At 39.4% G+C, this 144,179-nt stretch overlaps 1 protein-coding gene and 1 long non-coding RNA gene across 4 annotated transcripts; both read left to right on the forward strand.

The window, feature by feature from the left end:
- Window positions 1-2,221: 2,221 nt before the first annotated feature.
- LOC121891994 (diacylglycerol kinase zeta-like) lies at window positions 2,222-121,450 on the forward strand. Of its 3 annotated transcripts, none has more exons than XM_042404726.1 (37): window positions 2,222-4,322; window positions 33,748-33,856; window positions 34,186-34,281; window positions 36,676-36,753; window positions 37,170-37,232; window positions 39,825-39,881; window positions 40,123-40,191; window positions 40,894-40,965; window positions 41,099-41,215; window positions 42,173-42,244; window positions 43,019-43,117; window positions 43,718-43,800; window positions 43,911-43,971; window positions 45,559-45,672; window positions 45,893-46,030; window positions 47,557-47,635; window positions 47,867-47,922; window positions 49,609-49,671; window positions 49,785-49,858; window positions 52,737-52,848; window positions 53,921-54,007; window positions 56,484-56,596; window positions 56,785-56,885; window positions 61,169-61,248; window positions 61,507-61,551; window positions 80,091-80,157; window positions 86,200-86,240; window positions 87,706-87,848; window positions 92,819-92,905; window positions 99,717-99,806; window positions 100,210-100,266; window positions 104,024-104,073; window positions 108,931-108,971; window positions 110,466-110,586; window positions 112,351-112,387; window positions 112,887-112,986; window positions 120,604-121,450. In XM_042404726.1, exons 1-37 carry the CDS (start codon window positions 4,003-4,005, stop codon window positions 120,718-120,720), a joined length of 3,309 nt encoding a protein of 1,102 aa, XP_042260660.1. In that variant the 5' UTR covers window positions 2,222-4,002; the 3' UTR covers window positions 120,721-121,450. The 3 variants fall into 3 exon arrangements, with proteins under 3 accessions (XP_042260660.1, XP_042260658.1, XP_042260659.1); XM_042404724.1 differs by lacking the exons at window positions 2,222-4,322; window positions 61,507-61,551 and adding exons at window positions 7,241-7,326; window positions 23,247-24,484; XM_042404725.1 differs by lacking the exons at window positions 2,222-4,322; window positions 37,170-37,232 and adding exons at window positions 7,241-7,326; window positions 23,247-24,484.
- A 3,968-nt stretch (window positions 121,451-125,418) lies between these two features.
- LOC121892152 lies at window positions 125,419-131,756 on the forward strand. The gene is made up of 6 exons (XR_006094309.1): window positions 125,419-125,510; window positions 126,525-126,575; window positions 126,787-126,909; window positions 126,995-127,114; window positions 127,479-127,562; window positions 129,218-131,756. It is a non-coding gene; the product is annotated as an uncharacterized LOC121892152 (long non-coding RNA).
- Window positions 131,757-144,179: the final 12,423 nt, after the last annotated feature.

Raw genomic sequence — 144,179 nt, forward strand, 5'->3', positions numbered from 1 at the left:
TTGGATGGTTATGTCACCTGCTTCGGTCATTTATTTGATTAGTTATCTGGTAAAAACTGTGAAGTCGGTCAGTGAACATGTCAGCGTTAGTGACATGTTCAGTGTTACCATGGCAGCTAAATGGTTAGGTTAGGTTAAATTCGTTTTGGGTAGATATATCCAGGATTGGCTGATAGTTGTGGAAGTCACTGTGATATTGAAACTTGGGGTTATCTTGATATGTGTTTCAAGTTCTTTTTCACACGTTTTCATGACTTGAGTGATGAAGGGTCTAAACCTGTTCCTCTCTCCAGGTTTATTCATGGTTCAGCCTGATTTCCAATCCAGCTTTGCTAAAATCATCTAATGCAATGAATGAGAGAATTAAAAACATGTCCTGACTGTCCATGTGCTGTTGTACAACTCTGTAGCCGAACAAATATGTCAACAATTCCAAAGTATGCCAGTAATTTGGGCGACCCTGTCACTACATGCCTAATCTAAGGAAACTGAAGAGCAGCTGTCTGGTCATCTATCAGACAGCACCCCCATGTGGTCATTTACAGCAGTACATAAAGGAGAACCTATGATTTACAGTTAAGTGTTGGATGTGTTTCAGTGAAGTAGTCAGTCAGTGAGCAGGAAGGGTTGTTAGTGCTGTGGGGGAAGGTAGCTCAAATGTGAAATTTTCCTTCAAATACATATTTATCACACTGTAATTCAGCTCACATTGAGTGTTGATTGTGATAATCTGTTACATTTGTGGCTGGTTATAAAAAGTCTTATCAGAGCATATTTCATGTTGCTCCTGCAGCATATGTTTAAGTCTGGTGAGCATCAAATGTGGATTAATCCATCACTCAAAATAATCCCAAACAGCTGCCTTCCTCCTCCTAAAAACGACAGTGTCCCGCTTTTTAGGAAATTACAGAGCCTTTTTAGAAAATGAAAGTATTTGTTGGTGGTTTTTCATGTTCAGTAGGAACCAATGGACTTGAGCTGAGAGCAACAGGCAAGGTAGAAAAAACATAACAGGAAACAGGTGCGCTTCTGTTGAACTGAAATTCAGTCGGATGCTCTGCCTTTAAAAAAAAAAAGCAGTCTATACTCTCTAGAACTAAGTCAGGAAAAATGGCGCTCTATAGTTAAAAACAGCAAAAAATGACCTCATGTATTGGTCTTTTAGATAAATTTATTCACAATCAATGGGCTGATAAATTTTTTGTTGTTTTTGCTGTGTTTCTACTGTATTTAAAAATGCTGAGCCATGCAGGTATGTGAGGAAAAAACACTCATTTACTTTATTTGTGCTCTTGAATTAAATTCACAGACAGCACAGCAGCAGTCCATGTGGATAAGTTTTCATTTTGACACTATAACACATACAGTATATGCATTCATTCATACATATGTGATTCTGATACATGCAACATAATGACACATGCATTTCTCAATATAAGAGATTACTTTTTCAATACTCTTCACACAGTCAGCACAGCAGCAGTCAATATGGACTAAACTGCTTTGACACAAAATGCACACATAACGGAGCAATGATCATATCTTCAAAATTTCATAAATAGTTTTTCCACTCAAACTTAAAGGACAGGTGGTTCCAGTATGTCTTAAAACAACAGTCAGGTGTTCATATGAACAGTGACGGAGGTTTTCCTCACTGTAATCATTCATGCTGTTCATACTGGCTATTAAAAGATGCTCCAAATGCTTCAAATGCTTCAAATGCTTTCATTGTAAGTGATGGGGGGCAAAATCCACAGTGTGTCTACAGTCATTTAGTGCAAAAATGCGTTTAAAAGTTAATGTGAAGCTTATATGAGGCTTCAGCAGTCTGAGTTAGTCATATCAAGTGGATATCTGACACATTTACAGTCTTTTTAGCATCAAATTCCCTCCTTGTGTTTCCGTGGATAGTGTTTCCCTGTTGAGCTGTGGTGAAAGTATAGTAACAAAAAAAGGGACTTTGACACTAAAAAGACTGTAACATTGAAAGATATCTACTTGATTTGACTCATTTGAAGCTTCATATTAGCTTCAAATGAACTTTTAAATACATTTTTGTACAGAAGAAAGAATGTGGATTTTGGCCCACATATGTGCATTATGAGGAAGAATTACAGCAAGAAAAACCTGTTTCAGTGTTCCTTTGGGCACCTTACTGTTATTTTAAGACACACTTGAAAAAAGACTTGAGAAAAACTATGAACCCATCCTTTAACCACCAGCAAAACTATATTCACAGTCTATTTCGCACATGTTTGCAAAGTATTTAAACTGTTAAATTCACATTCACACCCTAACATAACACAAAATGACTGTAAAATAGACGGTAATTTGCTACATGGTGCATTCTGTATTGGTGCATCTCGGATGTGAGATTAACTGTACTGTGCTGCGTGTTGCTAAGGAAGCTGTGGGGGGAAGATTTCGAAAAGTGAAGTCAGTAGCAACACGGAGATACGCATCAGTGAGCATCACATATGTCGAATGGTGTGTGAGGTGGGAGGTTTGCACACGTGAGAAAAACACTAAAATGACCTGTAAAGAAGCTAAGAGGTGGAATAAACACAGAGGCTATTAAAGTGTAGTATTTTCATAATGAGATAGCTTTCTGCACTTTATGTGATACAACTCTGAGTCAGTGTAGTTCTGCAGCCTGTGTGACAGGCTGGTGTCAAACGTAGGTCACAGTAAAAAAATAGAAGAGTCAAGCAAAAAAAGCAGGAAATCATCAGTGAGAGGGTTTCAGTCAGGCATGTACAGGGCAGCTAACAGTGAGGCCCTGATTGTTGTCATTCTCCACTTCCTGGTTTTAGCCGGGCGGGTAGTAGAGGATCAGTGTGTGAGTGTGTGTGTGTGTGTATGTGTAACAGCGTGCGACTTAGATGTGTGTGTGTCAACATCCACCTCACATGGAGTGTGATTAAACTCAGCAAGAAACTAAAGAAGAGGAAAAGAGAGGGGAGGAGGAAGAAGAAGAGAGGAAACTGTAAACTTACAGAAGAAGGGACAAGAAGAAGAAGAGAGGGAAGAGGAAGAGAGAGGTGTGAAAAGCTTCTGAACAGCAAACTGAGACAGAACACACACAAGAAGACTGCAGTGACACTGAGACTACTGCTGACAGCAATACTACTGAGAGGCAGACATGGAGAGGAATGCTGGGAAGGATTATCTCTCCCTCAGTATTCCACACTAATCTCTACTCACTCACTCACTCACTCACATACACGCACACGCACACGCACACACACGCACACACACGCACCTTGTGTGTCTTGTAGAAAGACCTTTGGCATGTGGATTATTGACTTTGTAGCCTCTGCAGGGTAGCCATGTTTGAAGTCTTAGAGCAGGTTAAGTGTAGTAATAACTCTCTGTGAGTGTAATGCTTTTAAGAGTTTAGCATTATAATACTATTTTGTTGAAACATAAGTCTTCACTTATAGTATGTGTTGGATAGTTTTTGTAGAGGTGCGTGCTTTAACCTTGCAAAAGATATTAGTGTTGCTGTAACTGCACTAGAATATATTTATGTTTAGTTAAGCAGTTTCCCAGTTAAGTGTAGTACTTTGAGTATATTACATATGGTAGTGTGAGTATAGTCTCATGGTTATAGGTCATATTTCCTACCATGAGACATTTCTGAGTGGACTGCAGTGAAGCAACCAGGGTCCAGTATCTGACCAGAGTAGGTGAGAGGTCTTCTCACAGCTGGAGTTCATCACATTTTTACAGAAGACTCCATTTGATCTCTGTGGTTTTGGTAGAAAGCCTCAAGGACCTGCAATCACCAGCGTTGTAACTGCTCCACTAGACGGCATTCCTCTGAGCACCAAGAATTCCTCTGGGAATATTTGGAATATTTAAAGGAACATTTAAAGTTTTCCTTCGGGAGTGCTCGGACTACAACCCAAGTCATATAAGGACTTTTCTTTCTATGAATATTGCAGAATTTTCAAGACTATCTAGAATTCCAGAAGTCATAGCTCACCCTGCCAAAATGTGATGAGAATACAGGAGCTGAGCAAGTTGTCTGTCATGGATCTCGACCCAGGAGCAGACCCTGATCTGGGACATGGGGCTGGGATGAAGGCATGTCAGGGTGCTCCTAAAGAGACAGAAAGAGAAGGAGAAGGGTTATTAACTGTAAATGACGGAGATGGAGATTTTAGCTCTGCATCCTCCTCCTCCAATTCCTCTCTGCGCTCCTCCTCTACCCTCCCTCCATCCTCCTCCTCGTCCCCCCCAGTCTGCATGGAGGAAGAGAAGGATATGGTGAGTGGCTGCTCCAAGTCTTTCGCCGCACTCAAACTGTTCACCAGGAGGTAAGACTGAGTGAGTGTGAGAGAGAAAGAGAGATGGTTGAATAAATGTAATACAGGAGTGTAATACCTGTAATTGACCAGCAGGTGGAGCCATTGGTTGAGACTTGGTGAGCTCACACAGTCTCAGGCCCTCCTGTCCTGATTAGACAAGTGAACAGATGTGAAGTACTCTCAGGTCACACTGAGACAGCTCACAGCTGCAGTGAATGCATCCAAGCCTTATCTATGTACAGATACAAACACACACATACACACGCAAACACCTCTAATAAGACAGTCATTCATATACAGACCCTCACACACCCTACAGACATAACACAACAAGAAGATTTAGTTCACACGTTTGGGAAAGAATCCGGGTTTTTCCCTCAGTGTTATTTCCTGTTGTCCTGGTGAGTCATCGCAAGATCCAGATTATATTTGTGTCAGTGTTTGGGTGTGAGTGTGAGTGTATGTGTGTATAACCTTGCCAGTGGGTCACTCGTCATCATGTGGACAGGGGACACGATTCCCACGGCAACAGGGGCCGCAGTTGTCATGCCAACAGCAACAATGAGGACAGTAGCGCCTCCAGCTTGACTAGACACTCTAATAAACAATTGTCAGTGTTCATGGGTGGGAAGTGAGGGGTTGTGGCGTAGCACCAGAGGCTAATTTGGTCGTCTGGTGGCTGTTTAGTGGGCAAGAGATGTTGTGAATGTCTGTGCATGCTGCATTACTCTGGTGTAACACTGACTGTGTGTCAGAGGAAGCTTTTGCTCATTACTGGTTTACCATCAACTCATGCTGATTAATCATTATCATAGGGATGAAGGATTTAAGGGGAACACTTAGGTGTGACTGAGTGATTGTGATTTAATAAGAAATAATCTCCAGGCCTGTATGTGTGGTCTACAGTAATGCTTTATCTTACAGGTAAATTTAATGCTAACCTCCTGAGAAATTTGCAGGTAAATTTTTAGAACATTTTACTTAGAGGGTGTTAATTTGCAAAAAATCTTGATGAATTAGAGTCTCAACAATTCTTTAACTTACAAAAAATACATACATAGTTTTCATTGTGTAGTTTTGTGTGTCAAACTACATATTAACATGTTGTTTCGTAAAAACTCTATAATGAGCACATTTCCCAAATACTACCCGATGACATAACCCTTTCAAAGAAATTACAGTTACACAGCAGCTACTTTTAGAAAATGATTGAAACACCCTAATGTGCTAATATGCACTTTGACACACAAAACTACACACTGAAAACTAAGTATTTTCTGTCAGTGAACCCAAATATAATGAGGTAGTACTTACCAACTAAACCCACTTTTTTTCTGTTTTTTCTTATAATTTGTTTCAAATTGCACCACCCTCTCTGTAAAATGTCCTAAAAATTAAATGTGAAATACTCAGGAAATTTCCAGGAAATTAGTATAAAATTTAGGGACCTGTAAAATAAAGTGTTACTGTGGTCTGTTTGTATAATTTTTCAAGTTTGTACCGCAAACTTATCTTTTTTTTCATGAATGATGATTCAGCTTCTATGTAAGGTAGAAGTTGAATAGCAAGATTTCTGTGAAAAACCGACTGAAAAAACACTTGCTCACATTTAGCGTTTTCACATTAGGGCTCTACTTGAAATTTCTCTACATCTTCTAGATATAATCATGTCACTCAAAAGAATTTGTTAACAGCTACTGGTAGTTGTGACAAACTGCTGATGAGTCACATCAATGCAAAGGTTTTGATATCTGACTGATGACCAAGATACAACCAGGGTTTAGCTGCTGACCTAACGTTAGCTTCACAGACCAGGATGAGCTGCTTGAACCTGAGCAACCCTAAATCCTGAGGGTCCTAATTAAAAAAAAAAGCTTATAAGCTTAAAACAATATAATGTGCTTAAACGTTTAACTGTGGGATTCTGATTATTGTTAACTATCTAGCTGTTGATCATTTACATTGACAACTACTGAGCTAGCTGCTAGCTAGCATTACTTCCCTGAAAATAACATGATGCAGTTAACTTTTTCTGGATTGTTTACATAGAGAAAATACTCTGCTGCAAGTACAAATATTACAAACAACATAAATGCAGTATATGTGGTAACCAGACAATAAAGCAGCAAAAAAGCTCATTTTAATTTTAATTAACAGTAGTTCTGTTGTTACAGCGACTATAGCTGACTAAACATTTGTCATTAAAATAATGAAATCCATGGTTACAGAGTAATACTAGCTAATAATTAGTAATTATCATAAGAATTAGTAATAATGAGTGTATGACCTACTATTAACCCCAACATGAATGGGACAAACTGGCAGATGCTTGCTGTTGCTGTTCATATTCATGAAAAACAGATTAAGATACAAATGTAAAGTGTTTTTAATGATGAAAGTCTGTTATATCACTCACTGCCAGATTTTTTATGTTTGTCATAATTTGAAGAATAATGAAAATGAAATGACATAAAAATGATTAGCAAAAAGACAACATTTGTTGGCAAATTGTTGGAAATTAAAATAATACTAATAAATAATCAGTCCTTGTGGTGGAAATCCTGGTCTGGTGTTAATTAACACCTTTAGTTTATTTATTCTGTCTTGAATTACACATTAAACAGCATGTTGTAGCAAGGAGATAAATGTAACTGACTTTCACAATCATTCAATCAATCTTATGCTTTTTTTTTATGTTTCCTCTTTCATCTCATGTTCGTGTGTGTACATTTATCAGGCAGTTTTGCACTCAGCTTGTCAAGGAAGTAAGTTTATTTTAGTCCTCTCTCTCTCTCTCCTGGCCACACCCTCTCTCTCTCTCTCTCTCTCTCTCTCTCTCTCTCTCTCTCTCTCCCCCTCTTCCTCCCACTGGTTGTCTTTTACCCCTCCTCCCTCTCTCTCTGCTTCACATTAGCACTCACTGTACACCAGGGTTTAGTGTGAGCTCGGTCATATAAACAGATGAGAAAGAGGAGTGGAACAGTGAATGGATACTTCTCTCTACCTTTTTCAGGTTGGCTCTTAATTTATTCTTTGGTTTTTACAATATTCATCAGAATAAAGACTATTGCTTAAGTTTTATTTAACATTCTATAAATGTTGGCAAGGATTCATTTCAAACAACGGTAGAATACTTGTTTTAGTCACTATTTTAGTGTTTTGGATTAAGAAAAATATGAATACTTTAGTCTACAACTCTGTAGAAATGAACTAACTGAGTAAAACCCAGTGATGTCTGTGGTGTTGTTAGCAGGCTGATGCAGTGCTGTGTTCTTCCTAGTTTTCAGTCAACTCAAACACAAAGGGGACATAACCAACTTATATCAGGGAACTTGCATGAGAATAATGGCAAAAATATGGATCAAAATGAATCTGGCCAACAACAATACATTGGCCCTTACAGTTGCCCTCAGATGAAGGTTTTATTTGTGGTGGTTCTTTCACAAAAGGTCTTTTGAAGATGCTGTCGTAAACAAAGTCACTTGTCCTTTAACAAGAAATGTCCATCAAAGTGTGATTAGCAGGTTAAATCTGGTACTTCATCATTACTATTATTATTATTATTATTATTATTATTATTATTATTACCACACTGCACACATTAGGGATGTGTTTTAAAGTAACACAGCAAACCAGCATACAAAGCAAAACTACCTTAAAAATCAATTACTTATTTACTGTCTTACAGAAAGTTATAATTTCATACATACTACAGTTGCACTGCAGCTGCCGGTGTTGCAAACTTTAAATCTAAAACAAAAAACCAAGCTCGCTAACTGATGATAAGTGCATCATTTAACAGCTACAAAGAGACAAGTTCACCATGTTAAAGTAAAGATGCCCTGTGAAGCTTTCTTGTAAACCAACAAAAGTGATGTTTACACTGGGTGTTATTGTTAGACATACAGTAGTGCAGAGATGATTTCTTCTTCACTCTTCTTCTTCTTCTCCGCCTTTGCTGACACATCGCTGCATATCTTGGTGCATTATAGCTACTCATATATCATTGGTGTAGTGTGAAACCATTCGCACGACCGTGAAATGCGTCACCCTCGTACTCACGTGCATGCTTGTACGTCTTCGTTCCTTATGTGTGCACATGACACAAACAAAATAGGGAACCGCTCATAAAAAAAACAAAACAACAAAAACAAAAAACTGCTCCATAGCGCTATTAGAAGTATTAAACTCCATAGGGTACCTTCAAAATGTGATCATATGTCAGTGTTGTGTTTACAGATCACCATGTGATTGTAACTACATGTATTTCTTGGTTTTGTGGTGTGGCCTGCTCATGTGAGAAATCTGAGCAAGTTTGACACAGACTGTCCCTGAGCTCACAATCCCCTGGTGGCAGAGCCGGAGATACACATTTGATGAACACATTAAAAAAGAAACTTTAAACATCACAAACAACTGAATGCTAATACAGGACAAGGCTTGGGAGGAGGAGGGAGTTAAATTTGAAAGTATTCAGCAGTGTAGCAGCGAGGGCAGAACTTGTAGGCAGACTGAATGAGCGCCAAATGTTTATATAGACTCCCTGTTGAGAGACGTAGGTCATGGAAATACAAGATTGGAGCATGTTGTATGGAGGATGTGACTATAACTGACTTCCCTGCCTGCCTGAACTACCGTGAGGCTGCATTTTAAATAAGACAACTTTGAACTTGTGGAAAGTTTTTTTTTTCCCCCCAGAGCCTCGCTGTTTCCTTCTGATGCCAGTCTTTGTGCTAAACTAGGCTAGACATGTCCTGGAACTCTGTACCTCTGTCTCTATACAGGATGCACAGACATGAAAGCAAATAAGCACTGCATTAATCTGAAATTTATATACCTACATGAAATCAAATGACGTTATATGTATAATGTGAAAGGGGTCATTTCTAGTGCTCAGCACATGTAAATTGCTTATTTTCGGCAAGACCTTAGCCAAGACAGCTATGTTCTTAAACTGTTTCCTTTAGTGCTTTTTGGCTCTTACATCATCATTGTAAGAGTGGAACTGTTAATGAGCAAATGAATGATTAATTATAGAGGTGGAATCATAAGGAAAACAGTGAATGATGAGCTAATGTCTAATGAAAAGACATTTTCTCATTTCATTATGCATTTTAACATTATTGTTTATTTGTGTTTGTAAAAAGCACTTTGTAAGATTTGCTTTCTGATGACACTGTCCTCATACATCCTCTTACTGTCCCTTACCAATCTGTAAACAAAGGTGCAGGGGATTATGCTGAGCAAATTACTTAGGTGTGTGTGTGTGTGTGTGTGTGTGTGTGTGTGTGTGTGTTTCAGTCCTTAGGCTGACATAAAAGCTGCTGTTTAGACCAAAAACATGTTACCATTTAGACTGACAACAGAAAAACAGTGGTGATGTGAATGCTACTGTTTGGAATGAACACATATCTCCATTTAGAGAGAAAGAGAGAGTGAGAAAACAATATATAAACGAGGTGATGAAAAAGGGGAAAATACCTATACTGATAAAGTGTCTATGGAAAAATAAAGTCAGTCAGTATGTAAGGTGATCAGGAAGGAAAGCAAGTAATGTTCCCTGGACTCTTTGACAGTATTCATTCATAATAGAGATTGCTGGCATCACGAAACCAAACATCAGTCTCAGTTAAATATAAACTCCCTGATTTTGTTTTAGTACTCCAAATCTCCAAGCTTCCTCTAGGCTCAATGTTACTATCTTGAAACTTAACTGTTTTTGACGTTGTAATAGCGGAAGGCTCGTAGAGGTTAAAGGTTCTCTTCTGAAAGGCCTTCAACAAGAGGGTGTTCTGTCAGTTACATTTAGGAGGAAACATAATTACTGCCTGGATTATTTCAATGGCAGCATTTTTGCATGTGCATGTTAAGTTTAGCTTTACGCTACACAAGCACTTTGGATAAGATGCGGTAAAGATCATGGTTTTGGTGAAATATTGATACAGTAAACACATCCTGTTCCTTCCTCCGAGACCCCCATCTTTCCCCAACATAAACCAAGTGCTTTAGTCAGAACTGTAAGAAGGTTAATTGTGCTTTAGTTGTCAGGAGTTGTAATTGGAAGATAATACATGAGTAAACAAGTTCATTGTAATTCATTTCTCACAAAATATTATTTATGTTGCACCTTAGTCGTAGATAATCATAATTTCTAGTAGACAGGATTGCAGCCTGCCAGTCACTGTCAGCCACCACATCCCTATCACTTAGATTTGTTGTGTCAGTGTGTCAGGAGTGCTGCATCTCCTGTACATTTTTCATATGTTAGGCGCACTATCCCCAGTGTTTCCCTTAGAATTTTTTTCAGGCCCAGTGGTACACACCGAAAAAACCCCTAAAGAGATGAGGCACTCACATCGTGTCAAGAGTTTCCCAGGCAATGACACAGAGGTTGACTCATGTTTCAGAACAGTGCCACACAGAGGCTACCAAACGCAAACGATTATTTATTTCCGAATGAATGGATATTTGGCATTATTTCTGGCATTAAAGAAAATAAGTTTTTGGCCCGGTGCGACCTCTTGTTGGCCTGGTGATCCACCAGGCCTGTACAATAATAGGTGAAACACTGATCCCTATATGAAAGACAAAATGACAAAAAAACCCACAAGAAAATCGAAGAACTTCTTTAACAAACTAATCAAGTTAGTACACCTCTATGTACTAAACTCAGGGTGTTTGAATTTGGTCTTTTCTCATTGGCTTCCATTGATAAAATGTTAGTTAGGTTTATAGTGGGATGGGGTTACAAGTTCATTGATCAATAGAGTACATTAGTGATATCTTAAGTACTCATAAATAAACCATAGTAAAACAAGAGAGCAACCATCCCTCCCTCTCATTAACACTTCTATACCAATTTTATTGTGGTAAGGTATGGAATATTTTTGCTTTTTGCATGGTGCACATTAGCTTCTCAGGACTGCCCAATGTATAAAATTTAGAGGCTGTACTGACAGAATGGGGATATTTTGGATTTACAGGCTATTAATCTGTTGGCAGCTGGGCAGCCAGAGACGCCTCTGCTTGACGGAGCTTCAAGGTGGAGCTGTCATTAAGTAACAAGCCTGCTGGTGAATGGGAAATGGTTTAGACAGTTTGTCTGACGGCATCTTTGACACTTTCTATTAGCATTTTGTGTGTGTAGTGTAGTTTAATGAGGCTTTCATTTCATGCGGTGTGTGAAGAGTAAAATGAAACTGAATAACCTGTTGGTTGGGGTTCCTGGAAGATAGTTGCATGATATGCCATATGAGCTGGTCAATGCTGTGTGAAATGGTTAGGTTTGTTCCACAGTACCACACAGTGTGCACATTGGTTCATGTAACTGAAAATAAAAGAAGAAAGAGGTGGAAAGTAAAACAAAATGTTTTTTTAATGTCCTTTATAACCTTTATAAAACCATCACGTTCATGATACAAAGAGTATATTGACTGATTGGTTGGCTGAAAAGTTAGTTTCATGGCAGAAAGTTGCAAGCAGCAGCAGAGACCACAGTTTGAGACCACTGCTTGCGTCCTGTTTCAACCGACAAAACTGGGTATTTTTAGTGAGACATCAGGACATTTGCAGCTGTTTTACAGATGACAAAACTGGGTTTTTTAACCCAAATTATGATCTTATCCTAACCCTAACCAAGAGGTTTATTTTGCCTAAACCTACACAGACCTTAACTACAGTGTTTTCACATCATAAATCATCATTATTCAACTGATATCGGCCATTTAATGCAGTGTCCAAACGTAGGGGTTCAACATATCCATGGTTTGCAGAAACATACAATGCCAACATTTTATTCTAGAGATTGGGTTGCCAGGATAATGATTTGTATCCAGCTGTCCTACTACATCTAAAGCTCTACCACTCTTCTAGTTTGCCAAACTACAGAACCATGGGAGTTGTTTTAAAGAAATTTTAGTTTGTTTGTGAAACAAAATCACAGACTGAAGAAGAAAAAGTAGGTTGAGGCAAACATCACAGCAAACAGATGGATTTACTATAGACAATATGACATAAAATATACAGTATACATGTCCTCACTCACAGTTTTTAAATTCATTTCATTCACATGCTTGTAACAAAACTCCTTTATAGGACACAATGCCTCTTATGGAGGCGCAAAGAGACATTATCAACATCAGTGTTATATATAAATACGGTTCATCGCTATAGATATCTAGAAGCCTTGGTGTCACCCCAGGAGTGGAACACCACATTGCTGTACAGCACTCTTTATGTCTGTGTATTTGCATAGTTCATGTAAATATTTAACCCAACAGCAGAGCTCTGGGCAGTCTCACACACTTGCACACACCTACTGACAAAATCTCTTTATTCTTTCCATTGAACCCTAATCCTGACCCTGGTTGCTCAGTCTACAGAACAACATAGGTCTTACACTTTATTGTACTTGAGATCACAGTATTCCTTTATGATGAAACTCACTGTCTCTCTCACTGGCAAATAAGCCTTCAGCTCCTCATTGAGTATTGCCAGATTTTATTATTTACTTAACACTTTGTTTGTGTATTGGTTAAATGATTGGTTGTCTTCTAGTTTGTGTTATGTTATGTTGTGTTAAATAAATCTTTACAACTTCATGGATGATTTTTTTAGCTAGGCTAGCAGCATGACTTTAGGGATGGCAATGTCCGTCAGTTGGTTTGTTGGTCAGTCCAGTCCAGAATGCCATATCTCAAAAACTACTGAATGGATTGCCATGCAATTGGTAAAGACATTCATGGTCCCTACAGGATGACTTTTCCTATAGTACCACCATGAGATTGATATTTGTGGTAGTGTATGAAATGTTTTAACAACTTTTGGATGAATTGCCATGGAATTTTAAATTTTCTGTAAATTAGGTTGAACACTCATATCCCCTTTAGTACAAATTGTTATCTTTTTGGAGATCCTCTGAAATATTCATTTTAATTTGTCCATTACTTTGCAAAACTAATGACATTTCTACAGGATTCTGCTGTATTTGGTGTTCGATGCAAATTAACAAATGTTAGCATACTAACACGCGAAACAAAAATGAACATGGTAAAGATTATACATTCTTAACATCAGTATATTGACATTGTCACTGTGAGCATGTTGATGTTAGCTTTTAGCTCAAAGCACAGCAGTGCTTAAGTACAGCCTCACAGAGCTGCTAGTTTTGTTGCTTTGATGGTGGCATTAGAGGAAAAAGTCAGAACTGTCCTCACAAGAAAAAAAAACATTGGTTCTTTGTTCAAATGCTTCAAATGAGCTGTACTTTCCTTCTATTTTGACGAATGACTTCTAACTGTTGTGCAAATAATTACTGTCCTAGTAGCAGCGCCAAAGTAGCAAAACGTTATACTACCACAAGAACTGTTGAGTGACGTGGTTTGGCATACAAAGTGTGTTTGTATGCCAAACCACCTCACTCAACCACCCATCTTTTACCAACAGTCAATAGTCAACAACATTGGCTAAACCTCACTACACCCTAACAGTGGCAGATCAGAAAACACAATGAGTTCTTTTTGTGACTGTCATGTTGTTTTGGAAAGTACTGACAATTAGTCTTTTTTTTTGATTAGGTATGAGAATATCTTGGGTCACAATCTCCTCCATAAATACTTTCCACCATACCAAGGTACCTCCAAATGTAATGGTTGGAATTCAGTAGATTTTACTGAAGATTTTCACGGTATCCAGAGTCATCCTCTAATGCTTTCTGATTGTAAGACTGCATTCAGACAGAAATCAGCCCTGCGTTAAAACAACGCAGGAGGCTGTGTAGGTGTGGGCGTGTAGTTTAAAGTAAAACAATGAAATATGATCCAGGAAGTCTAGTTGGAGCTACAGACGAATGCATTCCAAAGCTTATCAGATGCCAAAACACCAACACCATACCACACGCATTTGTAATACTCACAGATGTGATTTTACAACTCTGGAAAGTTATCAAGGTGGCAGCTGTTATCTTTTGTCCCCTTGCCCAACGCAGCACCCTTTTTTGCATTGCATTGCAGCAAAAGTTTAGTCTGGTTCAAGGCCAGGTGCCAGGTGACCCTCCGTTGTTTTACCGAACCCTCTGTGTTGGCGCCCCCGCTGAGTCAATGTACTGCCCCCATTCAAATGAATGAGAGGGCTGCGCTTTTTCACCCAGAGCTAATATCAGTCTGAATGCTTCCCTCCACCGTCCTGCCAAAATTTCCATTTGTACACAATAAATGTTCAGATATAATGGCCTGACTCTGAACTTTGCAGTGCCATTCTCAGGAAAAATTATCAACATTGCGCACAAGATATTTTTCATGAAAGGACATGAAACTTGCTGAGCATACTTCCCCTTTTAATTTAATGTCCCGGTGATCTTTTCTCTAGTGCTGTCAGGACATTACATTATATTTTTAGCCTGCACAACTGATCCTGAGAATAGCAGACTTATGAGTATGTCTGCTCTTTTCAACATTTGTTATTGAGGTGTGTGACGGACATTGTAAGGCTGGTAGCAGGGCTATAGACTATCAGTACAATAACAGATTTATGAATAACTAAAATGCAGGTTAAATATAAATTAAGGCAAAGTAAAGGATGTCTTAAACAGTTAATGGCCCTGCCATTCCAAAACAGGTTCTGTTTTTCCTATGTGTGCATGGCCCACATGGATGGTAGTGAGCTTTCTTGTTTCTGTGGTTCTCCTAAATCATCTAGGGATGAGCTGTAGCCCCTAACCACAATAGGAAAGCACATATAAGGTGTGTCCCAAGTCATGGGTGTCTTCTTCAAAGTTTGCATTTCAAGACTCAATAAATCATAATGAGTCAACAGTTTTGATGCATTCCCATGGCTCCTTCTACAGCTGAGAAACGCGGTCTCTGTTGCCCAAATTTGGAGAAACTTTGCAGCTCTCAATATCTGACAATAAATTGAATGCTGGTCACTTGTTTAATGATCCCAGGTGCTTGCATACATATACTGTGTTGTGCATCACATCAGTGGACTCATTCAAAAGCCACTGCAAGATGTGAAAACTGGAACATAAACATAAAGTCCATTGTTAGTTTGCTTTTGCTTGTTCTAGCAGACTGAACATTATGTTCATCACTACATGGAGGCTGATAGAGGAATTCGCATGCATTAGGACAGAAAAGTTTGAAGTTTTATGAATGTATTTACCATTAACCTGGTACATTTTTTACATTTATCAAATGTTATTGTGAATCATCATAACTTGAAAACTCAGTCAGACTGCATGACTCAACCAGTAGCCTGGGGCTTCATATAACCTGAAGTTTGGTACCATTATGAGGCTTTGGTTTCTGCCAGGCAATGAGAAGTCCACATTTTGGTTTCTAATCACTGACTCAAGCACCCTCTTCCTAAATACCATTGAGGGCCTTGACATCCCAGTTTGCTTGACCAGTCCCGATTTAAAGCACTGCTGCCAACTCCTGAAAGTAGCTGGAGCTGTAATTTATTTTGAGGAACTTGGCCCCAAAGTGGGGGGAGTCAGTGGAAACAAAGCACAATGGATACATATTTTCCTTTATGTTAAAGGGTGGGTTCACAATGTCCATATGAACAGTGAAAGAGGTTTTCCTTGCTCTAATCATTCCTCCTGTTCATACTGGCTATTAAAAGATCCCCTTCAAATGTGCTTTCAATGTAAGTGATGGAGGCCAAAATACACAGGGTGTCCACACAGTCATTTTGTGCAAAAATGCATTTAAAACTTGATCTAAAACTTAAATGAGCAGTCTGAGTTAGTCATATCAAGTGGATATCTGCCACATTTACAGTCTTTCTAGCATCAAATTCCCTCTTTGTGTTTCCTCGGACAGAGTTTCCCTGTTGAGTTGTGGTGGAAGGATAGTAACAAAAAGAGGGACTTTTGCACTAAAAGACTGTAATGTTAAAAGATATCTACTTGGTTTGACTCATTTGGACGCTGAAGCTTCATATTAGCTTCAGATAAACTTTTAAATACATTTATGCAAAGAAGGAGGACTGTGGATTTTGTCCCCCATCACTTACATTGTAAGTGCATTATGAAGGAATCTTCTAATGCTCAGTATGAACAGGAAGAATGATTACAACAAGAAAAACATGTTTCACTGTTCATTTAGGCACCTGAATATTGTTTTAAGACAAACTTAAAAAGTGTGAAGCTGTCCTTTAAGTTCCTGCTGTGGAAAAGGTAATATGTGAGGACACTTAAGTGAGTCCTCTGTAGTGGGTCAAATTAAATTAGTCATACAATTAAGAGGAAATCACTTTAAATTACTACAGCAGAGTGATAACATAGACCTCTGTTTGATTCCAGTCTTACTGCAGTCCTGACTGGATGGTGTTTTTCAGCCACTGCTTTGTCTTTAAAAGGAGTCCAGCACTCTCCAACAGAAAGTCTCTATTTGTGGAAGCAGGAGAAATGAAGATGTTTTCCTCCCTCCATATGCAGATTGAAATATCTCTATTTTTTTCTGTCTTGATTCAGTCAGACAAAGAACGTTAAGCATGTTGACATGCAAATACACACTCAGGTGGGTAATGTTTTATTACTGAGTACTCTCATCCCTATCTCTCCCTCACTCTCCACCGTTATGGTTGGGGATTATCATTGTAGAAGGCAGCTGTTACATAACAGCAACACACACACACACACACAGACACACACGCAGTGGGGAAAAACACATAGTCATAATAGAGTTGTTTAGAGGTGGAGAGCAGAGGATGGATAGAGATGGAAGGATCAGAGAAAAACAGTTTTAAATTGTAGGAAAGAGAGAGACGGCTAAGCTTTCCTTATTCATTTGATAAACAAAGACATGTAAACAGAAGCTCGTTGGCTTGACTGATGCCAGACTTTTGAGGCCGATATTGATATTTGAGAGTTTATGAAAATCTGGTAATGATACATTGACCTGATAAAATAATTTCTTACATAACAGAAAGAAACATTTCAGTACATTTTAATTAAATTTGGTTCTTTTTGTTTTTGTGATCAAGCTGGAAATTTTACAGTGTAAAAATAAACCTCTCAGTGCTCTCTGCTGAACAAACTTTACCACTGTACCACCACATTTTAAATGACCGCAATCACATCTTTGACATTTCTGTACTGACATTTCCTGTCACATATCGGACGACATATAAACCAGCACAATGGAACTGCAAAAAGCTAACTTTTGGCTGTAACAAGTTCTAAAACACATATATTTAGCATGCAGTCTGCTTTATTACATGTGAATACATACATATGTACAGTTCAGACAATAGGTATTTTAATAGTCACATATTTTTTGTTCTTCAGGCTCTGTGCTTCAGCACCTTCAATTTGAAATAAAATAGTGGATACTACATTAAAGTGCTAAGTCTCAGCTTTAATTTGAGTATGTTTACATTAATACAGAAGGAACAGTGTGTGTGAAGTATAGCCCTTTTAATACATAGTTCCCAGATTGCAGTGGTTCAAAAATAATTGCACTCTACTAAATATTTGTTGGGCATCTGTGTGTTGTTTTATCGTTAGTTCAGCACAAAAGAGCTCACATGTGGCTCAGAGTTGACTGAGAGTTGAGAGTTGCCATATAGATTGAGGTGGAGTTTTCTGTCAATATGAGACGTAAAGAGGTGACCATGCAAGTGAAGAAGATGATAATAATAAGGCTAAAAAAAGCAAGAAATCTGGTGGATGAGCAGAAAATCATTTGCATGGTGAAGAAAAAGCCATTTATGACTGCACAGCAAGTCAAGAACGCTCTTCAGGATGTAGGCGGACATGTTTCCTTGTCAACGATCAAGAGAAGACTCGATGACCAAAACCTCTGAGAATTCAGCACAAGATGCAAATAATCTTAATCTTAATCTGATAATCTTAAAAAACAGCTAGACATGCTGCAGTTCACAAAAATATACAAAAAGAAAGCTGTAGAGTTCTGGAAAAAGTTCCATGGAACAATGAAACAAAAATCAGCCTCTATCAATATGATGGAAAATAGAGCCCGACCAATATATTGGTCAGCTGATATTATCAGCCAATATTGGCCTATCACAGATACATCAGTATCTGAGTATATGTGGTCTGATATGCGCCAAAAACTTTTTTTATTTTTAAGGTTTTTTAAAGTTATATTGGCAGCATTTTCTGTATATTTGATCTTTTTTCTTAATTCAAGTTTAATGTATTGTGTTAGATGTGTTTTTTTTGTTCTGTGTTTTTTAAATCATTTATAAAATGATTAAGTTCCCAGTGAAGTTTACTGTTTCAGTGCACTGATGTAATTTTATACGATTAAGGTTTTTGTTAAACTGTAAAATATCACGCTTCTATTGCATATCTTTGTCACAAGTGCTTGATAACCACATTCAAGGGATCATTGCAAAAAATGTGCATTTATGTATGTATTCTGTGTATATATTAAGTTTATCGGCCGATATATTGATATCCAATTCTTTTTACTCCTTAGTATTGGTATGGCATCGGCCTCAAAAATCCAATACCGGTTGGACCCTAATAGAAAGAGAAAAGTTTTAAAACAGGGCTGTTTTCAGTCTGAATGCAGACTAAAGTCAAAGAGATCCAACAATAAGCAAAAGCTGCAGGTATTTGCAGGGAAGGTATGGGAGAGCATCACTATGGAAGATACAGAGCGTTTGTGTTTGTAAGACTTCAGCCAGGCATTGATTGCAAAGGACTTTCCACTAAATGTCAAAGGTGATTTTGTTTGACTTCATGCATTTGAACCCCAAACCTTTGGGCATCATGTGTTAAAAGGGCTAAATCTCCCACACAGTTCTTTGGATATTGATGTAAACCTACTCAAATTAAAGCTGAGACTTTAATGTATTATCTATTACTTTATTTCAAACTGAATGTGATAAAGCACAGAGTCTGAAGGACGGAAACTGTGGAACTGTCAAAATACTTACTGTCTGGACTGTATGTATTATCCCATTTATACTTAATCTCTTCATGCATCCTGGGTAGATTGGATAACTGATTGATATCCAATGCCAAAAAATCCAAAAGTAAATGCAACCTAAAAGCACTAGGGACTGACTGTAATCCAGTTACCAGAGACCAGTTCTAGCCAAATGTTTAAAAGATGTTAATCCATCCGTTTCAGCAAGTATACTTATGTCAATAATTGGTCTGTGCAAGAAGCCAATTACTTCCTGTCCCGTGTAACCACAGGAACAAAACAGCTCCAACAATTTAAACACACGTTTATACAGAAGGCATACGTGCTGCGGTGACGTGTATCTGATCCCTGATCAGATTAAAATTCATTGATCTGTATGTGTGATAGAGCTGTGTGTGTGTTATTGTTGTTAGTTAGCTACTAAACTGTTCTTCTTTTTCTGGTGTTTTTTGGCATTTATCAAACAGCTTCAGGTGCATTACTATCACTTTCTGGGCTAGAGCGCTGCAGACTCTGCGTTGCATGAAGCAGGGTAAACTTTCTGCAATCAGATTTGTCATGTGACTAGGGAGTTGCATACTGTACATGTGGTGTAACAGTATGAGTGATGCTCGACATTTATTCAGTATTTGTTTCTGGTTTTCTGTGACTTACCTGCCTACCATGCAGCCTCTCTTATATCTCATAACATCAATAAGAGAGACAGTCACTCCTTCATGGTTGATTTTAGCCACTGGGTATGTAGGTGGTACAGGTTTATTGGACACAGTGCTGCAAGTTTGGAGGCAAAGATGGAAGCAGATATTCCTGTCTGAGCAAAAACGAATGTGAAATCCTCATTGCAATAAATAAATAATAATAACGGTTTTATTTGAAGACATTGCATTTCAACTCTGACTATAACTGTCATTAGCTGCAGTGTGTGGTTCAAAGAAAGCCAGTCATTGCTGTAATGACCCCTGACCTTTTCTGATAGAGCATTAGGAGACAGAGTGCCTGTCTGTTAAATGTCAGTGGTGGGATTAAGTGAACAGCGGAGGTTTCAGTGCGCTGATGATTCAATGTGATGTGACTTCCTGTTAGACCGTATGGTGGTTTCTGTAGCAGAGTTCTCATACTCAAAGCTGTGCGCACTTTTGTCCTGTGCACCAATCTGGTGTCTTGTGCTATATGATATTATATCACACCACATGTCATGTTTTCTGCCGCATCCTACTTCATTATGGTCTTATCTGTTGTACTGAGTTAGGCTACTTTGTGGTGGTGTGGTCTGCAGCAGCGTGTTGTGTGGCCCTGACTCATTCTGTTTCTTGTAAGTTCAGTGGCACAACTAGAAACAAATATGGAACAGATTTTCCACAGAGCCCTTTTTTATTGTTTTCAATAAATTGGCATTTATAGTTGTAAATGGGTAATATAAATATCCTGTTGACAACTGGATTATAAAAACAGAAATTTGCATGTTACACATACTGTCTGGCTAATTGTAATCACCAGCCTTTTGGAACCCATTTCCCTCATTTTCTCTATACTCATATGCTGAGTTGTCTGCTGCAGGAAACACACAACAGCTATTTGTTACCTGGCTGGCAGATCATAAAGGAAAAAGCTTCCACAGTTAAGAAGACTTCACAGTTAGTAGTAGTGCATTGTAGTTTCACGCCTGTTGGCTAAATAGTTAGGGTTGGGTTCAGTTTTTTGTTGTTTTAGAGAGCTGTCAATGCAACTTTTTGAATTGTATTGTGTAGAGAAGTGTTTGTAATATTATATCCACCCCATTTACAGTCAAGACAGTAAGTTTTTGGACAGTTACGCATTATTTGTTCTTCAGGCTCTGTGCTTCAGCATATTCAAATGGAAATAAAATAATGGATATTACAAATTCCCAACTTTACTACCTATTACAACAACCTTTGCAATGCACATTGGTCATTTTACATTTAATTTGCAATACCTTGCCTTAAAGTGTAAAATTCTTTTTTTTAATTCTACTTACTTTGTGTGTGTATATAGAATGTATGGCAGAGCTGTTGTAGTGGATTGCATTAGATTGCACAGGTGTTCCTAATAAAGTGCTCTATGAGTGTAGGTTCTTTGTATCTGGGGCTACAGAGTTCAGATTTTTAGCATGCTGTTGTTATGAAAAACTGCTTTCTCAGTTTACCTTTAGCTCACGTTTCTGCTACTGTTCACGTAAAACGATACTTTTAGACTCAGCAAAAGTGAGATGTAATTTTGAAATCCAGTGAAACAATACCACCATGATCAATTTGTATTTTACTCTTCTGCAACTACAATGTCTGAATAAGTGTTGGAAAGGAGACACACAGAGATGATAAGCAGGATTAAAAGTACCATAAAGGGCAAAGTAATGATGAGTATTACATTTTATAGTTTTTAGATTTTTAGATTTTTAGATGTCAGATAATTAGCATAAAGTTTCAGTTTCATTACTCTTGCTTCTCCATCTCTATCTTTATATCACTCATTCTTCAACATGCTGGGAAGTCAACCCACGTCTGTTGTTGAACATCACTAACTGAAACTGTATAAAAATGAAAGTCATATTCCTAGCAGCTCATGGGTGCTGCATTCTGAATGCTGTATGTAAGTTGTAGCAGTTGCCAGGCTTATGCCTGCTTAGTCAGTGAACTTAAATAGTTAAGACCTACTTCAGGTTCCTACAGTCAAAATGCAGCAAATGTTTCTGGTTCCTGGAAAAGGTAAAAAAAGGCACGAACTGTAAGTCAGATGAGGCAGCGTCAGCAGCTTATTGTAGACCCTGTAAGCAGAACCTTATCATTATATCATTATACACACACACACTCTCTCTCTCTCACACACACACACACACATATATATATATATATATATATATATATATATATGTTGACAAACAACAGAAGAAGGCAGTGGTGATAGACGTAGCAATCACAAGCGATAGCAACATCAGGAGGAAGAAACACTAGAAGCTGGAAAAATATCAAGGGTTGAAAGAGGAGCTAGAAAAGATGTGGGGAGTGAAGGCAACAGTGGTGCCAGTGGTAATCAGAGCACTGGGGACTGTGACCCACAAACTGGGAGAGTGGCTCCAGCAGATTCCAGGTACAACATCTGAGGTCTCTGTCCAGAAAAGCACAGTCCTAGGAACAGCTAAGATACTGTGCAGAACCCTCAAACTCCCAGGCCTCTGGTAGAGGACCTGAGCTACATATAGCTATATATAGCATATAGCTATGTATATGTATGTATGTTGAAAGCACATTATAATGCTAGGTTTTATGCAACAACTGTCTGTTTGTGACAAATAATCTCAGCTCAAAAGTCCACCTAATAGCTTTTTTTGGTGCTTTCAACTTACCTACATCTTACCTTTAATTCTTTATTGATGTATGTCGACTGGAGTTGCACCTCCTGGTGGCCTCACTCTTAAAATTAGCAAATAAGCAAATAGTTTTAACTGGTTGAAATTCAAATGGTTTGAATTGGTTGAAAGCTCTGAAAAAGCTAAATGGACTTTATTAGCTGAAATGATTTAGTTGCACATATTGTCAAGAATGAACCTCCTTGTTGAAGAACTGTCTGTGTTATAGTAATTACTGCACTTACATTTATGGTAGTGCTCCCATATTTGTGTTCTTACAGTCATGACACTACATGAGGGTAAATAAACACTCTAAAAGAAGAACAAGTGAATCAACTGATCATGTTGAGGGAACCACTGAGGGGGTTACCAGTTGATACCAATTTCTATGACTTGACTGACTTTGAACAAAGCAGCACTGCATCAGAGATCCCTTGATCCAATTAAATAACTGGTTAGATAATTAAACATGGGAACAACTGACCTATTTAATTTGTTTTAATGAAAACTTAATTTTCTTTTCAGTATTTAGTCATTCTTTATTCCTTCAAAGAAACTACTTGTCGTATCAGTAAGATTTGTGGAAACAATGTGCTGTTTTGATGTTATCATCTATGGAACTACATAGATTTAATTAACAGAACAGCCTATTTGCTCCTTCAGCATTTCTAAAGGAAGACTGAAGAGAAGGAGAGGAGCTGGACCGTCATCTTATACTGGCTGGATATTAGAACATCATCTGAACTGCTATCTGACCTTTAACCAGACAGGGAAAAGACACTGCTATGTTCTTCACTCAATCATATCTTATCAGAGGCCATATAGCATTTGTAGTATATCCCATATTCTATCACACTTGAAGACATGATGGATTTCTTTTTCCAGCGTCATTTCCGTCGTCGCCAACAAAGACAGAAGCATGCCGCTGCTGTCCGTCAGCCTGGTCCTGCAGTTCCAGCCAGTAAAGCCAGGAGGCGCTCTAGTGTTGGTCTGCCCTCTGTAGCATTAGTACAAAGCAGACGCTCCTCTGTTGGTTTACCTCCAGTTTGTAATGATCAGCGCAGGCGCCCCAGTGTTGGCTTACTGGTGGCCAGTGGACAGAGGCGACAGTCCATTATAGACATAGGATTAACAAACACAAGTGAACCAAGGGAAGAACCTGGAAGAGGAGCTGAGAAAGCAGATGTAGCCATCAAGAGAGGAGGGAGGGCAGTCCAATATAAAAATCACCATGCTCGTCGTCCCTCCCCCACTGTCTCCTGTGTACATCGAGGACTGGCAGTGCGATATCGACACCCTTCCAAAATAAAATCCATTGAACCTCATTTACTTGGATCCTCTATGTTACTTGCGAGTCTAGTCCAGATGGGCAGAGGAGTGAAAGAGAAGGAAGAGGAAGAATTAGATGTCTCTCTGTACTCCTTCTCTGAGTCAGATGGAGAGGAAGGGAGTGGTGAAGAAATGGAGAACAGAGCTGGGGGAATAAAAGATGTAAGGCCTACCTCTCAGATGCAGTTAACGCAGGCAGTTGTTATGGAAAACATTAAACCCCGCCCCTTGCTCCGCCCTCCTCGCTGTCTGAGACGGAACTCCTCCCACCTCCTCCCAGCAGACTCTGTCTATCGGAGCAGTGAGACAATTTATGGAGTTTATGGCCAATATAATCGCAGAAGGTCAAATCAAGTTCCTTGGACTTTAAATAAACCCATCCAGACTTCCAACACCAGCCCCAGTCTGGGTCAACTGGCCTCAGCAGGTCTGAACTCTGATCCTGGGGCTCCAGAAACAGATGTGCCCTCATCTGGGTCTACACTCCATAAAAGCTGTTCTTCACCACTGGGGGGACCAGAGGGAATGATATACTATGATCCGTATCTGGATTCATGGGAGAACTTCTTGTCGTATGTACACACACACACACACACACACACACACACACACACACACACACACACACACACAGGCAGAATAACACAGTGTGCTTGTACTTGTATGTGGTTTTGGTTTTGAGGGCAGGACTTCATACTAGACTTAAGCTTGAGAGTTTTTCCTTTATGCTTTGACACAGAGTAGCTTGCCTATGAGCACCAGGCCCGGGCCTGGCTCTAGGAATGGACCCCTGTAAATGGTTGATATAATAACCTAAACTCAAGGTCCACTTGCTGGCCTTTTCTGGTGGTTTGAATCAATACCAGTAAATCTTTCTTGCTGCACCACTACTCCCCTCAGGTGTTGCTTTCAATAAGGATAGATCCTGTGAGTAGTTCTCGTTAAATGACAAATCTTAACTCTAGGTCCACTTACTTGGTCAGTCTGCCAGAGTTTGCTCAGTTGACGTGGTGATAACTCAGTTGTTACTAAAAGGTGCAGTGTGTAGAATTTAGTAGCATCTATTGGCAGAAATGGAATATATTATTCATAAGTATGTTTTAATTAGTGTATAATCATGTGAGCATAAGAGCCATTGTGTTATTGTTACCTTAGAATGCGTCCTTTATATCTACATTGGGAGCGGGTCCACGTTGCAATTGGCCATGATGCACTGCCATGTTTCTACAGTAGCCCAGAACGGACAAACCAAACACTGGCTCTAGAGAGGACCTTTCCATTTTTCACGAGTTTTGTGTCCACTGTGGGTTCTCCTACACACTTGAAAGGGCAGGGGTATTCAGTTGGTTGCAATCTGCAACCTCACTGCTAGATGCCACTAAATCCTACACACTGGTCCTTTAATGTGACTTAGTATGGAATTTCAGTCACATGATGACAGGTAGTTGTATATAAATGGAGATGTTAACTCCTGTCTCTGAGGTCAGATCTGAATGTCCCCTTTGATCTTTCTCCTGATGTCCACTGACTCTTGGTCGACGAGCTTTGACCACTTCCCAGTTGATGCTGTGAGTTGTTTTGGTCTTTCAGTGTGAACAGTCTCTTGTTCAGAGTCTATTCCGGGGTGGGGTGGTAGTGGTGGTGGTGGGGGGTGTTCCTGTCTTCAGAGAGTGCAGCACGTAAGAGGGTCCCACTGGGATGCTTCTGGTGGTCCCTGCTGATTTAGCAGATTCTGTTCTGGCCTTAAGTTGGGGTGGGATTCCCATCGTCTTCTCTTTGGCCCAGATTGACTCCCCTGAATGTACTTATATCTTGTAATGACAACTGAGCCATTTCCCTTACAACTGAGCAAATTCCATCCACGGAGTGAACCTTAAGTTAACATTTTTACCAAACTACATTTCCAAGGTCAGAACTGAACTTTCATGCATGCTCATAGGAGGATCCAAGGATTGTTTTGTCTAACCCCTGAGGCAAGTTTGCCCAGGTGATCCTACCATAAGTCCATTGACCTTTTAATCAGTCACATCTTACTGTTGGTAGTTAGTTGTATCATCCCAAGTAGATGATAAAATTTTATATTTTATGTGGTTCGAAGTGGGTTCCAGAAGTGTTTTTCTTGATTCTGGATTCCGATTTAAATTTTTTCATTAAATGATCTCCTCAATGTTACTGAACATGGAAACTCAAGAATCTCCTGAATAATGTAACAATCCTGCAGGTTTATATTCTTACCACCAGTTTCAATTATTAACACTTTATTTCTGAGAAGTCACATTTGGTCTGTGATTTTAGTGGATGGCTAAGAATACTACATTACCCATAAGCCCCAGCTTTCATTGCTATGGAGAAGAAGCCAGTCAGAGGCATGAATCAGAGTGGTAATAAATTCAAAATACTTAACGTGGTGCCATAGTTTTTGTTCCAGAAATTAAAACTGAACCTCAACACCGTAATCTTTAGATTCTGCTTGCTGTTAGTGGTGCACATGACTGAATTTTTAAAGCTTGGTGATTGGCTGTTTCTTACCGAAATGTACCTTGGGAGTCATAGTTAACTTCTACCTCAAAACTCTTTATGTACAAAGTCTTGTCCCTTCAACCCTAACCCTTCAACTTTTTATCAAAGAACCAGATATTTTCTAAACACAGTTGTTCATGTTTTGTGTACTGATGATTTAACTGGGGGAGCTTCATTCCAATCCAAGCTGTCTGAAGAGCTCAAACTGTGAGTCACGTAACATTGTTTATGGGAAAAATGGATGGAATTTTTACTTCTGGAACCAGGGGTGCCCAAAATAGCTCCTCCCACTTCGCAACTCTATTACAGTAAAGGGAAAATGTGTTTTACCATTGTATCATCTGTTTTTCATTTGTTTGTTTTTTTACCCCACTGCTTGCATGGCAAAGAATTGTCATGTCAGTCAGCTGGTTGGTTGGTCTGTCCTGGTCCTTGGCTTAGAGAAGCATTAGGTCACATTGCCACAGAAATGTATATGAATATTTATAGTCCCTTGAGGATGACTTTGTATCAAAGTATCTTGAAAACAAATACCCAGATTTTTGTGAAGTTTGTCATGGATATTCATAGTCCACACTATGTTTGTGGTGATCCTCTGACCTTTGCCTTAGTGTCACCATCAGGATATGTGTGTTATCTGCTAACAGGCAGATAGTCTGAAATGTTCTTTAGTACATTCATTCTCCCATGGTGATATATATTTTAGATCTGAATGACTTCATGGCCTTTCCTTAAGCACAGCTGTTGCCATCTGGCCACTGGCTCTCTAGGGTGTTGCAAGTACTGACAAGGGTAGCTGCAAGATTAGCTCTTTTCCATTCCTTGTTCTGCCTATTTAATAATGTGACAATGGCAAATATTCAAAAATTAGGATAATAATGAATAATAATTTACATTAGATACATTTAAGAGCCCAACTGATGGTGGATTTTGAAGGGCAATACCAATATCGATATTTGAGAGATTCAAAAATCAGATAATCGTATATCTCCTGATATTCATTTTTCAACTGAAACACAGAACATAAACAAATATTTCTGATAAGGGTCCCTTACATTTGATTGTGGAGATTTATAGTCCAACATATTTACTGAGCAGCACATGGGGAGTGTCTGAATCACTCACTCTCATTTACTTCTCACAATATACGCGTTTATTTCTAGTGTTTTTCAGATGGCTTAATAAATCCCTCTAATATTTCCAGGTCTAGCCAGGTGTTTTGGAACATGATGATCAAACATTAGGAAAGGTTATTACTCCTTCCAAAAATGGTGCTGTACCTCAGCTTTAAACCTTTGACACAAATTATACTTCCTCTAGTGAAAATCAGACATGTTTCCAATGCACTGACTGTAACACGTAATGAAATGTGAGTTGAAGGGATTGGTGGATATATATTTTATCATTAGGTCTGTTAGGCAGAATTATTGGGACAAACGTTTTTGTATTATAAGGGAGCTGAGAGATAACACAGTGCTGTGCTCAAAGTATATCCACATATCTTAGTCCAAGATGACTATCCACAGTGAGGGTGTATGCTGGATGAGAATGGCATGAGGGTGAATTCTGTTACATTGAGAGCATGAATTAGTTGTTTTTTTTCTCCATGGACCCTCGCGGGTTCACACTGGGTATCACACTCTATGTTAATAACTTCACAGCTATCTTCCACTCTGCTGACAAACCATGACATTAGCTTGCTTTGTGGCTAACAAGGGAACTACTGATGCAACAGATAAACTGTAGCTTTTATAGTGTCTATAGTGTTATACTGACATGTCTGACCTGACTCAAATGATTCATTTACTCGCTTTTTTTTTTTTTTGTGAAACAAGCAGTAACTGTTTAAACAAGTTTAAAAACAAGTTCATCAACCGGCTTTACAACTCAACTCAACCCTGCACCGCTTTGCAGCTTCATAGCACACAGACATCTGCAGATTGTTGCTTTCATATCATATTCAAGTTCACAGCAGTCAGAAAAAACGATAAGTGATACAAAAATATGCCACAAGAAATAGATGTGAAAGAAACTCTCCCACCTCTCAGTCCTAAAAGCAGTGACAGCTACTTGAGTAATTGCTTTTCATCGTTGTGGGTTGTTAACCGTCCTACAACTAAGTGGTTGATTATGCAAAACTTCTAAGTAAACTAAAGAAGCATCATGTTTAAAATGTCTATCATGCAACGTTATATACAAAGTTGCCAGCTACAATATGTTGTGTATGTATACTGTGTATGCTGCTTCTCCTGTTCACTGATCTCATGTAGCATTATTTGTGGTTGGATAAGACTGAGTGGCTCCTGTAACCAACTGACAAGTAGATAAAATCAAACTATCTGTATTGGAAGAGGGATCCCTCCTCTGTTGCTCTTCCTGACGTTTCTTCCATTTTTTCCCTATTAAAGGGTTTTTAGGGGAGAGGGCGAGCGTCTGACGACAGAGGATGTCATATCGCTGTACAGATTGTAAAGTCCCCCCGGGCACATTTGTGATTTGTGATATTAAATAAAACTGAATCGACCAGCAGCAACACACCAGCTGATTGCAGTTTATTATCAGCTTCTATCATCTGTCAAAGAAAGCAGGATCATATTTCAGTCCCCTTTTTTTTTTTTTACCTTGTGAGCCAGAATTCACCCTTGTCATTGAGAGTTTTCTTTCTCTCCTTTCACTGCCTGCTTCAGAGTTTGTGCTTACTGTTGATGTTTGGCATGATTTTTTTCAAAGCCTGCAGTTTATTTGAACTATAGCCATCGCATAAGTTGAAAAGTTCTAAAAGATTATTAGGCTGCTATTCACTTTCTTTATTGGTTACAATTGTGACCAAGGTAGTGAACAATACTTTGAGCAGCAAATAGATATAAAGTCTGATGGTAAACATGCCAGTCTTAATGTTTAAACATCCACACTGCAGATTACATGAAATTGCAACATTTTGATTGAAAGAAGTTACAAATTTCTGACTCATAAATAGTGGTTTGGATGAGCGTCTATGTTTGAAGTGTGTGTGTGTGTGTGTGTGTTCCCTCCCGGTAGTGATGGGTAAACAAAGCTTTCTGAAGCACTATGGTTCATTGTTTCAAAGCATTTGATAGAGTGAAAATGGTGACATCTGTCGGGCGTTTCTTGTTCTTCCGTTTGTATGGATGGATCTAAGTTGAGACGTGATGAGACAGTGAGTCAGAATAGAAGTGGTCTCATCACTCTCATTGTATTGATTTTGTTCAGTAAAGTCTATATTATAAAAACTGACAATTTTTATCAGTCTACAGCTCAGTTTGTACTTTACTTTGGCAGGTTTAGAAGCACATCCTGTTTTCAAACAAACAGTTGGGGTGGTCATGTGATTTTCAGGGCGAAGCAAGGCATCAAAACGTCCCAAACATTTTGCTGCTCTGAAAGGTTGATGCTGTGACATCACTACCTCCAGGTACTCTGGTCTTTTCCCACTTCAACTCTGAGAGGTGGTCTTCAGAATGGGTAGTCTGACCTCTTTTGTTGTATGTATTTTGTTAAAGCACAGGTCTGTTTTGACATGTCTTGTGCTTGTGCAGTCCTGATAGTAGAAAGTTGAGCCAGTTTTGTTTGCATGTAGCTGTAATACTTCAAATGTCATATTTTTCATTGTTACTATTAATCTCAGTTTTTACACTTTGTTTGCATGTTTTTGGATGTTTGATTTGTGCATTTTTTTTTCGTGTTTTGGTGAGAGTGAGAGTCAGCTGACCAGAATTTGCATAAACAATAAATGCCACATGAATTCCTCCCAGTTCAGGCTCCACTCTCAGGAAATCAAACCCATACAAAGAAATTTGGATACGACACCAAGATCATGACAATAATATGATGACACTACACATTTTCCCAGCCTCGCATGTGGGATCCTTCAGTGTCATCTGGTAGACAGATTAAGTTGCAGGAAACTTGCTCCCTCTTAAAGGTGTACTATGCAGGATTTGTTTGTTGCTGTTTGTAAAAACAACGTTCAAATTTGGCCCCTCCTCCCCAATTCAATGAGGCCAGAGCGAGCTGAGAGGAGAGCGAGAGAGAGAGAGAGAATGAGAGAGAGCAGCGGTGGTTGAACGAGCTAGAGAGTGAATGAAGAAAGATAGCGGTGCTAGCAAGGACAAAGCAGTTTATCGGATAAGCGAAACATTATTTTCTGATTGTTTCATGGCAGTTACATTCTAAAGCACAAACAAACACACCCACACCTGAGCACACCTCCACATAACCCTACGCGATGGTGCAGCATTGCCGGATTTTGTGTGAATGCAGAACTTTATCCTGTCCTCTGTGGCCTGCCCGCCCTCGGTCAAGCGGACATACAGACCTGCAGCTCTTTATACATCCATGACACAGAAACAGAGAGCAGAGTGGAGCAGAGGAGAGAGACAGAGAAAGTGATGTAACCCTGTCGCTACACTACAAGTCCTGATCTCACAACTGGGCGTTGTTATTGGCTGGGGGCTACACACCCACTGCCCAAAGGTTGACGCCCTGAAACGTCCCAAACACAGCCAAATAATAATAATATAATAAAATACAGGCAGAGGGCAGAGTCTCTGTACATACATACACCACTACACACTTCTAGTGGGACATAAGTGATGGTTTAGAGGGATTACTTTTGTACATACATAGCTATATGTACATTGTTTTTTAGGAAAATCCTGCATAGTATACCCTTAACCAATCTCAAAAAAAAAACAAAACTGAACACAAAAATGTGATACTCACAAAGATGAAGATACTCTGTGTACAGCAGTGTCTCTCTCATGGGTGCCAGCTGATGCAGGGCAAATACAGAAAGCATTCCAGCACACACCAGGATACTAGGATAGACTTTCCTGTCAGTCCTTGTATCCTGGTGTGTGCTGGAATGCTTGTTTGACTTGATGTCACATCCACATTTACTTGAGGAAATGACAGGTTTGTTTTTTTTTTATATTCTAGAAGGCGTGGACCTACCCAGTCGCCTCTCCATTAGTGCCGCTAAATTTATGCAAATGTATGCTTTTATGTTTATTTTTACAATTTTAGTTGTACTTTTTGTGTGTTTTCAAATGTTAACATTGGAGTAAACATCAAGGAAGAGGTGGAAGGGATAAACACCAGCTACGATCCCGACCACACAGTCAAGCAAGACCATCTGTGCGTCCATCTCTGCGTCCATCTCGACGTTGGAGGAAACACTGAGGTAAACATAGAGGGATTAAACACCGGCTGCAATCCCAGCCACATGGATCTTCTCTGCCAAGCATCCTGCTATATAATAATAAACTGGATGACCTCCACGCCCGCATTACTTTCCAATGGGATGTCAGGAACTGTAATGTCCTTTGTTTCACTGAAACTAGGCTAAATCCTGGAAAACCAGACAGCACCGTTCAACCAGGTGACTCTTTCTCCGTATACTGTTCTGACAGAACAGTGGACTGACGAGAAAAAAGAGGGAGGCATGTGTTTTATGGTGAGTAAGGACTAGTGTGACAGAGGGAATATTAAAATGCTATCCCGTTCCTGCTCACCTGATTTGGAGTTATTGTCAATCCAATGCAGACTGTCATCAGTCATTATCACAGTGGTCTACATTCCACCACAGGCGAGTACAGAGGCTGCTCTGTTGGATATTTGCAAACCTTGAACTGCTCACAGACCAGTTATCCTGACGCTGTGCTCATTGTTGCTGAAGACTTCAATTAGGCTAAGAAGGTTATGCCCGACTTCCATCAACATATTGACTGCGCCTCAAGGAGAATAAATACTGGACCACTGCCACACACCATTCAAATATGTCTACAAAGCGGTTCAGGAAGAGTGACCATGCGGCCATCTTCCTAAGGTCAAAATATGTAAGTAAACCAGTGACGCACGAGGTCAGGAAATGGTCAGGCCAATCAGAGGCCGCCCTACAGTCTGCACTACATGATGCAGTCTGGAGCACGTTCCAGGACACCACTATCAACACTGAGTCTGTGGTGGATTTAATTTGTGAAACAACAGAAGCAACTGTACTCAAAACTACAGTTCATTCCACAACCAGAAACCATAGTTTACCAGAACCATCCAGGATGCCATAAACGCATGCACTGCAGCCTACAACGAAGGGCCACGGCCAGAAACAAGCAGCAGCCTAGAATGTAAGAAGAGCAGTAAAGAAGGTAAAAAGGGGCCACAGGAGGGCAATCCCAGAAGCATATGGCAAAGTCTATGTACTATAACAGATTACAAGCTCGCCCCCTGCTGTACTACCTGTACACACACCACTGTGTAGCCACTTTTGACTCCAACACTATCATCAAGTTGCTGTCAACACAGCTGTGGTGGGCCTGATCACAGATAACAATGAAAAGGCCTACCTGAAGGAAGTAGAGGACCTGACCTGCGGGTGTCAGGACAACCTACTCCTTAACATCAGCAAGACCAAGGAGCTGATAGGAAGAAGTAAGGAGGGAACTACGCCCCCTTAATATCAATGAGTCCTCGGTGGACAGGGTGGACAGGGTGTCCACATCACCGAGGGCCGGACCTGGGTGCTGCATACTGACTCAGTGCTGAGAAAGGCAAGACAGAGACTGTTTCACCTCAAATACTTGAGGAAATTTCAATGAGGAATTTCTACTCCTGCACCATCGAGAGCACCCCCTCCCCCCAAGAAAATCATACACATATATTTATTACTATTCCTATTCTATTTCAACTCTTTTTAATGCATACATTGAAGGAACTGGCAGGACTACATTTCGCTGTGATTTTACCTTACATGTGACAAATAAACTTGATTGATTGATTGATTGATTGATTGATTGATTGATTGTGGGGATTTTGTGATGTACAAACTGGTCAGAACCTTGAAACATATATTTCTACTCATGATATATAAATGCACCCTCTTATTCATTTCTGGTTCCCTTTACGTGTCATTTGTTTTCTGAACCCGGCTCTGGTTACCAGGAAGATATTTTTAACAAAATGTTTCTTTTACTTAAATTTATTAAATGCCATTTTTATTTGTAAATTAAGAAATTCAATCTCTAATTTTAATGCTAATGAGATGAGATGAATGTGTGTGATATATACCTTGCAGAGTGTTATTGTAGAAATGTTTGACCAGGAACATGAACATTGTAAGAAAGGTCAGTTAAATTTTAGTCAAAACTCTTTAACCAGTGGAAGTGTCAGAGATTTGAGTATTTTCTTTCCTCTTTGAACTTTATTAGCCTGCATTGTCCAGAATATAATAACAGCATTCATGATTTCTCTCTTGAACAACCTGTCAACCTGTCAATCTGTTGCTGTGTGTCTCCAGGAAAGCGATAGCCAAGTCCGGCCTGCACCATCTGCCCTGTCAGCCCAGCACATCATCTCTGACCAGAACGGACCCAGAAGCAAATATCCGCAGTACTGTGGACTGGACTGTGAGTCTGAGTAAACACACACACACACACATTATCTGTGCTATACGTCTACTCTCGGCCTTATGTGTTATTGCTAGTGTATCAAAGTTTGATTCCTGATGTTTATGTTTAGCTGCTGAGGCTACTGTGGTTCATAAAAAGCTTATGTACAATCTCAGACTAAATAATAAACCCCAAGTTGACTCTGACTGGCACAGTTTTGTGCTAAGGATTTAACACCAACAACATTTATGTATGTGTGGCAATGAGACAGCATTATAGAACAAGTCATTTGAAGTTTCTACCCCCCTGTAAGTTTTCTCTGTGTACTTGTGTGTTTGTATCTGTAGGAGTCAGCTCTGTATGGAGATCATATCTGGTTTGAGACGAATGTGTCTGGAGACTACTGTTATGTGGGAGAACAACACTGTATCGCCAGAGCGCTGGTTAGTATCACATACTGATTAAGTCTTATTTGTATTTATTGGGACCACTTCTCCCTCTCTACTCTCTCTGTCTGTCTTCTCAACATTATTTCCAGCAAATGACATTCATATGCAGATATTTCGAATCAGGGAAATGTGTTTGGGTAAAACATAATGCTTCAGTGTATCAAACAGAACGTTTATGTTTGCACCTCATGCATGTTTATACAGTATATCTACATCTGCTAAATGTTTACTGGCAACATTTTACAGCCAGATATTCCTTCAGTATTTGCACTTAACAACTCAGTTATCCGTAAAAGGGAGTGATCGTCCAAAGTACAAAACAGTACAAATTAGGTAAATGGAATGTAGTGTGTAGAAACAGTCTTCTTCACTGAATGTAGCTGCAGTGGTTGAGATTAGCAGACCTCACCAGAGAGCTGGGAAACAAATGACACTTATAGCAGCACAAGAGTAAGGACTGAACACCAGGTCAGTTGAATCAGGGCTCTGCCACATCAGACCAGATCTAAGCTTCAGACTGTGCAAAGATGACTCCAACACAGTTGTTCATATAGTAAGTAGTAGGATGCAAAACACAGACAGGAACAGAATGAACTGCTTGTCTTCACCTTTTTGTAGCCCTGAGTATGGGCTAGACCCTCCCAGAACCAGACAGGAAACACTTTAAAGGATTTGAGCATGGGTGTTTATTCTCAACCTTGTACAGTATGTGTAGCAAAATTATCTGAACTCAAAGGTCCACTTACTGGGTTTTTGGAACTGTTTTTACAAATGAATTGCCAACAATTTTGATAATCAATTAATCATTTTCAGTTGTTTTTTAAGAAAAAATGCCCAAATTCTCTGATTTCAGCATGTAAAATGTGAATATTTTCTGGTTTCTTTAGTCTTCTATCACAGTAAACTGAATATCTTTGGGTTGTGGACAAAACAAACATTTTAGTTTGCATCATGTGCTTTGTGATCAACATTTTTCACCATTTTCTGACATTTTATAGACCAAACAACTAATCGTTTAATTGAGAATATAATCAACAGATTAGTCAATAAGGAAAATAATGGTTAGTTGCATCCCTACTTTCATCCTTATCTTATGGTCTTCATTTGCCATGGAACTGGATCAGTTCATTGTCATCACGTGACCTAACTTTGGGACTTAGATAAGAGGTGATTGTATACTGGGGGAAGATGGAGGAAGATGTTCAAAGATGTGAATGTCCTCCTTGATCTTTCTCTGGTCACCCACAGACTCCTGCTCCATGACTTTGACCTCTTCTCAGCAGATGCTGTGAGTGGTTTTGGTCTGGTGTTCACAGACAGCTGATGTGTTCATTTAGTCTCTTGTTCAGGGCCCTTGCTGTTTCTCAGCTGTCACATGTGATGTCATGTTGATATTGTAAACCACTCCAGTTTTCCTCTCTGAGGGAGGTGCTCTGTCATAGAGATTAAATGATTATTTTGTCATGTACTGTACAGCAGAAGTTCTCAACAACTGGGCTGCTACCAATTGCAACCGTGTCACAAGGAAATAATATGATTCGGCAACAAAAGCTGAATAATAATTCTACAACTTTATAGGCTATTATAGACTATTCCTGCGGTATTTAACTTAAAGCTTAAAACTTAAATGCAATTTTGTACAAAATGATTGTGTGGACACACTGTGGATTTTGGTCCCCATCACTTACATTGAAAGCACATTTGAAGGGGATCTTTTAATAGCCAGTATGAACAGGAGGGATGATTACAGCGAGGAAAACCTCTTTCATTGTTCATATGGACACCTGACTGTTGTTTTAACACACACTTGAAAAACTGTGAACCCATCCTTTAAATTTGATGCAGTCTGTGCTGCATTTTTACACATCACTTTGTCTCGTCATGTTCCCAACAACTATCCATCACTACCATTTCAGCATTCAGCAGGTCATGAAATCTGTATGAAACAGTGATGCTGTAGTAATTCAGTTAGTCATAAAATTTCATCATCAAACACAGTCAAGTTATATTTTTGCTTATGTTAGCTCATATCAAGGTCATACATATGACAAGCTTGTCATATCACACACACACACACACACACACACACACACACACACACAAAGTCATCATATGTCATAGAGTTTCATGTCATATCATGTTATGTATCTGTTGTGCTTTCAGCATTTCACTTTTATTAGTACATGACTGACCCCTGGTGGTCAGAGGTGGCATTACTGCCTCATGTTCTGTCCATTCAAATAATCTTTCCCAGTTGCTGACAGTCAGAACAGGAATTACTAGATTACTGTTGTTTCATATATAAATTGTTTTACTTTTGTTCCTGTTATTTTATTTGTGATCAAAATTAAAATAATGCTTTCCCCTCTTTCTCTCCTCTCTTTCTAGCAAAAGTCAGTCAGCCGAAGGAAGTGTGCTGCCTGTAAGATAGTTGTCCACACCATCTGTATAGAACAACTGGAGAAGGTAATTTCTCTGCTTATATTAAGAATACTTTTACCAAGCAGACTGATTCAGTGAATCCAAATGATTCCATCTTTTAAATCCACTTCACAGAGACAAGAAACATAATGACGCAGGTGTAAAACATTAGTCATCGAGGAGGGATAAAGGTGGAAGGGAGAAGATTAAAGAAGGATGTTTAAAACGTCATTCATGAGGGACAAAAGGTGATAGAAGGATTAAACTTTCAGTCCTCAAGGATGAGTTTAAGATCAGAGAGAAGTGAAAAGGAGGATTAGTTTAAACCCTCAGAGATGAGGTAAATCTGAAAATGTCATTTTATTTGTTCTGTTTTATTTACTTTCATTCTGAAGCAGAGGGCAGCACATTTAAAAGAATGTGCAGGTTGTCTTTAACCATCACTCCTGTCTAACCTGCAGTTTCCCAGCTCTAGAGCCATTCTGTTGGATGCCGCCATGCCCCTCAATGACCCCACCTTTAGAGTGAGATACACAAAACCTCTCCCTTCTCTCCTTCCTACTCGTCTCTAACCTTCAACCTGACCAAAATGACTGGGGTTGGTGTCTGGACCTTTCTTCAATCAATCCATATTGAAACCAGTATCAGTGTTTCCCTCAGGATCAGATGAGAATTTATTTAGTGCGAGAGCCCAACAAGTAATCTTTACAGGTGGAGGCAAATATACTGGGGCCACCGCACAAATAAAATCTCTGCAGTATACAGGGAACACAGATAGAACATGTACTCTCTAGAAGCAGCTTTGGCATCCACAAGTTTGTGGAAAATCCTCTTTTCAATTAGTTAATCAAAACAGAATCTAATCCAGGTCAGACACACACCCTCTGCTGAAAAATCTGTTCTTACATCAGCATGACAGGGTCATTTCCTTTTTTCCTTTTCCTTATATCACATAGACTCTTCTTTCTTTTGTCTCAGGTTCTTGTTGATGAAAATGGTGTGATAAATCTGACATGTTTAAAAGGTGGGCTCTGTCGATCATTAAAGATCTCTGTGAAGGTTATGGTATTAAGGGCACTTTCTGAAACAGTAAGGTTGAGGCAGCAAAGATGGATGAGGAATGGTCACAGAGACAAAGTCAAGGAGGAGGAAACTGCAGACTGCAATTACATGGCTGACTGGAATCAGTCTTGTGTTTCAGCCAGTTCACTGACCTTTGACCCCTTCCCAGTTGATGCTGTAATGGTTTTGACATCAGACTACTATTATCATGTTCATAAGCCTGTTTAAAAGCTTAAAGCTGATGTTATTTACCCACAACCAACACAACTGTCAATAACAACAGCAGAATCAAGAGGAATACTTATACTTGACCAAAGGTGTGCACACAATGTATAATGAGCACAGCTGTACACATTCCCTCACGATCAAGTCTGACATATTTAATAACTTTTGAAGCTTTCAGATCATATCTGTGCATTTGAACAATGTGATATTGTTAATGATGGACCTGTTGATGGGCCTGAGTTTAAAGTGGACATATTCTGCACATTTCTAGGTCTGCATTTTTAATCTGGGCTTTACTGGAATGTCTTTGCATGTTCACATTGCAGTTCAAAACTCCTTATTTATCTTATACTGACCCTTAATGCAGCCCCTTAGTTCAACCTCTGTCTGAAACAGGCCTTTGTAGCGTCTGTCTCTTTAAGGACCCTCTCCCGATGAGCCCAGTCTGTTCTGATTAGTTAGCTTCTGGAAGCTGTGTCTCAGCCATAGACTGTAAAAAAATAATGGACGTAGCCACTGTGACATCACCCACTGGTTTGTGGACTCCTGTTTTGAAGCCTCGAATTCAGCCTTTTTGACTGTCGCCATCTTGGATTTTAGGGCCAGAAGTTACTATATCTGGAGGAGAGGGTGGAACTGAACCTAATGCTAGCATTAGTTGCTAGCTTGGTTAGCACAATGCATTTACAGTCTATGGTTAACTGTGATATTGCTAATGCAAATGATGAATTTGGCTAGCGAAAAACAGGCTTAAAACTAAACGTTTGCCAGAAAAACTGAACATCTGACTCCTTAGAGGGTCTTAGAGTACAACCAAACACTGAACTGCAGCATAGATATCCAACATCATAACAGTATGTATATGACAGAAAATCACAAATAGCTTAATATGCCCCCTTTAAGAAGTTAAAGATGCTCTGTGGAGTTTTCTTATAAACAAAAAGAAGTTGTGTTTACATTGTGTGTTAGTCACCAAAACACATTGTGTGTGTCCTTGAGTTCTAACAAATCGGTTGAATGAATTTCCTTCCCTATAGAACATTTGCAAAGCCCATTATTAAAGTATTTTACATCCTGCATCCATGTTTACCAGCTTACAATCTTCTTCTTCTTTGTCTTGACCCACTCATAAGAAAAGCTCCACAGTGCTACTAGAGGTCAGAAACTCCATGGGTTACCTTTAAGTGAATAAACAAAGAACATAATCTTAGTGATTCTGCAAGGATAAACTCGTGTTTCTTCAAGCTGCTGCCTATGTCATGACATTAATAGTACCACTAATTATGAGAAACTAATTACCAACTAATACATTATTTGTTATGAAACAGTGCATACCAGTGAGGTCTGTGATATGCAAGGCTGAACTATGATTTGTAGGAACAAACAGAATGTCATCAAAATTAACCAGAGCCAATTATCATGATTAAATGACATGTTCTATATGCCCTCCCCCCAAAAAGTGCTATTGACATGACAGTGTTCAGCCTGGCAACCACAGATGTCTGGTGGTGTCTGCTTTCTCTTTACTGTTTACACTTCATTATGAGGAATCATGGTGCCTCACTGGAGGCGGAGCTCACTTTCACTGATATGTCACATAGGTACGTCTGAACCTCTTCCGCCTAAAACTTTGTCTCTCCTTAAAACGCTGTCGACCTGCCAACCTAATCACTGGAAATCATTATGGTTCCTGTAGATATGCACATCTACAGATGTTGTAACAGCTGTCTGTTCTGAAGGTCTTCCTCATAACCTCTCATAGTAGATTGTGTTGTGATCTATGTATTTACATCTGTGTTCCTCTCTGCTCTTCCTCTGCTCTCCTCCAGATTAATTTCAGGTGTAAACCGTCTTTCAGGGAATCAGGCTCTCGGAACATTCGAGAGGTGAGTTCTTAGTTTCTGCCTCCATGTTATTGTTGGGGCTCTAAGTGGTGAAGCTGCTGTAGAACCAAACAAACAAATATCAGAAACCTCAAAAACTGTACCAGCTACAGCAACAAACTTATCTTTATTTTCACTTTTACTAATATTTGTATGTTGTTTGTATTCAAAAAAGGTCATAGATTGAATGTTATGTAAATCTAGGTTTGGAAAATGATAATTTATGTCATTTGTATGTTTCTAGCCCAATGTGGTGCGTCATCACTGGGTGCATCGAAGACGGCAAGAAGGCAAATGCAAACAATGTGGGAAGGTGGGTGGTAATTTTGATGTTTTTATAATAATTTGTTAAGGATCTTTTGAATGTTTGCTTGTTGTACATTGACTTTATATGTATATATATATATATATATATATATATATATTTCTTTGTTCTAACAATGCTTCTTGGCAATAAATCTTGTACCATTGGAAAGCCTCTTTATATTCCTTTAAAATGGTGCCACATTTGTAAGGAACATGCATTTGTGGGATGAGCAGCAGAGCTGAGTATGTGGGTTGCGCCCATGAAAAATTTGCCAAATCCTCTCTGCCAATGCCAAACAGCTTATTTTGCTGTTGCTACTGACTCTTGTTTTGAGCTTCTGGTACCCCCACTGTAGCAGGGCTAAATTTATATATACACTTACATTTTCAGTTTTTGATGATGTTGTCAGAAAGGTGATAATTCTACTTTATGTTTATTATTGACATTGTAGTGAGTGGTGGTGGTGTACTGGAGTGCACATTATATTGAAAAGTGTTCCTAATATTTTGTCCACTCCATTAACATACGTGTGGGGGGCAAGAGTTTATGGCAGAGCTGTTGTATTGGATTGCACAACTGTTTTCTAATAAAGAGCTCGGTGAGTCTATATATAGTGTTTAACTAAATGCCTATAAATTAAATGTATAGTTTGATTGCATCTTACAGTAGTTGTGAAGAGATGATATCTGTTCTTGTTTTTCTGTCCAGGGCTTCCAGCAGAAATTTGCTTTCCACAGTAAAGACATTGTTGCCATCAGCTGTTCCTGGTGCAAACAGGCTGTGAGTATGTTTGGAAGAAGGACTGTGTGACACAATATCTGTAACTGAAAAAGGAACAAATACAGAAGGGGTTACTGAATTAACTGAATTTATTATAACTGATATAATGTTATCATGTCTTTCCCTTTTTTAGTACCACAACAAGGTTTCCTGCTTCATGCTGCAGCAAATTGAGGAGCCTTGTCCAATAGGAGCACACGCTGCCCTCATAGTTCCACCCACATGGATCATTCGGGTCCGACGTAATCAGGTATCTGCTGTCACTCACTCTTTACCTGGTTTGGTAGATATCTCCTAATCTGTCTAATTCTACAGCATCTGTCCTGTCACACAATGCATTCACTGCCTCATCATGCACATGCATGACATAGTGAATGTGTGCACGTCATAGAGAGAAGGGAGACGCAATCATTTTTTAAATATGAGTATAATGGCAGACATTTTCAGTCTCTTCTGGAAGATGTTGCACTCAGTTGGTCACAGAAAAAGTGTCATAAATACACTAAAGACAGAGATGAAGGAAAGAGAAAAGAGAGCCTGAGAAAAAAGTTCAGACCCTGCTTACTTTACACCAGCATTTCTGGTCAGTCACTGCATGAAGTCGGTGTGAATGTCAGATAGTTGGTATCAGAAAGTTACAGAAATCAGATGCAGCCTCCCCAATTCCAGATTCTGAAAGATTAATCACTCATGTTATCGCTAATGTTGTTACATGTACATACTGTAGAGTCTGATAATATGCAAGACTATCAAGAAGTAATCAAGTTGTGATGGCAACTCTGTTTGAGATGTCTAGATATAACATATTAATCCACAGTCAAAAACAACTACTTTTCATGGCCATGGTGTAAAGTTTGCTAACTAAAGTCTTTATTAATCCATGTTTCACATACTCTGCATCTGCATCTCAGATATTTCTGTTAGTTTTGATTCTACAAATATTAAATGAGACTTTCTCGATAGCAGCAATGTAAAATATCTTGCTCAGGATGACTCAGAGAGGCTGGATCGAATATTTGTTAGATAGTAACAGAGAGCTGGTATGTCTCCAACATGGAGAAGTGTAATGCTAATAATAAATGTGAATTTGAATTTCAGACACTTTTAATTTAATGAAGGGAAATATTTAACAGTGTTAAGTAACATTTTCCACACTGTTCCTCATGAAATCAACCTGCAGTCTTTTTGTTTTCTGTCTGTCTAACAGTCATCTATGAAGTCGAGTAAGAAGAAGAAGAGAACGTCGTTCAAGAGGAAAAGCAGCAAGAAAGGAGTTGAGGTCAGTCACCACTGTATACTATGATCCTCCACAAGCAGACCATGAAGATCTCACTGTGTCTCTGAAATGAAAAACTACTGTGAAATTCTCCTGACAGGGCTTTTGTTTCACTTTATCTTCTCATCTCAACTATCTGCTTCACACAAATACATGATAGAGAATAAAACTGTTTAAAGAAAACAGAGCTCAGGTTTTAACATCATCAATAGTGTTATATTCAAACTGCAGCATACACATGAGCACTAGATGGGTTTTATCGCAGACTAAAAACCCATAGATAGTGCTTTTTTATGATTAAAAAAGGCTCCATCTCAAAACATTTTGTATCTTTGCCATCTATTGAGAACATTTCCATTTTCTGGGTTTAGCAGCATAGTTGTGTTAATAAGTTTTTGGGACAAATACCTTCAAAAGGGCTGTCATCACTACAGGTGAGTAGAGGTGAGGTTGAAGCACTCTGCTTCTTTCATAGCAGCAAACTTTGATTCAAGAACAGTAGTTCCTAGTTAAGTTGGTTCAAATGACTGACTATATCACAAAAAAGATAAAGAAAATACAAAACATCAACAACTTTTTAATGCTCACACTGGAGAACATTCAACTTCATGTCTTTGTAAATTTAAGAGAAGTACAAAGAGAAGCTCAAAGTGCTGTTAGCTCTCTGTCCTGGACTGAGAGTACAACTGGAACATCAGTCACAGGTTAGACGGATGAAATGAGAAGCTCTGCTGCGGAATCTCTGATCTGAGTACATCCTCTTCTCTTCTCTGACAGGAGGGACGACAGTGGAAGCCATTTATAATCCGACCCATCCCCTCACCACTGATGAAACCACTGCTGGTGTTTGTCAACCCCAAGAGTGGAGGAAACCAGGTATTCATGAATAAACCAGTTAGTCAGTCAATGGGTAAACCAGCAGTTCAGCAAGTGAGGGATAAATTAATCAGTCAACAAATCAATATGTCATCCAGTTTTTAAATTGTGTATCAGCTTTCAGCCCTCCAATTGGATCCAGTTATTCATTTATTTATTGCAGCTAGTGATTATTTCATGTACACTTCAACTGTCAAAGAAAGTGGGAACTGAAGGGCGTACTTTTGGTTTGATGTATAATTCTGACAGACAGCAGTTATATTCTAAGTTCATGAGCGCCAAACTGCATTTTTTCAGTGTTCAATAATGGAGAGTTGTGTAGGCAGTCACCTGCCATCAAAGGCCTTACAAAGTTATTTATTGTTGAATTTTTGCAAAGTTCTGATGCAGAAGGCACATACCTGCACCTTTTGAGTCGCTCTTAGTGTCTTAGGAGTCCTCTGGACTTCCTCTAACTTCTTCTAGCACTTAAATGCTTTGTTTATTACTTAGACCAAAAGCTTAGGACTCTCAGTCCCAGCTTTAAGTAGATTCTGGATTGTCAGTAGTGGTAGTCAGTTTCTAGTCTTCCAATGTCCCATTTGTTTGTTTGTCTGACAGGGCACTAAGATCCTTCAGTCCTTTATGTGGTATCTGAACCCCAGGCAGGTGTTTGACCTGAGCCAAGGAGGGCCGAAGGAGGGGTAGGTCATACACGCACACACACACACACACACATGCGTAAACATCTAATGATGATGTTAAACACATTTAACTGAACTGAATGTACCATTAACCAGTTTAACTCTTCCAGGTTGGAGATGTATCGTAAAGTTCATAACCTGAGGATTCTGGCATGTGGAGGAGATGGAACTGTGAGTACACACACACACACACACACACACATAAACACAGACATCACAGTAGTATACCTATAGTTTAGTGTAACATATAAACACCTCCATGTTTTACTCACAATAGAGAAGAAAATAGGTATGATGAGTACAACAAGAAATACAATGAAACATAAAATTGCTATGATGATGACTAAAACCATATAACCATCTAACCCTAACCCTAACCCTAACCCTAACCCTAACCCTAACCCTAACCCTAACCATATATGTATGTTTGTACTCTTCTATGCAGTAGGTGGTGAGGATAATCTTTAAGGTTTAGTGGCATCTAGTGGTGAAGCTGCATATTGCAATGAACTGAATACCCCTCCCCTCCCCGTCCCCTTCCAAGCATGTAGGAGAACCTACAGTGGCCAATATTAATACTAATTGGGAGATATAGGAAGATTAAAACATACTGTCCACTTGTAGTTACAAATCTCACTGAACTTCAAGAGAATTTAAAATGATGCAATAACTGGGCTCAATCAAAAGTCACACAGTGATTACGATCTCTTCCTGATGAATATTGAACTGAAGAAGGTTTTTAGGCAACCCTTGATACTAAGAGGGCAATTTTGTCATAATGGGCCTCATGCAAGAACCACTTATACAATCAGATTCCTTCTTAAGTGGCACGTACAAGTGATTTAAGAAAATTTGTGGCATTCATTGTACATAGAACTTTCTCTGAGGTGTGAATGGAATTTATGAGTGGTTCAGACCTCTTGTACGTGTCATGAATAGATCATCTCTGCCTTTCTTCACAAGGGGAAAACACTTTGGCTTAGAATAATAATGTCTTACTCTGAATGAATTTAGAGTTTAAATATGAACTACTATACTGAAATTAACTAAAATACTAAAACAAAATGCAAAATTAATATTCTGTTCAACATATTATCATCATCATGGCTGACAGTTTACAGAGGGTTTTTAGATTTTATGATTTTTGGCATATTTTGGTGCAGCAAGTGTTACATTTTAGTTGCTAGGAAACTTCTCTCACTCCAACAGCTGCCTTGGTGTCTCTCTGCAGGTTTTGTCCAGTATCATGCTGTGTTGCAGCTGACAGTGTAACATCACCTGTAGACTATAAGATTCTCCTCTAATATCTCTGTGACAGTCACATGACCGCCTCCCATATTTATCATGGAGCACTTTGCTTTAGAAAGATGTTTTTTTTATTATTATTATTTTTATTAAAAAAGAAAGAGAGATGTTTTTTCGCATCTAACTTCACGTCAAAGCATTTCCTCTTTGTTTCTGTCACACTAAGTACTGCTCTGCTGTCAATTGTTTTGGGTGCTCTATTACTGACACTCCTTGATACTCCTTGTTGTTACACTTTGGTAACATTTTTTGCCCACAAATGGAGCAGAACATGGAGCCTTATATGGACATTTTAGGGGCATTTAGGGGCACTAATGAGCAGATCTCACAAACGGGCACCTCCTCATGAACAGGTGACATTCATCAGGCTGAAACAAGCAATCTATGATGGGAACACACCCTTTTGTCTCTGTAATTGCATGTCTCTCCCTGTGTGTGTGTGTGTAAAACTAGGTGGGCTGGATCCTGTCTTGTCTTGATGACCTGGCTTTAAACCCTCAACCTCCTGTTGCTGTGTTACCACTTGGGACAGGAAATGACCTTGCCAGGACCCTCAACTGGGGAGGGGTGTGTACAAACACTTGCACTGACACACACACTCATAACTAAACTATAATAGTAAATTAAAGTATTATAAGCATTAGCTTTTTTTCCTGATGTGATTTTGTTATTTCAAAGTTAATACCCATCGTCATGTTTTGTTGATTTTATTGTCTTCCTCTGTGCATGTTTTATGATCACAGGAGTTTATATGATTGTGTACATGTATATGTTTTATTTACTCCAGGGCTATACAGATGAACCTCTGTCTAAGATCCTGTCCCATGTTGAGGATGGAACTGTTGTGCAGCTGGACAGATGGAATCTACAGGTTGAACCAAACCAGAGTTCAGGGGCTGAAGCGGATGAACAACAAACTGATAAGGTCAGCACACACGCACACACTTACTGGCAAAGACATCATATCCTTCCACTCTGAGCTGACCTCAGAGACTTCCACTGGTAAACAAGTTTCTGTTTACATTCAGTGTTGCTCAGCGACACACAGTGTGTGTGTACTTCAGGTCATTCCTTTGAAACTTTCTTCTTCCCTGCCATTTGCTGGCACATTGCTGTCTCTCTTGGCATGTTATTGCCACCTGTAGATTAGTGGACTAATGTGAAACGGTTGACATGAAATGTATATTGTGTCATCTGTGTGTGCTTTACACATTATTGCCAATGGTCTTACAGTACTGGAGACAAACAAAATGAAGATCCACTCATAAAAACATTGTTTCATAGCTCTATTAGTGGTTACTCCACAGGTTATCTTTAACTCATATTTAAAGGGGACATATTCTGCACATTCACAGGTCTATATTTTTATTCTGGAGCTCCTCAAGAATATCTTTTCATGATTTACAGTTAAACTTAAACTCCTTATTTATCTTATACTGGCCCTTTGCACAGCCCTTCAGTTCAGTCTCTGTCTGAAACAGGCCGTTTTAGCTCCTTTGTCTTTAAGGCCCCCCTCCTGATGTACCCACTCTGTTCTGATTGGCCAGCTCTTTTAAACTGTTCCTCAGGAGACCTCCGCTGACTCCAGAAGCTACATCAACAAACCATGAAACAAACTATAGTAGTAGGATTTCAATACTTTTTTTGTTATTTCCTCGAAATGTCACCTTCTCAAATACATCCATACATGTTTGAGCCGGTATCCGATCTGAAATATGAGAGTGGACAATGCAAACAACACATGGATTAACCTTATCAATAACCTTACCAACCGAGGCTATGGAACGGATGGCCATTTAGGGGCATGCATGATGAGACAACATCAGCTTGTCAGTAAGGTAGAAAAATGAAACACAAACGAAGTGCTCAGAGCAGGTTGAAGCCCTGATTTTTGACTTACAGGGAGCATTTGTACATATGTTAACCTCAAGTTCTGGAACTTTGATCATGTTTAACATCTGACATCATAACAGGATATAAATAACAGAAATCCACAAAAAGCAGAATATGACCCCTGTTTACCACAAATTCACTATGACAAACACAGGCTCTAGATTCTTTAACCCTTCAAACTAAGAGACTAAAAAGAGTAACAGATGACTCATAACTGATTCATATCTAATCAGTTGTTAGTTTATTCCCCACCCCTTGTCCTGTTGACTAGCACCACCATCAAATCAGAAATTTACCCTTGACCAACACTTGGGTCTTTGACGAGCTTTGATCACTCATGGACTCCAGAACACCTGATGCTGGATCAGAACTAGTTCACCACCTGCTGCTGTTAAAAACGTTCTGCATTGGATCTACATTTTTCCAGTAAACATAACCTGGGCGGCAATTAAGTTGTATATAAATGTTATTTATTGGAGACAAGACTGCAGTGTAATGAGAGATGTAACTAGTGTGTGTTTTCATGTTTGAGTGTGTTTTGTGTGTCTGCTTTCTTAGCTTCCTCTAGATGTGTTCAACAATTACTTCAGTCTTGGATTCGATGCCCATGTGACTCTAGAGTTCCACGAGTCAAGAGGTATGTTCATATTGATAATCAGAAAAGTGAAATATGTTATTACAGCATTATATACTGTGTGAGTAGGTTTTTAACGTTGTTCAAATTAATAATGATGTGTGAAGATTATGGGAACATTGCTAATTTGTTACATTTAGTTCAAATGTTTGCAAAACCTTGACATTTCCATTTGATTTGCTGCATGTTTCTTAAATGTTTTATCTATTTAATGTCTCTCTGTCATTGTTTTAGAGGCCAACCCAGAGAAGTTTAACAGTCGTTTTAGGAATAAGATGTTCTATGCTGGGGTGAGTAAAGTGTTACAGTAAAAGTAGTGGTTTGGTCCCTCTGACTGATATATTATTATATATGACATCATTAGATTATTAATAGTGAAGCATCAGTGTTAGAGCAGCATGTTACTGTTGTAGCTGCTGGAGGTGGAGCTAGTTTACACTACTTTATATACAGTTAGCTAGTTTAGTCCAGTGGTTCCCAACCAAGGGGTCGGGCCCCTCCAAAGGGTCAGCAGATAAATCTGAGGGGTCGTGAGATGATTAATGGGAGAGGAAAGAAGAAAAAACAAAGTTCTGATACACAAATCTGTTTTCAGTTTTTGAACTTTTTATCTAATCTTTGATTTTTGGTGAAATATTGGATCATTTGAACATTTATTGAATGAAACCATGTGAGAAGTTATTAACAACTCATAGACATGTGAAATGTGACCCCGACTACACACTGCTTTTTGTAAGACGTCAAAAGCCAAAAAGGTTGGAAACCACTGGTTTCATCTTTAACAAGGTGTTGTATTTTAAAAGCTTGTTATATTATCCATTGTGTCAAATCTTCATCTGAAAAGTAACTAAAGCTGTCAAATAAATGTAGTGAAGAAGAAAGTACAATATTTCCCTCTGAAATGTAGTGGAGTGGAAGTATAAAGTAGCATAATATGAATACAGTACTCAAAATTAGTAAATGTAATTAGTTACTTTCCACCACTGATCAGCTGGCACATGACTGGTACAACAAAAAACACAAAACTTAATGGTAAGAAAAAAACAACAACAAATATCTCAATACAACAAATTCATGTATATTGGGAAGTTTTTATAAATGAAAAACAAAATATAAATCCCCTCCAACATCTTATTGGCTATTCAAACACCATTTCCTCTGATATTTGCCTTCTCTATCTTCTGGTGCAACCCTTCCCCACACGTCTCTGCTGTGATGTTCTCACAGCAACATGGATGCTCTGACTTCACTCTGTCTGTTCCTTTGTGTCCACCTCTCCCTCTGTTGGCTTTAATATTTTGCATGTGAGGATTAATACAATGAGCATATTGATGAACATGTCTGGCAGTACAAATCATTAGAAAAGCAGTTAAATCCAGAGGCTTACATAGGGGAGTTTTTCCTTACCGCTGTCGCCAAGTGCTTGCTCATGCGAGAATTGTTGGGTCTCTGTAAATTAAAGAGTACGGTCTAGACCTGCTCTGTATGAAAAGTGCCCTGAGATGACTTTTGTTGTGATTTGGCGCTATATAAATAAAAAATGAATTGAATTGAATTGAATAGTTTAAGTTTGTACTTAAAAGTGTTATGAGAAACACAATGTTTGTTCTCAGAACCACAATCACAAAAAACTCTGCAATATTGGTTTCATCATATCAACTGTGTCACTTAAATGTTCAGAATATGACAGTTTGAGGTCACACCAGTTGCTGTCTAAGATGTTTTACAAGTGCCCCATGTCTATGTGGTAAACATTAGGTGACCCAGGTGTGGCTACTGTGCAGAGTTGTGGTGAGAACCACACAACTAAATGAGAACTTTGCAGCGGTGAAGATTGTTGTTTGGGAACACTCTGTCTCTGGCTTTGTCAGAAGCAGCAGGGGATAACTCTGTGGGCTTCATGATGCATTCCTCTGAGGAGAGTCCCGCTTACCTGTGTGTTTGTCTATCTGTGTGTGTGTGTGTCTCTCATACAGACGGCATTCTCAGATTTCCTGATGGGAAGCTCCAAAGATCTGTCAAAGCACATCAAAGTGGTGGTGAGTAGCTGTCAATCAAGCAGTCAGTCATCCAGTCAACTGCTGCGTGAGAACACTCAGTCATTCTCTTGCTCTGTGTGTGTTTGTGTTTGTGTGTCTATCTCTGTCTCCAGTGTGATGGGACAGATTTAACATCAAAGGTTCAGGACTTGAAGCTGCAGTGTCTGGTCTTCCTCAACATCCCCAGGTGAGTCAGCGCTGGTAATGGTAACGGTGGCATTGCTACTACTACTGCGGATATTACTTTCCGCACTACCTTCTACTGCAGTGGGGGAGATTAATCATATAATTTTTCATCTATTGTGTGTTTTTAATAACATTTCACCACATTCAAAAAATCTGCAACACTGTGCCCGTTCAAATCACGCCTGTTTATTTGCTTATATTGCTTGCTTGAGAACCGCATATGTATGTATCAATTGACAAACGTATCAATTAAAGCGATAAGGAATCAGTAAATTAAATGGTTTAAATCCAGACAGAAATTCAACGGTGAGACTAAACTAAGGTGGAACCATAGAAGCAGTTTATAGCCTTCCATTGGTGATTCTGCTGCCAATCAAACATGTCTAGTTTTGGCTAGTTTTACTGCTGTGGCCTCTGTTTTTCTCTCCTGTGTATGCTTGTTTTTTTCTCTTGGGCGGTTTAACTGAGCAGGGCGTGTGCCTTTGTCCTGCTCAGGATGTCAGAGCCCAGAAGCCCCACCCGGCTGTGATGTGAGGGTGTTTATATCAAACAGCCCCTGTTGCACTCAGACATGGAGCGAAGTGGCTCACTGTTTGCTTGTTTATTCAAAGTTTATTAATATTAAATGCGTTGCATGTCCAAATTGCACTAAAATTTGACACTGCACTTCCTTTGGTCCCCAGCAATGCACCTGCCAAGTGTTAAGTAGATCGGATGAATGGTTCAAGAGATATGTGAAGGACAAACATACAGACAGACAGACAGAGATTCCTTGCTTTCTATAGAGAAATTTACATGAACTATGTTTTATTTTATGTTTTTGAACATATCAAAACAGAATAAATAAGCAATAAATATCAAAATCAACATATTAAAAACTCTGTTTAATATGCAGATATTTGCAGCTGACATGATAAATCACGGTTGCTGGTTGTCATGGTAACACCACATGCTCACTGGCTCAGGACTCACTTTGGCAGGTGCTCAGCAGTCAGAAAAGCAGTGAGCACCAGAGCAGCGATGAAAATATTTGAGACAAAAAACAGCTCAAAGAAATGTTTTAGCATTTGAGTGTGTCCGTGCGCATGCTGGTAAACATACTGCTGGTAAACATGAAAACAAGACAAAATACAACCTGTCAGTGGAGTCAGACCTGCAGGTTGGTCTCTCTCCACATCAACAGCAGCTCACATGTCCCATTAAAATGGCCAAAACCTTTTTGGGGGTTTGTATGTTTGTTTTTCCTTGTAAATCTTAAATATAAGCTAATTTTAACTGAAGAAAATGAAAGAAATACATTTAATATATTAATGTATTCAATTGTATTCATCTACTGTGTATCCCACTACTACATACACCATTGCACTATACACCATTGCAACTGTATTTCAGCCTGTGGCATGGTGTTTTTTTGTTCCCATCATGAGTTCTCTCAGTCAGTATGGTTTCCTTCCAAATGACATAAAACAGCACTAGACCCTTCGTCTGGATAAGTATTAAAAATCTTATAAAAATATCTCTTTTGCATCCATTCAAACATCAGAATCATGCTACAGTAAACACAGAGAACATCATAATGACTCTGTGTTGCTGTGTCCTTGTTTGTGAATAATTGTGTCTCACATGCAGTTGTCAATTTGCCTCATCAAGAATGTTCAAAAGGGACTTTTATCTCCTGAGTTTAGTGGATCCATAGTTCCTGGAACTATTTGGTCAAAAAGGGGCATCTGTTTAGTTGACTCTCCTGCAACATGACATTCTGTAACCACTGGCAACTGTTTTAAAAGCAAAATGCCCAGTGGTAGGTTAAGTAGGTTAAGCGTTGAAAAAGCAGCTGCTACTTGTTTATCCAGTAGCAAAACACCAATTGTTTGTACAGTATACAGTTCACTCACTGACCACTTTATTAGGAAAACTGTACAGTCTAATGCAATCCAATACAACAGCTGTGCCATAAATTCTACTTTCACAAAGCTTATATATTTTCAATTTTTGTTGACATTGTCAAAAAGGTGATAATTCAATAATAAACATAAAGGTGATAATTCTACTTTATGTTTATTATTGAGGTCATAGTGGGTGGTGGTGGTGGTGTACTGGAGTGCATTATATTGAAAAGTGTGCCTAATATTTCGCCCCCTCATATATGTTAATGTGGGGATAACACTTTTCAATTTAAGTGGAGTTTATGGAATTTATAGCAGAGCTGTTTATTGTATGTTGTATTGGATTGCATTAGATTGCTGAGGTGAAGTGTATTTATTATGTATAAACACGCTGCAAACTCCAACACGGAGGGAAAACAGGCAGATAAAACATACTGAATGTGAATGTGACCTTGCTGCAGTAATCATTTAGATGATGCTGTGGCACTTTTCTGCTGTTTGTGTGTTTTTGTGATCCGGGCGTATTTATATGCTCTCAAACATTTGGTCACGACATCATGAATCAAGCGTAACCAGTTATGTGTGTTAATTTATTTGGAATGCCTTCTGTATGGTGGGCGCCTGATATTACTCAAGCTGTTTATGACACGGAGGAGAAAAGCCACCAATTTGTGTAAACGCTTTTTATAATCATGTTTATTGGTGTTGGTGGTGTTGGAGCCTTGATGTGCAATAAACACAATCTCAGTGCTGAGGAAGACTCATCATCACTGCTGTAGCTGTTTGTCCCTGCTGTCAGTGAAGAGCTAATTGCAGAGTTGGTGCAGTTCATGAATGGAGAGATTCCAACCAAAATCAGCCACAATGACTTTTAATCAAATCAAATGGTGATGATGAGTGTTTCTGCTGCCTCTGATAATAACAGTGTGTGTGTTGTGTGTATTTTTGGAATTGATGGTTATGATGATGTGCTGTGTGTGTTGTGTGCTTTAGGTACTGTGCAGGCACTACACCTTGGGGAAACCCTAGTGAACATCACGACTTTGAACCTCAGCGCCACGATGATGGATACATCGAGGTCATTGGATTCACCATGACATCACTGGTACGGAGCCCTCACTGTGTCCTGGTAACTGGGTAACCAGGGAAGGAAAGGATCTATATGACCAGCTGCCAGTCAACAGTCTGTTTTATTAAAATAATATAAATATGAATTTAATATTACTTAGAATGGACTTAGTATTATTTGTGATTATGTCAGTAGTAGTTTGTTGTTGTTAGTTTATTAGGTCCACATTGAAGAAAAAAAAAAAGCTGTACAGGAACAAAGTCATAACATTTTAAGAAAAAAGTCTAATAATAATATTTTGAGATTTTAATACTCGATGAGAGCAGTCTATCAGCTTTTATGTGTCAAATAAGTGATGCTAATCACTCAACCAGTTATAGCTGGTTTCACTAATACGCACCTCATCTTATGCGAGAAAATGAAACCAGTTCCATGATGAGTGAGTCAATAAGCAGACATGTTTGAAACAGCAGCTGGAGTTCAGACTTGAGACCTGGTTTTCTCCAGACAGCTGAGCCAAGAGCGAAGTCAGGGCATCAGAGAGAGATTTAAGCTCAGTGGGCTTTATGCAAATGATGTGAAAGGCAGCAGAGTCTACCTGTCATATAAAATGCATAATATATCCCATTCAGACTAACGCAGAGTCACAGTCATCTGCCAGACATCTACTGTCTCTGGATGAGATAAAGTTTAGGGAAGCAGTTGTGATTGGGAAGTAACAGTAACAAGAAGTTACAATAACAAGATGTACATTTACCAAACCAGCTGCTCATGCTTGAAGCCTCTTCTTGGAAACAAACTTCTAATAGGGCATAAATCTCACTTTTGTGTGCCTTATTGTCCACACAACTGTTAACTCCACCACCCCCAATATATTTTTTTTAATTTTAAGAGGCATTCCACTGATTTTACTAAAGGGAGTACTACTCAGCCCATGAAAACAGTTTTATAATATCTGTCTTTGAAGGAGTTTGACTGTCTGTCTTTTGAGTCCCTCCTACTACTTCATGAAAGTGTAATATTAATTCCCTGAAGTAGCCTTTAATGAAGTCATACCTGGGGTAATGTTGTGAATATTTGGTTACTGAGTGTGTTTCTCTGTGTGAAGGCTACTCTCCAGGTTGGAGGTCATGGCGAGAGGTTGAACCAGTGTCGAGAAGTAACTCTCACCACTACGAAACCTCTTCCAGTGCAGGTATGCACATGCGCGCACACACACACACACACACACACACACACACACACACACACACACACACACACACACACACACACACACACACACATACACCTACAGTGGTAGAAGAAGTATTCAGATCCTTTATTTCAACAAAACAGATTTGGCAGAAATGGAATATAATATTCATAAGTATGTTTTAATTAGTGTATAATCACCTGAAAATAAGAAGTGATGGTATTTTCATTAGCTTAGAATGAACCCTTTACATCTTGACAGGGGAGGATGAGGGGAGGGGTATTCAGTTGGTTGCACTATGCAACCTCACCACTAGATGCCACTAAATCCTACACACTGGTCCTTTAAGTACCAATACAACAATGTAAAAATACTCCATTGCAAGTAAAAGTCCTGCATGGAAAATCCTACTACAGTAAAAGTACATAAGTATTATGAGCTTGATGCAGTTAAAGTATTGCAGTAAAAGTAGTGGTTTGGTCCCTCTGACTGATATATTATTATATATGACATCATTAGATTATTAATACTGAAGCATCAGTGTGCAGTGTCACACACACACAAACACATGTAGGAATATCACTACACTTGGAAATCATTATGATGCACTCATTAAATCATAGGGGCACCACCTCCATTGATTAATTAGTTTATAAATTGTAATTAGGAGGAAAAATAATCAAATGAAATAAATCAGTCTTATATCTGAAAGTCATGAACTCTGAATACAGGGACTCCCATCTCTGTTGTAAACACAGACAAATACAACGACTAGGTGATAAATAAAGATATTTATTGAACTACAAAGGAATAGGGATGAATAGGGAAACACTAAGCGTATGTACATATATACAAATAAAATGAATTGGTAAATTAAGTTAACAAGATGCTGCTGACAGAATGAATGAATTAATGAATGAATGTTGTCAAAAACGCAAGGAGGGGCAATTAAGTAAGTTCTTGCATTGTACTTGCATCAACTCTGAGACAGAAGCATGGTAGATGGTTTTCTTACTGTTTCCTTGGTGATGAAGCGTGGAGTAAGGGGAAGCAGATTCGTTATCCTCGGGTTGCCGGAGTAACAGCTAGATGAGCATCGTTGCAGTAGGTTTGGTGAAACAGCTGGTTCACTCTTTCTCAGGAGGACGAATCCAGTCTTGCTAGCTGAGGCCGCGTAGTGTCTCAGTCTTGGTGCATTCACTGGCAGGCTGCAGAGTTGGATGCATGGAGCTCTCAACTAATCAGAAGAGTCCTTGGAAAAGTCTTTAAAAAGTTTAACTACACAATAAGAATAGGAGATTACAAAAATAATAGATAATTCAAATGTAAAATGGCTTGGCTTGGCTTGTGGCTTAGGCATTTTTGCAGTCTTTTGCTTCTTAGTTGAGTCTTTCCATCCTGGCTGATAAGACAGAGAGGAACACAGAAGAAGCAGCAGTGCTCAGCAAGGCAAAAAGCAAAAGAGGAGCAACACCCAAAAAGGCATGAACGAAGAAGAACCAGACAAAGAGTTGTAACATTTCTTCTAGCTAGGAGGCGTGTTTTTGGAGAGAGAGGATCCTTGCTGCTCTTTTGAGGAGCTGCATTGATTGCTAATGAATTCCTTTTTGTAGAGAGAAAACCGGCCCCCGACTTTAAAAGGGAATAATTTTATCCCTATCAGATATTTAAAAATGACACGCTCGCAAATCGACAAACTCATTCCGTCGTCAATGTCATCAACACATCATGAAACAGTGAGAACACTTAGAAATTGTAATATTGATTAACCACATAAAATACAGAATAAAATCAATGAAACTTAATTTTTCTAATCTGTAATTCAACCTATGAAGAAAACATTATCCTATCAATCAAACCATAGATAAATGACACACTTACACTTATTAATATCAATTTTTCATCATTTTTAGTGGCATTTCTGACCATTTCACACACTTATTGTATATAAAAGAAAAAGAGAGGAGGAGAGCGAGTTAAAGGAATGCAGCTTCTCCTAAAATGTACGATTTAAGAGATAGGAGCTAGCAGAAGAAGGGAGGGAGGCTCAACCATGTTCGGCAGAAAAACAGAGTCGTTAATTTCCAAAACTCATTTTCAAATTATTTTCCTCCTTGGCAGGTGGTGAGGAGGCTTGGTTTCATTATTCTACACACACACACACACACACACACACACACACACGTGCACACTGTATTGTACATCTGTTACTGTACTGCTTCACTGTACTACAAGCTTTTTGTAGTACCACTGTGCTAAATATTCATATTGTCTCAGCAGAGTCATATTTCTGCACACAGCTTAAGTGTTGACTACTAAATACGATGCAATATTCTGTAGAGCATCTAAAGTTACCTCCTAATATTACAGAATATAGTTTATTCTGACTTTTTTTCACAATTGAGAAGACCAAGTATTCATATGATTGATTCTTTGGTTAATTGATTGATTATTGATCAATTTTGATGACATTTAGGTGGATGGTGAACCATGCAGACTTGCTCCCTCAGTCATCCACATTAGCCTCAGGAACCAGGCTAACATGGTTCAGAAAACTAAACGAAGGACGTCACTACCACACCTCAACGAGTGAGTGTCACACACACACACACACACACACACACACACACACACACACACACACACACACACACACACATACACACAAGCATGATAGGCTTAATTTTCCAATACTTGTCTAACTAACTGGACATGATAATGTAAGACTTTGTAATAATTAATCTGTTAAAACTGGTCTGGTCTGGTTTGTGTCTCAGCCAGCAGCCAGTCCCAGAGAGGCTGAGGATCAGAGTCAGCAGGATCAGTATGACGGACTATGAGGCTCTGCACTATGACAAGGACAAACTACGACAAGCATGTAAGGAAACACACTCACATCCATCTGCAGTGGTGGCAACAATGTCTGCAGTTACTGTTGTTATGTATCTGTTATGTGTAGCCAGCAGTGATAACCAGACTCACTGTATGTAAGAGTTTCTCATGAACAAACATAACATGTTTTTGTTAATGGTATGAGTGATAACAATGTTCCCAGGAACTTTATTTTGCTATTGTGGTCATACAGTTTGTTTTATATGGTAAAAAATGTTACCAATTGTATCTCAAGCCCTTCTTTGGTTATTGTCAATAACCCAAAATCTTTTAGGAAAAATGTTAAAACAATTTAATAGAAACGTTTAACAGATACATGGTCCAAATGGCATATTTATAGAACACCAAAAAAGGCTATGTGCACCAATATTTGATTAAATTGGACTAAGCATAAGGAAGTTATGGTGTATAATTCATAATAGAAAAATAAGACAAAGTACAAGTGTGAAAAAAGACAAAACAATACAAAAAACCATATGTTTTAACACCAATTAATGTCCATTGAAAAGATTTCGACACTGTCCAGTCGTATATCATCTCTAATGATTTGCAGATCAAATAATCCAATAAAAGTCTTATACAAGATTTTTTAAGGGGTTTAAAGGGTCTTTCTCTACAGTAGAATGGTATTCAATGTGCAGAGGGCTTATCAGTAGTCTTCAGTAACTCTTTAAGCACACAAAAATGACATTTTGAAAAGATGAGTTGGTTATATCAGACCACATTTTCAACCGGCTGCTTCCTGCTTGTCAGTATGTGGTTAGGATGTCTTCCGATGTGTTGAACATGGTCAAGAAGTTGCATGTGGATGTACCTGAATATCTTCAGGCTGAAGTGGGAATTAAACTGCTGGATGATTAGAAGGTAGAGCAGTGATCTGAAGGTCAACAAGATGATTTTCAGCTGTCTCTCCATCCTTTATCTCAGTCGCTTGTCATGCTGCAGTGATGTGATGGAGCTGTGAGTGTCTGTGTTCACATGAAAGATATCATACACACACACACACACAAACACACACACACACAGTGCGCAGTGCTGGCGTTGCTGATGTTTCATGTACATAGAAGAGGAAAGCTCTGCCTCTGACTGTCTCTCTCTCTCTCATTGGGAACAATTACACTCACATGGCTTCACAGAACACACATGCACTCATTTGGTTCATGTTAGTTCAGAGTGTTGACACAAGGTGGCGCTCTTAGCTTTTATAACATTGTAAACAGCCCCCTTTATAATACTGTAAACTATTTATATTGCTGTAAATGTAGACATATTTCTCTTTCTTTCTGTTTTTTGCATGTCATTTGTCTGTACTGTTGAGCCTTGGGATTCAAGCCTAAACCATGGGGGAAATATGTATATATACTGTACATATTTATACATATTTCATAAGAATGATGATAATAATATATAATATTATTCATTTAAAACCTCGCTTAACTTAAAAAAAATCCCTAAGTGTTATGTTGAAGTGTTATATATTTGATTTGGCTGACTGATATTCATTTTTTATACTTCATTCTTTGTTCTCGCTATCTGAAGTTTGAGTTGTTTTCCCGCTATGCAAATCAATCACTGCTCTCAACTTGTGGATGTGACACTTGGGGAGATGGTAAAAATATGTTTCATACCCCGAGGCACAGTGGTTACATCATCTCAATGCCATTTCTCTGAATGGCATTGAGATGTTATATCATCTCAATGCCGTTCATTCACGCCGTGCTCTGTATTCCATCCTGAACATATGTGGAATGTAGAGATTGTTTCATGGGGATGTGGACGGATCTTTCATAGTGTTTTTTTAAACAGTGATCTGTACTGTTAGAATTATAGGAGAACTATCATCTAAGACACTCCTAAAGTTAACAAATTCAATGACTAAATACAAACATATTTGTTCTGTAATGTAGTTCTATGTTACATGATATACATTATGTATATTATAAAATCATGTATGTCCTAGTGCAGCAAATAACAGTTGCTTTTACCATCTGTTACTCTGACAATTACTGTAGTTGATTAATTAATTCTTAAATGTAAAAAGAGTCCAAAGTGACATTTTGTTAAACCAATTAGATTCATTATTTCTGACAACACAATTGCAGCTGCATCTTCAACTAGGTGCCAGGTTATTCAGAGATATAAAGGTATCAAATATATAATTTACAATACAATTTTACATTGAATAAACAGAGATTTAGTTACAGATATCAGCACATAAATGTCAAAATGCTGTATATAGTCAGTTGTATTGCACATGGCCTCTGTGCATATTAGACTTTATGTACATTGTTTTATTGCACATAATTGTTGTATTTTACATTCTGGGACTAAATTAAGCTTATTACACTTGGTTGAAACCCCTAAGATACAGTGATAGAAGTCGAAGAAATACACAAATCTCACATTTGAGAAGCGGGAATCAGAATATGTTTGAAATTGTTGCTGGACATTTAACCACTCAATTATCAACATTTTTGATGATTAATTTTCTGTCGATGGACTAAACAGTTGAGTGTTTCAGTTCCAATATGTTTACTGTCTTTGAAAAGTGTACACTCCTCTTAACTTTTTCCACATTTTGTTGTCTGGTTACAGGAACCTTAAGTAAAATACTAACTAATGGCCAAGAAAGGCTGCATTTACAAACACAACATTATGTGTACCATTACAGTACCCTACACAACAACCAATCAGTCACTTCTTAAAAAGACTGGTTAAAAAGGAAACATCCTCAGAGACAGTCCATGAAAAGAATGCAGTACTTTGTAAGTGGGTTGTGTGGCTGTTTTAAGATGCACCTGGCTAATAAACAGCTGTGCTGCTTCTGTCTGTTATCCGAAGAACATTCCATTGAATAGTGAATTAGACTGAGAGTAAACAGGTACTACTCTTTAAAGTTACTGCTCACTCTCAGTGGCAGTCTTTTCTATCAATGAGAGGTGTGTGTGTGTGTGTGTTTGTGTGTGTGTTTGACTGCTCTTCCAGCACAATAAGCTGTGTGATGTTCAGCCAGCAGTTTTGTGTTGGTGCAGCGGGCAGCCGGCCTGGGCTGCCTCAGGGAGCAGTCTTTATTGTTTGAGCGACCTACGTCGGTTTACTGATGACGGGCCAGCTCGGTCAGGCTCATTTAATAAAATGAAAGACACAAATGCCAGCAGCAGGAAAAGGAGAGCAGTTTATCTAGGATATACAAAAGAGATCATGGTTGAAATGACTGCACTACCACAATAGTGATGCTTTTAGTGCTAGTGCTGGTCTGAGTTAAGACCAGCGTTGAAGACTTGAGATCTGTACTCAATTCAGTGCAGAGTGTGAAAGTAAGGACTTTGTAATTGACCAGGACTGGTTGGCCTTGAGAGTTGACTTATCTAGGACTTGTCTTGACTGGAGAGTTGAAAATTAAAAACAGGGAAGAAATCACTCTGTGACAAGCTTTATGTTAATTAAAGCAGCGTAGGTGATGACTGACCTACCAGAACTGTACTGATTGGCTGGCAGCTGAGATCCTTCAGTACTGCAAACCTATATACTTTGTGTTAGTGAAAAGTGACAGACTTCATGTTGTCTTCACTATTAACAATCTCCACTGGCACCAAAAATACAAACGACTCGAGCTGACCAATCACATCTCTTACAGTCTCCAAGTGGTATCCCTGATTTGTAGTTACATTTTTGTGGAGGGACACATCAACAACATTTAGTCTACAGCAGCTATATGTGTAGGCTCCAAAGCTACAACATAACCCCTCAAAGGACAGGTTCACAATTTGTCAAGACTTATAACAACAGTCAGGTGTCTATATGAACAGTGACAGAGGTTTTCCTCGCTTTAATCATTCCTCCTGTTCATACTGGCTATTAATTTGCCCTGAAGGACTTTAAAAGCCTTGTGTTCTGACCTTGCCTAAAACTGTTTTCTTTCTGTCACAAAGAGGATTTATGCAAATATCCCAGTATAATTTACAGCATATATTTTCTTATTTCAAAAGTACTGCAGCAATCCATGCAGCCTGTTTAAATATCAGTTGACATGTTGCTGTTGGCAGTTCCCAATTTCGTTCCTCATTACCCACAGTGCTGCTGGTTTTTCATAACACCATATATTTAATTGCATTCATGTGGAGTCCCAGGTCTACAGCAGCCCCTGAAACATGACCAGAATTAAAACCAGCAGTACTGACAGGGTCCTGGAGGCTGGAGTTGAGAACCAGTGTATAAGCAGATATCAAAGTGCTGTTGGATAATTGTCTTGTTCCTCTGTATCTCCAGCCATTCCTCTGGGACTGATCGTGGTTCCTGGTGACAGCGACTTGGAAACTTGCAGAGAACACATCCAGCGTTTGCAGGAGGTAGGAGGATGGGAGGGAGGGAGGGATGTAAAGAGATGAAAAGGGCATGGTTCTGTATCACTGAATGGAAAATAAAAGGCAGTGATACAAAGCAACACGAAGAAAGAAGAAGCAGAGAAAACTCCTTTAAATTTTGGAACAAAGTTAATTAAGCTGTGTGCATGTGTTTGTGTGTATGTGTGTGTGCGCACACCTGAGTTTCTTAATGTCTAGACTACTCTCCTCTTTACTCTCCTTCACTTCCATCTTCCTCTTTAGGATTTCTGCTCTGTCCACCCTTCCCTCAGATGCTGGGGAATGCAGGTTGGTAGTTGGATGCTGGAGTCTGTAGTGTAGTTTTTGTTTGGCTCAGAGGCACACGGGAAACTAAGAGCTAGCTTCTTGAAAGCAATACTACTAACATTTAACATTTTAGTTGCAAATCTGACAGTTAATCCTTCAAGTTGAAGGCAATGTCATTTTTAGTAGACAACATTTAGGGAAATGGACGTAACTTTTGAAATCACAGATGCCATTTGCCTTATGCGATAAACATACCAAAAAAACAATTCCATCTTTACACTGAAGTTAGCTTAAAGATGCTATTGACACCACAGCTACCAGCCCTGGGGCACTGCATGAAAGATGAGTGTAAAACCAAACCTTCAACACATTATAAAGTATAAAATAAATGAATGTAATCAACAGTTTTATACTCAGCACCATCGGGTGTCAGTCAAACAGCAACTTTGGAATGACACCTCCAATTAAACTTCACATAAGAAAAAGCAAAATATTTTCTCCAAGGATGTAATACTTTTTTACCCAAGATCTTTTTGGAGCTGCTTCACAGCTGAATGCAGTTCTTTGAAATTTTGCAGCCCCAAGCAACCTGACAAGAATGCAGAGTTTAGAGGGCCCTACCTGCACTCATAGAACCACGGTTACAATTTATTCAATATGTAATACAATGTGTTAAATTTCACAATCGGCTTAGGGATGTCAACTGTAATCTGAGAGGTCAGTTAACCACAGCAGCAATTAAATACTCAAATAATCAAGTGGGAGGTAGCAGACTGCTCCATTCATATTACTGCAGTTCTTTCAGGCTGCTCAAATGAGCTTATTTCTAAAGTCAAACCATGAAACTAATGAGGAAAGTTTCCTGTCTTAATCCAGAGGTAGATTTTAGTAGAAAGGTTACATCTGACACTAGTGCTGATAGCCAGCATGAGTGATTGACAATTGAAGAACTATGTTATTGAGGGCTCTAAATGTTGTAAAGTGAAATCCTGCTTTAGAGTCCTCCAGCACATACACACCACACACACACACACACCACTCTAAACAAATAAACACCCACACACACATAAACAGAACAGATTCTGTACTCTAGGGGTAGGTACAGAGTGTAATCAATAATGTATTACACAACACAATACGCACACACAGTTACACGAATAAAATCAACAGGATTTAGAACAGGATCATTAAAAATACATCATCTTAGTCATTCCAAGTTCCAGTAAGAATGAAGACATCCTAACTTTTTAGTCACCATTACCAACAAGGTGAGAACAGGAAATTACTGGTTTTATTGCTTTATTTGTTTAGCTTGATTGTCAGTCAAGCCACAGAGATAAACACAGCCCCATAGCCAGTAAGTAAGCACCCGCCAGTCTCAAAAATATTTTCATTACTTATAGTTTCCCTGTTTTATTATTTGAGTTAACTATATTTTCCATAAGTTTTATTTAATGGAGCAGTTCTTTCAAAGACATAAAAATCAACTAACTAAACTCTAACTAAAATAGCAGTCTCAGAACTTTGTCTCCATTTTCGCTGTATGTAGTACCAGACTACATAATTGTAGTACTTTACAGAACTGTAAAATAAAGCATTCATATTTTATTTCCCAATAAATGCTGTCTCAAAGTCCTCTCCAAACAACCAGGAATAAATTCTGGTGGAAAAAATATATATTCATTTATTTATTTTGGTGTGAAATTTGTCAAATTTAAATATATTGAGTCAAAAAAATACTGGAACCAGCGTTTAATGTTAAAGTTGTTAAAATCTCCCAAAAATCTCACAAAAAAACAAAAAACAGAGGACATGAACTCAGTGTCTGCAATGTGAGCCTCACCCCTGCATGAATAGTCATTAACTGAAAAATAAGTTTTACTATCTGTCACTGACGTAGTTTAATTTCCAACTCACTCACACCACCATATCAAGGAGGACAAAAAGGGTCTAGGCCTTTGTCTGATGCTAAATATCACATAAGCATTGCAGCTCTATCTATTATGGTCCCCTCATGTTTGAACAGTCATTATGGAACATCTCCCTAATGGAGACCTGTGTTTGAAAGGCCAAAAGGCCATTACTTTAACAGATAAATGAAGTTATAGATTACATGTCTGAGCAGTGCTATATTGAGCCAAACTCAGTCCACAGTGAGAGAAAAGTAAAACCAAGAGTTTTTGTACTAGCTGTTCTCGCCTGTAATCACCACTGAATAAGTACAGGCTTCCACCCTCAGAAATGCAGGCCATGTGGTTATGCAGCCACGGAGTTTGCTTAGGTCAGGCTGAGATTCAAGCGTGGTCATTAATTCAACCTCTTGGTTACATAGCTCCACAGCTCTGAGTGCACAGTGTGCAGTGGAAATGTGCAGCAACATTTTTTCTTGCTCTACTGAAGTTTGTATTTATTGAAAGCTTGTATTACACACCAACTGTGAAGAAATCAATTTCTTTAGTCATGTGTAAATAACCTGAAGTAATATTTTGCCTGATGTGAAAATGCTTTCATGCTTTAACAAAATCCAGTAAAACTACAGACATACTACATAAAAAAAACAACCTTAGCTATTGCTAACTGAACTTTTTGATTGGTAGCTCTGCAAGGACTCAAACATGCACCATCACATGTTGGCATTTTCTTCACCTTGAAATGTTTGACATTTCCTGCCCAGCACAGCACATACAGAGCAAAAGTGGTAGGATGAGCACAAACAGATGGGATTTTCATCGCAATAAGGTAGTATAAAGTAAGTGGTGATAAATTGGGTCTTACACTGAGAATAGATATCTTAGAGCCATGTCTGTTTTCAGCTTGTCACTCAGCTGATAACTATGTGAAATTCTTTTTTTTACACATTTTGTGATTAAAAAAACATATAATCAGTGATGAAACCTTTGGCCATTGACTGTTAAAGGTCTTTCAGCATTAGACTGATTACCCAGATGAGCGGTCAGCAGGCTTAAGTCCAATGCCATGTGCGGTCCATAGATCTCCCCTCTTCATACATACATAGCCTGTATATAAAGCTGGATGTAGCAGGGTGTGATGTTACCTGTTGGATTCATTGGAGCTGATTTGAAGAGTTGCTACTTATGTTTGGCACCATCTTGTCCATTTGGAGCCAGGACCTTCCAAATAAGGAGTGCGCGGTGTTGCCTTTTACATTCTGGGTACACGTTCTGCTACCTTCGACCCAGGCTAACGCTAGCTTACTGGAACACTGAGCATTGCACAGTTAGGTTAACGTTAGCTACTTTAACATTAAACTTAGTGAAATATTGTGACAATAGTCCGACTCAGTGCGAGTCTTGGAGCTGGGGAGAGCAGAAGGTGAGTCAACTGTCAAGCACAGCTGTCAATCAACACCCACACGGCAGACATCAAATCTACTATACATCTTCACATTTCATTAACAGAGCAATAATTTCCAAAACGACCACCAGCACACTTATTATATGCCTAAATTGAGATTGAGACCATAATGACTCATTGAAAAAAATCAGACTCAGTATTTCTAGAAAGAAGTTGACGCTTTTCGAATGGGAGACAGTTGGAGCATCCGGCGGCCATTGGTGGAATTGCACTTGAAGGTTACGCATTGGCTTCAGCCTCAAGCCATGGCAGTTGTCGCTTGGATCCATAGCCATCTTGATGCCTTTTCACCAGTGACTGTTATATTCATGATGGCTCACTCCCTTTGCAATCCTATGATTCTGTGAAGCTTTAAAGCTCTGCAGATGGACTGGATGTCAAAGCCTCTGCAGCAACCTTTAATGTGTATACATTGTGCCTGCCATCCTCTGCCCCTGCACTCAGATCTGTGTACTTAGCTTTCTTCCTCTCAGGGGCCTCCTCCACCCTATCTTACCAAGCAACAGTTAATTCTAGAAGGCCCTTTGTCCCATCCATGACAAAGCTGATTGGTTCCCTTGCAGGGTGCACTTGTTTGCTTCTTATGATCCCAATGACAATTCTGTTCCAGGGATCTCCTTTTCTGGCACAGCAGGCATGCTGGTGTTTTTGCCAGATCCCAGTGAAATAGGCATTGTAAATCGACTGAATCGGGAACTTGATCTGGAGTGGCTCAGTTCTCCAGAATTCTGCCCAAGAACATTTGCAGTTCATGGTTTGTTCCAATCTGGTCCTGGTCCATGTGCCTTGCTGCCTTATCCACTCCATCCTACTGGAGCGTACTTTTTCCACACCTGCTCGTACATATTCCTAAACCATGAGACATCTGTCTTTCCCTAGGGCTCTCTTGTAGTGAGGTCTTGAAAATCTACAGATGCCACTGACACACCCTGCACAAAGTCCTCCACTTCCTCTAAGTCCTGACGTCAAAGTCAGCATTGGAGACTTTTAACTCAGAAGAGTCTCTATCTAGCACCTCCCATGCCCAAGTCATCAAGAACTAAACTAAAGGGGAACTATAGCTTGTTCTTGTGGCCATTTAAGGTAATTCTGTCCAGGCTTTCTGGTGGTCCCAGCTATGTTTGGAGGAAGTGACTGATTTTCCTTTTGAAGGCCAAAGATCAGCAGGGGCCATGGGATTTGTGTTTGGATACTATGTACACTAAGGGCTGCTGCTATCCACCTAGAATAATATCTTTATGCAGCCAAATAGAGCTGGTTGTAGCTCTGGTTGCAGCATTTGTCGCAAGTCAGCCAACGTGGTTGTGTTGGTCACTCTGGCACGAACAGTATGCCCAAGCTGATCCCACAAGTGTTCAATGGGGTTGAGCTCAGGACTGCTGGCAGGTCATTCCATCCTCTCCACTCCCAAGGTAGTCTCTGATAAACCCTGCTCTGTGGGGGCGAGCATTGTCATCTTGGAGGATAGAGTTCGGTCCCAGACTGTGGAGATATGGGATTGCCACTGATTGCAGAATCTCATCTTGATATCTCTCTGCATTGAGATTGCCTCCAATGATGACAAGCCTCGTTTTTCCAGTGAGGGAGATGCCGCCCCACACCATCACACTGCCTCCACCAAAAGATGTTACTCTATCAGTGCAGCAATCGGCATAACATTCTCCGTGTCTTCTCCACACTTTGACCCTATGATCAAACTGCTGTAGGCAGAATCTGGACTCATCGCTGAACATAACGTTCCTCCACATGTTCAGGTTCCAGTGCACATGTTGCCGACACCAGTGCAAACGGGCCTGACGGTGAAGAGCAGTCATGGCAGGCCTCCTGGCAGCCCTATGAGACTGGAGATTAGCTGCATGCAGTCTGTTCCAGATTGTCTGGACAGATAGCCGTCAGCCATATGGTCCTGCAAACCTTGACTGCAAATCTGTAAAAGACAGCCTACGGTACCTAAGTGCTGACAGGGTGAGGAAACGGTCTTCTTGGGGTGTCGTCTTCTTGGGACGCCCACTTCACGGCCTCTGACATCTGCCGTTATATGGAACTTGGCCCTCACTTTGGAGATGGTACTAGGGCTCACTCCAAATAATGCTGCAACTTGGTTTTGCGGAACACCAGCTTGAAGTTGCCCTATCGCACGGGCCCTGTCCAGATCAGTCAAACTTGGCATGCCGATTCTTAGAGCAGACTCCTACTGTCCTACACCAGATTATCAGACTTTGAGGCTCTTTTATCGTTTCCTTCTGGTTTCTGTGGTTGCCATGGTCACACTGCAAGCTGCGGCGGCAAGATGAAAAAGTTGAACTATGGTAACGGTAGCAGCAGAGAGCTGTGCACGTTCACGAGAGCAGCAGCTGGCTTTCCTCTTCTTGCTGCGGCAACCAATCGCTGTTTAAAGCACCTTTTCAGTTTTTTCCTTAAATGACAGTTTAACTTAGAAGCCACAGCAAGGCTATAGATCTGTGGTGAGTATTCATATGTTTTCATGCTTCACCATTCAGACAACCCTATCATTCTCATACTTGGAGAGGCCATCTCTCTTCTCCTTTTGATGAACTCTTTTCATCATGTTGTCATTTGCACAGTTGTTTAATAAGTATAAGACATGTGATGGGCTAAGAGGGTAAGGAATCTCCATGCCTCTCTGATTTACGTTCCTCTTCATACTTTTGCACCTAAATGAACAAAAATACTATCAAACCTAAGCAGACTCAAAAAAAAGGTAACGAACATGCATATATTGAAGTGACATGATGTATCTGAGGAACATCAGTGGAGGTTTTTGATTTTACAAAGACACACAGACAGTTTTATTTCCACAGAGATTAGTTTCTCCCTTGTGTCTCAGTGTTAAAATGTGATGCATGGACTATTGTCTGTGAATGTCTGCATTTGCATGTGTGTGCAGGGTGCGAACTATACCATGGCTTTCAGGGGAGCTCGCTTTTTTCAACTGGGGGGGGGGGGTCTGATCTTTGAGTTAAAGTGAGTTAAGTTTATGATATTGCGCTGCCACAATTCGATGGTGATGGCAAGAATAGCATGCATGGCGGTATCTTTATTAAAGTGAATTAGTGATGAATCACCCTCATGCATGAATCATACATCAATAATAGCCTAATTTTATGCATGATCCATGATGATGAAGATACAGAAAGATAGAAATGCATGGCAAAAATAGCATATTGTCAATATTTTAGAGACCCCCCCAATATTTCACAAATTATTGTTTTCAGGGGAACTCATGTATTATTAAGAGGACCCCCCCCCCCCCTCGCTCCTCTGTAGTTCGTACCCTGTGAGTGTGTATGACCTTCGCTAAGTATATTGATTAGTTGTGTTTCAGTGTGTTCATGGCAGCCATATACCTGTTTTATGTGTGTGCAGCCAAGTTTATTGGTGAGTTTATTGTATTGTGGCTTGTTGTGCTGAGTTTGTCCTGATACGGCAGAGGTGATTTATTCTGTTCAGAAGCTGTCGGATTTGAAGAGATAAAAAAAGTTATCAGTGACTCAAAGTTAGGCTTTTATTTTTCATGATCCTTTGTTTAATTACAGGGTTAATGAGATAGTCTCTTTGAGGTCCAGATCTCCGCACAAGAGGCCCGAGAACAAAAACAATCACATGACAAAGGCAATTCTCTGTACAGTTCTAAAAAGTCTTTTTAGTGTTGCTTTCAGGATAGTTTTATTGATCAATCAACACACTCTTCACAGTTTTGTTCAATCACACAGCAGAAGACTGGAACAGACAGAAAACCTAATTAGAAAACAAAATTCAAAGAGTGTATTACTTCTGAAACTGAATCTTGACTGAAAAATGAAGTTACTTTTAACTCTTACTGTATTAAGATTTTCTGTTGTTCTTTTGATTCATAATGTATCATACTAAGTAAAATAATGTACTGAATGTCAATGTCATCCTCACACAGCAAAAGTTATTGTAGATTCTAACATTCAGTTAGTCCATGTGCTTGGTAAAAACTGCTGTGTAAAAAGAAAGTATGAGTCTGGTTGAGCTCCATACTTTTGCTCCAAACTTAACTCATTACATTACATGTTCCTTTACGGTATTCAAAAAAAGTATGATTTGTACCAATAACTGTTGTACCTACTGCTAAATTAGGGTAATACAACATATTACTGGTACTAACTACTTATAGACTTGGGCTGTAATTACTTCAAAATACCTACATAATATTAAGTAATTATTGTTCAGTAAAATAAAGAAGTACCACTCATTTAACATCAACAAATCAAGTTCCCTATCATTATAAAGAATACCTGAAATATTAAGGGAAAAAAGATTGATTCAGAAATCCAAGGGCTTCAAGTAATAAGTTCTATTGTAAAATATTGTTTTGTGATACGAAATGTGTTATGTGAAAACAAACCAGGGCCTTTATTTTACAGTCAGTGGAGAGAGACAGGAAACATGGGGAGAGAGAGAGATGGGGGCTTGGCATGCAACAGGGCATCCACAGCTGGGAGTTGAGCTGTGGATTTTGAGGTTATGTGGTATGCGCCTTAACCATTAGGCCCCCGGGGTGCCCCCTCTTTGGTACTTTTTTTTTTTACCATGGAATGTATTTTGATTTGAGAAAAACAAACATTCTACATAATTAAAATATAATTACATTTGATCTTTCATATTATTTGCATTTGGCCAGCATTGTGTGATCACAATAGACATTACTGACATTTTTATGAGTATTTCATTCATGCAATACAGTAGCTGATGCTAACATTACATCTAATTTTCAAATAATTCAATTTTTATTTTGTTGCATTCTGATTCTGGCTAGATAAAATGCATTTGGTGCACAAGTCAGATGCTGATTAAAGGTAAAAGCTGATGAGTCTGGATTGAATGCATCTTTTGGCAACAATTTGATCATTAGTTGATTACACACATGTTGCATTGGATGCCATTGATTTTACAAAATGAATGAATGAATGTAGTCATTGTCAGTCACAAAGGTAGTGAGGTGTTACTGAATCACAGTTCATAGAGAACAAGTTTAACCACCAAACTCCACTACCCATATGATAAAAAGTACACTATTGTGACAAGAAATATTTGTTGTTGTATTTAATGAGAGATTTCAGCTTTAAGTGTGGACAGAGTGTAGGCAGTATAGATCAAATTGATAGTGATGTCAGCAAACTCACCCCAAGGTCATTCAGTACACTTCCTCTTTCCCGAGGAGCTGAGAGACACTACTGAAAAACCTGCTACTTCAAGGATTATTTACAGAACAACAGAAGCAATCACACATCCAGTGTGGGCAGCTCTGTTAGTAAGGATTCTGTTCTCTTTACAACATGATTAGCAGTATTTTGCTATAACTGGTTAGCGTAAATCAAAGATGAGCTTGATGAGATTCTACGAATAGTTTCAACAGCATTTAACTGTAGGCGAGGAGACAGAAAAGCTCACCTGCTCACTGCTTCTGTGAGTTACTGTCATGGAGGTTTTTTTTTTTTCCTTTCTATTTCCTGTCTTTCTTTCCTCTTGGTGGCCAGGGGGATTTTGCTGCTGGGATGCCGTACTGTCATGCTCTGTCACCCTGACATGTGCGGTGGAGGGAATGTGGTTGCTGTACTTTTACAGCACGCCGGCCCGTGCAACTTGAATTGTGTGCACAAAGCGTAGAGCACCGCTGTCCAGTCCATTTCAATGGTTTATAGAAGCAGACTTAAACCTTAACCATCTGCACTCACCAGCCCTGTGATCTGGTCGCATCATTAGTAGATTTAATACAAGTAGAGTTATGACACATACACACATCTAAAAGCACATAATTAACTTCTTTTCCCTTCTCATTGTTAAACAAAACCAGATACCTTTTCATGTAATAAAATACAACCCACTGGTGTAAATAGCAAACAAGTCCTCATACCTTAATGACAAATTTGTCACATTTTTCAATTTATGTGCCTCCAAAATATACCCTATGACTGTCCAAGAAATGACTCATAGAAGTGTTTTCTCATCTGTTCCCTTTATGGTTAAGGTCTGATGTGGTTTAGTGCTTAAGGTTTGATTGCCATCATGATTAAAGATCAGCATCTTGATAAAAAGAAACCACTTTTGGCTGTTGGCAGAAGATGGGACACAATCTCTGGTGATATAAAATCATCCTGCTCTTTCCAGTTTTGCTACTTTGTTACAGTGACATTTTGTACAGAAATCAGTGTTTCTACCAGAGGAACCCCAGATAAATTTAGTTCCAGAAGGATAGTTCCAGGTGTTAAAGAAGTCCATGGTCTGTCGTATTTTCCACAGGTACAGGAGCGTTACGGGTGGGGTTGCTGTGTCAAACACACTGCAGCTGCTTCAACTTGTGTGCTGTTTCATTCATAAAACAAGGAAATAATCTAGTATCGATATTAGGATGACGTGTGGACATTTCTCAGTGTTGACTTGCAGGGAGTATTTTACATATGTTCACCTTGAAGTCATAACAGTATAAAAATAACAGAAATTCACAAAAAGCATAATATGTCCCCTTTATGTATGTCTGTAAATAATTCTGGAAAATTGTTCTTGAAAAAAAAAAGTCCATATTGCCCACCTCCAGCTATGAGTAGTCTTTCCTGCCACAGTGACATGAACACATGTGGAGGGCATACACGGCCACTTAACCCAGTTTATCCTGCTGATCTTTGTTGACTGTTTGTCTCAATCAGTCAGCCTGAGAAAGGAAAACGTGTTTGCGGTTTACATGATGTTTGACATATTGGAATACTGGTGAAAAACCGGAGGCAATCCCATTACTTAAGTACAGTGCAAATGCAGTGAATAAATAGCTCTGCTGTATTTAGGCAGACATCATGGATGAGATGGAACTCTGTGTTCTGTTCTCCTCATGTGGATGTCATGTACCCACATCCTTCATTTCACTATGAGCTTTTCATCTTCTTCATAAGAAGCAAGCAGAGCGATGCTAACTCTGTAAATGTTATTTTTAACAACACTATCCTGTTTTTATATAGGTTAGATCACTAATGCGAAGACAGCTCATGAGTTGTTGTGAGACTTTGTGTTGCGTAGCAACCAGGGTGATGTAACGCTCATTTCACCGTTTGATCTCCTGCTCTCTGGTGACTGATGATGCTCACTGGTGCAGTTTGTGATTGAGTAGAAGCTAAATAGCTCCTGTCTGATAAGGACCTTATAAGGTAAACTTTCTTTATTGCAGTATGTGTTTTTTTGAGTGAAATGTCTCAACCATTGGATGAATTGCTATAGAATTTGGTTCAGGCATTCATGTTCCCCTCAGAATGAATTGTAATAACTTTTACTGACTTTATATCTAGCGCCATCATCAGGTCAACATTTTAATTTGTCCAATATCAATGAGTAAAAATAATTACAGTGTTCGTTTATGGCCAAATTAGTCTAACAATGTCTATAGTGTATGTCAATATGTCTAAAAAGCTAGCTGTGAATGGAGTGTAATGTTCTATTTAGAAGTGCCGGCTGCTGGCATGTGTGACGGTGCTTGCTGTGATTGGCTGAACTTGTCTTATTGCAGGTAAAAATAGGAGAAAGGAATAAAATAACTGCCATATGAAAGCAGAGCAAAGAACTGTCTCTTCTGTAGAACAGACATTAATTCATGTTTCTGTTCACCACCACATTCTCTCTTGTGTTTTTTGCCCCTTGTCTTTAGAGGTGTATAATCGGCCTCCAATTATGTGACCCTTTTAAGAAATGCTTCTGTTTTATAAATAACACACACACACACACACACACAACTTCAGGCACAGGATGAATGACGAACAGGGCCCAGAAGGCTCAGTGGATCTGACTAACAAAAGTAAGAACTTGGCTACTTTATGAGAGGACAAGCGGGAGAGAATGGAGACAGGAGAAGAAAGAAGGTGAAGAAGAGAAGAGAGGAGTCAAGTCAGTCAGACAAGTTCAACTTTTGATTCGGTGTTTTAAGTTTGCTGTAAAAGCCTGCGGGTGTTTTACTCAACTCGAGACTGCTGCCGAACACGACAGCAGGATTAGATAAGTAAAGACAAACGCAGGGAGAGAGTAGGAGCGGTGTTTACTTCAGCCAGCCTCTCTGTCACAGTCTGCATGAAAGGTTTGCAGTTTGAAAAGAAAATAACTTTACTTTCTTTGGCTTGTTTTCCTCCTGTCACATCTATTGGAAGGTGACTTTTTAAATTTAGTCAACTGCAGTGCTGAACTAAAATCATTTTCTTTGTTTTGTTTTGTTTTGTTTTTTTTTGTTTTCCATTGAAGCTGCCAAAACCAGGATTGATTACGTACAGTATATATTCACTGTTCTCCAATGATTTTATCCCAGTTACTGTGGAAAAGCCTATGACACAGCCATAAAAGCCCAGAGTCTGCAGATCTCCATTCAGACTGCTGCATCAGGTCACTTAGCACTGTGCTCAAAGTTAAGTTTCAACCACAAAAAAATCCTGAATGTCACACCCAAAGTCAACAGCTATCACATTCAGAACATTGTGTTTAGCTTGTTTGAGAAACCTTCAGTATATTCAGCCATTTTTTCCTTATTTATTGCTTAACTTAGGCTGCGATAACTCCTACCCTCATGAATGTTGTAATATTTAGTTTTTGTTCAACTGTTTAAGAGAGGTGCTGATTCCACTTCATTGTTATTTTGGAGGCTGTCTGTTGAAATGTTTTGTTAATAGTTATTACGTAGAGGGGATTCTTAGAAACACCTGTCAGTATAAGACAACACAATTCAACAGCAACAGCAGTGTCGAGGATGCCACTTTGAAACTGTAGTTGGTGAAGTTACAAGCTGGTCTTCATTGGACGTAGCTCAGCTACCGCAACACAACACTACCGAGAGCAGGAAGCTACAGTACAAGCAACTCACAAAAAGAAGCTCATACAGTATAAAACTGTGCAAAAGTTTTCAGCACTTTAGATGTTTAGATTCTTATCCATTATGCAACACCATCAGGGAGGCGTCTGATCGGGCCCAAATGTATTCTGCAGCATGACAACGAGCCCAAACATCCAGCCAGAGTCATAAAGAACTATCTTCAGCAGCAAGAAGAACAAGGAGTCCTGCAACAGATGGTTTGGCCCCCACAGAGCCCTGATCTCAACTTCATGGAGTCAGTCTGGGATTAACATGAAGAGACAGAAGCAGCTGAGACGCCGAAATCCACAGAAGAACTGCAACTTTTCCAAGATGCAGGAACAACCGACCTGCCAAGTACCTGAAAAACTGTGTGCAGGTGTACCGAGGAGAACTGCTGCTGTTTTAAAAGCAAAGCTGCTAACGGAAAACATTGATTTCATTTAGGTTTCTGCTGTTGCATACTCAACTTTGTAGCAAGTTAATTGATAAATAAAAACTAATCATGGCAATATTTTTGAAATCACCCTCACTTAACTTTTAGTGCCTAAAACTTTTGCACAGTATAAACAGCTCATTACACAACTCCTGCACTCATTATTTTGTGCTATAATTTATTACATCATGTTAAATGACTTTTAAATGTCAGTCTCAGTAAATTAATTGAATGGTGTGTGTGTATGTGATGTGATGTAGCTTATTCAGGCAGCACAGCTTGATCAGAGAGTGAAGGAGACTCTCCAGAGCCAACTGTGTCCTTCAGGATAACATTAAGATCATTGTGCCAGAGATCAATGCACCACCTTGTGATCTCACCGGGAAGCAGATGTAAACAAAATGCTTTGCATGTGAGAAGAAACAAAAGCAGAAGGCTAAATAAGTGTGGATGGAAAAAATGGTTGGAGAGACGCGGTCAACAGGGGTTGTCTGTTCTTAAGCAATAACTGGAGGTGAGATTTGAATTGTCGGTTTCAGTATCTGTCAACAGTAGTATGCTAGCCAATGTTAATCTCAAAGGCTAGAATGTTTACCCTTGCTCGGCAACACCGTCAGTTCTCTCTCACTAGCTATTGTGCTCCTGCTCGGAAAGTAGTGACATAATCATCCAGATTTTAAATCCTAAATATCAAACATTTTTGAAATGATCTGTGTGACCCCGATGAGTCTGCCAGCAGAACAAATAACTAGCTACTGGAAATGTTGCATGATAAGTTGCTATGCTACCCAACAGTTACTGAAAAATGTAGTTCAACTAATAACTGGGTGTGTCGGTGCACATTGTTTGTTTTATTTTGTGTGTAAATTCAGTGTTTTCCTTCAATCTGGGATTCTTACACCAAGGAGGATATCATGAACATCAGGGAAACAACTCCTGCAGATTTATAACCCACTTCTCTCGCCTCATCTGTGGTATTATAGGACATTCTGGTCAAAGACGTCCTCACCGTTGGCCAGGCAGTGAAAATGCAGGCGGAAAGGAAAATGCACTGGTGTGTTAGTGCGACTCCGATATCTTGGACTATGCACACCACTACCAGGAATGTTTGTCTCCTACGTATGATCACTGTGCAACAAACTGAAAAAACCTCAGAATTTTCTTCATCTTCCATTTTGTGCTTCACATGACATGGCTGTGTGGATTCATACCAGAGTTTGGTAGGCTTCCAACTTTTTTCCAATTCTCTGTCAAAACAAAGGGTGGATGCATCTGTTGTCTCACACATGATGACTGGTGTAACGACATAACAGTGATTCTGCAGTACTGTTCCCCTGATCTGGAATCTTTTTTATCAACTGTAAACCTTTCCACTCCCTCCGTGGGTTCTCCTCCTTCATACTGGTCAGTGTTTACATTCCACCGCAGGCCAACGTGCAGGAGGCTGACTCGATACTGTGTGTGGAGCAGACAAACCCAGACTCTTTAGTTATTCTCCTCGGCAACTTTAACAGAGGTCATTTAAGCCATGCCCTCCCCAGATATAGACAGTTTTTTAAACGTCTGACCAGAGAGAAGAATACTTTTAATCACTATTACACTACTATCAGTGGTGCCTACCATGCCGTCCCCCACGCTGCACTGGGCCACTCTGACCATGTTATGGTCCACCTGATCCCCTCATACAGGCAGAAATTAAAACTCTTTAAGCCTGTAGTGAGGGTATCTAAGAAGTGGATCAGTAAAGCTGTGAAGGACCTCTGTGAGTGTTTGGACTGTACTGACTGGGATGTTTTCAGGACTGCCACCAACAGTCTGAATGAATACACAGAGGCTATGATGGCCTACATAAGCTTCTGTGAGGACAGCTGTATACCATCACACACCAGGGTGAGTTACAACAACAAAAAGCCCTGGTTCACAGCTAAGCTCAGACAACTAAGGATGGAAAAGGAAGAGGCAATCAGGAGTGGAGACAAGGTTAAGTTTGAAGAGGTGAAATAGAGGTTTTAGCAAGGCAGTGAAAGAGGCTAAATGACTACTCAGAGAAATTCCAACGACAATTCTCAACATCAGCAGTCTCACCGGGAAGGCTTAGCAGAGGATGTACATCCTACGGCAGCTGAAGAAGTTAAACCTGCCAGAGTCAATGATGGTCACTGAGTTCTTCCTCACCTCCTCCATCACCATCTGGTACGCTGCTGCAACTGCCAGGGACAAGTGCAGATTGCAGCATATCCTCCACTGTGCTGAGAAGACGATTGGCTGCAACCTGTAGTCCCTCCAGGACTAAGACCATGGCTGGCCCCTCCCACCCTGATATAAACTTTTTGAAACACTCCCCTCCCTACAGTCTGTCAAGACCAAAACTTCACACCACAAGAACAGTTTCTTCTCGTCTGCAGCTGGCCTCATCAACAATGACTCCCTCCCATGGACATTACACTTATAATAATGTCAAATTTGGGATTTTGATATATATGTTTGCTGATGATTTTGTTTGTTTGTCTTGTTTTCTTGATTATATATTTTTTTTTGTTTTTTTCTTTAACGTGCTCTAAAAAAAAGAATTTAAGTATATTATTATTATTATTATTATTATTATTATCATTATTATTATTATTATTATTATTATTATTAATTGCATACTGAATATACTGTTAACACTATGCACATTTGCACATTCCTGGTCAATATTTTGTACATTTCATTTAATTCTCTTCAATTTAAAATTTAAACCTGCAGCAGCTCTTCTCACTTAGAATATAATTTACATTTTTTTATCATAATTTTTTTCTTTCTCTTTTTGAATGATTTAGTATTATTTAATTTTGTGTATATTTTTGACTGTTATGCACCACAACATCAAGGCAAATTCCTTGTGTGTGCAAACCTACATGGCAATAGACTTGATTCTGATGAAAGCCAGCAACACTTAATGGGATTACATGTAGTGTACTGCCTGACACTGAGCAGCACATACAACCTCCAGAACGACCATAGAGTTGAATCAACAGCCCTCTAAAACATTTTCAACAAAATCTGATCAGTAGAACCTTCATGATGGTAGGACTTATTGCAGGGCTGTTGGATTTGAGTAGTTTGCATACAAACACATACATAAATACATTATTTTAAAACCCACAATGAGCAAAAGAACATGCAGCATACAACATATGGCCTCAGACCATTGCAGGAACAATCAAGTCAGGTCAGGTCAGGCCCAGTTAACAGAGTGTAAAAGTGTGTTTTAAGCTGAAAACAGCAATAGAGTGAGAAAAACAAATTGATGACAGAAGAATATTTCACAGTTTTGGGGTATCTGCTTTATAACCACAACATTTAGTCCTTGATCTGTGGACAAACAGCAGTCTTTGGTCGGAGATCTGAGGTGTCTGACAGTGTGGTACAGGGGCAAGTATACACAGATAGAAGCAGTGGGAAGACCATTTAGTGCTCTGTAAACAAAGAACAAGGTTTTAACCTCCTTTCTACAGCTAGCAGGGAGCCAGAGGACAGAGACAGGAATCTCAGTAATATGCTGTCTGTGTTTTGATCTCGTTAAAAAAGCCTCGCTGCAGCATTCAGAGCTAATTGGAGACGAACAGCTCAAAGAAAACTAGCTGATCGCAAGTGAATCTCCCAGTTAAACTTGCATTTCATATTTATATTTTAAGCTCATGACATGTGAGTTGGTGAGCACAAGAGAGGGAGTGAGGATGTTAAAGTGGACATATTCTGCTTTTGGTGATTTTCTGTTATTTGTATACTATTATGATGTGGGGTGTTAAACATCCTCAAAGTTCCAAAACTTGAAGTGAATTTATGTAGAAATGCTGTGTAGGAATTTGTGCACTCAAATAGTTTTATGATTTTATGGGGCAATTATGAGCACAACTCAAATATGAAATGATTCTTTGGGCCACATAACTCTTATTAGAGTATGTATAATAATAAGGAAACGACAACAATTGCCTGATTCATAATTTTGCATTTTTGATAGTAGATGTAGTGTTCTGAGAGTGAAACAAGCAGAACGGTACTAAACATGATGTTAGTGTTATCAAGGATGATGGAACTATGTTTGTGGTACATTTCTTGGCTTAAAGGCAGTGGAATAAAAGTCTAATTAAAGCACATAATGACACACATGATATACATGCACATATCAACATACAATATTAATTGTCTTTGGACAAGTCTACATTTTAGAGTTTGCGTGTGTGTGTGTATGGGTGTCCACATGTTTGGTGTGGATTGTTCTAGTATGTCACTAGGGCATGACATGTTGTGCAGTAAGTTCTCCTTATTGTTGGTGGTGATGACTTGCAAGCTTTCTGGTGCTCTTATGCTGGTTTGCCCAGTGATCAGTTCTTGGCTCAGTTGTTCAAGTCCTGAAAATCAGTTCACAGTGGGATTAAAGTTGGTGCCCACTTATCTCTGTGTGTGACTGGCTCTGAGAGGATAGTTATGATAGCCGGTGGTGGGGGTTGTTTATCCAAGTGGTACTGTCAATTCACTGTCTTGTAGCTTGAAGGATCAAAGGTGGTTTGAGTCAGTGGTCTGGTTTAGTGACCATGCACGAGCACGGGGGTGGGGGTGGGGTGGGGGGGGTTGGATTTGGAGCTCTCACTTAATTATTGTTATTTGCCAGCATTCCTGGGGAGTTGAAGAAAGAGCTGGTCTGGCGTTTGAGGTTTGTACTGTCTGCATTCAAAGCCATCAGGAGACTTTCCCCTACAGCAAGTCAAAAGCCAGGGCTTCAACCTGTTCTGAACGCTTTGTTTGCGACAGCTTTTTCTACCTTGCCGACAAGCTGACGTTGGCTTGTCGCATGCTCATAAGAACAGCTTTCTGTTCTATAGCCTTGGTTGCTAAGGTTGTTGCTAAGGTTTTTCCATGTGTTGTTCAAGTTGGATTCCGGATTCCAGCTTGAACATGTATAGATGGAGTTGTGAAGTTGACATTTCAAGTAAAGAACATGAAAGAGTAATGAAATCCTACTACTATAGTATGTTTCATGCTTTGTTGACGTAGCCTTCGGAGTTGGCCGTGACGTTAACCAATCAGAACAGAGTGGGCTCATCGAGAGGGGGGCCTTAAAGAGACAGAAACTAAAACGGCCTGTTTCAGACAGAGGCTGAACTGAGGGGCTGAGTAAAGAACCAGTATAAGATAAATAAGGAGTTTTTAATTGTAAATCATGTAAAAATATTCCAGAAGAGCCCCAGATTAAAAATTTAGACATGGAAATGCAGATTGGGTCCCCTGTAAGAGAGGTGAAAATAAAACTTTAAATTTCTTTGCCTTCTATCAGTACAGTTGCTATTGGTCTACTATTTATGCAGTTGTGCAGTTCAGTAATTTGTTTTAGGCAGCGTTGTAAAGTTACTTTAATTGAGTTTTAGTTTGACAAGGGCACGTGTTACTCTTGGTTCTGACTTTAGTTAAATATTCTTCATGTCAAGTTGTTGACTTGATATTTGTCATTCTTGTTTTTTTATTTGTTACATGTTCGAAATAAACAATCAATCAACCAATCAATCAATCAGTCCACCAGTCAATCAATAAATCAATGAATCAATCAGTCAATCAATAAACTTGATGGATACTTTGTGAGGCTTCAGCCAGACCAGACACTCTGGTCTTGGCTCTGACTTTCCCACTCTCTGTCTTCAAATATCTAACAAAGAAACCAAACTTTTTGTTACATGCATCTGTTTCTTCTCTGTTCTTCAAGCTATTCTTTTGTCAATCCCTCTGTTCTATAGATAGATGGATTATTATTATTAACAAAAAGTTACATCCCCAGGTCATCCCCTGCTCCACTGTCAGCCAGTTTCCTCTTGCTCTGGAATCTAACTGTTCTGTCTCTTTGTCACTCAGGAGGAAGCAGCCAAGCCAAAGATTCTTTCCTCGCAGAGATTGTCTCCAAAATGGTGTTTCCTTGACTGTAAGTACACCAGAATGTTCATCTTTTTCATTTAGAAAGACAGAATATCTGATGTTGTGAAGAATAAGTAATTGTCTAGTCCTCGAATATAATAAAACTGCTTTTTCAATCGTAATTTCCAGAACAAAATATTGTCTCATATTCAGATAAATACATTATTATAAAATATTTTTAAAATGCCATTTTGGGAAAAATCAAATAGAATATCAAATAAGGGAAAAAAACGATCGATCGGGTACATATCCAATTAGTAATCAGAATCAGCTTCATTGGCTTCATTGAATTTGACTCTATTGGCTCTCAATGCACTTACACAGTAATCAATGAATCTACTATTTGTACCCATACCTAGTTGATAGTTAAGAGATGGGAAGGAAGTGATCGGTGATTGGTGGTGAAGTTGGACTTGTCAAGTAGACAATGCTGGTTGGAATGTGTTTCATGTTCTCCTGGCATACATCGCACCTACAAGTTTTTGTTTTTCAGAAGTAAAGCTAATGTAGTGTAAGTGTAAGACATGAAAGAGTGGGCAGAGAGCAAATTCAACATATAATGGTAGATAATTTGTTATTAACTGGCTTTCACTTAGATGCACTTACTGCATATTATTACCTGTAGTCAAATAGCAGTTACCACTTTGACAAATTTGGACTGAGCTGCTTAGCTGCCTGTAGCTCTTGTGAAATTAACTTGAATGGAGCTCAAAACAATTACTATATTGTAATTTTCTACATTGTAGAACAATACTTAAGACATCAGAACTATGAAAAAACACACATGGAATCATGTAGTAAACAAAAAGTGTTAAACAAACCAAAATATCTTTCACATTTTAGATTTCTCAAAGTAGCCACCCTTCGCTTCGATGACAGCTTTGCACACTCTTGGCATTATTTTTCTAAAACAAAAATATTTATGGCATCTGTTCTAAATGTATTAAAATAATCAAATTAAACATAATCACATTTAATATAATCTATTATATTAAATATTTAATTGCCACTTACTCCTAGTCCTAGTGGTATTCAGCCATGCAGAGTACCCAGTCCCTGCACCCATGTATGACACTTATCACATGTATTTAAACAATCAATGCAGACACAGATTTTTGAAAAATCAGATTTCTGTCAGCAGCTAGAGGTAAATATTACAGTAGTTTGTATCTCAGTGGTGAACTGAAAGTTTACAAATACATTTCTGCTAAACTGTGATGAGGTTCATCATATCAGTAGCTGTGATGGCTGGTGGACCGACAACCCACACAGCTCATTATTTTCAGTCTTGTTACAGCCAGATTACCCCCACTGCTCTCTCTGCCAGCACATACAGCTGTGATACTAATAGCACACACGCTATTAAATATATTCTGTGCTACAGTTCAAGCAATCATTGTGGTTTAGATGTTGAGGTTGAACTGTGGCTTTGTTTAAAGGAGACATAGCATACACATATCCAGGTATAGTTATATTCTGGGGCTCTACTGGAATATCTTTCATTTACATGCACATATCAACATACAATATTAATTGTCTGTAGACAAGTCTACATTTTAGAGTTTGCATGTGTGTGTGTATGTGTGTCCACATGTTTGGTGTGGATTGTTCTAGTATGTCACTAGGGCATGACATGTTGTGCAGTAAGTTCTCCTTATTGTTGGTGGTGATGACTTGAAAGCTTTCTGGTGCTCTTATGCTGGTTTGCCCAGTGATCAGTTCTTGGCTCAGTTGTTCAAGTCCTGAAAATCAGTTCACAGTGGGATTAAAGTTGGTGCCCACTCATCTCTGTGTGTGACTGGCTCTGAGAGGATAGTTATGATAGCCGGTGGTGGGGGTTGTTTTGATCAGTGGGGTTTTAATTGCTGAAAGTATGGAAACCTGATCACTGTAATGTCAAAAAATGTTAAAGAATGTTAAATATTGTTCAAAAATTAAATCATTCATTTTAATTATGTAAAGAATCATTAACACAGTTATCAGGACTTGATCAGCTCTCCAAGGTTCTGATCCTGCTGCTGGCAGCAGCTAGAAGCTGTGCGGATTTATTTCCTTCGTTAGTTGAATCATTGTTTTCACCTCATTTATTTCCTCATGTGTTCCTCATGTCATCATGTATTGATGCAGCAGGAAAGTTGATCTGTGTCTGATCCATTGTTGTCCGTCTGTTTAAATACCTACGTGTATTGCCATTAGACAATTTCATCCCTCATTACTGCGATTAGTTAATTCTGATAAATATTATGCTTAACCATGATAACATGTATTTTTAAAAATATGCTGATATACATAATAATATTCTTTCACATTGTAATCCTTTTATTTGTAATCTTTTGCCTGTTTGTGCACTTCTGCGCGTCCTGTGTGTGTAACAAGCAGAGTTCATGCGTGTTGTGCAGCCGCCTGTGTAGCTGCATATTACTGTCTTGATAATGCGCCCTTAAAATAACAGTGAAACACTGCACCTTTGACTTCAGACCAAGTTTTTGTTGGTCAATAATGCAATCGCTCTCTGCTGCCTCAAGATAGCAATGCACCAACAATGTGCCTGACCACACCTCATTTTAAGACCAACACGCAAGTGCATTTGCTATTCAAACAACATGGGTGCTGGACGGGAAAATGACAACTGCATCGGTCTTAAAATAACAAAGACATTTGCGTCGCGCTTGGCGCCTCTTTGCACCGCTTTGCGCCAGGCGTAAGATAGGGCCCATCGTGATGTCATCACAAGGAAGAAGTAGAGGTAACATTGCAGACAAAGCATTCAAAGCAGATTTTGACTTGCAGGGAGCATTTTTACGTTCACCTCAAGTTTTGGAACTTGAGGTGACATCCAACATCATATGAGTATATAAATAACAGAAAATCACAAAAAAGCATGATATGTTCCCTTCAAAACCTGTTGGATCATTCCATTCATGTGGCTGGTAAATGTGGTCTGTTGGAAAGCTTTGACAGCAGACATTAGCTCTGCGTGAAAAAGTGCAGCCCTCTCCTCATATGAACCAGTGCGTTGACGCAGTGGGGGTGAAAATGCAGGGTCGCCTGGCAAAAAAATTGAAACTGGTTTAAGTTTTGCTGTAAGGCAATGTCATCCAGCAAGCCAATCACACATAACATGAATGCAGTCTTTCTAGTGTTTACTTCATGATTGCCATGACGAAAGATAAAATACATGTAGCTGCTACTGTGATGACTTTAAAAGAGTTGTAAAATCCTGGAAGTATTACAAATCGCTGTGCGGTGTTTTGGTGTCTGACAAACCTTTAATTAAAGACAATTAAAGACACTAATCTGTTCCTGGATTGTATTTCATTGTCTCACTGGTAGAATGGTAAACAACACGCCCCCACCAACGGAGCCCCTTGAATTGGTTTAACGCAGGACTATTTTAAGTCTGAATGCTTCCAATTCCAATTCATTTAATGTATCAGTCTATGCAGACTCCTAGGGTGTTTTTCTCCTCTGGGATGTTTGGAGAAGTGTTATCCCCACAGACAGCTGTTTAATCACACAAATCTCCTGCTATTTATATGTTCTGAACTTATTAAATGGTATCTATATTGATTGATCCAGGCTCCCAGTGTGGCTATGACCTTGCCTGTTTCACCATAGGCAGATTACACTCACCCGCTGCGGTGGGCGGGGGAAATAAATCAATAAGCAAATGCCGTCGATTTCTTCCTGTGGAGCTGACATGAAAACTATTTTGGTTCAGTACATTTCTGCTGCAGCTGGTTCTGTGGACAGAGATGTCCTTTGATCCAATGAGTGTTATCATAACCAGTAGCAATTATGGCCAAAAGTACAAAAGTACCCAAGTTATAAAAAAACACGATTTTCAAGAGTAGAAATGAAGAAATGCATATAGACGCAATCTAGCAATTTGCAAAGGTTTCAGTGCTGCAGCACCCTGAAAATAACGTAAAGCATAGTTCCATCAGATCATGTTTACTGGTGCATGTCATGAATATTAATCTCATACAGCCAGGCCTGCAATTTATCTAGCTCTTGCCCAGGACAAGATGATCTGCAAAGGCCCCCACAGTCCCGACTGCGCACAGGATGCTGACTGGCCATAACACACACACAACGCATGTTCTGCATCTTTTGGTATTTCTCTTGCGATCTCTGTGAAAGGTGTTCTCTTGGCCATGAGACGGTCCAGGTTCACCCTGTCAGAATCAGTCATTTTATCCAGCCATAACCCAGGACCACTAAAATTAGTTTCTGATGCTATTTTGCTTGTGTTTGTATCATACACCTGCTGCTCTGACTCCGGGGCGAGCGCTGCGTCTCCCTCCCTCTCCTCTTCACTGCAGCTAGCCTCTCCCACCCTGCTCTCATCCGCAGGCTGGGTCTTTCCTCCTCTCTGACGCAGCTTCTTCCACCTCCATACTCAGCTGTTTCTGTCAGAGGATATATTGTGTCAGGCTTTTATACAAGCTAATAACTGGACGTTAAAGTTAAAGCTAGGTGGTAGCTATTAGTGACTGTTTTCTAGATGTTTAAGCTAGCTCTCAATTAATACCCTCCACCCCCATTGCAGGTGGGGCTGTACTTGTTGCAGCTGCATCTTCCACTTCAGTATTTTTTTTCAAATACATGTAGTCCCTTGCACCTCTGCTATCATTTTCTGTTTTTCATCTCTCTGTTCTTTTCTGAGCACCTGACTTTTGACGACTGGCTATTTTGAAAGTTTACTGGGGATGGCCTGGCTAGATGTTAAACTTTTTTCTTTTTTTTTTTTAACAAGTAAAATTGTTTCCGACCACTATGTCAAGGAAAATTAGGAAGATAAAAAATAACAAGCTTTTATTAAATTATCCCAGCAGATTAGAGGGCCCTTTCAGGCCCTCCAGGCCCAGGACAGCTGACCTGGTGTTCCTCTGGTGTCGGCAGCCCTGCATTTAGCTGCAGCTTACTAATAATATCACAAAAAAAACACTTCTTACACAATGTCATACATACGTGTACATACACACAGTTCTAGCTCTGAACTCATGGCAGGCTCTCTCCTGTCTTTTACCAGCTTGAAACTTTGCAGGTGGTGAGCATATAATTTATATGATCAGCTTTGATCGGGCAGTTATTTTCTACCATTGCCACTTGAGCTCATTAAAGGTATACTGTAGAGAATCAGGAAGCCAATGTCCGTGATGATCAGCTTTTTGCACCATTTTGTTGGTTATTTTATTTAGTTGAGTAGAGCAGAAAACAACTGTGGGTTTCTGTTGAGCAAGAAAATCAAAGCAAGCATGACTGATTGTCTCCAGATTGTCAGAAGATATTTATATAAACTTGAACCTTTCCCCATTTCCCAATATTGCACCATTTCATTGCCTTTCGAACACCTTATCTTAGGTGCTTAGCTTTCACTTCACATTGGGTTCTTGATAATACCTGTCTGGGCTCACTGTTTATTTATAATGTCCCATGTGTATTGTTATATCAGGAACATCTAAACTACGTATCAGAAATCTCCCAAGAAGAGATCTTCATTTTGGACCCTGAACTGGTTGTTATGACGACACATATAAACTGTCCTTGAATCCTACTCTCATATGGACTATGCTATAATGGTTTTCCCAACTGGCTTGACAGGCAGTTTCATCTGAATGCCATGGCCCTCTCATTTGTCCAACCACCATTACTGTTTATCTACTTCTACTAGCCTTATCAAAAGCCGCTGAATAGCAAAACCTCAGGAAAGTTAGAGTGAAGGCAAGTCTACCGAGTCATCAGGTGAGCACCCTCTCAATAACTGATGTTTCACTGAGGTGGGCCCACAACACTGAGAACAGCGTGTTCCAGCATCCCGGAACCACCCCCTCTTACTTGCATCCACACACTCAACACAGCCCCCCTGAGAAAGCTATATTCACTTCTGTCTATGACATCATCAGCTAACATGCTGGCTAATAACAACCAGCTAACAACATGTTAAGCTACCTAGCATATTGCATGTTTTCTATCAGGTAATCCATCCTTAATACCACAAATAACGTTTCATTGGTTAAAACCGTCTTTTTCTTTGTCTCCACAGCTACCACAGCAGATCGTTTCTACAGGATAGACAGAGCACAGGTAAGTGTATCTTGTTTACACTGAATGTTATTTCTCTATCGTGTCTCTAGATTCAGTTATACATTCAATATATAGCCTAAAGTAACCAACTCTCTGAAGTCAGGTGATTTTGAAACATACAGAATAAAAGTACCTGTGTTCCTACTCCCTGGTCATTTTAATTTTAAAATATGTTTCATGTGTGTTTGTGTTTGCAAGAGATGTTTATGAGAGCACAGCCTTCACCACCTTCAGAGTGCAAGGGAGAGTCCAAGAATTTCCTCTCACTGTGCCTGCTTCTCTCCTAATGACTTGGCACGTCTTGGGATCCTGCTAAAGCTGTAGCAGTGGAAGCAGATGTCCGCTGTTTCATGAGTGTGAACAGAATCTGGTTTCTTGCCAGTTGCTTAATTATTCCCATTGCTGGGGTAGTGCAGGCTCGCTTGGCATATTACTCTAACAAGTGGTTCATACACCACAGGTAGCCTACAGAGGCTTTAGTGGAATCCAGAGAGGGGGAAACTAACAGGGTAGCATGTCTTGTTAATACTCAGCCTCCTTCTTAGTTTAAAGAGGGTAGTTTTTGACAGCTGGTCAGCAAAATCTGCCCAGCTGCTCCATCTCAAAAAAGTAGTTAAATACACATTCTTCCAGTTCACTATATGGCCAGTGTGTGGAGAGGGGTCTTAGTTCCAGTGAAGGAATACCTTTATGCTCCAGAATTCAGTAATTTTAGACAATAGTATTATTCCAATGTTGTGTTAACAGTTTATAAAATTAATGGTTTTCCCAGCTTGGTGTGGAAGAACTTGACAAATCTTCACAGTGCCCTCACTTCAATCTCATCCAACGCCTTTGGGATGATACCTGAAACAGTGTGTCCTCACCAGTGCAAAACCCTAAATATAAACTATTGTAATGTTTGAATGCAGGGCTGAATGTTTTGGCCTGAACTCCTGAGCATCTTGCAAGCCTGGCATACTTACTAGATGCACTGCTGCAAGGCTAGAACCTGCCTTACCTTGTGTTTATACATACAGATACAAAGAGGCAGGTTCTCTCCTGTCTTTTACCAGCTTGAAACTTTGCAGGTGGTGAGCATATAATTTATGTGATCAGCTTTGATCGGGCAATTATTTTCTACCATTGCCACTTGAGCTCATTAAAGGTATACTGTAGAGAATCAGGAAGTCGATGTCCGTGATGATCAGCTTTTTGCACCGTTTTGTTGGTTATTTGATTTAGTTGAGTAGAGCAGAAAACAACTGTGGGTTTCTGTTGAGCAAGAAAATCAAAGCAAGCATGACTGATTGTCTCCAGATTGTCAGAAGATATTTATATAAACTTGAACCTTTCCCCATTTCCCAATATTCATTGCCTTTCGAACACTTTATGTTAGTCAGCTTTCACTTCACATTGGGTTCTTGATAATACCTGTCTGGGCTCACTGTTTATTTATAATGTCCCATGTGTATTGTTATATCAGGAACATCTAAACTACGTATCAGAAATCTCCCAAGAAGAGATCTTCATTTTGGACCCTGAACTGGTTGTTATGACGACAGTAGGCACGTCCCCCACAACAATGCCTGACCTGGTTAACCCTGCTTCCAGCCTGGTACACAGCAGGTAAGTCAATCAGCATCACACTGATCCTGTCAGTGTCACCACTAGTTGAGCACTAGCCCTAACCAGTAAACAATAGTGAACAGTGAAATGTGGCAAAAGTTGGGTGACATTAATACTGGGCTTCCTATGGAAGCGTTTAATGATGTTTTGATCTATCATTAGGCCCTGTAGTGGGTATCAGGCTATGCTGTCATAACTCTACTGAGCCCTCTGACAGGTGATACCATTTGCTTAACCTGAATATACCGTTAAACTGCCTTTGAATCCTGGAAGTTTAATCTGAGTGCCATGGCACGCTCAGTTACCCAGTCACCATCCCTGTTTATCTCGTCCCACTAGCCTTACAAAGAGCCACTAATTAGCAAGCCATCTGGAGAGTAAGAGGAAGGCAAGTCTGTGAGGTCATCCAGGCACGAATCATCAAGTTAGAGATCCCTGGGCACAAATGTTTGATGGGCCCCTAGCCAACATGGTTTGGTATGATAATGATAATACTACATTTAATGTCCTCACACACACACACACACACACACACACACACACACACACACACACACACACACCTGTTGCTGTCTCTTTCCTGTCTGACTGTCTCTCTCCTGTTCTCCTCCTCTGCTCTCCAGGGGTCGTCTCTGTGTCTTGTTTGTCTGTCTGACGTTCTCTTCCTCTCTACCTCTCCTCTCTCCAGTTGGTCTTCTGGTCCTGTTCTTCTCCTCTGCTCTCCAGGGGCGGTCTCTCTCTGTGTGTGTCTGTCTGACAATCTCCTCCTCTTTCCTCTTCTCTCCCCCTCTCTCCTCTTCTGATGATGAAAAAAGGATGCAAATGGAATAGATCAACCAAAATCTAACCCAATCTCCCATTTTGTGATGTCAGGCTTTTTTTCTTTCTTTAATAAATCACACATAGCATACAGGGCCTATATGTAATAGTTCTAATTCATTATAGAGGGCACTGTACCTCAATGGAAAATGATAAGTAACCATTGAAAGTAACCATTACAATACAACATGAGCCTTAAAGTATCTGATATTAGATGTAAAATAAAGCAGCCAGAGCTTTTTTGCTTTTTCATAATGATACTATGTTTCATGTAGTTTGTCCTCACTCATACACATACTCATACACACACAAATACACACAAACACACACACAGCAGTTAATGTCTCTCCTGTCTGACTGTCTCTCTCCTGTTCTCCTGCTCTGCCCCCCCAGGGGCTGTCTCTGTGTCATGTCTGTCTGTCTGAAGATCTCCTCCTCTCCACTTCTCCTCTGTACAGTTGCTCTTCACCATGTAAAGGCAGCCATCTTTTGCTTAAAAAAACTGAATGGCAGTTACAACCCGCTTCAGCACCTCTCATCAGTACCGCTTCTCTCCTTGGGCTGTTGCACTGGCTTAGTGTTCACGGTCTGGTTTCCAATGCCAGATGAGCGCTGAAGCAATGCTAACATGCAAGTAGAGTGCTCAGAGCTATTCTCATGATCATGCATGTGTTCAGGGTTTTTCCAGTCAGAAAAGCCATTAACAAATTGATTTTTCTTTGTTGAAAAAATCATGCAGGCAAAGCAAAAAATATTAACTGTAGAGGATGAATACATCCAGTCTCGTGAAACTTTTTGAAGTACTATCGATTGGTTTGGGAGAAATGGCAGCATAGAGGAGAGCGGGGTGGGATGTAACCATTGTTTCCACACCTGACCAATTCTATCATTCTGTCCAGGTAAAAATAATATATGAGTGTGTTTTTGATTATATATGGTGTCATGACCTGAAATTTAAATTTAAGAAAAAAAACATTAAAAAAAAAAAATAATTGTGCTTCTTGGGCCCCAAGTGTGCATGGACCCCTGGGCCCGACCCAGAATACCCATTGGATAATCTGGCCCAGAGGTCATCAGGTGTGCACCTTCTCAATAACTGGTACTTCGTTGTGTTGGGCCCACAACACTGAGAAGGCTCAACACTGTGTTCCAGCATCCTAGCACCACCCCCTCTACCAGCTAACAATATGTTAAGCTAAGTAACATGCTGTCTCAGCCACCAAAGAAACAAAACAATCTTTCTTAGCTCCCTCACCTTAGCAAGCAACAAAGCCTAATATCTAATATCACCAGCTACCACCATCAGGAAACAGTATGCTAGCTAAAAACAACAAGCTAACTACATGAAACACACTGTGTTTCTGATGACAACACAAAATCTGGTGTTAGATTAGTGGTAACTATCTCCTGAGGAGATGCACTATTCCCAGTCCAAACCCCCTATGCTCAAGTTGTACCTGCCCTACAATATTCCTGTCTAAATACTGCCTGAACCTGTAAAACTACCTCCCTTGGGTTTCACTTCCTCCCTGCTGTGACTATTAGCGCTGTACACCATACTGCCATATTCCTAGACTCTGAAAGCTCCAGCGTTGCTTTTGCACATTTATACTCCTCAATTAAACTGGTCATAGGGAGCTGCAAAATCCTTTTTCCATACAGTGTGGGGTGTAAGTCAGTGTTCAGCTTATCCAGCAGCCTTTTGACACATGGTGCTATGAAGGCAAGTCAGTTTTATTTATATATATCACAACTAAAGTTATCTCAGGGTGCTTTTCACATAGAGCAGGTCAAGACCGTACTCTTTAATTTATAGAGACCCAACATTCCCCTATGATCAATCACTTGGCGACAGCAGCAAGGAAAAACTCCCCTTTAACAGGAAGAAACCTCAGGCAGAACCGGGCTCTAGGTGGGCGGCCATCTGCTTTGACTGGTTGGGTTGAGAAAGAAAGAGGGAGGGAGAGAGAGGAGAGAGACACACAGAGAAGCACAGCAACAACAATAATAACAATGACAACCATAATAATGATAGAAATATGACCAATAATAATAATAGCAGGAGTGGCTGTGAAACAGGACCATGGCAGCACAGGGTCCCAGCAGGAAGCAGGAAGCCCACGATCCATAACCAGGAGGTCTGCCGCCATGATCCATAGAAACCTGTGAGATGAGAAAGCACAAAAACTCCAGGGAAGAAGCCAAGTTAGTAATGTGCATTAGAGGAGAGAGGAGAGGAGCTCAGTGCATTATGAGAAATCTCCTGGCGGTCTAGGCCTATAGCAGCATAATTAGGGGCTGATCGAGGGCAAGCCTGGCTGGCCCTAACTATAAGCTTTATCAAAAAGGAAAGTTTTAAGCCTACTCTTAAAGGCAGAGAGGATGCCTGCCTCCCGGACTGAAACTGGAAGATGGTCCCATAGAAGAGGAGCCTGATAGCTGAAGGCTCTAGGAACCACAAGTAAGCCTGCTTCCTGAGAGTGCAGTGCTCTAGTGGGGTAATAGGGTACTATGAGCTCCTTAAGATATGATGGTTCCTGACCATTAAGGGCTTCGTAGGTGAGGAGAAGGATTTTAAATTCTATTCTGGATTTCTCAGGGAGCCAGTGCAGAGAAGTTAAAATGGGAGAAATATGATCTCTTTTTCTAGTTTTTGTCAGCACACATGCAGCTGCATTCTGGACCAGCTGGACAGTCTTTAGAGACTTGTTAGGGCAGCCTGATAACAAGGACTTGCAATAATCCAGCCTAGAAGTAACAAATGCGTGGACTAGTTTTTCTGCATCTTTTTGAGACAGGATGTGCCTGATTTTTGCAATACGTTGATGTTACGTAGGTTAAAAAAGGAAGTCCTTAAGTTAAAGGAAATATGCTGATCAAAAATAACTCTGTTATGAGTTTCTAAGGTGTTTAGGACCAAGCACAATAACTTCAGTTTTATCTGAGTTTAGTAGCAGAAAATTGCAGGTCATCCAGGTCCTTATGTCCTGAAGGCATGCTTGGAGTTTAGTTAACTGATTGGTTTCATCTGCCTTCATTGATAAATATGATTGGACATCATCTCCATAACAGTCAAAATTTATGGAGTGTTTTTTTTCTTTTGCCTGTATGGAAGATTCATTGTTAACGTGTACAAACTGAAATCGATCTGATAAATAGGATTTTAACAAGCTTAACGCAGTTCCTTTAATGCCAATTAAATGTTCCAGTCTTTGTTATAGGATGTGATGGTCAATGGTGTCAAATGCAGCACTAAGACCTAACAAGACAAGTACAGAGAGAAGTCCTTTGTCCGATGCAATTAGGAAGTGATGGCTGTCGCGCCATCCATGTACGCCTCTCTCTCCCATGACCCACTTAGATGGCTTAATGATAACACTGATTGCCATAGTAAAAACTAATGGTGAAATTGTGCACCCTGCCATGATGCCTATCTACATCTGCTACCACAATGTAGTAAACTTTGCAGTTGTGAAACATATCTGAATATCCTGAGGCCCTAACTAACCAGACTCATAGATTTAAGTGTTGACACAAAATAGAACAGCAGAGACCATTTTCCAACCCACTGTCTAATTGACATCAAGGGTAGCTATGACTTTACAGAGAAAATCTAGTTTCCAGAATCAGTCCATCTCCTCTCCACAGAGGTAGATAATCTTCATGCTAACACTCATGGAAAATCACATCACTTCACAGTCTGCAAATGTATTTGACACATACTTGCAGGAAAGTAGGCCAGATACAGCAGTACTGAAACTTCTGGAAACCAGCCTAAGAAAATACATTATTGAACTGAATAATAAACACTACTTGCAAATAAAAGATACAGACATTAGAAAAATATATTGTGCTACCATTTGAAAAATTTACAAGTAGCATACAAGGCAGAGAGGGAAGAGACAGCGAGAAAAATGACCATCTAACCACTGCAGAAATACTTGGATGACATTTGGGAAAATAGGGAAACATCACAGAAGAATGCAATTCATTCTGCCAAATAAATAAATGTAAATTTATTGTGCGTCCATTATTCCAAATCAGTAGATAAAATGTATACTCTCCCTGAGGTCACTGCTCTGTTTTGCATAGTGAAGGCATGCTCTGCCAGAGGATTGCAATGTTTAACCTGTTTATTTGGTGATCTTCAGGGAAAGCAGCTCTAATCAGACCTCCAGTGAAGTCTTTGTCTACCCTGTGGCTTCTTCCTCTCCTTCAACATCATCCTCTGCTACCAGGTAGACACACACTGAATACACTGCCAAGTTCTTTGAGAAACGCTATATCAGGGGTCAGCAATTAGGTTCAACTATGGGCCACTTTTTTCAGGATTTCTCATTGCAGGGCCGTCAACTGGTGCAGTGAAAACACAGGCCTATATGTTTTGTTTTTTGTCTTTTTTTTCATTTAGAATAAAATAGATTTATAACACTGTTAATGACTGTATCTGGGGGTGGGATGGCATCAACATACCATTTCTGTTCAATTGCCAACCACTAAAGAACAAATCTGTTATGGTTGCCTAGGCTAGTTGTGTAATTCAAACATTAAAACTTTAATCTCTGGTAGGTTTAGACTAAATTTCAGCATCATTCAGTGTTAGAATGACATGACGCAACCATGGAGACAGTACTTAATGTAACAAGGTTATGTTACAATAACTAGGATTCACAGGAGCTTTGTGTTTATTTTGTTATCTACGGTAGATTTGTGAAAAAGTGTGTAAATGTTTTGACGTAAACTATGAAAGTCTAAACTTTCATCAGACCAGAGAGCTTGAGTATATTTTATAATTGCTCAAAACAATGATGCAGAAGCATCACATTCAGAAAGCAATATTGTATTTCAGTCTATAAAGTGAATGTCGAGTTACATGATGACATCCATGTACAGTATATAGTGGGTAACGTGGGAAGGACTCGGCTCTCTCTGTTTGGTTGAGGGAGTACTGTACATGCAAATTACAGTGCGCTGCTTCACTGTTGTCTAGGCTATAGAGCCTGTTAGAGGCAAAGCTTGCATGAAGTATGTATGTGCATGTGTGCATGTGTGTGTAGGTGTATACATACAAAAATATTTTGTATTTGCATTTTTTTTTTCTTTTCCTTATGAAGAAACAGCCAAGTGTTACTATAATATTAGCTATGGTTATGTGTGCTCTTGGTGTGTGTGTGTCTGTGGATAACACATTTTCCTGCTTGCCCTGCCTCCGTATGAAATCCTTTTAACCATATTTACACACACTCTCACAGAGATTAAATTCTCACCTACAGGAACCTGTTAGAGCAGCTGTCTGTTGATGCTCTTTAAACGTTCTCTCTCTCTCCAGGCTGGATGAGAAGCTCATACAGAGAGAAAACAGATTCATTTTTCTCTGTTGACTTATTTAAGGGACAAGGATAGTGATAGTCTTTATTTTTCTTATTTGTAAACTAATCCCATAGTCCGTCTCTCAATACTTTCTGACTTCTCTGCTTTGTGTTACTCAGGCCTTAGTCCACTGATTCCTACTGGAGACTTAAATTTTTAAAAAGAATCAGTAAATTCCTAACACAGCTGGCCACTGTAGTTTTTAACCAATAATACTCAAACAGGGGGAAATAGTGCATTTGTTGGGGACTATTTTCAGCAGAAGATGAATCCACATTTGGTGCTCTAGTGAGTATTTCTGGCAGCAGGACGGTGTGTGTGGGATTGGGTCAAAATAAACTACAGTGCGTGTGTTCATGGTGATCAACAACAATGGAGCTTTATGGCACAGAGGAATCAGAAATCAGATATGGATGCATGCCAATACTACATAGATCAGTTAATAGTTTATGTCTTCACTTGGGAAAAATATATAATATCCTCAATGCACCACAAATCCTCAAAGAGGTTTTGTGGTGCTATATGTGACACACATACCTGTGCTCCTGTGTGTGTGTGTGTGTGTGTGTGTGTGTGTGTGTGTGCACATGTGCATGTGTGTAAGGAGCAACAGAGATAGTATAGATAAGTATATACACACACACATTGCAATTAGCGATAAATTCTGTTGAAAAGAAACCTGTGACAGTAAATCCCTTTTCATTGTTTCATTATATATTCACTGATGTTATGGTAGCTTGAAAATTACACATTATTTTTTAGTTTTTTAATTCCATGATAATCATGAAAACTTTATTACATGACACTCCTAATTAAGACCTAAATAACACTGCATGCTATATGTATCCAGGGATCAGTGTGATTAGGGTGAACTGAGCTTTTAAATGCTTTTTTCACAGTACTGGCTGTATTATTGGTGGCATGTCAACATAATGACAGACATGATTACTTCAGTTAACAAAAACACAGGGAATGGTGTCATGTTGTGACACTGAGTACTTTAAACATGTTAATCTGATCACATAATGTAATGTGTATGATAATTAGTATCAGTGATCTTTTGTACCATTTTAATAATGAAAGGTAGTTATTAGTATAAAGATGAGTGGGTACGCTGCTCTGACCGCATCACTAATGTTAATTGACCCTTGCTAACAGCCATGAATGTACAAAGCTGTTTGGTTTATATCCTGGAACGGTATTTACTGTTTCATGTCATCTCACTTTAATTATCTGATGTCTCTTAAACACCTAATCAGCTATGGAAACAACGATGCAGACAATATGACAATGTGGTAGTTTCTGCTGGCATTTGAGCTGCTTCGTGGATGCAAAATACAAAATGTGAAAAATGAACTTACAGAACAGAAATGGGGAATAAATAAAGTACAATGTGAGAATAGGCAGAGCCACACCATCGGCTGATCCTAACAGTACCTTTTGGCTACTGCATGTGTGTGTGTGTGTGCATGCACGTGTGTGTGTGTGTGTGTGTGTGTGTGTCCTTGTGTGTTGGCGGGCTGATTTGCAATGCTGAGTGCACTGAGTGGGTGGATGAGGAGGAGAGATGAGACCGAGAGGCAGGGGCAGAGTGAGGGAGAGATGGGTTTAGGAGGAAGATGGAGTCAGAAAAACAGTGGATGGAGAGAAAAATGTAATGCATGTCAGAGCACTTGAGAGTCACACCAATCTACTGTACTTAGACACACACGCACACACACACACACACACTCTCACATGCTCTCACACACTCTCACACACTCTCACACAAACAGTGTAGCAGTTTGCCCACGCAAGGCCAGAGGTGAACATTATTCCTCCCACTATAATTACCTCTCTCTCTTCTGCTTCTCTCTATCCCTCTGTCTCTGACAAACACACTGAAAGACACCTACACACCAAACATTTTGTTTTTTCAAATGATTTTTGAGCTGATAGGTTCACATACAGTCAGTTTACACTTCAGCATCAGATGAAAAACTGTTAAAGCAAACATAATCATGATCTCCACAGGTCAGGAAATTTCTGAAATAATTGTGAGGTACATTTCAGGTAAGAAAACTAACTAATTTTGTGAGACCTCACAGTCACATGAAAGTGGCAGATTGTATTTCCCAGTGTACAGCTGTGTAGCTGTGGCTGCAATTTTGGCAACAACTTTAAAATTTGTATGTCAACATGGATGAGAAGTCATTGGAGGGGCTCAGAATCATTACTTTTGAACATCAATAAACAGAGTGTTCTCTTTTTGTGGAAAGACAAGCAGCCTAGATTTATTCAGAAAAAGCTCTCACTGCTGATAGATAGAGAGGATTACTTGTATTGTCTTTCATTTAAAGGACAGGCTCACTATTTTTCAAGTGTGTTGTAAAACAACAGTCAGGTGTCCATATGAACAGTGAAAGAGGTTTTCCTCACTGTAATCATTCCTCCTGTTCATACTGGCTATTAAAAGATCCTTCAAATGTGCTTTCAATGTAAGTGATGGAGGCCAAAATCCACAGTGTGTCCACACAGTCATTTTGTACAAAATGCATTTAAAAGTTGATGTGAAGCTTATATGAGTCTTCAGCAGTCTGAGTTAGTCATATCAAGTCTTTTTTAGCATCAAATTCCCTCTTTGTGTTTCCTCAGACAGTGTTTCCCTGTTGAGCTGTGGTGGAAGTATAGTAACAAAAAGAGGGACTTTGGCACTAAAAAGACCGTAACATTGAAAGATATCTACTTGATTTGACTCATTTGGACGCTGAAGCTTCATATAAGCTTCAGATAAACTTAAATACATTTTTGCACAGAAGGAGGATGGATTTTGTCCTCCATCACTTATATTGTAAATACACTATGAAGGAATCTTCAAATGGTCAGTATGAACAGGAGGAATGATTACAGCAAGAAAACATGTTTCAGTTTTCATATCGGCACCTGACTGTTGTTACTGACTTGAAAAATTGTGAACCCGTCCTTTAATGCTAGATATCCTTTGATTAGAGGCGGTAAGACGGATAGAAACAAAGGTAGTTGGGATTAGCTGGAGGAGTATCCTGTAAAAGACAAGAACAAATTGATTTCATTATCATCACTGTCATCACAAAGCTATATAATGGCATCATTAAGATATTTTTTAAAAATAATAAAGAATTAGCATCACAAAACCTGCTTGGGGATCCTGTTCAATATGATACAGAATGTATGGCTTGTGTAGGGCACACACATTTACAAGCTACAAAAGTACTGAGTGCTGTCTCACTAGTCACCAGCACAGCCACATGTGTTTATTGCAAGACATAGCATTAGTTCAAATCCTTTACAGTCCCTTTTGGCCCTGTAAAAGACTACATGGCATGGCTAAAGCAGTCTGCACTGAAAAAAAAACCCTATTATTTCAGGATTTAAAGCCAATCTGGACCTCTTACACACTATAGACTCTGCTCTGCTGAACAAGACATACTGTATATCCTTTGCACCTCATTTTTTTCCTACGCATTGCTGCATTGGGACACAATGTGAGATTCTTATTCCCTTTTGGAAATGTTTAAGCTGCTACCAGTTTCCTTGTGTATTGAAAATTCCGAGAGAATTTTACATACCTTCTGTTTCCTCTTGCTTTGCCCTCAGCTTGTCCTACTTTAACTCCCTTCAAAATGCTTTCCTCTTCCTTCTACTCAGTCCTTTTCTTCACCAGTGCCTTTATCTCACTCATGCTCATTATCTCAGTGTTCAACTCTTTATCTAGCAAGGATCCAGACTTTCCAGATAAAAAAAAATGCAAAGAAGCTGCAGAAAGGTTGAGGCTCATAGTTTGAATATATGAAGGCAGCGTGTCTGCCTTATGCTAAAACATAAAACATAGACACTAACTAGCATATGGTCACTAAGAGTGAAACTGTGGATGTTTGCAATCATTTCATCTCTGCAAGTGCATTATGTGTCGCCTCCTGATACACAGTATGTTCCTTTGATGAACCTCACAGGGATGTTAAAGTGAGATTCTCATTTAGGGAAAATATTGATTAAAAATATAGTCGTAAGAGAAAAATATTTTGTTTAGAAAAAAATTCTCCGCTGTGGTTTCAGAACAATTAATAGACCATATGGTTCACATCTTCTATCACCCGTTTTGGATGTTATCACTCAATTGAATGGGCATTATCAGTGGTTTAGAAGGGTCCTGCTACACCTACTAGTAGGTGCATATCAACCCATTGGAATAGGATTCTGGCACCTACCAGTAGTTAATATGCCACTACGTTACGTTACACTACAATATAATGATGTTTTATAATGTGACCACACTGTGGTTAAGGTCTGGTTAGGTTTAGGCACAAAAACCACTTGGTTAGGGTTAGGGAAAGATCATGGTTTGGGTTAAAATGATCACTTGAAACGTAGTTAAATGTTGTTAACTGTCTTGTTATGAATGCAATAAAATGGTTATGAATGCAATAAAATGCAGTAAAAATGTCAGGTTAAATGGCAGTAACCCAACCTACCTCTTCCTAATGAGGGAAAAAATCATCTTATCAAGTTATCTTACATTGACATCATCTGAACTACGTCACTCCCCTGGGTTACTATGGCTGCAAGATGACATCTGTAACTCAAAGGTGACCTCCATCTTACCATTGGATGACAATGCCCTTCTGAAGTGACTAGTAGGTGTAGTAGGCCTCTCCTAACCCATATCTATGAGGCGGATAACCACTGATAATGCCCATTCAATTGAATGATAACATTTGAAGTGGGTGCTTCTATAGAAAATGTCCCCTACAGACATTCCAGAAGTTGCCTGAAGCTGGAGACTGCAGCAAATATTTGAACTCTAACTCTTCCTCAGTACGAGAAGTCCTGGCTATAAGCTATCCAGTGGTGGAAGAAGTATTCAGATGCTTTACTTAAGTAAAGGTACCAATACAGCAATGTAAAAATACTCCATTAAGTATTAGCAGCAAAATGTACTTTAAGTATCAAAGTAAAAATACTCCAGTAGCTCCATGAGGTGGAGTTTTACTACTTTATATACAGTTAGCTAGTTTAGTCCAGTGGTTCCAGTGGGCCCGTCCTAAGAGTCAGATAAATCTGAGGGGTGGTGAGATGATTAATGGGAGAAGAAAGAAGAAAAAACAAAGTTCTGATACACAAATCTGTTTTCAGTTTTTGGACTTTTTCTCTAATCCTTGATTTTTGCTGAAATATTGGATCATTTGAACATTTATTGAAATGAAATCATGTGAGAAGTTTAGAGAGAAAAATCACTATTTGGTGGAGCTGTTAACAACTCATATACATGTGAAATGTGACCCCAACTACACACTGCTTTTTGTAAGACGTCAAAAGCCAAAAAGGTTGGAAACCACTGGTTTCATCTTTAACAATGTGTTGTATTTTAAAAGCTTGTTATATTATCCATTGTGTCAAATCTTCAACTGAAAAGTAACTAAAGCTGTCAAATAAATGTAGTGGAGTAGAAAGAACAATATTTCCCTCTGAAATGTAGTGGAGTGGAAGTATAAAGTAGAATCAAATGGAAATACTCAAGTGAAGAACAAGTACCTCAAAATTGTACATAAGTACAGTCCTTGAGGATATGTACTTAGTTACTTTCCATCACTGAAGCTGTCTGGGGCTGAGCTGTTCACTGAGTTTGTTTAGTGACTTTGTTTCCTCTGTGTTTTGCTGTAGTTCCTCCCAGAGGCAGAGAGTGAACAGTGACAGCTCTGCGGCTGAAGCTTTAACACACAGCACAACACATGTGACCAGTAAACTCAGCAGGTTAGTATACACACTGAGTAGTCTCTCTTAATGAGGTCATGATGGTGGTTGTATCTTTTTTGGTCTTACTTGCAAAATAAAGACAAAAGCACAGACAGACAAAAAAGAGAAGAATAATGGTGGAAGATTAATTTTCATTCTAATGCTGGTAGAAATTAATATGTCTATTAATATAGACTTTTAAAAAACTACAGCCACCAGGCAATCCATTGCATATCACTGACACTCCTTACATAATTTCAGTCAGAGTTAACACATTGCAAAGGTCAGTGAAAACTAAAAACAATAGTGATTGTATTTATTTAAATTTGTCATTATGTTGAATGTTATACTTTGTAATGTTAAAGTAACTTGCCTGTACTTCTTGTTTGTCATTATGCTGTCACTGGTTTATGTTTTGCAGAGCGGGCTGCATCCATCGTTCCAACACGACAGCTGCTGATTTTAAACCGAAATTGAGGTCAGTACACTAACAAACACATTTATATTATTATTTAAATAAATGAATCATGTTTAAATACATCACAGGACATAAATAATGAAATTATACACAGAGTTCTGTCACCCTCTTGGATGGGCTAGAAACACTTGTCAGTAGTCAATGCAGTCTAAAATAAAACCAGCACCAACTATGGCCTCAAAATGATAAACTTGACATAGATTGGATTGATTACTAGGCTATTTTTGGATTGCATTAGATTACACAGGTGCATTCAATAAACTGTGAACTCAGTGTAAAACAATGTAACAATGTGGTTGTTTTTAACTCATGTATTTGATCACCCTAACCCCACATACAAATACCAACAGGTGACATTAAAGGGTGAGAGAGCTGCTACAAGAGGTGTGATGTGGTTTGGCGTGGTCGTTGGTTTGATTTTGATGTGTCTCTTTGTGTCAGTGTGTTTTTTACTAATACCCCTCTCAGACAACAGATGTATTATTCTTGTCATATTGTCAGTGTGAGCCAAGTTTCTGCACTGTACCACTTTGGTATAGCCTGGCATCGCCAGACTAATTCACGAATGCTTTTTAGTCTGGAACCTCAGTTCATTTTCAATTTCCAAGGGGCATTATCAACGGGCGCAGAAAGAAATGCCTCTGGATGCAATTGGATAGATCTACAACCAATCAGAGCAACAAAACATGTGATGTGTGACTTTTTCAGATCTAGACAACACCTATAGCCAATCAGAGCAACGAAACATGTGACGTAGCGCTGAGTGACACATGCAAGTTGGGTGGTGCTTTGTCCGTTTTCAAGAAGAAAAAAATGGCAGCCTGGTCAAAACGGCCTGGTCAGAAGCCAAACTTTCTCATATTACAGCTAAACAGTACACTAAAATATGTTTCTGAAAACATTTGAGGGGGAAATAGGTAATGCAGTGACAGAATCTTAATTCATATTTGATCAGCACTGCCTAGTTTGACAGTTCTGAGTTTCGTGTACCTGGTGCGTTGTGCTGGACGGACCTCTCCAGACCAGCAGTCATGAGTCCTCCACTAACTAATCAGGTGCTCCAATGGAGTTCGGTGATATTGACCAATCACAGCACGATATCCCCAAGTGGGCACCCCTGTATGTCCCCACGTATGTAGATAAACTGTTGTGATTGGCCCATCATGGGCCAAGACGGGTGGAAATCTGTCTGGAAACGGGAGGGGGCCAGACATATCTGCCAGCTTGGTAGATTTGCCTGGTTCCCATGCTAACTTTGGTATGTTCCTGACCATGAAATTGGCTTTGCCAACGTCAGTAATGCAGTCTGCATTGATCTGTAAATTAATATGGATAATTCTTACAATATATGTTGTCCACAGTTGCATGCTGTATGAGAAGCAGTCATCTGAAGGCAGCAGGACAGATATGTTGATAAATCTGCAGGCTCTGATTTGAGAAGTGTTGCGCCAGAGCGCAGTGCCAAAGACCTACCACACTGCACTTGTTGTTGCACATCCCTCTGCTCATTAACACATACTGGTACTCATTAAAGCAAAGCAGTACTCTGCTCATTAAAACACTATTGCACTAACAAATGAGTATGTGTAGGTTTTGTGTGTGTGTGTGCATGCATGCTTTTGTGGCCATGCATGATGTCAAATCCCATCAGATAAATGCACAATGTTTCTGTATGAATTTCCACAATAATATCGCCACAGCGGCTGGCATATGCTATATTAACTAAAGCGGTTTGCACATATGTGCAGCCTCATTAGCAGTACCAGCGTCAACCTATCATTGTTGCAGGGGTGTGGCCAATATTATTGTTATTAGTTTAATCTTGTACTAAGAATTCAGATGTGTTGACAACTTCTGTCAGCCAAAGTGACAGAAAACATTCAGTAACAAAATATTACAGCAGGACTGAAGATTATGCAATTATTTAGTTTTTGTCAGCATAATGAACTGAAATAACATAAAAGTTTTAGTAACAAGTGTGACATGAAGATTCTCCTCTGTACAGATGTGAAGCCCTGACAGTCAGAATATTTGACATATAAATAATATAATGTCTATTTCTGCTCCTGTCCTGTCCTACTTTATTCATTTATTTGTGTGCACATTACAAGATATATTTTTTATAAAATATTTAAAGATTTTATATGTACACAAAGTCATTCACATATATGTTATCAAAACACACTTTTACCTGCATATAATCAGCTTAAAATAAATAAACATTTGTGCAGGAGAGGCAGGAAGCTAAAAGCTTATAACAAGACCTCTCCCCAGAGCTCAAGATAAACAGAATTACACTGAATAAAAATCATTTCTTTTTCACTGGAATGAGAAGTGAATGAGTTTGACAAGTCAGCTGATTTGTGGTCAGCATGTTGACCAGCAGGTGGTCCGGTGGTTAAATTTCTATGTAAAATAATTTAATAATATTGGAGATGACAGGTAATTTTAATAGGCTGTACTCTATCACACAGACATCATTAACACAATGTAAGTGATTGAGTAGCTACGGTTGAGTAGATTGATCTGGTAACATTTTATTAAATCAGGATCAGATCTAACAGGATGTAAATATTTCTGTTACTTCCTGCTGGGAACTGTCCGACTTGGATGCAGATCTTTGTCACTGACCCCTGCTGCTGCCGCCTGATCCTGTCCAGTTTCCAGGGGAGGCACAGTTCACCTCAAACAAACCTAATTTGTTGCTTAGGTGTGACCCATTTTGATACAGGGGCTTGACCCATTCAGTTTCAGGGGTCATTACTTGTTTGTCACAGGGGCACCCAGCATCACCTTCTTACAGCATCTGAGTGGGTGGGGATTAACCTTTACCTAACCCTAACCTAACCAGCCAACCCTTTGGCTGATCCAACCTACCATTTACCTCAGTAAAACCTTACTTACTTTACCACATCAGTATTGAAGGCCAAGGTCAAGTGGGATTCGAATCACATTCTCCAGTCCCCAACGAACAAGCTCAACCACTACTACTACTATACTGGAGCTGCTGTATGTGACAAACACACTAATCATGACTGACACTGTGGGTGCTCTCCATTTGGCACCTCACATCTCTCCCTCATGTCTCAGCGACAGGCAGATACGAGGACGAAGGAATTTAGTTCACCAAACAGGACAACAGAACATCTCACTGCAGTGTCTTTTTGAGGAGACGACAATTACCTATTACACATCTCAATTGTCAAATGTGTAGAAATCAACTATCAACACTTTTGTGTGCTTGGTCTGTATTTATATATGATAAATATGTATGTATGTAAAAACTAAGTATGTCAACTATCAAATGTCTGTGATTTATTCCAAGTAAGGCAGTCATTATAGAACATTTTCATTGTACAATTATAATGGCAAAAATACCACAAAAATGGTAATATTGTAATTTAATGATGATATCACAATAACAATCACTGTCACTCCAAAGTCAATGTTTATATTTGTCAACAATGACTTGAAGTGTTAAAAGTTCAATAAGCACTGATTTGTGCATGTCATGCCCCATATCCACAGTGTATGTTTTGACCTGCTATCAAAAATTCAACATACTACAAAACATACGGCATACCAGTTTGTGTGCATGTGGACATGAGTGTTTGTGCTTGATTGTGTGTGTGTGTATATGTGTGTGTGTGTGTTGTTTGAGAGTGAGAGTTATAGTTACGAGTGTTTTTTTTGCACTGCAAATGGCTGTAAATGTAGAGTAAAGTGGTAAGGTCTGTCTGTGTTGGTCTCTCTCCAGACAGGAAAATAGCCAAAAGACGAGTGAAAAAGAGAAATTGAGGGAACAAGGTAATACACACACACACACACACACACACACACACACACACACACACACACACACACACACACACACACACACATTTCTGTGCTCTACAGGTAGTTTGTAGGACCTGTCTGGTACAGCCTGACGTTTGATTTAAAGATTCATTTAAATTTCACATTACACACGGAGCTGAACCTTGTATCTGACAGCTGTGTGTGTCTGTGCGGGTAAGAAAGAGAAGCAAGACAGCTTCTATGTTTGAGTGTGAGTCTCCAGACAAACTCTTCTCTTCGCTGACACATTTTCTCAACCTCTGTCTCCTCGCTCTCACTTTGCATGCTGGGAGTTGGGTGTGTGGGAGTCTGAGATTTCTTTCCTGTCAGCTGCACTGTGGTTTTATTCTCTTTGGGAACTTGCATGTTTTCACTTCCTGATCTGGTTCAGTTGTGTTTCTTTCTTGGTGGTGAGTTTGCTGGCAGGTTTGTATTGTAAACTGAACGCAACCCAGTTCTTTCTGTCAGTGATCAAAGTCACACTGGAAATCATTCCCATTCTGCCACAGCTAATACAGTAGCGCTTGTATTTCTGACAGAGACATGTTGAGAGCACAACAGTCTTTATCACTTTATCTCAATTAACTGTGGCAAATCTACTGTTTAGTACACATACATAAATGAACCATCTTATCTTTTAGTTTTGTCACATAGTCTATATATAAAGATGGAGGTAGTGAGGTGTGACGTCACCCGTTGATTTGCATTGGAGCCGGTTTGAAGCCCAGAGTTGCTGCTTGTGGTCAGCATCATCTTTTCTGTTTGGAGCCAGGACCTCAAATAAGGAGTGTAGGGTGTTGCCTTTCACGCTCTGGAAACATGACCTGCTGCCTCAGACTAAACATGGATGTATTATAAGAACTGGATACTGGACTCAAAGATGACACCTAATCAATCGTATCAGAACTGCTCGTCTGGCGCATGAGCCAAAAAAGTTTCTAGCTTCCGGGTTGTGCAGCCCACTGAATATAGATGGATGGATGGATAGATTGATAGATAGATGTACTTTATTGATCCCAAATAAAGTATATCTAGGCAACCAGGCATTGCACAGGAACAGCATACATATCAACACTAGAAGCGAGCAAATAGGCCTGCTCGGCCTGCAGACTTTACTTAATGCACTAAAAATTCATTATAGAAAGAGTCATAATTGACCTTATTTGCAGTTAGAGGCGTCCTGTCAACAATTGTACAGACATCTCTTATGTAATGGTGGTCTGTGGAGAAAATGCATTTTGGGCTGCAGGGGATTTTTTCGCCACAATACCGCAAGGGGCCACTGGGCAAATTTGGCACCAAGGCTGAGCAGCGCCACCATAACCAGTTCTGTTAATGTGTCCATGGTACCAAAGCAAACGCTAGCTTACTAGTGCTAGCTTACTAACTTGGGCTAGGGTTAGCTTCTTTAGCTAAATTGTGCTAACTAGGCATGTATCATAATCAAGTAACATTAAACTTACAGAAATATTGCAGCATCTTGTGAAGGTCTTGTTAGTGTAATTCCTTAAACACAAACCCAGTAGAACTGTGTTTCTGAGGAAAAATCACTCACTGTTTATTCTTTGAATAGAAGCTCCGAAATTACGAGTCAGTGTGAGTCCCGGAGCCGCGGAGAGCAGCAGGCTAGCCAACTGTCAATCACACATAGGAGCGATAATTTCCAAAATGACCACCAGCAGACATGCTAGAGACTTATTAGTGAAAAGCAGCAGATTATAGTCTTTCTTTGACTTTCTTCATTTTGTCTTCACTGTCAGCAATCTCCACTGATATCAGAATCTTGTAGAAAACACAAGTAGCCCAAGCTGACCAATCAGTTCACACCAAAGTTTCGAAAAAAATATCCTAAGTATTTATTAAGGGATTTGGCTGGTGATTTTCTGTATTTTTCTTACTGTCAGCTTATCTCATGTGCAGAGCCAAACCAATAATGAACTGATCCTACTTACAAGTATCATGTGTGTTTCCAAAGCCTGATATAACTTATTCCTCTGTGCTACAGAGCTCTGCTGCCCCAAAACTATTAAAAACATGTCAATGAACCAAACTGTTGCACTGGGTGACATGTTCTTTTGTCACTGAAGAGAGCGGTCACTGTAGCTTGTTTAGAACAACTCCAAAGAATAATAACAGTCTTAAGATGGTAACTCTCGGGAGAGAGGTTCCTAGTACAGCAGACGCCACTGCCTTTGCGTGGGAGCTTCACTAGCTTGTTGTGCTACATATCACAACCTCTTGACTTTGTACTAAAGTTATAAATTTCTCAAAGAACTTCACTACAAAGTCACAAGGTTGTGATATGTAGCACAACAAGCTAGTGAAGCTCCGTAAACGGAACCGCATTCTGCACATGCTCAATGGCAGGTTGCTATCTTATTGCTATGTTTACTCTTTTGAGCCATTTCTAAACAACCACTGTCTTAATGGATGAAGCAACATGTTACCCAGTGCAGTGGTATGGCTCATTGCTCTACGGCACAAAGGAATAAGATGTATGTATCAGGCTTTGATACACGCACAATACATAAAATCGCCAGCCTTATCCGTTAAGAGTTTAGCACTCAAAGCTGAGTAACACTTCTGGTAACACTAGCAAACCAGCCCACAACTGTCAGATTCTGATTCAAATGCTGCTAAATCCTGATTGGTGCATGAAAGCATGTGACATCACCTTTTCTCAAATGAGCTTAGCCCACGTCACACCAGTGCTGACAGACAGAAATACAAAGCAGTTGTGTTCATATAGGATCCCATTGCTCATAGTAAGAAAATGACTGAGGAAATAGGAAGCTTATTGCGAGTGTTGTATAAAGATAGTTAGCTTTTTGGCTGGATGCAGCAGTGTTCTCATTGAAATGAATGAGGTGGCTGCATTTTTTCATACAGCACAGTTGTCAGTCTTAACACGGCCAATCAGAGAAATTGACGAGAAGTTTGTCCACAGACTGTACCCTCTGCTGAATGCTTGCTGACTAGGATACAGACAGCTGGCATGATTTTTCATTCATTTGCATAATTTATTTCAAAAGAAGCCAAATTAGTCCTAGAAATGTTTAAAATCATTCATCATGCTCAGTCTCTCTGTACATTTACATGTACAGACACTTGTCCTCTCTCTCTCATCCACACACACACACACACACACACACACACACACACACACACACACACACACACACAGGCAGCTCCCATAAGGTCAGGCAGGTTGACTGCATCAAACTGAAGAGTTCAATGGAGCAAATGACATGTAAATGTGTGTGTGTGTGTGTGTGTGTGATCTCTCCTTTCCTCTCCTCTCTCCTTTCCTCTCTCCTCTTTTCTCCTCCTCTCTCCTTTCTTCATCTCTCCTTTCCTCTCCTCCTCTCTCCTCTGTTCCTCTCCTCTCCTCTCCTCTCCTGACTCTCATTTTCTCTGCTTAATTCTTTCCTTGGGCTAAATTCATTTAATTCCTACATTCTGTGTGTGTTGGGTTTTGTAGAGTGTGCGTTGTTTTTGATTTGTCTTGCAGCCACAAAAGCTCTTAGAGGTTTTTGAAGTCTGCTTGCTCTCTCTCCCCCCTTCTTACACACACACACACACACACACACACAGTAAGCCTAACATAACTGGATTAGGATTCCGCTATTTAGGGGGAGGGGGGGTGAGAGCGAGTATTGAGGTCAACCTAATAAACATTCATCTCATATCTCTGCCTGGTTTCAGCCATACACACAGCATGTGTTCCAGCCAGTAACCAATGACATGGACATACTGAACAAACTGTGTCTGTGTTTGCAGTGGCTTTGAAGAGGATGTTCATGTTAATGATGATGATGGGCTTTGTTTAATTCTGTTTAACTTCCATCATCGTTGCTTCCTGTTTTCCATGTTTTCCATGAGTCATTAAAATGTGAAATGTGGCATATCACAGTACAGCAGTGGTGGAAAGTAATTCAGCATATTTTGTCAAGTACTGTACTTAAGTGCAATTTTGAGGTACTTGTACTTTACTTGAGTATTTCCATTTGATGCTACTTTATACTTCCACTCCACTACATTTCAGAGGGAAATATTGTACTTTCTACTCCACTACATTTATTTGACAGCTTTAGTTACTTTTCAGATGAAGAATTAATACAATGGATAGTATAACAAGCTTTTAAAGTACAACACCCAATCCCTAGGTTGGGAACCACTGGTTGGGAACAAATGTTCAAATGATCCAATATTTGTTTTTTCTTCTTTCCTCTCCCATTAATCATCTCACCACCCCTCAGATTTATCCCCTTTGGAGGGGCCCAACCCCATCTTGTCAATATTCAGTTTATTTTGAGTTCTGTACGCCTTGAGTTGATAATTTGTCCATTGTGTACCTCACAGTACAAGTGTTCTTTATCCTTGACCATGTGAACCACAGATAAGGGATTTCCTCAGAACTTTGGAATACTTTACACAATAGAAAAAAATTTACTGTTAACATGATTTTTCTTTTTTTAGTACAAAAGAAGAAATTCTGTTTAAATTCTTTATTTCTTTCAGAGTTAAAGTTCTCTGTGTATTTTGCATTTAGTAATTTATGATCCTGATCAGTTTTTGCTACGATCTGAGATGCTAATATGATTGTTTTTTATAGCCTTTGTGTTAAGATTATCTGTGCTCAAAAGATTCTGTGCTGTCCATGATTTGGTCCTCACACCAGATCTTCATGTACATCAGTGCAGCGCTTTCTACATCACAGTCAGGTCCTGCCCAAACTTGTCTCCTGTGTAGAAGTCTTGTACTCATTTTTCATACAACTAGCTTGGCTACTCTTGCTTAATAGTCTCTCTCTCTCTCTCATGATAGAGATGTTGATTGAGTGTGTGAAGAACAAGGACGTGAAGAAGGTGAGTGACAGTTTCAGTAGTCAATCTGTGAACAATGTTTCAAAATTTCCCCACCATGGTGGTTTTGTCCCAAAGCACAGCACCAAAAGACCTGTTAACTGTTCACACTGTATCATGTACATTTCTGCATCTGGATATTAAATGTCCAGACCAGAGCCGGCTGCTGAAATCAGAGATATTTCATCCTTCTTTAAATGAAGCAAAGGCAGTAGCAACCACGGCTGGACAATATGGCCAAAAAAACCCAAATCTCAAGCTTTTTTTAAAGCTTGGGGTCGATTCACGATTCTAATCTTGTCCGCAAAATGCAGGATTGAAACACATTTTTTAAGACAGCTGAGCAAGAATAATAAAAGACCTGCACTACCTGCAGGCTATCATGATTACGTACAGAATACATTTTCCCACACAGGTATTGCCTGTCAGTATCAGCTGCTTCGACTAAGTAGAGCACATTCAGTTTATCCAGTTTCAGCACAGATAGGGCAGAAACAGATCTGCTGCTGAACAAAACATCAGCCTGATATCTGCAGACTGCTGCTAGCTATTGTTAGCTACCAGACAGGTTAGGAACAAAGTATCTGGAAACTGTTGAGTCGACTCCCAGCTTCTCAACTCAACTAATTAGAGATGATACCTTATCAACTAACACAAACCGAGAACACAGATCAGTGTACAGAGTGATTTTCAGTCTGTTCTTATGTAGATGTAACTGTTAAATTCACTGTGAGATACCCAGAGACAGTTCTCCACTTGTAAACTGCGACAGGTGAACATGTAGTGAAAACTATTCACGTCACAGTTTACGAGACTGTCATGACTCAAATGGCTAATGTAGCAGCTACCATCTATGTTACTTTCTGACTAAAAATAACCTTTTTGTGCAAATTGTAATAACTCAGTTTTACAATTCAGATGTTTTACACATCATGTAAAAACAAAAATTCAAATTATTTTAATTAATTCGAGATATCATCCAGCCCTAGTAGCAAGAGCACAGATTACTTGTGGCATTAGGTGCATTGCATGTGGAAATTGGTAATTTTGCAGGGCTCTCACAAAATTAAGGAGTATATCTTTAAAACTGCACAAATCAATATTTTTGTAGTAACAATGGATCAAATGACTATGTGTAATGTGAAAAAGAGACATATGTTCTCTCTTGAGTTGGTGGACACCAAAGAGTGAACATTTGACTTACATTCATTGGGGCACAATATGACTCTAAATGAATGATAATGCTGCTCAGTGTCTGATGGATGTGTAAATAGATAACTGCTTGTTAACACATACCAACTTCATACAGTCAGAATATGTCAGCTGTTGTGTTTTCAGCTTGTCCCACTGCTCCACAAGTGTCCAAAACTTTTAATTTAGCTTTAAGGGAAAAGATTTTTATGTTAATATTTGTAGGATTCAATCAAATGTTTGCCACACATATTTTGCATCTTGTTTTCCACATTAAAGCTAATTAAAACCTGTTTTCACCCAAAGCTCCAAGAGTTGCACCTGAATGGGTCTGACCTCAAAGCGCTGGACCAATCAGGCTGCAGTTTGCTGCACCATGCTGTCAGTACAGGAAGCAAGGAGATGGTCCGCTACATCCTGGACAATGGTAACTGTAGCAAACCAGCAACCATTATCAGTGACAACCATAACCACAAAATCAGAATGAGTATCCAAACCAGTTTTCATGGACAAGTATGTTTGGACACACAGTGAATTTGACTCCAGTTTCCAGTGGCTCTCAGTGTACCTGCATACAAAAACATCGGAAGATACACATACAGAAGACATACGGATAAAAACAAGTACAGCAGGCTAACAGTTACATTAGAGTACATCAGAATCAATGAAATTTCATGTATATCTGTATGTGCAGTAATGTGCAAAAGTTTTGGGTACTAAAAGTTAAGTGAAGATGCTTTCAAAAATAATGCCATGAATAGTTTTTATTATTCAGTTATCTTCATACTAAGGTGAGTAAACAGCAGAAACCTAAAGAAATCAATATTTGCTGTGAGCAGCTTTACCTTGAAAACAGCAGCAGTTCTCCTCGGTACACCTGCACACAGCTTTTCAGGTACTTTGCAGGTCGGTTGTTCCTGCATCTTGGAGAAGTTGCCACAGTTCTTCTGAAGATTTAGGTGTCTCAGCTGCTTCTGACTGACTCCATGATGTTTAGATCAGGGCTCTGTGGGGGCCATACCATCTGTTGCAAGATTCTTTGTTCTTATGTTGCTGAAGGTAGCTCTTTATGACTCTGGCTGTATGTTTGGGCTTGTTGTCATGCTGCAGAATAAATTTGGGACCAATCAGACGCCTCCCTGATGGTACTGCATAATGGATAGGAATCTAAACATCTCAAGTGCCTAAAACTTTTGCATAGTACTGTATATATTTGAACAAAAAACACTTCATATCAAGTAATGATGATAATAATTTGGTTGGCAGTAATACCCTGTTTGCACTTGGTTTTAAAATGCGTCTTGGGCGATCAGACCACAAGTGGACAGTGCTAAATACAAGTGTAAACAACCAGCAAGATGCATTGTGATCTGATCACTCAAACAACTTGCCCGGGTGGTCTGGGACACATTTGACCACATATCTTTTGTAGTGTAAACGCTAATGTGTCCTGATGCATCCCCGACAAGGACCTAACAGAAAAATACGTCATCAATGCAGGATGCGGTGATTGTTTTGGTGACAGTGCACCGACACAAAGTGACTTTGTCCTGCCAATCTCGACAGGTGGAATAGCCCGTACATATATATTAGTTCTTGAAACATTTTTGTTATCTTAGCTAGCCCATGCGAGACAAATCTGGAGTTTGTCTGGAAACAGAATGATGTAATAATTGTGCTTGGAGCCTTTGGACCTTCTAGCGGATGTGACATAGAAAGTAACGAAATCTGAACACAAGTGGTCAGCTTGGAGACGAATGATAGACACAGGTGTGAACGGCGATGTGTCTTGGCTGTCCACTTTTGTTCGGATCACCAAAACACATTTTAAAACCAAGTGTGAACAGCCTCTAAGAGACAGCACAAGAATTCAGGTCACTATTGTCAGGAGTAAACATTTAAACACCCCCTTCACAATGTCCTCATGCTCATTTTTTACATCACTATATGCTTGTAACACTACCTCTTACACTGGTGTTGATTTTTTCCATTGGACACACAGTAAATGACTAATGAAGAATAGTTGCATATGAACTGTATTTGTTGAACACTGGGTTGGAATGTTTCACTGTTAACAAAACTGAACAAAGACATATGTAAATGCATGTTAGTGGGCTGTTGACACCCAACAGTATGATCTAATGTAATGTCTCACTACAGTAATCTTTTCTCATCTGTTTCTGTTTTGCAGCTCCAAGTGACCTGCTTGATGTCACAGAAAAACTACAGTGAGATCATGTTTTTGCCTTTATTCACCTCCTAACTTGCTAAATCCTTCAACAATTCAAATTTAAGATTTGAATTAATTGACTTAGGCGAGGTTTTTACAGTGGTAATCTTCAAAGTGTTCTTTTTAAAATTAGCCATTGATAAGCACTTATTACTGTTGTGTGTTTGTCAACAGAAATCCTCTGGGCATAATTACACATTTTTGTAAACACACAGTATATGACATGGTGTGTCTGAGAAAATTTTGTAAAACTATATAACTTTATACTGTGATTGTAGGACCCCCTTTGATGTTGTTCCACTGGGCTCTGGTCTCTCTATATGTGCTGGGCATGCTAACAAGTGTACCAAATTTAAAAGAGAATAAACATAAGAAACCAAATAAAAGCAGTAGGGCGCCAGAGCATCAATGGTACTTGACTCCCTGGAGACATGAGACGCTGTTATCTCATGCTGCCTCTCTCCCTTTTTCTGTCTCTCTGTACTCTGGACCACCAGTGGGGAGACGGTTCTTCATCGAGCTGCATCTCTGTGTCACAGGACCATCTGTCATTATCTGGTAGAAGCAGGAGCCTCACTGATGAAAACAGACCTACAGGTAGGTTCTTCACATGTTGGTGGAGTTGAACCATATCAGGCCTATCTCATGTAGGACTATAACTTTACAAACATTTATAACATTTACAGTACACCATTTTCTCTTATAAAAAAAAAAGAAAATAGCTTTCAAACACACTGATCACTCATCAGTGGTGGAAAGTAACTAAGTGCATTTACTCAAGCACTGTCCTTCAGTATAATTTTGAGGTACTTGTACTTTACTTAAGTATTTCCATTTGATGCTACTTTATACTTCCACTCCACTACATTTCAGAGGGAAATATTGTACTTTCTACTCCACTACATTTATTTGACAGCTTTAGTTACTTTTCAGATGAAGAATTAATACAATGGATAGTATAACAAGCTTTTAAAGTACAACACCCAATCCCTAGGTTGGGAACCACTGGACTAAACTAGCTAACTGTATATGAAGTAGTTGAAACTAGCTCCAGCTGTTTTTCTTACAGTACCACAGCAGGACCTCAGTGCATTACAGCCAAGCGGCAACTACCACAGCTTGAGGCTGAAGCCAATGGTAAATGGCAAATGGACTGTACTTGTATAGCGCCTTTCTAGTCTTCCGACCACTCAAAGCGCTTTTACACTACGAATCACATTCACCCATTCACACACTGAATGGTACAGGGTCTACCATGCAAGGTCCCAACCTGCCCATCAGAGGAGATCTAATCATTCATATACATTCACACACTGATGGTACAGCCACCAGGAGCAATTCGGGGTTAAGTAACTTGCCCAAGGACACATCGACATACGGACTGGAGGAGCCGAGAATCGAACCGCCGATCTTCCGATTAGTGGACGACCCGCTCTACCTCCTGAGCCACAGCCGCCCAATGCAGAAGTATCTTAAAGTGCCACCAACAGCTGCTAGATGCTCCAACTGACTCCCATTCAAAAAGCCTCAGTTTTTCTCTAGAAATACTACTAGCTAATGTTAGCTAGTAGCGTTCGGTATTCCCTGTAAGCTAGTGTTGTTTCCAGAGCGTGAAAGGCAATATCCCACACTCCTTATTTGTAAAGTCATGGCTCCAAATGGAGAAGAGGGCGCAGACCATAAGCAGCAACCGCAAAAAATATACAAATAAAGGTAACTCTATTCCATTAAAGTTACGGAAAAAAAGACGTAATCAGATTACGATTCATTTAGTAAAAATGAGGATTATTAGCAGGATTGCAATTTTAAAATAAATTTTAAAATGAAGAAAGATATACTAGCATGCACTGTAAAAGTCCCAAACATAAGCAGAGCAGGAACAAGAGGACAAAATAACTCAATGATCCATGATGGTGTGAATAGAGGATGATACCACATGGCACACAAGTGGGCACAGCAGGCGCACTGGCACACACTTCATACACTTATGTTGGGAGAGTAGGCAGGGATGGTTGTTACACATTGTGGCAGTCCCAAAGACTCATACGAGTTAAAAGAGATGCTTGCGTAAATGACAGCTTGTAGCGCACATAACACCTCTCCACTGAGATGACTGTGAGCATTACATGCCCAGAGCTGACAGTGTGTCACTGGTCACCGAGCACATTCAATACTCAATGAGTTAGAGAAAACTCACACAGATAGAACCAAATAAAAGGACATGGTGAAGCCCATGATGCTGCTGCACATATGTCTGCCACTGCCATTCATCTGAAAAGAGCTGTGGAGGAGGACAAAGCTCTCGTAGAGTGGGCACAAATACCCGCGAGGGGTCTTCCCCCACTGCGATATACAGTACATTATGCCTGTTTGATAGCTTCACACAGCCAGTGGGCCAAGCGCTGTTTCGTCAGAGGCTTTCCCTGAGAATGTTCTCTGTAATGCACATCATGTGTTGTGCACTTTCATTGGAGGTGTGTAAGCTATTGCCTGAATTTGCTTAGTGAAAAGCAAGTTTTTCTTTAAAAATACACTGAGCAGAAGACACATTTTTGATGCTACAAATCTTGGTTTCCCCATTTTCTATTCTAAGGTTGCATTACAGAATACACTTAAGTAAAAGTCATCTTATTGATATTTCTTTTCTCTGGTCTTAATTTGCATATTTCGTGTTGAGGTAATCCAAAGTAATAGAAAGTAATCAATTACTTTAATATTGTGATACTTGGATTAGGTTACTGACTACATTATCTAACAGGTAATTGGTAATTGTATCGACATATATACAGTATATACAGATGATTACAGCACATCATCAGCATTTAAGTTGCCAGACACACCCTGCATCACCAAAAAGAACATGTCAAACATGTCATGAGGAGATTTGATTGTATAGTCTGTTAAGTGTTTTTCTTGGAAGTGGTATGTCAGCTTGCATACAACTATTTACTCCAACTATTCACTGTACTGAAAGTATAGCTTGTGCTCTGTTTCCCTGAGATTAGTACATCAGAGTATTAATGTCAGGCTATTATCACCATATAAACCTTCTCTGCAATGTTATTCCGGGCTCAGTGGCACTCCTCAGCTTTAGGACAGTTCTCAGTTCTCATCTTGCATGTGGAGAAGCTGAGTCTTCACCACTGAGACCTTACAAAGTTCTATGTTCTCCATTAAAAACATGGCAGGTGCAATTACTGAGAATAGTCACAGAAACAGAATATAACCATATAATAAAATTATAGAAAATATTTTCGGTGCTCAAAATAAACCATATAAAAATCGATTGTATTTTGGAACTTCAGGTACTTCAGGGAGATTAACTCTTTTCTCTCTGTCAGAGACCCCAGCTTCTCTCCCCTGTATTACCTTTAAAGGGGATGAGAGGAGCTCATGTGATTGGTCATTACTAAAGCTCACCTCGACTCCACCTGTTGATTCTGTATATACTCCATTCCAATATCTACATGTGAAGTTTTTTGTCTAGAAGTGTTTGTTGTGGTGATATTCAAGCTAGAAGTGCAGCTTAATTCAGTTACTGTGTTTTCTTGGCTGTGTTTTCTTAGACTCCCATCAAGCTATAGGGCTCCAGTTCAATATGTCTCCCCACATAATCCAAGATGCAATTTTGAATAGCTTAATTCCCGGGATAATTCCTGTGTGTATGTGTGCATGTATCACAGCCTGTAAAGAAAACATGAATCTATGACATCAGCAAAGGTTTCTGAGCTTAGATTTTGGTTGGTTTCCAACTCCAAAGGTTTTACCATCTTTGTCAGTTGCTAAAGGCACAGAACCTGGGTGGAGCAGATATGAGATGAGCATGTGGCAAACACAATGGCTGAGTGTGTCAATCAAGCAAACACTTCCAAATGTATTTTTTTGTGCCTAAATAATACATACAGTCATACAGATAACATCCAGATGTCCTCTGGAGGTGAAAGGGACTCTTTGAGGAAGTCAACACCACCGTTGTACTCACTGGAGTGGTTCACATCTGAGTGTGACACTGCTGGGATGGTACTATGGCACCCTTCTGGGAAACAGTGGATTGTCTCCTTCAAGTTGGGAGTGAGCTGGTGCCCCAAGTGTCTCTTGTTGACAAGGGAGCTTGAGATGGACTGGGGGAAAAACAGATTGGTAAACCATCGGCACTGATGCGAGTATTGTACCAGAAGGCAAAACTCTCATTTTACCAGTTAATCTATGTTTTAACCCTCACATAGCGTCATGAGCTTTGGGTCATGACCAAAAGAAAGAGATACAAGTAGTGGAAATGAACTTCCTTTGTAGGGTGTTCTCACTTATAGATAAGGTGAGGAGCCTTGACATCTTGACTTTTAAAAGGTGTCAGTTGAAGTGTGGGCATTTGATTAGGCTGCCTCCTGGACACCTCCCTCTGGAGTTTTCCTTGCTTTGCCTGCTGCCACCACAGCCCACAGATAAGCAGCAGAAAATGGATGGATGGACAGATATCACCAAAGCATAAAATAAAATAACTGAAATCAGCTATTGGTACCATGATGGCTTGTAGAAAAGTATATTTCACTTTGTATTTCAACAGAGGCCTATCTTGAAGTTGAAATGGTGTTAAGAAGTGATGTTGAATTAACTTAAACTCACTGCGGCTCAGGAGGTAGAGCAGGTCGTCCACTAATCGGAAGATCGGCGGTTCGATTCCCGGTTCCTCCAGTCCGCATGTCGAAGTGTCTTTGGGCAAGATACTGAACCCCAAACTGCTCCTGATGGCTGTGCCATCAGTGTGTGAATGTGTGTGAATGGTTAGTTCCCTCTGATGGGCAGGTTGGGACCTTGCATGGTAGCCCCTGTACGCATTCAGCGTATGAATGTGTGTGAATGTGACTCATTGTATAAAAGTGCTTTGAATGGTCGGAAGACTAGAAAGGCGCTATACAAGTACAGTCCATTTACCATTATTATAGTAATCATATTTCTGGAACAATTAGCCCAACTACAGCTGCAATTGCATCAATTGGGAGGATCCCTGTTTGAATTAACTCTCAATATTTTTTCCATTATCTTAAATCACCAATCATTGCGGGTGTGGATCCATTATGAAACTGTATATGATACTGGGGTATACAAATAATCATGACAGAGAACTGTGCACTGTGAATAGACTTTAGTATGACCAGTTCTCTTGGAACCAGTGTATATAGTGCACTGAAGGACTTGCTTGGGGACATGTTACGGACATTTCCAGGTCTATATTTTTAATCTGGGACTCCACTTAATTATTTTTGCATGATTTACAATTAAAAAAATATTTATTTAATTCATACTGACCCTTTATGCAGCCCCTCAGTTCATCCTCTGTCTGAAACAGGCCATTTTAGCACCTGTCTCTTTAAGGCCCTCCCCCTCCGAGGGGCCCATTCTATTCTGATTGGTCAGCTTCCGGAAGCTGCATAAAGGAAGGACTTCTTGCCAGCTTCAAAGGCTACGTCAGCAAACCATGAAACAAACTATCGTAGCAGGATTTCACTACTTTTTCTTGTTCTTTACTCAAAATGTCACAGAAAAATGTCATGGAAAGACCTTAACAACAACCTTAGCAAAAAAGGCTACAGAGCGGTTAACCGTTTATGTGACAAGCCGACATCAGCTCATCAGTAAGGAAGAAAAAACATAGCAAATGAAGCATTCAGAGCAAGTTGACTTGACCTGACTTTTGACTTGCAGGAAGCATTTCTGCATACATTAACCTCAAGTTTTGGAACTTTGACCATGTTTAACATCTAACATCAAAACAATATATAAATAACAGAAATCCACAAAAGGCACAATATGTTCTCATAAGTAAAGGCTGGGTTTTCTGGTGAAGTCTTCTATTGTGACTGTCTCATATGTATGTATATGTGTGTATGTGTGTCTTCTCAAATATGCATCTACTTTCATTTTTTTTTCTTCAGTTTTCCATGGAGGTTTTAACCATGTAGAAAAGGCTCCAAACTGGCTGTATTCAGCAATGACCTAGATACAGAGAGAGGGAGGGAGAGGGATGAATGGAGAGGGGGAGTGTGAGAGACAGACAGCCAGAGAGTGCAATGAATAGAAAGAGAGACAAATGACTTGAGAGGAAAAGACTATGATTTTGACATCCCTGCATTACAAAGTACTGTGTTTTATCTCTTCATCTCTCTGCACTCGCCACTTATGGCGTCTCTCTGTGTGACTCCATGGTTCATGTAAACCAGAGGCTTTAGGAGCAGTTGTTTTACACTCTCTCATGGACTTGAAATAAAGTTCAGCTCCCTGTCTCTCACTCTCCCTGTTCATCTCTCTCTGTCTAATGTTTCCAAATCTGGTAGAGCCCCAAAGACAAATGCACTCACATAGACACACAGACACACACACTCTCTCTCTCTCTCTCTCTCTCTCTCTCTCTCTCTCTCTCTCTCTCTCTCTCACTCACTCACTCATACTGGACTCATCTAATTAGAGTCTGTTCTAAACTCTGGAAGTGATTCAGCATAATGGCCCCTCCCTCAATAAACAAGCAGTTAGAATATGTCCTCTCAAGGACACAAGTTGTTTATTTCATTTCCAATTTAGTTGTTTCTCCTTATCTCATTGTTATCAGTTGGAGACAATGCTACTTCCACAACAACATTTTTCAATTATAGAGAAATGTGAGAAGAAAACTCATCAACACAGGCATCAGCTGGCCTGTAAACTCACAATCACACACATTTTAGACATGGCAACTGGAGCCTAATGAAACATCACAGTCTTTCTAGAGCAGAGCAGGGGAGAGGCTGGCCATTTTGGCAAGTGGGAATAAGACTAACAAAAGCCTGTTTTGTTTTTAACAAGGCTAGAAGTCTAAAGGATTGCTAGCAGCCCAGTGTTCATTACGGCTCACAGTGTAGAAGTGTTAGAACAAACAACATACAGGTGATTTAGGTAGACAGGCAGATCTAGGTAGGTATTCTTAGAGCCTTGCCAGAAGTCTGACTAAACACTTTTCAGACATGGAATACGTAAATTTGCTATTTTCTCTATCTGTTAGGCTGCATTCAGACCAAAAAAAGCGTACCAGTGAGACAATGAAATGCGATCCAGGAAGTTAGAGCTACAGATTAATGTGTTTAAAGCTTATCAGGCGCCAAACACTAGACAGTGTTTGTACAACTCTCCAACCTTATCGCGGCTGGAACTATTTCATCTTTCATCGCGACAATCGTGAGGTAAAAAGCAGAAACATGTCATTCACATTACAAAGTAATCCAACGGGAATGTGCACATGTATGTGTTTGGTTATCACAGCGCCTTGCTGGATGACTTTGAGATGTGCGGAAGCAAAAGTTGAGTCTGGTTCTGTCTCTTTTGCTGGATGACGCTGCACTGTTGTGCTGAGCCCTCTGCGTCAATGCACCGCCCGCATTCTAATGAATGAGAGGGCTCCATTTTTTCATAAATACACAGGTCATGTTTAAAACTCACCCTGTTAAAATATTTATGAAAGTATTTTCCAGGACCTTCCCAAAACCTTTTGCGATTTCACATTTTTCTAAATGTTTTCCAGGCCTGGAAAACTCAGTATGACAGCATTGTGCTATTAACACTAACAGTTGTATACAATTGATTACACACATTTCTCAATACCAAGTTGACTTTTTCAAACGTATTCTCACAGTTCTCTTTACCAACATACAGCTTGGCAGTTAACAGTTAATTTCACATCCAGAATGCATTAATTCAACCTGTATACCATATCGGCCCAGATGATACTTAAGGTGATGTTTTATTCCGATAATTATATTTGAAAAAGTGGGCATCATCTTACATTACATGCTCACAAGATCAGAGATCCCTTTTGAATGAGAGTGTACTGCTGTTACACCGGCTCCTACAGAGAGTGTTGCATTATGGGTTGTTTGTAGCCTTATTGTTGCTAGGCTAGCAAGTGTCTCCATGTCTTTAATGTTATTATTTATATATTTTAATGGTATCATTTCACTTTTACAAGAGAAAAGGCTTCAAGATGAGAATAAATAGTAAATAGGATGAGTGTGAAAGTGTGTTGTATCTTCAACATGTCTTTTATCAAAAACAGGTGTTGCAAAAGGGGAGGGGTTGTCTTATATTTGGGCCAGTACAGTATATGGTGGAGTAAAATAAAATGAAGACGGTTCAAATAAGAGCAATAATGTATTACTCTCTCTCTCTCTCTCTCTCCCTCTCCATCAGGGTGATACTCCTAAGAACAGGGCAGAGAAGGCTAATGATGCTGAACTGGCAGCCTATCTGGAAAACAGACAGCATTACCAGATGATACAGAGAGAGGATCAAGAAACAGCTGTCTGAAACTGTTGAACTCTTTATGAACAGGACGTGGATGAAGAAACTGCTTTCTTCTGACTGCAGACTGAGTGTGAAGCCGTGCCAAATCTGATTGAAATGTGCATTTAATAATTATTACGGCAGAGATTATAATGATGATGGTAATGACTTTAAGTCAGTGGATGTTAATGTTAATGGGTGTGAAGAGAAAGAGTAAGGTTATGAGAAGTTCATTAAGTCATTCCTTTTCAGTTTGAGTAATAAAAAGTGACAGTGAAATCAGGAAAATGGAACACTGGGAGAATCAGAAATCAGGGTTCTGATTTTAAGGGCAGTTTCAGATTTATTCTTCAAAAGCCATTCATATCAAAGGTATACAAAGGACTATACATTTTAAACTAAATGTGACCATCTACAATAAATTAGTGATGATGAAATGTGTCGTGGTATTAGTATCAGTTACTACATTTAGTCTGCAGATGGTACAATTTCAGTCCAGTCTGCAATTTGCATTACACACCAAAATGTAAAATTTCTCTGGGGGGACATTAGTGTCTGAGAGGCTTCATTAAAATTGCTCTCCTTAGGAGCCCGAATATCTCAGCAAATTTATTGACAATTTGCATATTAGATCAAATATCTGCAAATATATCTGAAATATCTGCATGTGCTGCATTGCTGTTTTGGCCTAAAGATGGCACTAGTGGAGACTTTATTGAATGTCCAACATAGAAAACAATTGAGTAAATTTCATGGCAATGATGGAGGGAAATAGAGGAAAGGTTAGAGAGTCAAAACCATTAGGATTCATCCTCTGGGGGTCCTGGAAATCTGACCATTTTGCTTTTTAAATACCATGTTGTGGACCATATTTTTAGCAGTGGTGGTGGAGAGGTTAGTGGATCCCTGAAATCATGAGGATTCATAATTAGTATCAGATTTCATAGCAATCTGTCTAGAAGTTGTCAAGACATTTGTTTGGACACACTGTATTATGTTGACTTACATGAATATATTCCAGGGATAATTAATATTTATATGATGGGAAGTGATATTTTCTGGTGCCTGTACTGTAGGATTGAATGTTAGAAGTGAAATTCTGGGCTGAGATGACTTCAAACTAATAACCAATCCAAAATGTTTCAAAAAATCATTAGAAAACATCTGTCCATCATCGATCACGTTACACACAGTATTAGAATCATTTCTCAAAAGGAGGTCATGGAACATGGAAGTTCACATGACCATATTGTGCTATGAAAGTGCACATCCAAAGGCCATTTAAAAAAGAGCATCAACGGTAAAATCATTGATTGACTTTTTTTTTCTTTTTGTGTATGTGGAACATGACAGTAATATCATACATTTTGGATCAAATGGATGCAACTATTTTGAAAAGATTAAATGTTAAGATTATTGTGTTATAGTTTGCACCAACAAGGATCAAGTGTTAAATCATGGATGATTATCATATTTAGTTGTGCTTAAGTTTAAAGCTTGTTTTTATCGAAAGGCCTGGATGAGCACAAATTTCCTAAATAGCAGCAAAACTGAAGCTCTCCTTATTGTCACTCCACACCAGATCATCCCCCCTACCTCATCTCACATTTGACCACAAAGACATCCCCCTTTCCCTCTCAGTCACTAATCTGGGTGTTAGGTTTGACCCTCAACTGCCTTTTGATGACCACATAAGACCTCTTTCTACCATCTCAAAAACATCTGTAAACTCCGCCCCGCTCTAATCCTGTCAGATGCAGAGAAATTTGTCCATCCCTTTATCTCCTCAAGACTGGACTACTGTAATGTGCTCTTCACAGGGATCCCTGGCAGGAGCATCCAGAAGCTCCAGTACACTCAGAACAGCACTGCCAGGATCCCGATGATAGTGTAAAAACACAAACACATAACACCAATTCTGTTTTCATTGCACTGGCTCCTTCAGGGTTGACTACAAAGTCCTGCTACTCACATACAAATCAATCAATGGACATGCGCCTCCTTACCTAAAAGAACTGATCACACCACATACTTCCATCCGCACCCTCAGATCTGCCAACAGCTTGCTCCCCCGGGCCCCCAGTAGCAAGCTCTGCACCATGGTGGATTGAGCGTTCTGCTCTGCTGCACCATGCTTGTGGAACAGCCTTCTTAACCATCTGAAGGCAGCACAGACTCTAGACTCTTTAAAAAGGCATAAAAGCCTTTCTATTCAGGATTCATTACAATTTTTTTTATGTTGTTCATGTTATTAATACTGTAGCACTTTGAGTTTCACTATGAATGAAGAGTGCAGTACAAATTAAATGTATTATTATTTTTTATTATTAAAGTATAGTACACACACATAGCACTGAATAGCAGCAACTCAACTCACTGATGGCGTTTTGAAACTGTAATTTGAACTGAATTGAGTTTGTGAGGAACATTTGGATTTTGCAGGCACTTTTGGACAAATCAACAATATCAGAGCTCTTTAAACTCTATACTCAAATTTTCCAGCCTCAGTCTTCATTTAATACTTTGAAACTTTAACAGTCTGTAATCTAGATGTAGACAAAGGTGCAGCCCCACCACCAGAAATCAAAATACAAGATTGAAACCTTCATTTGATCGAAATGTCTTTCAATACTCATCATGTCCCATTTTCAGAAAGCTGGAAGAGATAAATAATAGTAATAAATCTTCACTCTGAACTGACATCAGTAATATGAAGATAACTGTTGTCTTCCATTACTGCTGATCAGATAACAAAAGCAAATCAAGCAGAGCGGGAAACATCTGGTAAATGTACTAAATTGAGTTCATCCCCACCTGTTCAGGGAACACAGTGATGAAGTGGCTGAGATGTGGAGAATTCAAAGACACATCTGCATTTTCAGAGTGTGCTGCAAAAGTCTTTCCTTCATCCCATAAATTACAGACCCTGCCATTTGAAGCAGCAAGATACAAAAACAGTAGAAACATGCACTCCTACGTTTTACTGAGAATAATACAAACTAACATGCCCCCACTGTCAGAAACGAGATAGGATCAGTGTTGAGAGCAAGCTGAAGAAGCAGGTTTCTCATGTTCCATGTAAACATCATATCCTGAATATGATCAAAACCAGGATTATACGCAAAACATATTCCCTCAGGGTCTGTAAACACAGCAGGAAATCAGTCACCACTCATGATATGCCAATGGTTTTTCACAAAGCCCACTCTTCACATGTGCTTTGGGAAGCCTTAAATTCAGAAGAACTGCATGCATTTTACTGGTTTTTCTGTCTCTCTGCTTGTCATGGCAGCTCAAACTCAGACTGAAAATACTTCTTAAGAGCAAATATTTCAGAAATGTCTTGTTTGCATTGCCACATGACTGGTGTGATGGCCCTCTCTTTCTCTCTCCTGTTTACCTTTACCACCAACCAATTTTTGATGACATAACTGATACGCAAGAGCTTTGAAGATTAATAATAATGACATCACTGAACAATCCAGTGAATTCCCAGTTTATGGCCATTTAGCAAGTTACAATACTGGGTGATCAGAATGAACAGACTGGAAATAGGAGTGACCAGCTGGACTTTCAGACCTCAGCTCTGTTTGTTGAGCCACCTCCTTGAATGTGTGATGCAAAATAATGATGTTCTGCAAACCCCTTTGATGAATCTTCAATTATAGTTGTAGAAAGAAGTTTTGTGGGTTTCTGAGGGTTTGATGATGTCTCTCTAATCTTTGTACAGTAAATTATTAGAATATACTTTGACTTTCATTTATGTTTCTCAACTGCTGGCCCTGCGGCTGCCAAATATTGACAAACCAAAAAGACAAGACTCAAACTAGCTTCACTGTTTTTTTGTTCTGTTTGCTTGTGAAAGTTAGCAGTTGAACTGTGTTGGTCTCTTCATATTAGCTTTGCTTTGACAGTAAACTCTTGCATGTACTTCATCAAGGTGATGTAAAGCAGGTTGAGATCCATTTTTATTCACATCTGTGGCCAATCTTTTTTCTCTGTTGTTCTCTGTTTTTTTGGTAAACACATTGGTGTGAAATAGTTCAATAGTTTAAATTCTTTGAATTCGTATTTCTGTCTTTCTATTTCTTAATTTGTTTTTAAGTTGATTGATATTTGTAGATAAATATGAAGATAATAAAAGAAGGCAGTATATTCGATAATGACTCATGTTTTTTCCTGTTGCATTTGATATGGGATTACACACTGGCAGTTCATTATTTCTGTTTCTTCTGCAAACAAATATCAGAATACTAAGCTCCTTCAACTATAAGTGTCACATGGCCACACTTACTGGGAATTTGTATAAATGTCACCTAATTCAATACAACCTGAATCCTTCTAAGTTTTTTATATTAACTACCTATACATATATAGCAGTGGTAGGCAAATCTGGCCCTCCAGCAAAAATATTTGGCCCTACATGAAAGCTGTAGTTTTGACTTTCATAGTTTGCATTAAACCTTTACATAATTTTTCACAAATCTATTGTAGATTTTTAAAAAATGTAAGGCTCATGAATATCCTGATGAATATAAGCTTGTTATATCTAAAACTGCCCACAGGTTACCAGGATACAATGGTTGCACCATGCTATTTGAACTATGAACGGTGCTGAAATTAAGTCTAATTAACCAACCAGAAATTAAATTTAAATGTGTGAATTCCAACTGTAATTCCACAACTTTAGCCTATTGGTTTAACTGTCAAGTTTGGGTGGGGTTAAACGTTGATTGTGATTGGATGCTAGCTGTGAGTGTGGAGTGTTACACCAGTAGTTGGTGTATGGAGAACAATGTAGTAGAAAAACGCTGGTGAGAACAAAACGCATATCATATTATATTTTTGTTATAATCTTTGTTATAGTCAAATGACATGTTTAGACTTGTAGAGCTGAATATAGGCTGTTATCAACATTTTTAACCGGCTTACTTCACACATTAGCTAGCTGGGGTGCTAGCTATTAATAGGCTACTAGTACTACTAATAGTAGTAGTAGCTTGGTGGTGAAGTAGCTAACTGACAAGTGAACTAGCTAATCTTTATTTCGATCAGATTTGCCTGAATATATTGATCAACAGAGCAGACTAACGTAATTGTTCATATTAATAGGAGAGGAAATCTGACCTTTTTGGCTAACCTTGTGATTGGATGCTAGCTAGGTGTGAATGCCAGTGCCTCACTGGTGCGAAATCCTTCTGAGGTAAACACAGAAACTATGTAGATGTTGTAGCGCCTGTATCCTCGGAGAAACTTGCCATTATTTAATGCAGTAGATATCGTCAGTATGGAGAACAAAACGTAGCCTAAGTGTCACATTGCATTTTTATTATAATCTTTTCATCGAAGTGGCATCAAATTACATGTTTAGATTTAATGTCTTAGTTTGTCCACATCATTTAAATATCCTGCTAGCTATCTAAAATATAGAGTTCAGTTCAGTCTACCTGTCAATCATTTAGTAATATGTGTTTGTATATTGGCAGTTAATTTTAGAGTGATGAGCAAAGGAGCACCTGACACACAGGCAAAACGTGATTTAGACGTTTTTTTGTAATCCATACATGAGATGCAATGTGTTAATGAAACCATTGATTTTGCATACATTATATAGATTGTTATTCTGATTTTATGCCTAGCTAATTATTGGAGGTCAAGCTTGGTTAGGCCTAACCTATCAATATTGCTGGTGCTGTGCCAGATTTTGTAATCACATTTCAACCCAAACCTGTCTGGCCTATGTGGACCTGTGTGTGAAGCAAGCAGGGAACCTGTGTCCGACCAGTGCTGATTTTGTTTTAGTTTTTTTGTATTCTCCTGTCTCTCAGCCTTGCAGACCAATGTCAGTGAACAGGCAATTGTGTCCCCATCTGAAGTTGGTAAGTTGGTCTGAAGTTGCTTTTGAAACAAACTATATGTTTCTGTAACCATGAAACAACTCTGTGGACTGGTGAGTCAGATGTTATGGATTTAAGTAAATCATTTGCAAAATGGTTACCAGTTATCTTTATAATGGGAGCTTGTGGGGACAACAACCATTCATTGGTCTTTAAGCTTTACATTGTGATCTGGACTGATTTTGCCTTGTAGACACTGTCAGTGACTCTAAATTGGAGGAGTCACTGATCACCCGTGAGGCAGTAACAATTATCCTGGATATGACCACTAAAGTGTTGTTGGGGAGGCCCTCTGAGTCCACCACTTCAAGAGAAGGTAGTTTACACACCCATAAGTTATAACAATGTTATGTAATACACAAATGTTTATTTGGTTTAATGTATGTTGTCACTCTGATTAGGTCTGTAGTGCACTAGATGAATGCAAGCCGTCTGATGAACACCTGGTGCCTATCTTTGGAGAAACACTCACCTGACAAAACCTGTAGACTCTAGGACTTCAGAAAGACATGGAAGGCATGGTATGATGTTGGTGTTGAATTAACCTCCCTCAGAGGTCATATTGTACATGGAAAAATACTCTTGCCTTTTACAATGAGGCTTATCAAAGATCTTCCCAATTGTCCATTAAATATAGGGACATACTATCACACAACATGGACATCTTCAATTTTGTTAGTCATTTATGTCTACTAGTTGTGTTTGATAAATGTGTCCTGACAGATACTGAATACCAGGTTCAGGTTTATATCTGCTGTTGTATCCGAAAAGGTTAAAGTGAAATGTAGAAAATATAGAAAAAACTGTTCAGCCAAATGGAAGGTTGCATGCATGAATGCTGGATGCATGATGAAGCAAACTAAAGTATTACCAATTGCATTACAGGACCTCAAAGTGTGGAGCGCAACGAGTTTCAAAACTGTTTTTTGGTTACCACCTACATCACAGAACCCTTTGTCTGATTGTCCAGTAAGTGATATTGCAATTATGATGTGACATTCTTCTGATACATGTACATCACAAGTAATGCAAATTCTCTGTTTAAAGTCAGACATCTGTGACCATGATTTTGTCACCCTTCCCTCATGGAAACCTCAGAATTGGATGCTGTTAGTAAGTGAAGTTTTGGCAAGAGAGACATGTCATGGAGTTATCTTTTATTGTTATTCCTCTTGTACTTTTGAAAGTGACTTGTTTAGCTTTCATGTAGGCATGTATTGCAGGCTAAGCTCTCTGTGAATGTTGGGACTGTTTGCAAATTATGAAGCCAAAGCAAAGGAAGCTTTACGTTCTTGAATCACTTGGTTCATTCAACCTTATGGGATATAAATACTACTACTACTACTAGTAATAATAATAATAATTATGATAATGATAATAATAAACTTATATAGTATAATTCATGCATAAAATGCAGTACAAAGTACTTAACATAAAAGCAGACTGCAACAATAAAAACAAGGGAAAAAAAGATAAAATTAAATTAAAAATAACAGGATAACTAGATAAAACAACCGTCAGATTAAAACTTATAACTTCAGGGGAAAGCCATGGTAAAAAGGTGTGTCTTAAGATTTCATTTGAAAGTGTCAACAGATTAAGAGCCCCTCAGACCCTCAGGTAGACTGTTCCAGAGTTTTGGGGAGTAATTAACGAAGGCTTCCTCTCTGTGCCTTTTTGTTCTGACCTCAGGAACAATCCAGAGGTTTGAGCCAGAGGATCTAAGAGACTTAGGAGGCACATATGTCTTAACCATGTCAGATAGATAAGATTGGGCAAAGCCATTCAGTGATTTAAAAGTAATAAATATAAAGGAAATTTTAAATTAATTTTGTTAATGACAGGTAACCAATGTAAGGATTTTAACATTGGAGTGATGTGGGCTCTCTGTCTGGTTTTCGTCATGTGCTGCTGCGTTCTGTACGAGCTGTAACTGACCAACTGCTTCCTTAGACACACTAGACAGAAGAGCATTACAATAGTCTAGCCTGCTGGAGATAAATGCATGTATTAACTTCTCTGTGTCTGCCTGGGAGAGAAACAGTCTGGCAATATTCCTTAAATGATAGAAGGACACTTTATTCACATTTCTTATGTGACATTCAAAATTTAGGTCAGAGTCAATGATAACACTAAGGTTTTTAACCTGTTCCTTGGTGTTAAGTGTGAATAATTGTAGGTGGTCAGACAGTTTTTCTCTCTCTTTTGCTCCGATAACTAGGATCTCAGTTTTGTCTTGATTCAGCTGTGACCACATACAGGTTTTATACGAGATAATGTTTAACAGCTCTTTGTGTTCTACTTTGCTGTATGGCATTTCTTTTTAAGTCATACAGTGGTTCTTTTCTTTTAATCCCTAGTGTACATGATTAATGTGAACTAATGTTAAACAGCTCCTTGTGTTCTACTTTGCTGTATGGCAGTGATACAGTGATTTTGTTCTACTAATCCCCTTTTATGTTTGATCCTCTGAGAATAATGGTGGCACTACTAGCAATTGGTATCTGTCCTAAATTTTTTTGAAATACAAAATTGAGTGTGGTTGTGTCAGTGCATGTGCATTTGCTAACATGGACATCATTATTCTCATTTTTTAATTTGTTTTTGTTGTTTAAACCATGCAGTATATTAAGGACAACTGGTTGACATTCCTGAGTGGTGTGAAAGGGCTGAAATTGATCACTCTGAATTAGAAGGACTGGCAAAGAATATTGATGGCAACCAGGGAGGGGGATCCAGAGGCCCTGGAATTCGTCCTTTATTCCTTCGATTTGCAGGAGGACATGGAGTTCTTCATGAAGGTATACACTGATACTGATGGCTACCTTGTGATTGACAAGTCACTACCAAGGCGATATCGCTGATTACGAAACAGAACCATAGCGTAACCACAGATTCACAGAGTATAGGCATAGCTATTTCACAGTATATTTTCAGTTCATGAAAGTTAATTGTAACATTTTGCTCACCTAAAAAAATCTTGTTCAGCATTTGGTTGTTCAGTTTTTGTGGTAAGTACATTTAGTTTAAATGGACGAATGGACCACCACCTCCACATCAGCCCCCTCAATGGTTGTGAGAATGGCACAGACCTACAAAAGTCCACCACCATGTCCTTGGTCTTGGGTGTATTCAACTGCTGCTGGTTTGACAGGGACCATGATGGCTGGACAGAAAGTAGCTGCTAAAGCTGGAACAGGGCAGTTGAACTGGTTATAGAAGAGGTTGAACTCATTCGCTCTCTCCACATTACCATCTGTTATACCACCATTCCTCTGCTTGCAGGACATGATTGTCTTCATACCATCCTAGATCTCCCTCATGTTATTCTCCTGCAACTTTTGCTCCACCTTCCTCCTGTAGGACTCCTCAGCCTCTTGTAAGCAGAACTTGAGTTCCCTCTGTATGCCCCTCAGCTCCACCTGGTCCTTGTCTTTGAAGGCCCTCTTCTTTTTCTTGAGGAGGTCCTTTACATCACTGGTTATCCTGGGCTTGTTGTTAGCAAAGCTGCACACAGTTTTCACAGGAATAACAATGTCCATGCAAAAGTTCAGGTAGTCTGTCATGCAGTGTGATCAGTACAGTGTGTCTCCATGTGTTTCCTGCAGCACACTCCAGTCAGTGGACTCAAAGCAATCCCTAAGAGTCTCTTCAGCTTCAGGAGACCATTTCCTGAAGGAGTGTGATGTTATGAGTTGCCTTTTAGGCTTGTATTGAGGCCTTAGGTAGACCATGTTGTGGTCAGATTTGGCACCGTATGCATCCCTTACATTGGCATGCAGAAGGTCAATTGTCCTTTTTTTCTGGTGGGGAAGTCTACATAATGATAAAACACAGTGAGTGGTGAATCCATGGTAACATGATTAAAATCACCTGATATGGCAATGAAGGCCTCCGAGTGTTGCATTTGCAGCCTCGCAATGGTTGTATGGCTTCACATGCCGTCCCTGCTTCCACCCCTGGACGAATGTAAACACAAACAGCAATTGTGTGCAAGAACTCCCTGGGCATGTAGCATGGTCAGAGACTTACCACCAGCAGTTCAATATCCTGACAGCAGATCATCTCCTTAACTGTCACATGCCCTAGGTTAAACCATCTGATGTTTATGAGTAGTGCAAGTCCCCCACCTTCTCTTTTGCCACATAGTTTAGCGTCCCTGTCAGCTCTCACGGTGGTGAGTCTGAGTCTTGGAATGTCCACGTTAGCATCAGAAGTGTTGCCGGTTAGTCATGTTTCTGTGAGACATAGTAGACTGCACTCCCCGTTGGTCGTCTGATTTTTAACCAGAGCTGCTAGTTTGTCGGCTTTGTTTGCCAGCGAGTTTACATTCCCCATCACCACAGAGGGAATAGATGGCTTATATCTCCTGCATTTCTCTATTTGCCAAGCCTTTAGCACCGGCTCTACATCCCCTGTACCCGCTCCTCAGGATTAGGTTGCACTATGCCAACGTGAACCTTTCATTGAAGTGCTAGTGGCTCTTCCCTAAACAAAGTTAATGCCACTCGCTTGCATAAAAAAACCCACCATATCCATAGGATATACAGAATACACAGTAAACATGCAGTAGAGAAACAGGAAGAGTAAGAAGAATCAAAAAGAGCAGCAAAACACTGCAACACAGACAGAGCTACTGGGTAGGCTGCCTATTCATGTCGCTGCTGGAAGCTGTTCTCCTGTGTACTCCACTAAAATAAATACGATTGGCCAGTCAAAGTGAAATGAGTTACAATTGTCTTCTTAATAGTCCACGTGATAATACGTCATTTCTCTTAGTTTTTCCATACAGTCTGCGGTTAAAGTCATCCTCATACATGTAAACAAACTGACGTGCACAGGTGAATATGCAGGGTGTTTTGGTTAGTCAGCAAGCTGCAGTATGTGGTCCCCTACACAGTTAACCATAATGGCTACTACAAGCGGCTAGTTTCTGTGTTTACTTTAGTTCAGACTCAGAAACAAAGTTCTTAAGCAATTCATGTAAAAATCATGTTTGTTTGGAAAGATGTCGATATAATTATGTGATAAATGTCTTTTTGTGAATTGCCAGAATCTCTGTAACGGAGCTGGAGAGTGCAAAATTAGTATAACACATAGAGCCACAATGGCCATATTTATGGGAAATACATCAGGTTAAAATAAACCGGAATTTTCCTTTAAAATCAGATTTTCAGTGAGCACAGAGAAACTTTCAGCAGATGGATGTAAAAACAGCCTTCCAGTGTCAAAATCTGCACATACATCATTCTGCACTGTGAAGCTCAAACATCCAACTGTAGGAACAAGAAGAAAAACACATTTTTGAGTGGAGAGGGGCTTTAAGGATAGGTTCATATTTTTAAAAATGTATCAATCATCAATCAGATCACAATCATTCCTCATGTTTTCCCTTCCTAATGCTTTTCTAATTTAAATCCACAGTCCTCCTTCTGTGCAAAAATACATTGAACTGAAGTTAAACTGGCGAGAGCAGGGGGAGTTTTTGTTTTTTTTCACTCCCGACTGAACTGAGCAAGGACAAAGCCGCGGAGCCGAGCCAGTTGCGGTGCAAAACAAAACACACAAAATGAGCAATAGAAGTAAAAACAAGTCCATATACTGACAGTGGTTGCAGAGTGGAAGCATGGAAATATAGAGACAAAACAGCTGATGTAGAAATGTAAAGACAGCACAGCAATTGATCAGGGAGTGGGTTCCAGGGGTTTGGAAAGGGCCACCCACTGTAGTGCACAGCCCGGCTTCAGAAATACCTGTAAAGTGCATGAAACACCAAAGTTACCGACTGAGAACTACACCTGAATTAAAAATAATGCAAAAACACATGTACATACCAAAGAGAGTGAAGGTGCAGCTTCTCAGCAGTGGGAGGGGGAGAGCCACAAAGCTACAGCTCAGTCATTATCACAGCAGATCAGAGACCAAAAAGAGAAAGTTGTCACATCCTGCCAGGACATTCTGATATGTTTACATTCTTTGTGTTTTTGTTCTCTTGAATTCCTTGGTTGTCATTATCATCAGATGCCCTCAGACTTTTTCTGTTTTGAGTTGGACTTTTTGAGAGACTTTCTGTCAGTTGGGTTGCCTTTATTGGTCGGACTGTGCTCAATGTGTTTTTGGTTTTCTGATTTCCCTGTGTTTTCTCCTCCTGTGTTCATGTGCTCCTCCTCTCACCTGCCCTGCATTATCCTCGTTAGCCCTGCCGAGCTCTGTGTCTTCCCCACACCTGCCCTGTATCAGTCTCGTCAGCCCTGTCCTGCTCCCTGTGTTTCCCTCAGCCAATCATGCCCAGCCTGCCCTTGTGTCTAGTCACCTGTTCCCATTTCCTGATTATCCCACTAGAACACTGCGCTCCCAGTATGCAGGCTTACTGGTGGTCCATACAGTCTTTAAAAGTAGAATGGGAGGCAGAGCCTTCAGCTATCAGGCTCCTCTTCTATGGAACTATCTACCGGATTCAGTCCGGGGTGCAGACACCCTCTCTATGTTTAAGAGTAGGCTTAAAACTTTCCTTTTTGATAAAGCTTATAGTTAGGGCCGACCAGGCTCGCCTTGGATCAGCCCTTAGTTATGCTGCTATAGGCCTAGACTGCTGGGGGACTTCCCATGATGCACTGAGCTCCTCTCTCCTCCTCCTCTTCTCCATCTGTATGCATTCATGTAACATCAATGCATGTCACTAACTTTGCTTCTTCCCCGGAGTTTTTTGTGCTTTCTCATCTCACAGGAAAACCTGACCCCCGGGCCGAACCTTCGCGGTCCTTCACAGTCCTGATGGCATCCTTCCCTGGCTGTTGCTGCTTGTGCTTGTTGTTGTTGTTGTGAATGTTTTTCTTCTGTCCCCCCTCCCCCTTTCCCTCTCTCTTTCTCTCTCTCAACCCAACTGGTCAAAGCAGATGGCCGCCCACCAAGAGCCGGGGTCTGCTTGAGGTTTCTACCCGTTAAAGGGGAGTTTTTCCTTACCGCTGTCGCCAAGTGTTTGCTCATGGGGGAATTGTTGGGTCTCTGTAAATTAAAGAGTACGGTCTTGACCTGCTCTATGTGAAAAGTGCCTTGAGATGACTTCTGTTGTGATATGGCGCTATAAAAATAAAGATTGATTGATTGATTGATTGATTAGTTTAGTTTGTATTTAAGGTCTGGTTTTCAGCTGAGTCTTTGTTGGATCCCCTGTCCTGTCCTGTCCTGTCCTGTCCTGCGCGCCCCGTTTCCTATTCTGTCAGCTTTTGTTTTGTTGCTCACGCCAAATAAAGACGGTTTTCTTCAGCCCTGCTTTCCGGTCTCTGCATTTGGGTCCACTCATCCCTGCTACTTTGTGACAAAAGTTAAATTTAGCTGGAGGTCAGATAAAAGCAGTTTAAAGTTAGCAAAATAAAAATTAAGCCAGCCTACCTTGGCACAAAAATACATTAAACAAGGGCTCCAAGCGGGCAATATTACTTTGGGTCTGCAGCCCTAAGACGAGCAGACCATGCTGCAAAGCAAGAGAGCAGAAGCAGATATAATGCCAATAACACACACTCTGAATGTGCAGTATAGAGATACGACAGAAATACACACCTTACAATTGCTGGGAGACCAGATAGCAAGGAAACACGACAGATGCCAGTATGCCAAACTTTGCACACGCCAGCTACATGGAATCAGGCTCCAGAATGAGGCAGGAATGTTCATCCGAGGAACAGTCACCTGCCTAGATATAGCACTGAACGCATCACCCAGTAACCAGCACATAGCTGATTCATTGAATCTACCCGGTGACAATTTGATGCACTGAAAAAGGGAGAAAAAAAGGGAGAAAAGCCTAATCTGCCACATTAATATCAGTTTTCATTGGTCTCAATTAGACAAACCAAAGTGTGTCTTTCATACAGTGTTTCATATAAATCATCCCTTACAAACTGTAAACTCATAATGTCACAATGCGCAGAAAAGCTCACTATGTATCAGTTAATAAAAGCTTTTGTTTTCAGTTTTGTTTTCCATATGCTTACTAACTCTATCAACAGTTGGACAGATATCAAAGTAGTTATTTTATCGTGTTCAGATTTTGTTCAAGAAATATTTTTCTGGTAGCCTGGTTCCAGACCTCTGACTCACCGCCCACATCTCTGATTTTTTTCCACTGATTCAAATAGTGTGTCAGCAGTTCAGTTAAATTGAAATGGAGGTTCGGTCTGATTATCAGGCTACCTTTGAGGGATTTGAGCATCTTTCTCTGATGTTGGCTTGCAAATGAAAATGTCAGGTGAATACAGATTTAATATATTCATGCCAGTCTCCAGGCAGCTGAAAAGCTAGGAAGAGCTGCAGTATTTTTTCTTTATCAGTAAGTTAGTCAAACCCATAGTTTGTAAGCATACCAGGATTTATGTTGCTGAAACAATGTTGCACTGGGAGTTAAATATAAATCGATTAAGGTATTGATCGCTATGGATTTGGTTGCAGAGAGACAAAGACAGTCCAATTAGCAACAAGCATTCCTTTACTTGTTAACCATCTCTCTGTGATGGCTGTGGATGGTTTACAGGAATAAAATTAAATACTAAAAATGTATTTTACCTGATAAACTGATAAAATTACAGCAACAATACACACCTTAAAGGATAAAGCTGGTAATTTTCTATATATATTTTTTTTTATTGTCAACAAATCCCATGTGCAGATCCAAACCAACAATAAGCTCATCTTACTCACAAGTAGAATCAGTATATCAGTTCATTGCTGGTTTGGCTCTGCACATGAGATTTGTTGACAATAAGAAAAATATAGAAAATCCCCAGCTATATCCTTTTAAAATAAACTTCTTCAACCAGACTAATTTGACAGCAACAAATATTATACCATACAAAAACAAACCAACAAATAAAAAAAAGGCTGCTGAGATCAGACTGTTCTCCCTGGCTAGTCTTGCAAAGTATTTCCTCACCCAAAATATATTTTGCCCCAAAAAAGGTTTCAAAACTAAATTTGGTGACATTTATTTTCAAAAATTATAAAAGATGTGGGTTTGGCTCATGAAATGAAATTCAAATGGCATGTGGCTGGCTACCATGTGTTTACAAGTAAGCCTCAACAGCATCCTCAATAAAATAGTCAATGATGATGTTTCATAAATCCATGATAACACAAGATTGTAGACTGTGAAAGGCCTAGCATCACTGAAGAAAACTTGGAATGATTAAATTACATCTCATAATAATTAGTTGAGTTTTCATCATTTCAATTGTTTTTATGATTTATACATTCTAAATAACCTTAATCAGATTTTCTATACATGCAACTACAGTATATACAGTATATGTATTAGTCTTGGAATCCACATTGCCCTTCAGAGGAAGACCTGCAAGCTCATGTACAATCAGTATTTAAAAATATTTCACAGCTTTTTCTGCTTTTTAATATTCCTGCATTACAGTAGACACAGATGGGAGTAGTCAAGTCAGTTTTATTTATATAGCACCAAATCACAACGTTTTTCACATAGAGCAGGTCTAGACTGTACTCTTTAATTTGCAGAGAACCAACATTCCCCCATGAGCAAGCGCTTGGCAACAGCAGCAAGGAAAAACTCCCCTTAATGGGAAGCAACCTCAAGCAGAACCGGGTTCTAGGTGGGCGGCCATCTGCTTTGACTGGTTGGGTTGAGAGAGAAAGAGGGAGGGGGAGAGGGGAGAGAGAGACACAGAGAAATAATAATAATAATAATAATAATAATAATAGCAGCAGTGGGTAAATATGACAAATAACAATAGTAGTAGCAGTGGGCATCAAGCTGGACCATGGGGACAGCGGGTGGTCCGCAGCCACAGGCAGTAGGTGGTCCGTAACCGAAGGTCCACACCTGCGAGACGAGAAAGCACAAAACTATGGAGAAGATGCCAAGTTAGTAACTTGTGTTAATGGTACATGAATGTATACAGATGGAGAGAAGGAGGAGAAGAGAAAAGCTCAGTGCATCATGGGAAGAACCCCGGCAGTCTAGACCTATAGCAGCATAACCAAGGGCTGGTCCAAGGCAAGCCTGGCTTGCCCAAACTATAAGCTTTATCAAAAAGGAAAGTTTTAAGCCTACTCTTAAATATAGAGAGGGGGTCTGCCTCCACTAAAAACTGGACTGGACCCAAACCGGACGATAGTTACACAGGAGAGGAGCCTGATAGCTGAAGGCTCTGCCTCCCATCCTACTTTTGGACACTCTAGGAACTACAAGTAAGCCTGCATTCTGAGAGTGCAGTGTTCTAACAGGGTAATAGGGTACTTTGAGCTCTTTAAGATATGATGGTGCCTGACCATTACATGCTTTGTAGGTGAGGAGAAGGATGTTAAATTCTATTCTGGATTTCTATTCTGAAAGCACATGCACACATGCAGCTGCATTCTGGACCAGCTGGAGAGTCTTTAGAGACTTGTTAGGGCAGCCTGATAAAAAGGAATTGCATTAATCCAGCCTAGAAGTAACAAATGCGTAGACTAGTTTTTCTGCATCTTTCAGGATGTGCCTGATTTTTGCAATGTTACATGGGTGAAAAAAGGCAGTCCTTAAAATGTGTTTTATGTGGCAGTTAAAGGACATATCCTGATCAAAGATAACTCCCAGATCCCTTAAGGTGGTGCTGGAGGCCAGGGTAATGCCATCTAAGGTGGCTATATCATTAGATAATGTGTTTCTAAGATGTTTAGGTGCCAAGCACAATAACTAACAGTTTTGTCTGAGTTTAGTTGCAGAAAATTGCAGGTCATCCAGGTCTTTATGTCCTTAAGGCACGATAGGACTTTAGTTAACTGATTGGTTTCATCAGGCTTCATTGATAAATATAATTGGCTATCATCTGCAAAACAATAAAAAAATTACAGAGTGTTTCTAATATTACCTAGAGGAAGCATATATAAGGTGAACAGTATTGGTCCAAGCACAGAACCTTGTGGAAATCTGTGTCTTTTGCGTGCATGGAGGATTCATTGTTAACATGTACAAAGTGAAATCAGTCTGATAAATAGGACTTAAACCAGCTTAATGCAGTTCCTCTAATGCCAATTAAATGTTCCAGTCTCTTTAATAGGATGGGATGGTCAGTGGTGTCAAATGCAGCACTAAGATCTAACAAGACAAGTACAGAGAGAAGTTCTTTGTCCGATGCAATTAGGAGATCATTTGTAACTTTCTCCAGTGCTGTCTCTGTGCTATGATGCATAAATCCTGACTGAAAAACCTCAAACTATTGTTATGTAGAAATTCACACAACTGATTTGTGACTGCTTTCTCAAGGATCTTAGAGAGAAATGGAAGATTAGATATAGGTCTTGGCCTAAACACCTGGATCAAGAATAGGCTTTTTAAGAAGAGGTTTAATTACAGTTAATAATTACAGCTACTTTAAAGGACTGCAGTACATAACCTGCTAATAAAGACAGATTGATCATATCTAGTATAGAGATGAATTGGTATGAACATTTCATATCATGACCAAAATTATGATGGTTATCAGTATATTGCGGTATTGTTAAAATGTACTGGAAAAGTACTGATACACACACTGAAATCATTTCACCAAGTTTTAAATTGAAAACCACAAATAATGCACTATACACTTTTGTTTCCATAAACATTAAAATAATAACATAGCCAATACCTTATGTTAACATACAAAAACCATTTCAAATGCGCATTAACATTAAATATGGCAGCATTTGGCCATGAGTGGTGACTGCACTTTTCACTGCAGCAAACTGGAATGCCTTTCTCGTCTACTATATGTATGTACTGTATTCCTGTTCTCATTAAAGGGGCCATATTATAGCCCTTTTTCACAAATTAACAGTTCTCTGGGGTCTTAAACAAATTTATCTGACATGCTCTGGTCAAAATACCTCAAGGATCTTCTCATCCTGTCTAAATAGCCCTGTTTAGAATGGGAATAAACTTAGATTTTGCTGTGATTTAATTGCAATAAAAGGATCAAAAGGATGCTGAAATAGCTAGATAATGATTTAACATTAAGATGTTTATAATTGATGACAGCAGCTGAGGTGGTGTGTGACTCCGGTGTTAACTTAGCTCTGGCTATGTTGAGAGGTGAGGTTGAAGATAAATCCACTTGATCCCAAAAGTTTCAAAAAACAAACTCCTTCTGCCAGTAAAGTGCTCTGGATGAGAGCAGAATCGGGTGTTTATTCCTCCAGAAGATGAGACAGCAGCAGCAGCGATGTAGGACTATTCAGCTCTGCTCCCTGGCCAGCTCTCTCCTGCAGAGCTCACCAGGGCTCAGCAGCCATCTGTCATCAAGCAGCAGCTCTGTCCTCCAGTCCAGCCCTGTGATATGCACAAATTTTTTGCCCTTAGCTTAGCCTTAGCCTAGCTTCGCCCATGTGACCTAAGAAGGGGCATCAAATCTGAATGGCTTGTTGAAGTACATGAGTACAGAGCAAGCCAGCCCACACCAAATTGACTGGGTGGTCTTATCCCATTGTTTGAGTGTTAAGGCACATCAGAGACCCAAATACATGCACACATGCACTGAAAAAGTGAGTTTTTCATAATATGGCCCCTTTAAGCTGTTGCTTTTTTTTTTTTTTTTTTTAACTTTTTCTTGTTGTTCAGCAACATACAGGAACTCCTCAGCTCCAGTCAGACTGAAAACAGTTTTGTGTAAAACAATACATTGGACTGTGTTGGTGGGGGCGTGTTGTCTAAAGTGCTGGTGAGACAATGAAATACAATCCAGCAAGTCCGGTTGGGGTAACAGATAATTGCATTTAAAGGCTGATCAGAAAAGCACTGCACAGTGGTTTGGAATACTTAGACTGGATTTTACAACTCTGGAAAGTTATCACACTGCAACCCTGTTTACTAACAGGCACATGTTGAACGTGTCTGTGTCCATCCGAAAAAAGTATGAATCTAACTGCATGCACATCGGCAAGACCACAGATGTCCATGGATATGAATGCAGAAAGCATGAATTAGCTTTGAATTAGTAAAGTCCTCTTAGACGGCTGAAAATCTCTGGAGTGCTGTCATTGCCTTCCACCATGTTTTCATTGAAGCAAAACAAACCCATGTTGCATGCTGCGCCTATGTTTGGGAGACTGTTGCTAACTTTGATGTTGATGTTGGACAGTACTTACCATGAGTTTTGTGCTGTAATCAAACACAATTTTAATGATAATTAAATTTGAAAAGGCAATATTAACCATCAGGAATTCTACCATGGTTTATCATGACACCATAGAAAAGCCCATACAATTTTCTAAGCTATTTGGAACCCTGATTAATAATTAAAATAATAACTATAACCAAAATAACCATATAGTTACTGTTAATAGTTAGTTACTGTTGAAAGTAAAATTCACTCTTGTGCAACATTAAACAGACAGCATGTCTATGCAAAAGCATTTATTTAAAAAGAAAAAAAAAAGGTAAAAACACAATAAGTAACACAATATGTAATCTAGCTAGTGAGGCTGTATACAGATCTGTATGTTTGTGTGTGAGTGTGAAGGAAAGCAGGCACTCAAACCATGTGCTGGCTGGGACAAAGGAAAACTACAAACATTTTCCTTTGTTCTGTGAACAAGGGAAGACAAAGGCACTGCTGTGGGCTGGGAGGAACAACATTTTGTTTTTTTTTTGTGTATGCAAATACACAAGAAAATGACAATCTGAATCTTGAAAAAGGAGTGTCTTTTTTGTTTTGCCTCTGTGTGTTGAATACATGTTAGGTCAGAACAAAGTGTGTAGATGTGTGTCTATGTTTAAGGCCAACTGGTGTAGGATAAAGGCGCCAGGTTAAGAAGAGGTTAGTTGCATGCAAGCCCAAGGCCTGTGTGAAGCATGCTAACATCAATTTAGCGGTGTGGCTATTCAAAAACCTGACCATGAATAGGACATCACCACAATAGAGCTCAATTAACAACATTAAACCAAAATCAGTACATCGACAAGGTTAACAGTCTATCTTTAGCTATGTGTGCTACTATGCTGTGCAGTGCTATGCTTTGCTAGGCTAGACCCAGTTGTTACTAGTCTTTGGAGTGAGAGAGATGCTGCTTTGTTGAGCTGGTGATCCATGGGTGAGTCAGGCTGACAAGAGCTATGGCTCCAAGACTAAATGGTACAGGCTTTGCTGGGCTGTCCGTGATCCTACCATGCAGGCTGGATGGCCAAAGTTGCTTTGTTCAGTCTTTACGGACTTAGCGGCAAGCTAACTCTGCTTCGTGGCTCCTGTGCTTGTAAAATCAGCCAGCAGACTTGTGTAGTAGCCGCTGGTGCTAGATAACTTGGTTACTGATCTTAGGTAGGCTCTTGCGTCTTCTGCCATAAAGATCCATGGTCCATGGGTGCACTAATGAGGGAACGTTCACCAAGCGTTGCTTGTGCCTCTTGGGATCCAAATGAGGGCTGGTGAACCACTTTTGCAGGCGGTGCATGTGCAGCAGCCCCAATCTGAGGAACCCAAGCTTGTGTCACAGTGTTGTGAAGACATAAGTTAAAATTATTTTTATGTTATAGCCTATGAAGTTATTTATAGGCCACAAAGAGATTTGTACCTTGTTTTGTTTAAAAAAAAAAAAAAAAAAGCTGACAGAGAATGTGTCACATTGGGCCATTTAGCCAGCAGCCTGCACTTGTGCACACTGACAAATACCTTGGTGGATTTTGGGAGACAAAACATCATTTTTTGGCTGCTGAGGTGCTGTCCAAAGTGTTGAAAGGTGCACTTGGTAGGTGTGCTAAGCGCTGAAATAATTGTCCCCCATCCTGTTAAACGCCTATGGTGTGTTCATAAGCACGTACATACACGTGCATGAATGTGCGGTAAACTTAAGGTTCCCAGTTTGGGGGTTTGAAAATAAAATCACCCAACTACAGTAGCTAACGGTGTGGAGCCGTGCTTCCAATTCACTTAGCCTTGCCTCCAACATAGTAAAAATACTACATTTATTAGATGTGCCATTATTACTAAAAGATGCAGAGGAATAGCTAAACATATGACACACCACGCAAGAGAGAACAGGAGAGTGAGAGCAGAGCAGATCTGTATAGCATGTAACCAACTGTGGGATTAGCGAGAAGTCGCTAAAAGAAGGAGAGAACTAAGAATGCTTGAGCAGAGCTAGTGTGAGTTTAAATGTACAGCAGGTAATTATCCGCAGTAATAAAGAATATAGCAAAATTAACTGAGTTGAGAGCAGCAAAAGCGCTATCCGGCAATGAGATAATACACTAACTGCAGCACGTCAGCAGCATGTCAGCAGAGAATCGCGACTTTTAATCCTGCCTGTCACACACTATGAACAACAACTTTCAAAACAGGTTTCATTTAAATACCACTTGCCAAGAATAGCGATAATTCCCTGTGGATTCAATCTAGGATGTTGTGTCTTGTGTTGTCCACACTACACATCCAATCAGGATGATATTTCAAATGCTCCCCTCTAGATCAAATGCATTGATCACTTTGCTTTGTTGTCAGTATGCTTAATGAGCAGCTATATTGTTTTCTGGAACAAGTGGCCTATATTGCTTATTAATTAATCTGGAGCTGCCATCCTTTGAGTTCAACATACATTCTCAAAGGTCGAGAAGCATCTACACATATTTGTCAGCTAATCACCATTTAGAGCAGAGATTTTTAAAAGGGAGACTATAAAATGCCACATGATACTGAAGCTTTTCATCCACACATTAGGATTGATCAATCTAATCGATCCATGGCTGTTTGAATGGGTCAGGTATGTACCTCTGACATTTCCTCTCACATAATTATCCCACAGAACAAAGCATCTAAATAACAATTAGGCAGTTTGCATTGAGAAGCAGAGAAGATGCAGGGTGAAACTGCTGTGGGCAGAGGTTTGTGTATTACTTAAGTGTAACAATGATACTTTCCTTTATACAGTTTCAATGACGCTTCCACTTTGTGGACTGAAGGAAACAATGCCATTGAGCATAATCCACACAGTAATTACATTTCTTGCAAAACAGATTAGGAAAAAGCATTTAGTAATATACTGTATATATGCATGCTTTTTAGGAGACAGGTTGAAATGTGTCAGTGGTTTAGGACATGTTTAGCCCAAACATGGAGACACATAGCAGGCAGCTACACATTTCTCTGTTTTTTATTTATCTGTCTAGCGTCGTCAGGCTAGGCTAACCCATTGTTGCTAACTTTGGAGCTAACCCCCACTTTTCCAGCAGTTGGAGAAACAACAGACGTGACTTTTCATGGTCTTAACAAGCTGCAGCATTTATTAACTGACACACTGTGGTCTGCACTGTACATTTACTGCCAGACTGACAACTTACTGCTAACCTTTTCCTCTGCTCTGCCCGCATTCACCGTTATTTTTCTGCCGCATGCTCTCTCGCTTAACCACGCACTCGCTGCAGTTTCTGAGGCAACGACACAGACGATAACTCACGTTTTGAGACAACGCTGCTTAGAGGCTGCCAAATGCTATTGATTTGCGAATGAATTAATATTTGGCATTATTTTTGACATTTAAAATTTTTTTTTTGTACTATTATAGGGGAAACACTGGTATACCTGCTTGTCATGTTTCCTGACTGCTGTGTATTCCAGCAGACATTGGATGACTGGCCAAGTCAGCCAATCACAGGCCCAATACACAGACAGATAAACATTCATGCTGAATCTGATTAGGAGCTGACATGTAATTATGAGAAAACAATGTTAAAAATGTAATATCTTTGCATTATGAGATCAGAATATCACAATTGTAAAGAATTAATTAAGAAATCTCATAACATTGAGAAAAACAATTTCAGAATTCATATATATATAATTTAATGCAAGTTTAACACCTTTATTACATGTGATACAATCTCTTGTTAAATGATCTTTTATATTAACATTGCTGTAGGAACTGACGTGACAGTTGTGCCAGTTGAAAAGGAGCACGCTCAGTTTTAACTAAATCTTATGTTGGTGTTTAGGCTAACTAAGTGTGACCTGCTTATCCACAGAGCCTGGTTAGTCTGAGGTTAAAAACAATCATGCACACAATGTAGTAACTTTAGTTTAATTAATGCTGTTGAATGAATAATCCCTCCACTCAAATGAATGATCTCTGCATACTGTACTATGTACTACTACTGTACTGTGCTCTTAGATTACCTAATTCCTGCTCTTGTATTCACAATTTGTGCACACATGACATTAAAAAATATAGTTAACATTTTGATATATTTATGGGATGCCAAATGTAACAAAGTGGGTGAGACCACGCCATTTGTTCTATTACACCTTGATGTATTTCTTTACATGCTTGTCATTTATTTGTTTAAAACAGTATAACATCTTGTTAGAAACTTGTCTTTGGTTACACTGGTCTAAATAAAACATTTTTTTTACTGATTCAACAAGCCTGAGTCTGCCTCTCTTCACCCTCCTTGACGCTCTGGCTAAGCTTCCCCACACCAAACATAAAACAACTTTGTTTAACAGGGAAAACACCAAAGTATATCCATGTTTCTCCATCCACAATCAGAACAAAACTGCATTTAAATCAAGTGGTTCATTAAGACTAGATGGTCCATGGCCTGACAAATGTCACTGT

Source organism: Thunnus maccoyii, chromosome 24 (genome assembly GCF_910596095.1).
Source record: "Thunnus maccoyii chromosome 24, fThuMac1.1, whole genome shotgun sequence".
Taxonomy (NCBI): Eukaryota; Metazoa; Chordata; class Actinopteri; order Scombriformes; family Scombridae; genus Thunnus; species Thunnus maccoyii.

Bases quoted from the DNA above. Each gene is read 5' to 3' on its own strand.
- LOC121891994 (XM_042404724.1), top strand. From the start codon at position 23,448: ATGATGGATTTCTTTTTCCAGCGTCATTTCCGTCGTCGCCAACAAAGA. The intron at 36,754-37,169 runs GTAATTTCTCTG...TCTAACCTGCAG, and splicing joins GTATAGAACAACTGGAGAAG to TTTCCCAGCTCTAGAGCCAT. The intron at 86,241-87,705 runs GTAAGTGTATCT...TTGTTATATCAG, and splicing joins ACAGGATAGACAGAGCACAG to GAACATCTAAACTACGTATC.